The 141,270-nt window shown below is 44.3% G+C and overlaps 7 protein-coding genes, 1 long non-coding RNA gene and 2 pseudogenes across 32 annotated transcripts in view; 4 read left to right on the top strand and 6 right to left on the bottom strand.

Moving 5' to 3' along the window:
- TNS1 (tensin 1) overlaps positions 1-707 on the bottom strand; it is a 330,451-nt gene extending 329,744 nt beyond the window's left edge. For 16 of the 18 annotated variants that reach the window (XM_083727739.1, XM_083727772.1, XM_083727782.1 and 13 more), the window contains exon 1: positions 269-707. In XM_083727739.1, the coding sequence (XP_083583865.1) occupies positions 269-391 (123 nt within the window). In that variant the 5' untranslated portion in view covers positions 392-707. The remainder of the gene's footprint in view (positions 1-268) is intronic. The other 2 variants (XM_083727750.1, XM_083727751.1) reach the window with 1 other exon arrangement.
- A 16,286-nt stretch (positions 708-16,993) lies between these two features.
- RUFY4 (RUN and FYVE domain containing 4) lies at positions 16,994-35,070 on the top strand. Of its 2 annotated transcripts, none has more exons than XM_083735811.1 (12): positions 16,994-17,170; positions 20,837-20,900; positions 21,187-21,293; positions 22,947-23,075; positions 24,207-24,313; positions 25,029-25,172; positions 25,781-25,844; positions 26,461-28,467; positions 29,400-29,506; positions 29,980-30,126; positions 30,619-30,750; positions 34,015-35,070. In XM_083735811.1, exons 2-12 carry the CDS (start codon positions 20,855-20,857, stop codon positions 34,115-34,117), a joined length of 3,093 nt encoding a protein of 1,030 aa, XP_083591937.1. In that variant the 5' UTR covers positions 16,994-17,170; positions 20,837-20,854; the 3' UTR covers positions 34,118-35,070. The 2 variants fall into 2 exon arrangements, with proteins under 2 accessions (XP_083591937.1, XP_083591938.1); XM_083735812.1 differs by lacking the exon at positions 16,994-17,170 and adding an exon at positions 17,217-17,705.
- Positions 35,071-40,175: 5,105 nt separating this feature from the next.
- On the bottom strand, positions 40,176-46,886 carry LOC310849055 (C-X-C chemokine receptor type 1 pseudogene; annotated as a pseudogene). The gene is made up of 2 exons (XR_014568735.1): positions 46,821-46,886; positions 40,176-42,416 (listed from the first exon to the last, which is right to left on the bottom strand). The product of XR_014568735.1 is annotated as a C-X-C chemokine receptor type 1 pseudogene (transcript).
- A 4,710-nt stretch (positions 46,887-51,596) lies between these two features.
- Positions 51,597-74,623, bottom strand: LOC310848071 (C-X-C chemokine receptor type 1-like). 2 transcript variants are annotated; one of them, XM_083746672.1, is made up of 3 exons: positions 72,362-74,623; positions 64,583-64,634; positions 51,597-52,721 (listed from the first exon to the last, which is right to left on the bottom strand). In XM_083746672.1, exons 1-3 carry the CDS (start codon positions 72,478-72,480, stop codon positions 51,609-51,611), a joined length of 1,284 nt encoding a protein of 427 aa, XP_083602798.1. In that variant the 5' UTR covers positions 72,481-74,623; the 3' UTR covers positions 51,597-51,608. The 2 variants fall into 2 exon arrangements, with proteins under 2 accessions (XP_083602798.1, XP_083602797.1); XM_083746671.1 differs by lacking the exon at positions 72,362-74,623 and having other exon boundaries at positions 64,583-64,985.
- Positions 57,551-59,662, bottom strand: LOC310825831. Its single transcript, XR_014555549.1, has 2 exons — positions 58,520-59,662; positions 57,551-58,474 (listed from the first exon to the last, which is right to left on the bottom strand). It is a non-coding gene; the product is annotated as an uncharacterized lncRNA (long non-coding RNA).
- Positions 60,635-62,273, bottom strand: LOC310849091 (C-X-C chemokine receptor type 1 pseudogene; annotated as a pseudogene). Its single transcript has one exon. The product of its transcript is annotated as a C-X-C chemokine receptor type 1 pseudogene (transcript).
- A 944-nt stretch (positions 74,624-75,567) lies between the features above and the next one.
- Positions 75,568-103,769, top strand: ARPC2 (actin related protein 2/3 complex subunit 2). Of its 2 annotated transcripts, XM_083751488.1 has the most exons (11): positions 81,421-85,812; positions 86,232-86,459; positions 86,757-87,112; positions 88,033-88,145; positions 92,403-92,448; positions 93,072-93,258; positions 94,221-94,314; positions 96,732-96,858; positions 98,861-98,961; positions 99,163-99,263; positions 103,315-103,769. In XM_083751488.1, the coding sequence occupies exons 4-11, from the start codon at positions 88,089-88,091 to the stop codon at positions 103,337-103,339; spliced, it is 738 nt and encodes a 245-aa protein (XP_083607614.1). In that variant the 5' UTR covers positions 81,421-85,812; positions 86,232-86,459; positions 86,757-87,112; positions 88,033-88,088; the 3' UTR covers positions 103,340-103,769. The 2 variants fall into 2 exon arrangements, with proteins under 2 accessions (XP_083607613.1, XP_083607614.1); XM_083751487.1 differs by lacking the exons at positions 81,421-85,812; positions 86,232-86,459 and adding an exon at positions 75,568-75,832 and having other exon boundaries at positions 87,078-87,112.
- Positions 103,770-104,569: 800 nt separating this feature from the next.
- On the bottom strand, positions 104,570-114,573 carry LOC310826074 (keratin, type I cytoskeletal 18-A-like). 2 transcript variants are annotated; one of them, XM_083700595.1, is made up of 8 exons: positions 114,024-114,573; positions 111,681-111,763; positions 110,144-110,300; positions 108,906-109,070; positions 108,015-108,140; positions 106,358-106,578; positions 105,282-105,310; positions 104,570-104,744 (listed from the first exon to the last, which is right to left on the bottom strand). In XM_083700595.1, the coding sequence occupies exons 1-8, from the start codon at positions 114,405-114,407 to the stop codon at positions 104,647-104,649; spliced, it is 1,263 nt and encodes a 420-aa protein (XP_083556721.1). In that variant the 5' UTR covers positions 114,408-114,573; the 3' UTR covers positions 104,570-104,646. The 2 variants fall into 2 exon arrangements, with proteins under 2 accessions (XP_083556721.1, XP_083556722.1); XM_083700596.1 differs by lacking the exon at positions 105,282-105,310 and having other exon boundaries at positions 114,024-114,568.
- A 295-nt stretch (positions 114,574-114,868) lies between these two features.
- Positions 114,869-127,089, top strand: LOC310852252 (keratin, type II cytoskeletal 8-like). Its single transcript, XM_083755425.1, has 9 exons — positions 114,869-115,319; positions 119,781-119,989; positions 120,212-120,272; positions 121,809-121,904; positions 122,146-122,310; positions 122,464-122,589; positions 124,031-124,251; positions 124,997-125,046; positions 126,856-127,089. The coding sequence occupies exons 1-9, from the start codon at positions 115,026-115,028 to the stop codon at positions 127,014-127,016; spliced, it is 1,383 nt and encodes a 460-aa protein (XP_083611551.1). The 5' UTR covers positions 114,869-115,025; the 3' UTR covers positions 127,017-127,089.
- A 2,198-nt stretch (positions 127,090-129,287) lies between these two features.
- Positions 129,288-137,250, top strand: GPBAR1 (G protein-coupled bile acid receptor 1). Of its 2 annotated transcripts, none has more exons than XM_083749094.1 (2): positions 129,288-129,493; positions 136,010-137,250. In XM_083749094.1, exon 2 carries the CDS (start codon positions 136,017-136,019, stop codon positions 137,055-137,057), a length of 1,041 nt encoding a protein of 346 aa, XP_083605220.1. In that variant the 5' UTR covers positions 129,288-129,493; positions 136,010-136,016; the 3' UTR covers positions 137,058-137,250. The 2 variants fall into 2 exon arrangements, with proteins under 2 accessions (XP_083605220.1, XP_083605221.1); XM_083749095.1 differs by lacking the exon at positions 129,288-129,493 and adding an exon at positions 133,607-133,612.
- Positions 137,251-141,270: the final 4,020 nt, after the last annotated feature.

Below are 141,270 nucleotides of genomic sequence, written 5' to 3'. Positions count from 1 at the left end.
TCCCTGCTTCCCTTTTATTCCTCCCCTCCCTTAAAAAAAAAAATAATCCTTCCAGTAGCACCTTAAAGACCAACTAAGTCAGTTCTTGGTATGAGCTTTCGTGTGCATGCACACGAAAGCTCATACCAAGAACTGACTTAGTTGGTCTTTAAGGTGCTACTGGAAGGATTATTATTTTTTGTTTTTTTAAAAAAAGTTTCTGACTTTTCTTAGCTGCCTCTCTCCCTTCACACCCCCCTGATTTTCCCCTCAGGGACTTATTACTCACCCTTGGCAGCTGCTTCCTTTTCTGAGGCGCCGCCGCCGCTGTCCCTCGGTGCCTCAGTGGCCCGGGCAGGGGAACGGGCCGAGGGCTCCCCTCACAGCACACCAGGCTCACGGTACATCCCATTCAACCCGGTTCCCGCGCAAAGCCTGCCAGGGGAAGGGGAGGGGACTGAGGCAGCGAAGAAGCCCCTGCACTCCAGGCTTCGAGAGCTCCAGCTGCCCGGAGAAGGGGGCAGCTCAGGGCAACCCAAAGCTGCAGGTGCTTCGAGGGGAGAGTTGCCTGAGTGTGGAAAGGGCTGCCTGGCTCAACCCGCTGGGCTGCTGCTGCTCCTCCTCCCCTTCTCCTCCCTGAGGTTGGGTCAAGGTACCTCCCCCCCCCCCCCACCTCACGCGCGCGCGCTCGAACGAACTTCTCCCCACTTCTGCGCCTCTCTCCAAAAGGGACGCGGGAGGGGAGGATTCAAGGGCGAAGCCTCCCCCCTCCACAAACACGCACCTCGCTTGGGGGGCGGAGGGAGGGAAAGCTCACCCGGCCCGAGGAATTTCTCAGAATCAGGTGGCACCCTGCCTAGAGAGAGGGGAGCGATTGGGGTGTGTGGGTGTCGCCTATGGAGGCAGACGGACCCATTTGCTAGCGCAGGGACGGTGTCCCAGAAAGAGGGGAGAGAGGAAGCTCAGGGAAAGCTGGCACAGGCACGCACACACGATCCTCTCTCCTTAGGAAAGAACAAAGGGGAAACTGTGCAGGGCTGTGAAAGAAAGAGAGCGAGGGAGAGGGAGATGGCACAGTGGGGCAGGGCACCCTGACACTGGAGCGGGCACGCAGGAGAAGGAAGGGCGCAGGGGCAGGGGGAGAAAGAGCAGTAAACTCCCCCAAAGGCGCCCTGGCTGGCTCCCTCACAGCCTGACACAGAGACCCACAGAACTGGCACCTATGTTATGCCTGCCTGCACAAGTTGCTTCCCATGGGATATATGCCCGTGCAGAGTGCCCATAATGTTGACTTCACGACCTTCATAGGAACGGGGATCCCTCTATGTACCGATTAGATTCGTGATGTACTGAGCTGCCGCTTCCTCTGGATGGAAACAGCTGTCCCTTCCTAGACTGAGCACAGGGCAGATGGCATTGTCCACCTCTTTGGAATCAGGAGCTGGGGAGCTTTTTCAGCCCTAGGGGCCACATTCCTCAGGGGCCACACACTGGGGTGTGTGGGGCCAAAGGCAAAAGAGGCAGGGCAATGGGTGCGGCTCTTACTTTTGCACTGTAGGCTAGGCTACATACCAGCAGCACAAAAGCCAGAGGTTTCTAGGCTCAGACTCCCATCTCTCCATCTTCTAGCTAGACAAGCAAGAGGTACTACTTTTGCTCAAGGAAGAACAAATTCCAGCTGGGCAAATGCATTTGAGGATGTGGAGCAGAGCCAGTGCAGGTGTGACCTGGGGAAAGTCCTGAGGGCCAGACAGAGAGGCATTTGGCCCCCAAGCCTTAGGTTCCTTTCCCCTGTTGTAAAGCATAAGCGCTATCATAGATGCAGTGTTGCTATGGTAGCTGATCTAGTCCCTTGGGCTCGGCAGGGACTACAATTTGGGGGCAGGCATGTGGGGATGGATGGACATATCAGACAAAAGTAGTTATATAAGTCCTCACGACACACTTTGGGGAAAATATATCTATAAATGCCAAACATATAGGATCGATTACAATAGAAAACTTAATCATGTTAGCAACAATCTTCTTTAAAACTTGGAGAGAGCTGCTTCACTTCTAAGAAAATGGCATGCAAGTTTTGTTACGTACAGTGAAACTTCATGGAAAACACAACTTAAGCCACCCTGTATGAAATTACTGCAGCACTCTAAACCGTTTGCCCCGTGTGTGCACAGAAAAGAGTAGACTCAGCTGAGAGGCAGCACATGGAGATCTGCACTGACTGCTGCATTGCATTTTAATTATTATTGTTGTATAATTATAAGATTATTGCATAATTCTAGAAGTTTGCGTAATCTTAGAAGGGGCATGGCTGTGAGCAGGCATGGCTGCATCTATCAATTCTGCTTTTCTGAACTAACCACTGCTGCAAAGGATCCCAATAGCTAAAGGCTCTCATTCAAGACACCAAAGAGCTCTCACCAGCCAGTGGACCAACCCAATATAAGGTAGTCTTCCCTCCCTCCCTCCCACCCTCCCTCCTTTCTTCCTTTTACATTTGCAAATAGCCAGGTTTAGGGTTGGGGGTTAGTTTTATTTCTATTACACTGTGTGAAACAGCACTGCTCCTTTAGAGAATTCCCCATAGTCTCCATGGTGAGAAATAACATAGGAAATAAAAAGAGACATGTTTACAAGCAGGCATAATTTCCGCTTGCGTGGGCGTGCAATTTCACAATTCTCACCAGAGATTTTGAAAAGGGATGCCTGTCCAGTTGTTGGTTGTGTCAAGCAAAGGGAAGAGACCTCTGCTTTTCTGAACACTGCCTGCTCCAGCTCTAACCTGTCCCGCCCCCCACTCCCAAATCATAACTGGAAACAGCTGGGGCAGCCTGACCCTTATTTGTCTATGATTATAGTTCTGGTTCTACATTTTGCACTGGGAAAATAGGTGCCTCTTTAAAGAGGTTCTAATTCCCTCCCCATAAAGTCCCTCACTACATCAGAACAGACATCAGGAGGGATACTGACCTGCTTTAAGCTTGCCCTTGAAATTATAGGCAAGTGTCTATATATACTCACTACAAATTCTGTTTGTGATGAGGTAGCTGGGCCCGCAAAAGGCCGGCGTGTTTACCATCAGTAAATGCTCTTGCAATTTGAAACAGCAGCCTTGGGCAGTGACCTAAACATACTTGAACCATACATAGAATCATAGAGTTGGAAGAGACCACAAAGGCCATCGAGTCCAACTCCCTGCCAAGCAGGAAACACCATCAGAGCACTCCTGACATATGGTTGTCAAGCCTCTGCTTAAAGACCTCCAAAGAAGGAGACTCCACCACACTGCTTGGCAGCAAATTCCACTGTCGAACAGCTCTTACTGTCAGGAAGTTCTTCCTAATGTTTAGGTGGAATCTTCTTTCTTGTAGTTTGGAACCATTGCTCCGTGTCCGCTTCTCTGGAACAGCAGAAAACAACCTTTCTCCCTCCTCTATGTGACATCCTTTTACATATTTGAACATGGCTATCATATCACCCCTTTACCTCCTCTTCTCCAAGCTAAACATGCCCAGCTCCCTTAGCCGGGAGCTGGGCTAAGGCCTTTGACCATTTCCAGGCCTTTGACCATTTTGGTTGCCCTCCTCTGGACATGTTCCAGTTTGTCAGTGTCCTTCTTGAACTGTGGTGCCCAGAACTGGACACAGTACTCCAAGTGAGGTCTGACCAGAGCAGAATACAGTGGCACTATTACTTCCCTTGATCTAGATGCTATACTCCTATTGATGCAGCCCAGAATTGCATTGGCTTTTTTAGCTGCCGCATCACACTGTTGGCTCATGTCAAGTTTGTGGTCAACCAAGACTCCTAGATCCTTTTCACATGTACTGCTCTCAAATCAGGATGCCCTTGAGTCCATCATCCAAGTCGTTGATAAAGATGTTGAATAAGACCGGGCCCAAGACAGAACCCTGTGGCACCCCACTAGTCACTCTTCTCCAGGATGAAGAGGAACCATTGATGAGCACCCTTTGGGTTCAGTCAGTCAGCCAGTTACAAATCCACTGAGTGGTAGCATAGCCAAGACTGCATTTTACCAGCTTCTTTACAAGAATATCATGGGGCACCTTGTCAAATGCCTTGCTGAAATCAAGGTAGGCTACATCCACTGTGTTCCCTTCATCTACCAGGCTTGTAATTCTGTCAAAAAACGAGATCAGGTTAGTCTGACATGACTTATTTTTCAGAAATCCATGCTGACTATTGGTGATCACAGCATTCCTTTCTAGGTGCTCACAGACTGTTTGCTTAATGATCTGCTCCAGAATCTTCCCTGGTATTGATGTCAGACTGACTGGGCGGTAATTATTTGGGTCCTCTCTTTTCCCCTTTTTGAAAATAGGGACAACATTTTCAGTTCCATCTCCGTATCTTCACTTATGAAGATAAAAGCCTCTAAAAAAAGTTAGTCTCAATGTGGCATTGAACACATTTCTTTCTCTCTGCGTTATGAAAGGCTAGCATGGCTCTTCCGTTGTTTACACTTGGAAGAGGCCATCCATCCTGTCAGCTCAAGTGGATGCTTCCAGGTGGATTTATTTGGAAGTAAATCCACCTGGCTTAACACGTCACATTTGTCCCTTGTTGCGCCACACCCCTCATTGTTTCTCTTCTCATCTTTACACAGATATATTGAACAAATGCAAAAAGCATTACACAACAGGGGGGTAGGGGTGGAAAGCAGCAAAACAGGCTGGGTGTGGACCTAGCTCCCCATCCCCCACCCCGTGCAGTCTTTCTATTCTGCATTCATGGTGGTATCTGGCTGGGTATACTCGATCCTGCTTGCAAAAGTGTTTTTACCTGCAAAGGTTTTGGGGAGGGCATGCTGCTTTGTTTCCAGTTAGCACATACGCCTTAACTTCCTGCTGAAATCCTCTTTTTATACCACAAATGTTCTGGTATACCTTTTGGTCTACTTCTGTTGCACTATATAGCACAAGTGTGCCTCTAAAGGCAGCAATAATACAATAATATTGGGGAAGCATTGCAGAACAATTCATAAGGCAGAATGAGGTATGAACAGACAGTCCAGTATAAAGGCACTAGTAATACATTTATTACTATTGCATGAAGAACACACCCACAAAAAAACAACAAATGCACACACACACAAAATACAAGCAAAACACCAGTTTGAAGGGGTACCTATTCTTAAATGAGAGAGGCTCGATTTTGGCATCTAATTACACAGGCATATGTCCCAGTGTAGGGCTTCACCAAACTCTTTCTTTCACCACATGGATGTTTATGCCGCTCTTGGATTTCATCTGCCACTGCTTGGATTTCATGTGGGGTATGGCAGAGTGGGGAGGAATCTCCATCCTTAAGATCTAGTCATGGACATATGCCCACACTCTTTTGTCCTGTGCCCAGATCTCACTTGTTGCTAGGCAAATCCCAGGCAAATGTTGATTAGCTTTTAAAAATAAATCTCTGTTTGAAAATTACAACTGGAAGTTCAGGACCTGCAGTTCTTAGGAGTTATTTTTGGTGTAGCTGGAAGAACTGGAACTGAGGCAAGAGGACTGGGTCAGCAACAGCAGCGAAAAACAGATGAAAGTCTGGAAGAGGAACAAGATGGGATTGCAGCTGTGTAAGTCCATGATTGTCTTCTTTTTGGACTGTGTGTGGGGACAGAGTCTGTGACCCTGATCACTGACAAAGCAGAGGGGAAGATGACTGCTGCGTCACTCTCTCATGAGTGGAGAACAACTTGGAACTCAGCCTCTTTCAGGCTTCAGTCCTTCAAGTGCAGCTACTTCAAATATCACAGCATCTGCAACACAGACAGAGGAGTCCCCCACAGCTAGTGATAGCAATGATTAAAGCAGGCACTTCCCAGAGCCAAAGGCTCATAGCAGACCTGCATATCCTATGTAGGTAAATCATAGTGAAAGAAGTAGAACACGCAAAAGCACTCAGGCAAAATCTCACTATTTAGACCAGGGATGGGGAGCCTGCAGCTCTCCTGATATTACTGGGCCACAATTCCCATCATCCCTGGTCATCAGTCATGCTGACAGGGATGGATGAATGTTGGAGTCCAGAAGCACCTGGAGGCTTGCATGTCTCCCCCCCCCCCCCGCTTCAGATAAAGACCTGTCAAATTTTTGATGAGGTTTTGAATGAATAGCAATGCATAAGATGATGTATATGGTCTCCAGCTCTTCCTGCAATAGCTTTGAATGGCAAAGTCTTACACCATCAGGAAGTATGTGTACTTCTTGGCCTTCACCTGGACTCAGCCCGATTACCTGAGCTACAAATACAAGGCTACTTGACGGCAGACTAGACCTGTTTTGTCAGTTTGTGCAGATGGGATGGAGTGCGCAGACAGGAGAGCAGGATACCAGGGGATCAAGGGGCAGGGGAGGGCTCAGAGCCTATGGACACAATCCCAACCTCCACTTCATGTGTATTGTGTAAGGATAGGACCTAAGTTGTTGCTTTGCTGACGTCTCCCCCAAGCTGCCCCAGGTGGAAATGAAAACTGCCAAATAAAACAATAAAGTCCTGATCCGCTGATCCAACCTTAATGGCCTTCAAATGTCAAGAGTCAAGAATGCAGCCAGGGGAGGGAGTTAGTCTAACTCAGACACAGTCTGACCTCGTGCCTTCCCTCCCCAGCAGCGTTCACCATTACACCATCAATTTCCTTCATAGAGTGAAAGCCCAGGTCAGTCCCCTGCTTGGGGGGGGGGGGTACATTCCTGCCATATCTCAACTAATTGAAATCAGGAGTTGACAGTCACCACAGGGCATGGGAATGGAGCTGGGGCGGGTGGGGTTTGCTGGAGAGATCCAACTCTCTGAATTCAAGTTGTGCCTAAGAGTGCGCATCTAGCATAACCGTGTGTGACAAAGGAACTTCACAATTCTCCTGAAGGTCTTGCATGGAACCATCAGGACGTGCTGCAGTTCATGATTTTCTCCTAAATATTCGACACTCCACCACTACTTTTAGCTGGTGTGTGTTTCCCAATCCATGAGACTTGAGCCTGCTTGCCTCTCCCTCCTTGTGTGACTGTGCTGTACCATTCGAACAGAGAAGAAAGGGAGAGGGCAATGGCTGAGCAAAGCAGAGGCATGGTGAATATTACCCGCAAATTATATTAATCAGATGAGACAAGAAGGAGCACAGCTGGGACAATGAATCATAGGCAGCCTACACACCATACATTTAAAGCCGGAGCTGTAGTTTGCCCCTCACAGAACTACGCTTCCCAGAACCTGTAACAAACTACAGTTCCCAAAATTCTTTGGAGGGCAAGTCACATGCTTTAAATGTAGGGGATGTGTATGCAGCCATAGATGGATGGGATGGAATGTCCTGATTGCAGAGGGCATCTGGCCCACTCTCTGCCCTGTGTAAGGAGCATTCAGAACTAAGCAAAGCTCTGGATGTGTACACTGAGCTTGTTTTCTCTATGATCATGCAGATGGCCATGAATGCATGCGTTTTCTATGTCTAGAAAAAAGGCATAATTCTACCTCTGCTTATGTTAACACACCTCTCTGTAAATCTCACCAGTGGGAAGCAATCACTTTGGGAAGAGCTATGCAAATCTCTCTTTTGACCTCCGCACCAGAAACTGTAAGATTTACAGAGGGAGCTCTTAGTCAGCACCCCCTTTACTCATGTATATATTCTGCTACATTGTTTTCTGTTTGTTTGTGTGTGTGTGTACGCACACATGTGAGTACACATTAGCATGAAAGAGAGAGATGATGTCAGAGTTGCCATAGGAAACAAATTGCCTTGAAGAATGGTGAGCTTTCCTGAGATGCTCCCCTCCACACACACACACATTTAAACATTAACAGGGACAGTTAATTAAATGCAATGTTCTCATCTGGAATTTATTACATCTGACTTTTCTCTGCACTAATCCTAACACTGGCAAGCTGTATACGTTTGTGCATTTGAAAGTGCCTGCACACATGTAAATCTGCATGAGCGTAAATCTGGGCATGATGTTTTTATAGATATCATCCATGCATTTCTGATTGGGAGGAGATTGAAGTTGATCAATAAGGGGCAATCCAAGCACTGGTCACTACTCTGGGGAAAATGCAGCTTGAAATCTACAAAACCTAATAATGGACAGATTGTTGCACTCAGACCTATAATCCGGTCCACCATGAAGCTCATTTGCTTGCTTTGGGCAAGTCACCATTTCCCATCCTACCCAATGGGATTGTTGACAAGAGATATGGAATAACCTCGTGGAACTTGGAGGGAGAAGTTTCCTGTTGCAGACTTTGTAAGCAGGAGACTAGAGTATTCCTTAAAGAAACTTTCATTTGATCCGTGCTAACATGTACACTGGGACTGTGTCTTATGTGGTGTTCCCAAGAAATATGTCCCTCCTGTCCAACCACACAGAACAATTTGGTTCCTACTAATGATCCTATGACTGAAGGTGGGTTACATAGTTGAGAAATCATTTATAAGCCAAACTAGATCATTCCCCACTCTGTGCCAAAAAGATATGCAAAACTATTATTTTATTTTTATTTAGTGCCTTTACACCTTTCTTGTATCATGGAATTCAAGATGGCATACATGGGGTTCCCAGGCAATTTTCATTCCAGGCACCGACCAAATCCAGATCTGTTTGGCTTTAGTAAGGTGGCTGCATCAGCTGCACCACCCTCAGAAAACAACAGTCAAAGGTATTGGTGTCCTGTTTACACACCCAGAAATGGTTCAGCTTCATTTTGAAGAATGAATTATTGGCATTAAGATTTTTATTGAAGTTTTTCATGCTACGGTAAGATATAGAAACCTAATGCAATTAAAAAGAAGAAGAAGGACAAACGCAGCCACATTTTCCTTTTCTCCTTTCCTTACTTACTCCCATTTTGCAGAATGAACTATTCATGACTCTTGAAGACGGACAACTTTAGGTAGTATGTTTGGTTGACATTGTTAAAGTACCGTACTCCTAGAGAAGAGGTTGTGATTATATACATATAAGCAGGCAATTAAAAAGAAAGTGGATTTAGTTTCTTACACAAGCCAAGCTCCCTAGAGAACTCACACTAGCTTCAAGTTTCTAAAGGAGTAGATCAGGGGTCAGCAAACTTTTTCAGCTGGGGGCTGGTCCACTGTCCCTTAGACCTTGTGGGGGGCCGGACTATATTTTGAAAAGAAAATGAACAAATTCCTATGCCCCACAAATAACCCAGAGATACATTTTTAAATAAAAGCACACATTCTACTCATGTAAAAACACCAGGCAGGCCCCACAAATAACGCAGAGGTGCATTTTAAATAAAAGGACACATTCTACTCATGTAAAAACACACTGATTCCCAGACCGTCCACGGGCCGGACTTAGAAGGTGATTGGGCCACATCTGGCCCCAGGCCTTAGTTTGCCTACCCATGGAGTAGATTTACCTCTGACTTGTGAGATTGGATCACACGGTTTGAATCTAGAATCTCTCTCTCCCAGCCCTTCAGGCAGTTTGGTTTCAGCAACATTCCATAGCTGGACAGCTCCATATGGAAAAGCAGAACAGGGTATGCTCCATACATTTAAAGCACTCCTCCCACAAGAACCCTGGGAATTGTAGTTTGTTAAGGGTGCCGGGAATTTTAACTCTGTGAGGGGTAGACTACAGTTCCCAGGATTCTTTGTGGGGGGGCTTACTTTAAATATATTGTGTCTGCGCTGCCCAAGTCTCAAACCAGAGTCTGATCCAAGACACACTCACAATATCTCCAATTTGTAGGTAAAATGGGGACAGGAGGAGGAGGAGACACAATTTCCCCAAAGAAAGTAGAAATCCTTGCAAGCTTCCCTTTAGCTGATGACTTCACTCCCCTATATATGGTTGGTGTCTGTCCAATAAGACAGAATTACGTAAGGCAAAGTCCCTTGGTGGATTTTTAATTAAAACGTTGAGCATTAAGGGAAATTGAAAAAGGCATCCTAATTCAGGGCTCTTTGGAGGACGGAAACAAGAAATCTCCCTATCTTAATTGGCAAGGAAGTTGCCCACCTGGCCAAACACAGAAAACGCTCCTTCCCCAAAGAAATAGAGTCATTCACCAGCCCAATATTGTACGCGACTGTCAGCCCCTTATCGGTCCATCATTGCACACATCACAACCTATAATTCACAACACCACCTGGCCAATATAAAAAAGAATTGCAACATTTAGAGGGTCCCTTTATTGCCAAGGAGAATGACCATCTGCTACAGAGGCCTGTGCTAACCATGCAATTAACAGTCCCAGAAATGAGGAGAGGGAACCAATGTGGGCATTTTGTAACAACAACAACAACAGCAACAACAACAACCACACCTTCCCTCCTGTCCTTTAAGCCTATTCTGCCATGTCATGTAGAAGGGCTGCAGCTCAATGATAGAGCAGAAGGGCATTGGTCCAATCCCTGGACTGCCTCCAAGTAAGACTAGGGAAGACCCTTACCTGACATCATGGAATCAGTATAGGCAATACTGAGCTGTATGGACCAATGGCCTGACTCAGTACAGCTTCCTATATGTGTGAGAGGAGAGTCCCATTATTTTCACCTTTTGTTCCGGCACCTCCTTCACTTTTTGTGGGCAGAGCCTGCCAGACCATTAAAAATGGATGGGCAATTGAAAGCCTTGTTTCAAGAGGCAATGTCATCTTTGATTGAGAAAGATACTAATGGCTACCCAGGTATCCTAGCTCAGAGGATCAATGCCTTTTAAGAAGCACTTGTCACTAATTAAATCATTCACAGTGTTTGCGTGAAAGGGAGGCAGGCATGTTATCAGTTGTTTAATTCTGTTACAGCTAACACTTTTTGGCAGTTCTAGGAGTCCTACAGTGCCTGCAGGCTGCATGCAGAGACTTGAAGCACTTGCTTTTGGCCTCCTGATGGCATGTGAGGAACTTGGACACAACCATATTTCCTGCAGTAAATCTTCTCGTTCTCATCATTATGAAAAGTTTGAGTCTGAGATGGAGAAGGATCTTTCCCACCACCTTGCTTGCTGCCTGATACTTTTATCCAGAGACCTTGACACAAGGTCATTGTGGGGGTGCTAGGGACTGGACCTTCTGCAACGAAAGTGTGTTCTCCATCTGCGCAGTGCCTGCCTGGAGAGCAGCCACATTCTTGCTGCAACACACAGAGTGAAGATACGGGGTATTTTAAGTGTTGCTCGTGCCAACCAGCAAACAAACAAACATTCTCTTTGCCCCACAGCCCTGCCACACTGGCAACAGGAAGTCACTCCAGCAATGGGGTCTGCTGAGACTTGGAAATATTTGTCTGAAAGAAGGATTGGCACAAAAGAACCATCTTGGTCTGGTCAATTATTAATAAGCATTCCAAGCTGCAGCCAGACTGGGCCGGAAGCACATTTATCGGGCAACAAACGCAACGTGGGAGAGTGGGGCTGGTAGATTCAGGGTTGCCACCCGCCCCCTTGGTACTGTAAAAGCACTGCTTCCCCCCTAGACAATCGCCTTCAAAGGCTCCCTGGGATGTTCAATAGAGCTCTTGTCTTGGCAAAATACCTCTGGCTTCGCAGCAATCAAGCACTGTCCCGTCTCTGATATGCGCTGGCAGCCTCTGCTGGGTGACACGTTTTCACTTGTCAAGGCACAAAGGGATTGTGCAATGAAGCCAGAGCAGCGGGAGTGTTTTAGGCACTGTCCTGCAAACAACCATTACACAAACACACTGGCCAAGTCATAAAAGGCAACTTGGCTGCAGCAATGATTTGGGAGGCCAGGAGGGGAGCGATCTGTAGGGAGCAACCCAGCTATGTGGCGGGCCAGCCTGAAAGAGGAGTTGCTTGCTAGTTTAGGAAAACAGGGAAGGCAGGCAAGGACCCACAGCCCAGGTGGGGCTTGCTAGCTCGGGGAAAAGGCATGTGATTCCTCAGCTGGAGTAGGTTCAGGACAGGTGAGGGTCACATGCCTCACCAAGCCCAGAAAGTATAAAAGAAAGCCAGCCTACTGGGCAAAGGCTAACATAGGCTGCTTCACCCATCTTTGTCCCTTACCCTGTTCAACAATGGCATCTCTTGGTTCAAAAACAGGTTTTCCAACTGGATCAAGGTACCCAGGGAGTTTCCTGACCAAATGGGATTGTATCCAGATCTCCTTAGTCCTAGTCTGATGCTCTAACCACATGGTCTCCAACACAGCACCCCCAGACACCCCTTGGGTGCCCACAAAAACTAACTACCCTTCTCAAATTTTATTTTTGTTGTATTTGGGGGGTTGTCTGCTTGTTTGGTTTTTGTCTACGCTTTGTTTTGAGAAGTATAGGTGATTTGTCTGCATTTCCATGTGTGTTTCTGAATACCCTCAATTTTAATTTTAATTTTGTATTTTTTGGTGGCCACAACAGTTTCTTAGATTGCCAAATGGGCCCTGGGGCTCACTTGATCTTATTGTACTAAGTGGCATAATCACACTTCACCTCTGTAATATTTAAAATTCGCCTCTATTGAGGCCTGGACTTATATCTTCTTTGTAAGAGGAGTCTAGCCAGAGGGGTTACCTCCCTCTTTTTCATTGGCTCTGAATTAAGCAGATTCCAGGCTTGTCTTTTTGAAAGATAGTCTTCTGTTTTTCCCCTCTATGCCCAGAAGATGGTGCTACCATACCATGCACAAATAACTCACTTTAATGTGCAGTACAAGCAATAAAGAAAGAGCCATCTAGTCCAGCATCCTATTCTCACAGTGTCCAACCCTGCCTACCTGCCAACCACTTTGCCAACCCCCTTCTTTTACACCTGGGCAACCCTTGCAGCTCACACAGACTTCCCTTCTCCTCCTCGCAGCTTGTCCCAAACCACCCCCTTCCCTCACAACCTGCCCCTACCCTAGACTGGCTGCCACTCACATTGTTTGCTTGCTCCTGTGCCTGCTAGTTTCTCGTCACACTGGAGTTGCTGCCACACAAATTGCAGCATGATGACAGCCTTGTAATGTTATAATATAGTCAGATAAGCTTTTTGTGGATGACAGTCCTCTTCATCGGATGTGTGAGCATGCTTGCATAGAGTCCACTTTTATGCTCTGGCATGCTCTTTAAAAGGCAACCTTTAAACAGCAACATTGTTAGGAGTTTAAGGTTTTAGGCCAGTATTAGGAAACCAGCTGCCCTTGAAATATTGTTGGTACTCCAACTCCTACCAACCTGAGCCAGCAAGGACAATAAACAGGGATGATGGGAACTGTAGTTGACTGTGCTTTCCTCCTGGAGGAAACACTGGGGATACAGTGCTATCTTGCAGAGGACACTTTTCTGGATTGAAGAGTGCATGATTTATTGTGCCCCAAAGCATATCTTGGGGTAGGCTTCCCCCAGTCCTCTGGGGTATTTTTGGTAAAATTCTTGGCAAATTTTGGTGTACATAGATGTGCTTGACCATGCCTTGTGCCCATAGGAAGCTCTGGACTTGGCAGAATTGAACACGATTACAAAGAGGAGTCTCTCTAGGATGCAGGTGTGTATGATCTGTAGCAGTCTGAAGTGTATTTGGGGATGGGAATTCCAGTTTTTTACTTTTTTATTACAATGTCGCCACACATTCATGAGTGTTGCAGAAGCAGAATTTGGAATGAAGGGCTTGCTGGGCTTTGCTGGGCTTGAACATGAGCTTTCTAAAGGAAATCAAGTTATTGAGCTTTTCTTGGGAAATCATGAGTGAAAATACCACATAAATAGGACATTGCAAGGGGCAGGCTTCTGCGGGAGAGGTGGGGCGCAGAACCTCAGATATTTGAGTACTTTCAATGCTTTTCAATGATTGGCACAAGGGCACAAATTATCCGGCTTTGAAAGAGAAAGAGAAAGTGTGTGTGTGAACAGAGAGAGAAAGAGAAAGATCAGCAGGGCTTTGCCCTTCTTTCGGTCCTGGCGTCTTGCTCCCTTTCCTCTCTGCAAGGCTGCCCGTCGAGGGCTGCATGCCGTGCTGTGGCATTTGAACCGGGGCTTGCAAGCAGGGCCGGATTTAGGTTTGATGAGGCCCTAAGCTACTGAAGGTAACGGGCCCTTTATATGTCCAGCTGTCCTTTGTCAACAACAAATTGTCGCCTTTTTGTGTTGAATATATGCTATATGGTAATTATGGACCTAAAAGGTATCTAAAGCCATTTACACATAACAAAATATGTATTTTATCAAAGTACTAGATTCAGGTAGGTAGCTGTGTTGGTCTGACGCAGTATATATATATATATATATATGCTTTCGTAGATTTTCACGGGTACAGGAATGCAGGTTTTGGTGTCCTCGGGTGTCTTCCCGTGTAAAAGTTGGGGTGTCTAGGCGACGTTTCGACGAGGTCTCACTCGTCATCTTCAGGCTGGTGCTTTCGGCTTCTTGTTACTGGAACAGAGCGGGATCTCAATGTTTGAGTTCCTATAAATACTGTAGAGGGGGTGTGGTGTCTAGCCTCCAATGTTCTGGGCAGAGCGGAAGTTCCCAGGCTAGTGTGCCTTTTCTTCTTTTGTTCCTTAATTACTTGAGAGATACCTTGAGTGATTTCTTGAGTGATATCCTGAGTACCACTTAGGTGGGTCATTAGGTGTGGATTAGTTGCTAAAGTCTTTGTGTCTTGACCTCTTGAACTTTGTGAAGAGTTTTCCTGAGAAGATGGCTGTATTGCACTTAGTTGTGCTTTGGCTTGGCTTCGTGTATAGGGGCGAGCTGTGGTTTTGTGGCTTGTGTCAGCCAGATCTGTGTAGGGATTGCAGGGGGGTGCAGCATCCGGAGGTGCCACCATGGATTGGCTACTGGATGGTGTCAGTAATTCATCTGTGGAGAGGGTCTGGGTTTGGGTCTGGTGTGGTTGATTGGTGTTGGCGTTCTGTGTGCCTCTGGATCTGGTGTCAGTTTTTGTGGGGAGGGCTAATTTCCAGATGTCTGGCAAGCGGGATGTGTCGTCACGCTTGTTCATGTTGTGAGGGTGTTTCTCTATCTCGATGGCTTCCATGATTATTCTCTTGTGGTGATGTTCCGTGTTAAAGAGCAATTTGGAATCTGCAAAATTAATTTCGTGTCCTGTTTCTTTCTTAAATGTGTTAATTGCCAATGGATACCAGCAAAACAGGATTACGAAGCTAATCCAAAAGGAAACACCCCCCAAAAACCAAGACACAGAAGAAAACAATGGCATGGCCCTCCTTCCTTATATCAAGGGCACTACAGATAAAATTAGCAAAATCCTCCATAAACACAATATCAAAACAGCCTTTTGCACCAACCAAAAAATAGCCAATATCCTCGGAAACCCCAAGGATAAAATCCAGTTGGAAAACCAAGGGATCTATGAAATACCCTGCAAAGTCTGCCCAGCCACGTACATTGGACAAACAAACAGACGAATAAATGCACGTATCGCAGAACACAAGAATGCCGTCAAAAAAGAAGAAAAAACTTCCTCTCTTTTCCAACACATGAAAGAAACAGGACACGAAATTAATTTTGCAGATTCCAAATTGCTCTTTAACACGGAACATCACCACAAGAGAATAATCATGGAAGCCATCGAGATAGAGAAACACCCTCACAACATGAACAAGCGTGACGACACATCCCGCTTGCCAGACATCTGGAAATTAGCCCTCCCCACAAAAACTGACACCAGATCCAGAGGCACACAGAACGCCAACACCAATCAACCACACCAGACCCAAACCCAGACCCTCTCCACAGATGAATTACTGACACCATCCAGTAGCCAATCCATGGTGGCACCTCCGGATGCTGCACCCCCCTGCAATCCCTACACAGATCTGGCTGACACAAGCCACAAAACCACAGCTCGCCCCTATACACGAAGCCAAGCCAAAGCACAACTAAGTGCAATACAGCCATCTTCTCAGGAAAACTCTTCACAAAGTTCAAGAGGTCAAGACACAAAGACTTTAGCAACTAATCCACACCTAATGACCCACCTAAGTGGTACTCAGGATATCACTCAAGAAATCACTCAAGGTATCTCTCAAGTAATTAAGGAACAAAAGAAGAAAAGGCACACTAGCCTGGGAACTTCCTCTCTGCCCAGAACATTGGAGGCTAGACACCACACCCCCTCTACAGTATTTATAGGAACTCAAACATTGAGATCCCGCTCTGTTCCAGTAACAAGAAGCCGAAAGCACCAGCCTGAAGATGACGAGTGAGACCTCGTCGAAACGTCGCCTAGACACCCCAACTTTTATACGGGAAGACACCCGAGGACACCAAAACCTGCATATATATATATATATATATATATATATATATATATATATACAGTGGCGTAGCGTGGGTTGTCAGCACCCGGGGCAAGGCAAGTAATTTGTGCCCCCTAACCCATGGATTTGCGCCCCCAAACCCGTGGATTTGCGCCCCCTAACCCTAACCCCGAGATGTTGCGCCCGGTGCGGCCGGCCCCCCCTGCACCCCCCACGCTACGCCACTGTATATATATATTGTCCAGTAGCACCTTAGAGGCCAACTAAGTTTGTTCTGGGTATAAGCTTTTGTGTGCATGCATGTATCTGAAGAAGTGTGCATGCACACGAAAGGATATACCAAGAACAAACTTAGTTGGTCTCTAAGGTGCTACTGGACAATTTTTTAATTTTTTTAATATATTTTATCAAAGTAGTTGTTGAACTGAAATACAATTAAGAAGAATTATCCAGTTTTTCTTTCCTTTAAATTTGGGGGGGGCAAGAGAGTGGGGCCCTAAGCTATAGCTTGTTAGCTTATATGTAAATCCGGACAGCTCCCACCCCATCACATGGCTACGCCCATGGCCTCGAAGTCGAGAGTTCCCCAGTCCTAGAGATATATGATGTGGGGGAACCCCAAAGCTGATTTTGGAGTTCAGTGTGACGTAATGAACTTTTCCTTCTTCTTTTTTTAGATTTGGAACAAATGAGGAATTGGGAACTAGTAACCAACTTCGGCATCGTCGAGAGCCTCAATTCTGCCAGCTCAGGCGCGCGCGCGCACACACACACGGCTCTTTGACTTGGCCCTTCCTCTTAGGGGAAGCCTTGGTGGCTGCGCGCCCGCAGCGCCAGTTGCGGAAAAGGCGCTGGTTGGAACGCCTTGCGCCAAGGTGGGCGTTGCTTCCTGGTTTCCGTCCTCAGGTACAGGTCGGGAGAGGCGGAGTCTGCTTTTTCCTCTCCTGTGCCAAGGATCGGAGAGCGAAGGCAGGAGGGTGAGTCTCACAGCCAGGCTGTTGTTTGGCTTTGCCCTAGACGAGGGACACTCACACAACGCGCCATTGCAAAGTGCCGGGCCCATATTGTGACCCTAACGCCTGCGCTCGGGAGAGTGTTTACACGGGAGAGTGGAGCCCCCTGTCACTTTCACACAACCCGTTCGCCCCGCAAATAATCTTCCACCGTTGGGACTCCTTCATTGATACTTGCAAGAGGCTTCGCTGAAGTTTCTATCTCCGGTGTAGTCAGTTTCGGTTCCTGTGAAATTTTGAGCACCGGATAAATGCTCCCCCTCTTTGGCACAAGGGCACAAGTCATCCGGCTTTGAGAGAGAAAGAGAAAGCGTGTGTGTGAACAGAGAGAGAAAGAGAAAGATCAGCAGGGCTTTGCCCTTCTTTCGGTCCTGGCGTCTTGCTCCCTTTCCTCTCTACGAGGCTGCCCGTCGAGGGCTGAATGCCGCGCTGTGGCATTTGAATCGGGGCTTGCAAGCAGGTCCGGATTTAGGTTTGATGAGGCCCTAAGCTACTGAAGGTAATGGGGCACTTTATATGTCCAGCTGTCCTTTCTCAACTACAAATTGTCGCTGGTTTTTTTTGTGTTGAATACAGTGGCGTAGCGTGCGTTGTCAGCACCCGGGGCAAGGCAAGTAACCCGTGGATTTGCGCCCCCTAACCCTAACCCCCAGATGGTGCGCCTGGTGCGCCCGGGCTCCCCTGCACCCCCCACGCTACGCCACTGGTTGAATATATGCTATATGGTAATTTATGGACCATTGTTGAACTGAAATACAATTAAGAAGTACAGTCATACCTCATGTTACGTTTGCTTCATGTTACATTTTTTCAGGTTGCATCCCGCGGCGACCCGGAAGTACCAGAAAGGGTTACTTCTGGGTTTCGCCGCTTGCGCATGCACAGACGTTCAAAATGACATCACGCGCATGCGCAGAAGCGGCAAATCACAACCCACGCATGCGCAGACGCGCCGCTGCGGGTTGCATTCTTTTCATGTTGCGAACGGGCCTCCAGAACAGATCCCGTTTGCAACCAGAGGTACCACTGTATATTAATAGTGAAATACAATTAAGAAGAAGTATATTAATAGTGAAATAATTATTAAGCTATTAAGGAGCCTATGTAACACAAAACACTGTTGCTGTATGTAGGTTTTATTTTATTTGTTTTTATCTTATATTTTGGAAATGTACATCCAGGTTTTTCCCCCCTTAATTTTTTTGGGGGGCCCAAGAGAGTGGGGCCCTAAGCTATAGATCAGGCTTCCTCATCCTTGGCCCTTCAGATGTTTTGAGATTACAGTTCCCATCATCCCTGACCACTGGTCCTGCCGAAAACATCTGGAGGGCCAAGGTTGAGGAAGCCTGCTATAGATTGTTTAGCTTATACGTAAATACGGCACTGCTTTTAAGGCTAAACTCCAGAAACAGTAGCTTGTGGGCAGGGCGCTGCTGGATGAGGCCTCCTCCCCTGCTGCCTTGCCTGGAATCCAGGGGGATTTCCTCATATGCTTTGCCTTTGGGAAGCAATGACTTGCAGAGGAAAGAGGAAGCTGCCCACAGATGCCCCTGAGCTCAAACAGATGAGTCCTGAGGCACCAGGACAGAGACCAGCGCTTAATGCAGTGCTCAGCTGAGATCCAGCCTCTCATTCCAGGTATGTGTGGGAGCTCCAGTCCTCTGGCTACACAGAAGGACATAGGTAGCAGTGTTCAGTGGTGGGATTTTGTCCAAGGAGGGCAGAGAAATCAGGGAAAGGGCCAAGGGGTGCCAGGAGGCAGGCTTCATCTGCATAAAACTCTCAAATCTGCCCTGATCTCTCAAGATGAAGATCTCACACAGACACCGTGGCTAGTTCTCAAGTTTCTTGAAGCATTATATTTTCAATTCATTTCAGGAAAAAAAAACAAGTCAAAGAGGGGTCTGTGAGGCAGGGCCCACCACGCCACAGTGTGTTCAGGCTAGACCCACACCCCACGGATTCAGGAAGTAGGGAATATTCAGCTTAGATGTAAGAGAATCTTTAGAGCTGGGACCTATTCAACTTTTGCATGAGAACATACGGAAATTCATGTATCTGCACACAAGACTTGTTTTAGTACCAACTGTTTTGGCAAAGGAGAGAAACAGGTAGCAGTTGCTATTGTGTGGCCAGCATTTCTCAGGCAAAGCTATGAGTAGAAAAGTGTGCTAGATGGCTGGAGAGGAATGGCATGTTTGTTTGGCTTTCTAGAGCAATTTTGGGAGTGGTGTTCTTGTTTTTCTCCTCCCACTCCAGAGTTGGTCCTGAGAATAGATGTGACTCTCTCTGTCTCTCCCTCTCTCCTTCTCTCTCTCTCTCTCTCTCTCTCTCTCTCTCTCTCTCTCACATGCACACACACAAGCACACAAAATTTCTTTCCCCACTCCATTCAATTATTAACATGTGCAAGGGTGAGTGACTGGGTTTCACCAGCAGTCTGCTTTGTCATAGTATTTTTAGCTGTCCTGTAAGCAATGTTAAAAAAATAATAATTTTCAAAAGTGTGGGCAGGAGGCAGCAGGTCTGGGCCCCAGCACAAAAGACCCAAGGCTTAGGTCCCCTAGTCCACCTCTTCACAACAGCCCTGTATGGAAGGAGCCACAGAGATGCCTTAGAAAAGAAAAGTGTATACCTACATGTAAAGCATGTTTAAAGCATTTCTCCCCCCCCCCCACGAATCCTGGGAAATGTAGCTACATGAGTATTAAACTAAAGCTTGCATGATTCTTAGGGGGGTGCTTTAAATGTATGGAGCATACACAGCCTGGGAAATGGGGGCAATGTGTGTAGAAAGAAGCAGAAGCAGTGTTAGCTGTAAGCAAATGGCTGTATTGTGGGCTGGGTAAGGCTACAGAAAATACCACTACAGTTGCAGATGACATCCTTGTGAAAGGCCTAGCCTGGTCAATTCTGGTCACTTGAAACTAGTTGCTTTAGTTCCTTGTGTATTTAGGGAAGGAATGATTGCTCAGTATCTTGGGTCCTTTCTGGATGCAGGGAAAATGCACACCAGGTTTTTCCTTTAGCATTGCAGTAGTGCTAGTCACCATCAAATGTCATCAGCATGATATATTGCCTTCCTGTGAGCATGGTGGAGCATTGCTGCAAGTAATAGCCAACCATGTGCATATTTCCCCCTGTTTGTTTGCTTGTTTGTTTGTTTGTTTGTTTGTTGCCCAGGGTGCTGCTGTGGTCTAAACCACTGAGCCTCTTGGGCTTGCCAGTCGAAAGGCTGGCAGTTCGAATCCCCGCAACAGGGTGAGCTTCCGTTGCTCTGTCCCTGCTCCTGCCAACCTAGCAGTTCGAAAGCACACCAGTGCAAGTAGATAAATAGGTACCGCTGCGGTGGGAAGGTAAACGGCATTTCCGTGCACTCTGGTTTCCATCACGGTGTTCCGTTGCACCAGAAGTGGTTTAGTCATGCTGGCCACAAGACCTGGAAAGCTGTCTGTGGACAAATGCCGGCTCACTCAGCCTAAAAGCAAAATGAGCGCTGCAACCCCATAGTCACCTCTGACTGGACTTAACTGTCCAGGGGTCCTTTAACTTTAACCTTGCTACACTTGGGCTCAAGGGACAAAAAAGGCTCTCCACCCCTCTCCTCATGAATGGTTGTTTGCTTTGTAGGCAAGCTGAGGCAGAGCTATGGCCAGCGACAAAGAGATTCTTCGTGTGGTCAAGGACTTAAAGAGTAAGTGCACATGATTTTCTTATGTGCTTCTTCCCTTTCCTCCATGTGAGCGCATGCATACAAAACATGATTTGGGGGTCTTTCCCCTCTTGTATTAACTATCATGTGAACCTCCAAATCTCTGGGTTCCCCAATGCTTGCAGATATCCCCCTCTTGTTTCCCGGAGATGCTATTTTGGCTATAAACCTATTGTCCTGCCCTGCATTACAGGGCGTAGTAGGGTAGCAGGGCTGGAACATTTAATGCTTTGGAATGTGGTTTAATTGCACCCCTTTCTTTATCTAGATACTGTGACCAAGTTAAACAAAAACTACCAGGAGCAGGGACTACCGGTGACAGACGGGAGTCGGGAGCTACAACAATTCTGTGCCCAGTTGGAGTTCCTGTTGCAGGTAAGGCACCTCTAACAGACTTGGGTTGATGATGTGATAGAAGCAGACATTGTGCAAACTGCAGTTTATGTTGGTGCACCCAGAAAGTCTGCAGCATGTGACTCATGCTGCCCTGCTCTGGTGCTGCTCTTGCCACGAACCTTTTCTGCATTCTGTAGCAAAGTGCGGGTGATCCTCGAGGTTGTGTCATCTTAAGCTGAGTGATAAATATCTGAGAGGGCAGGTTTTTTGTTTGTTTCTATTTTTTGCAACTGCAGCCCATTAATATGAACGCAAAGGGCCCAACTTAGTTAGCTATTATTGTTCTTTCAAAAGCAAATGTATGCCCTGCCCACACAGTGCAGTCACAATGCTCGGAGCAGCTTACAAGAAGGTCAGAGCACAAGGCAAGCCCTGCTGGAGCAGGGCAAAGGTCCATCCAGTCCAGCAACTTCTTCTGACCATAGGCAACCTGATGCCCATGGAAAACCTGCAGGCGGGACCGGTACGCAGCAGCAGTCACCCTGCTTGCAATTCCCAGCAACTGGTATCCAGAGGCAAGTCAACAATTTAAAGCAGTAAAACATCCACATGAACAAACCTGGACCCTAAGATCTTGGGAGGCTTGAAAGTGTGATGGGCGGCTACTGTGAAAAGCGCCTTTTTGGTGGATGCCCCTCCCTAGAGAGACTGGTCTTGAGCCTATCTTAGCCTCTTTCCAGTGGCAGGTGAAGACTTCTTCATTTTCTCAGGCTTCTTGGAACCATATATTTTTATCCATGGAACCTTGCAGTGGTGTTGCTGTGTATCCTCGTCTGTTGTTTTACTGGTGGCAACTGAAACATCTGTGTAACTTCTTGTTGCTTTATTGATTGGTGTTGCATTTTAATTGGGGGGTTTTAAGATATACAGTGGTATCTTGGTTCTCAAACTTAATCCGGTCCAGCAGTCTGTTCGAAAACCAATGTGTTCCAAAACCAAGGTGTGCTTTCCCATAGAAAGTAATGCAAAATTAATTAATCTGTTCCAGATTTTTAAAAACAACCCCTAAAACAGCAATTTAACATGAATTTTGCTATCTAACGAAACCATTGATCCATAAAATGAAAGCAATAAACAATGGACTGCAATCAAACAATCAATCAGTAGCTGAACTGGGTTCCACACAGTCACAAAAACATAAAAGAGAGCTGCAAAAACACAAAAACAGACAGACATGCTTAACACTCAAAACGGAAGTGTGGCACTCAAAATGGAAGCATAACACTCAAAACTGAGCATGTTCAGCTTCCGATAAAAGTTTGTAACCTGGAACACTTCCGGGTTTGCAGTGTTTGGGTTCCAGGTTGTTTGAGTATCAAGGCGTTTGAGAACCAAGGTACCTCTGTATAAATACTCGTTTTACATTCTTAAGATATCAGTGACTTCCCTTCTTTTCTTTCCTTGGTTCATTTTACATATCATAAATCCCTGCATATTTTACAAAAAATATATACCATTCAGTATTCCATTATTGCATCCATCAAAACTTGTTTACACTGTTGAATTTATCTTAATGCTGCCAGCGTTTTCAGCATGTTGCTTTTTAATTGTTGGGTGTGGGATACAAATACTCTGCAAATGAGTAAATAAAAATTATCTTTGCTTTCCCCCCACTCCGCTTGGTCATTATAGTATGATCTGAAAGAAAAGAGAAACCTCTTTGGGCAAAGGAAAGATTACTGGGACTTCCTGAGCCGAATCCTGACCAGGCTGCACAGTGGTGTGCATGCAGGGGTGCAACATGTCACCTCCCTCGACAAAGTAAGATTGACTGATGCTATTAATAGTATCGCCACTATTATTTATTCAATTTCTTCACTATATGGTCCCAGGGCATGTTACAACCATTTTAAAATACAATGCGAAAAACAGTTAAAACAGTCAAGAGAATAGGGTGGATCCTCAAATTTGCATCTTGTGTTGTCAGAGGCCAGAGCTGCACCTTCAGTGTATGACAAAAACTACACAATAAATGTTCCAGATGCATCTTTGTGGGGATAAATTTCCACAACTTGTGAGCATTGGGGGCAGGAATGGGTACATGTGAAGAATTGGGGGACGAGAAAGGGGGACATGGGCATAGCCAGGGGGGCAACTGCCCCCCCAATCAAGTAAATAAAGAAAAATACTTAATAAACCAACCAATTGCATCACAGGTAACTTGGTTCTGTCCCCCTAAAATAAAGTCTGCCCTCCCAGCTACGCCCATGTCTCCCTTTGTCCTTCCCCAGTCCCCCATGTACCCATTCCTGCCCTAAAATAAATGCTGGCTATGCTCCCCACCCAGAAGTACAATGTGATGGCACTGTCTCTTGTCAACAGGGTCTGCCTGAGGCAGTGCTTCTCATTCAAAGGAGATCCTGCAGAGCAGGGACCAGGAATCAGGGAGATGCTGCACATAATTTGTTCTAGTAATCAAAAGGATGCTCATATTAACAAGGGCAAACAGCCCTTAGGGGTTATTTGATAAGGAAGCCTCCCCTAAATCTGGTGCCTTGGGCTGGGTGTGGCTGATGGGAGTTGTAGTGCAAAACATTTGGAGGGCACCAGGTTGGGGAAAGCTCAGGTGTGCCCTTTTAATGAACCACTACGGATTGCATTGGAGCATAGATATTAGTATAAACAGTATATAAAAGAACTGCTGAATAATCACAGGGAAATCATGCCATATTTTCAGGGCGGGCCCTAGCATTGGGCAGTGTATGGTGACCGCCTCAGGGAGCAAATGCAGAGGAGCAGTGGGCATAGCCCTTTGATCGTTCCTCTTGAACACCAAATCCAGAATTTATGCCAGGCCAGATGGGGTAGAGATGGTGTCAATAAAGAATCACCTAATAGGGCAACTCTTGGAGGCTTTCCCACCTTTGAATGTGAATCTGTTTCCCTTGGTAGCTGAAAACAGCCGTGGGAAAGGGCCGTGCTTTCATTCGTTATTGCCTGGTCCATCGGCAGCTGGCGGAGACCTTGCAGCTTTGTTTCATGGAGCCAGAAGTCATCAGGTAAGAGCTTGAGTGAAAGTGGCATGGCAATGGGAGAGGAAGCTTGTGATGCAGGAAAACAAGGTTGCACACTATCCTCATAGTGCAAAGGAAAAGGGCAAAACGATGGGGAAGTTGGGATAGCACAGGGATCTCCAAGGTGACACTTGTGGGCACCACAGTGCCCTGAGATGCACACACGCACTCCTGGTAGCTGCCAAGGCTCTCTGTCCCTCCCAGTTTTTTATTCTTCAAAATAGTAAGACTTCTATGGCTTAGAGAAAGTTGGCAGGTGGTTGTTGTTATTATTTTCCATTCATTCATTCATTCATTTAAGGATTGATAAACCACCTCCCAATAAATGTTTCTGAAACAGCATGCAACTTATCTTAGTAAAAGTGGAATATATAAAACTTTTTTTAAAAAAACTTTAAGATAACTGCATTACAAAATTATGTATGCATTTATATGGGCCAGCTGCTTTTATGCATCTGCGTTATTTGTTTTGAATTTCATGTAGCTAGTTTTTCCATTGTTGCTGTCGTTGTTTGGTTTGGGGAAGGGGGAGGTTTGAGCATCGCCAGTTTTGCTCTGTGAGATGAGCATTTTGTGGCACCCAGGACATTTTCTTAGATTTCCAAATGTGCACCTGGGCCCCAAAAGGTTAGAGTCCCCCAGCACAATGAGTTTGTTTAAAGTCTCTGCTATGTATGTATTTATGGTTTGCTCTTTGCAGTGAGTGGTACTACGCACGCAGCCCTTTCTTGGATCGAAAGCTGTGGACGGACATCTTGGGCTTCCTCTATGAGCTGGATGGCATGGCCTTTCATCTGGCCCTGCGCAGAGGAGACCTGGATGCTGCATGGCCCGTTGTCTCTGAGTGAGTAGCAGGCGCTGCTTATTTTCCATGGATGTAGATACAGCCTCCCCACTCTGAGCTTTCTGAGTAAGGCAGTTGAAGGAAGTGGGCGAGGGGAGGGGCTTTGTTGCATGTTGTCACCAGCAGAAGGTGCTGTTTCCTCCTCAAAGGTTTTCACACCAGAGCATTTGGTTCAGGTCTTGTTCTGCTACTGCTAAGCTTCTGTTATTTTGCAGGCGGCTTCACAGCATGAAGCCACGGAAGTGGTAAACCTCGTAGAAACAGAAAAAAGTACTGAGATGCAAGCTCTGCACTAATAGAATCAGTTCAGCAAACTAAAACAGTGAAAACAGCCATACAAATGCTAAAAATAACAAAACAATTTCATAAAATTGGCCTTCCATAAACGACTGGGCTACACCTCCGGGAAAGCCTTCCTAAACAAAAATGTCTTCATTTAGGCACCTAAATATCACCATGGGAGACACCTGTCTGATTTCAGCTAGTAATTGATCCCAGAGAGCTGAACCTGCCAAAAGCCCACTTTCTAGTACAGGGTAAGGCATCTCTGGATGCTAATACTGATATCATCAGCATCCTTGCAAATCTGCTGCTCTGATCTCTTCCAGGGTTTTGCCGCGATGTTCCAACCCAGCTTCTATGCACTCCAAGCAGAAGGAAGCACCCTCTGAGGTACATATTCCCCACTTCCTTGCTTATCCCATTGCAAAATACTTCCTGCCCTAAGACCCCAGCAATGATTTTGGCTCACAGGTGTACCTTGAGAGCTTTTCATTTCCCTGTCATGAAAATGGATCTAGAACCTGCAACCCCTTCCCAGCCCAAACACAGGAGAGCTGTGGTGGTCACTCGTTCCCCATTCCTGGTTTAGGAAAACGTGTCTTGGTGGTGGCATGGGCTGTAGCCAATCAACACTCTCCACAGCTGGCTTTTCCTCACCTCAGATGTGCAGAGCCAGTTTTGTGGAGCTCACACTAAGAGAGGAAAGGGTACATTTGTATTAAACACTCTGGGGGCACTTCAAAACCTGTCCTCATTACTTTACAAATGTTGTGTCTGTCTTTATCTTACCTCGCATTAAAAAGGGAGGGGGCTCCTAACTTGGCAAACCTTAGATTGTTGTTCAGCCTCTTGTTCACTTTTTTCATTCACAGTAGTTTAGAGGCCTTTATTCCTGGCTGTGAACCAACTTTTGAATCTAGCACCCATTGATAATACTCTAATTTCTTAGTATCCAGCCTTATCCCATCACTCTGTACCAAACAATTTATGTGTTTGTTGACCATAGGTTGGGAACTCAAACAGAGACTGCGGGAACCACCAAGGGGCCACCAAAGTTCATGAGAGCTCGCCAAGAACCACTAGTGACCAACATGCTGTTGAGCCAACTGCTGATGATCGACTCAGTACTGGGCTGGAAAACTCCATGGAGAAATGGGTTGGGATCTGGAGAAGCAGGAAGAACAGTCTGCTGCAGATGGGTGCTCTCTTGAAGCTGAGTCATTTTATGGAAGCAGATCCAGCTGCTGGCAAGGAGGTGCAGAAGGGAAATGGTGAGCTGCAGACTCAAGTGGAGAAGCTGAGCAAGGAGCAGCCAGGAAGCATCTCTTCCATCGAGGAACAATGTTCCCTGCTTCATCTCTCAGATCACTGCCTGTGTGGAAAGATGGAGAGGCCACCTACTGAAGGTGACACCAGGTGGAAGCAGGACTTCAAAACACTGATGTGGGAGCTTGCTGCTTTGCGGCAAAAGTTGGCCCAGCAGCAAGAGGAGAATGCATCTCTGAGACTAGCCCTTTTGGAGGAAAACCAGCTTCTGAAAGAGGAGCGGGCAAAACATGAGCAGCAATACAAGGAGAAGATGGATGAGCAGGAAAAACAGCAGCAGGAGTTGGCCAAAACCATCAAGGCCCTCAGGGAGGCAGAGGACAAGGTTGCCAACCTGACTGGCGAATGCCAGGAAGCCTGGTCCAAGAGAGATGCCGCTGAGAGGTCTCTAGAGGAGGCAGAGCAAAGGCTGATTTCTCTGGAGGCAGAGAGAAGGAAGCACTTGGCAGACATTGAGGCCCAAGAGTTGAGGCGCCAGCAGCTGGTCTCTCGGTGTCAGGTCCTGCAGGAGAAGCTGAAGGCGTGCGAAGAGAGCTTGGAGAAGTGGGAAGCCCAAGCGGTAGCTCTGAAAAGCCAAGGTGGCCAGCTGGGAATGAATGAGGAGCAGCCAGAAGGCATGAGCTGCAGGCCAGCAGAAAGGGAAGAACATCCAGCCATGTTGGAATGGGGTCCTCTAAGGGGGAAATTGGAGAGGAGCCTTGCTGAGATACAGGTACTAGAGAGGGAGAAGGAGACTCTTATGGAAACTCTGGTGTCCCAGGAGAAAAGTCTGGTGTTTTCAAAACTAGAGGTTCAGGACCTTCAGAAGGAGCTGTCGGCATGTCAGGAGCATGTTGCCACTCTCCGGACATCTCTGGAGGAGCAGGTGAAGGTCCTAAGGGTCAAGGAAGAAGCAGCTCAGGGTTTGCAAAGAGAGTTGAATAGCCAGTTGGCCCAGCTACAGGACGCCCTAGAGAAAAACACTACGCTGGAGGCTCATTTAGAGGAAGCGGCCAGCAAGAAGTCTCAGCTGGAAGCTCAAGCTGTTGAGGAGCAGGCCAGGCATGAAAGGACTTTGCAGGAACTAGGGAACCAGCTGGGAACTTTTGAAAAGGAGGTGGCCACACTGCAAGAGGAGAGGCAGCAGCTGCGGGCCACCTTGCAGCAAGCCCTCAAAGAAAGAGAGGCCTTGGCAATGCAAGCTGAGAGCATGGCTTCTGCTCTAGACGGACGGACACAGGAGGCTACACAGCTTTGGAAAGAGCTGGAGGAGCTCAAGGCCACCAGCAAAGCACAACAGACATCTTTGCAGGAGACAAATGAAGTAGTGGCCTCAGCCCTCAGGGAAGAGTGCCTGCAGCTGAGAAATCAACTGGAACAACTGGAACAGGAGAAGATGTGGGCCACAAACATGGCGGAGCAGCTGAGCGAAGGCTTGGAGCAGGGCTGGGAATGGCCCAGGGAGGAAGGCGCTCTAGAGAGGACATGGCCTCCTCCTGTCACTGTGCTGGACTCGGCCTGTGGGGCCAGAGATGAAAAAGGCAGGGACCTGGTCAGGAAGAGGGGCATCGCTGAGGAAAACAGCCATGGAGGAGCAGGGTCACGGCCAATGAACACAGAGTTTCTTCAGGTTGATGGGCTGCAAGATGCGGCAAGTCCTGTCAAGAAAGGGGCTGGTGCTAAGCCTAGTGCAGAAGCCCATGGGAAGGTAAGGGACTCATGTTCCATGTACAATGTGAAGATACATGATAGTTGAGAAACGGTGTGCTACTGATCCTGACCATATGGAGGCACTGCCTGCAACTGGCATCCTTCTTCTCGAGTGAGAGAAAGTCTGCGGAAGGGGTAGCCAATGTGGTGGCCTCCAGAAGTTGTTGGACTCCAACTCCCATCAGCCCTAGCCAGTGTAGCCAGTGGCCAGGGATGCTGGAAGTTGGAGTCCAACCACATATGGTGGGCACCATGTTGACTAGCTCACATGTATGGCAAGTCAAAATAACTATGAAGTTGGAGTTTTATATGTCAGGTGCTGAACTCTTAAATTTGGGGTGAATCTAGAGTTTCATCCCAGATTTTAGGCAATCCTCAAATTTATGTGACAAAACCTGAATTTCAATACTCAAATCTGGAAATTGAAACTAAACATTTGGTCTCTAAAAACCAATCCCCTAATTCTGATTTATTTTTTCAAAAATAAAATCAAACCGTTAACTTAAAAGCTACGTTTTTCTGTAGCATTATTTCAAGGGGGGGGGGGACATTGGATACAGGAACAAACAGTGTGTGTATCAGAAAAAAGTAAAACCATTTTTTCTATGCAAAGTCCTGGTGTGCTGGTGAAGCTCAAGGCCAGAAAGTATTGTGAGCAAAAATATAGGCTCATTTAGAGTGCTGGGCAAAAAAAGCAGCTAAGCAAGTTCTGGAGTTTAGCAGTCCATTACCAATGGCATTTTCTGAAGGAGTGCTGCCCCAGCAACTGCATTTTGCAGATGCTGCTACAGCCTTGAAAACACAGCAGTCGAATTTGAAGCCTTGGCAATACCCCCACAGTTGCTTGCTCCTGGGTCTGTGTGATCTCTCTAACTGGGACCCACTGATTTTCTATTGTGCTCCCCCCCCCCCTTACCTGATTCCCCTCAGTGTCTAACTCACCATCTGAAGAAAATGACGGCTGATGTGCAGCAAGCAAAGCAAATGTTTGCTGCCAAGGAACAAACGATGATGCAGCTGATGGAGCAGCTGAGCCGGTGAGAGCATGAGCCTATTTCATTGGATGGTAGGTTTAAGGGATGGGCTGTAGCTCAGGGAGAGAGCAGGTGCTTTGCACGGAGAAAAGTTCATCTCCCATCTCCGGTAGGACTAGGAAGACCCCTGCCTCAAACCCTGCAGAACTGCTACCGGTCACTGTACTGAGATAGATGGACCACTGGTTTGACTTGGTGTAAGTCAGTTTCCTGTGCTCCTATAAAGCAGAGATAGGGAACTAGATGTGGCCAATCACCTGTCAATCACCTGATGTCATAAAATGTCAGGTGATTCAGCTGCAAAGAAAGAATTGTGAGTGCCCTTCAGGTGCTCCAGGTCCTGTGTTAAGGAAATGCTGAAGAAATCATATATTACTCCAGGATTCTTTGAAACAGGCCATTGCAATTAAAGTGGTTCGAAACAACAGATGTTCACAGTGTGTATGTATTCAGTAGTTTCCTTTCCTCCTGCTTAGGTCTCAGCAGGAAAAAGAACAGTTGCTGCTTTTGCTGGAGAAAAGCCGACAGGAATCGGAGGAGAAGGAGAAGAGGTACAAAGGGGAGCTGTCAGAACAGGGGGAGACCATTTGCAACATGAAAGGAAAACTGCTGGAGTTACTACGGTGAGTAAACTGAGTCCATGAGGAGCAGAGGAGAAGGGAGCCACACTCCCTTCATGCTGCTGTCTTTGGAAATGCAGACTAGGGGACTGGGGTGGGGGGACGCCACAAAGATCAAAACACACTAGATATGCTAGAGACCAGCCAGAGTCTCATCTTCCCAGCTGGAATCCTCAGCTGCATAGCAGTGATAAAGAGCAACACACATATAAGCACCACAGAATAGCAATACAAAGCATAGTATTCAGTTCATTAAGATCAATACAACTGCAATCTTATGTATAGGTTCCTGGGAGTGAGCTGCATTGTTACTTCAAACTGCATAGGGTCAGCTTGTAAAACACATTGAGTGCATTTCTTGAATTGACAACGGGCTACAAGAGATGATCTATAATTCTTTAAAGGCTCCATCTTTTGTCATGGGCTGGTGGCAGTCATTAGCTGCCTATAGAGCTAGAAAAAGTAAATTTCTCTGTCCTCCGTTTTCTTCTTCAGGGAAAAAGATGTCCTGTGGCAAAAGACCGAAGGCATTGCCTCCACAACAGTATCTCCAGCTCCTCAGAACCCAGGGGTGTGTGTTCAGTGCAAAAAGGATTTCAGGCTCATGTCGCGCCGATACCAGTGCAGGTAACGTCTGTCCTATTATTGTTGTTGTTATTATTAATTAAATTTATATTCTGCCCATCATCCGAAGATCACAGGGCAGTTCATAACATAAAAATACAAAATGAGAACACAAAATACATGATAAGAACAAGAACAAACCAATAGCCCCTCTCCCACAAACAGATTTAAATTGACATAGGCTGTTTAATTAGCCAAAGGCCGGGGAGAAGAGGTGTATTTTTGCCTGGTTCAATGTAATGAAGGCTCCAGGCGAGCCTTCCCAGGGAGAACATTCTACAAATGGGGAGCCACTCCATAAAAGAAATAACTTGTGTTCAGTGAAGAGGACCAAGTATGCAGGGCCGGATTTAGGTTTGATGAGGCCCTAAGATACTGAAGGTAATGGGGCCCTTTATATGTCCAGCTGTACTTTGTCAACAACAAATTGTCACTGTTTTTTGTGTTGAATATATGCTACATGGTAATTTATGGACCTAATAGGTATCTAAAGCCATTTGCCACTGTTGCTGTATGTAGGTTTTATTTGTTTTTTTATCTTATATTCTGGAAATGTACATCAAGTTGTTTTTTCCTTAAAAAATTTTAGGAGCCCCAAGAGAGTGGGGCCTTAAGCTATAACTTGTTTAGCTTATACATAAATCCAGCACTGCAAGTGTGTCAAGAGTAAACAGAACTTTAGCCAAGAATTATGCTTTTTACTCCCCCTGTTCTGTTTTTCTGCCCTACTGGATCCCACAGCATGTGGGAAAAGGGGGCTGAACCAGAGAATGGCCCTCCCCAGTGAAGAATACCCCTGCAGATGGGTACAGATGGGCCTCTTTGGTCTAGGTGAGAATGTGACACCATCAAGTGACAGAACATCCCAGTGTGTCCTTTTGCATGCGGGGACCTCTGGAGAGAGCTTACGTATATCTCCGTTGGTAATATTAGATAAGTTATGCATATCATTGAAGGGCACTCAGATGCAAAAAGGGCTGATCATTTTTTGAGATTTAGGCACCATTCTTCTGTTACTACAGCCTCAATTTGCATTAGCTTTTTAGTCAGCTGCACCACAGCTCATATTCAGTTTCTGATCAACTTGGACTTTTCACCTGAAAGAAGTGAACAAGCACATCATAAATTAAGTGGCAATACCCTAAAACCACACTCTCATATCCTCTCCATCTCAAAAGCCTCTTTTTGTATCTTTTTCCTTGTACCATCATCCCACAGTGTGAGAAAGCTAGCTGTCAACAATTTCAGGTGCCCAGGCTGTGTCTCACATGATGTTTCCCATTTCTCGTCAGTTCTTCCCATGCTCACTTGTTTGTAAAAACCACAATGTCTTGTTTTGGATCACGACTTCTCCTTTCTACAGCTGCTGTTTACTAATGAAGGGTCTCCAGCTCCCTAGCAGTCCTAACTTGATGGGACACACATCCCCGATCAGATCTATCATCTCTCTACTTTTTAAATCTCCTGCCCTTGCCTTTAAAAACTTGTATAAACTCTTTGTTTACAGGGCAGCTAGATGCTCTGAAAGTTCAGTGCTGGTGACATGCCAGCCACCTGCCATCTTATTGTGTCTAGAGGCATCTATAGACAGGCCCTGTCAATGATCCAAGAGGACCAGGCCACTTCCAGCTTTTGAGACCCCTAGTCATAATGTGTGTAGTGCATTATCATGACTATTCAGAGCAGGTCTGGATTTTTAGCCCTGCCCTTTATGTCAGGTTGTTGCAGTTTGGCGATGGAACTGGATAGTGAACTTTAAATAACAGCTTTGGTCTGCTTGCCAAAATTGATCAGGCCTGAAATGCTTTCTTCGGAACAAGGAATGCACGGATATAAAAATAAACAACCGGACCAAAACCTGAGGTCTTCCTTTGCAAGGGAATATATGGACAAAGAACCAGACCAAAAATGAAAGTCCAAAACTTTGTTGCCTAACAAAATGTTACACAGCTTTGGATGTTCTCACCCTTGTGAAGAAAAACACTGAAAAGGAGAAATAGAGATTAAAGTGAAGGAATTACTCAACCTAGCACACTAACCCTAATACACACGCAAACACAAACACACACACACACACCAAGGAGTGAGGAAGTACATACAGAAAAGAGTGTCCTGGCAAAGGAGCCTGATAAAATTAGGAAAAATAAGGAAGGCAGGAGAAAGAAGTGCCATGGTCACATCTTGCCAGAGGCGGAGCAAGGTGTGTACGGTGGGTACAGCGTGCTCCAAGTGCCATCTTGACGGGGGTGACATTCAGGCCCTGCCCCCCATGACTCCCAAGCCTACAGCAAGCCAGGGAAACGGGGGAGCTGCAAAGCGGCAGGCAAGGCAAGCCTACCTGCTAGCCATCGGCTGCGCGCGGCTTTGCAGCTCCAGCTCTCTCAGAGCTACAACCACAAGCAGAGGACCCCACTGCCGTCCATACAGCACTCAAGCACCGCTGTCAGCAAACCGCCTGTTGGTGCATGTGCAGCACGTAGTGGTGCCGTGCATGCACCGTACATATGACGCATGCGCATGTGCTGTACATACGGTGCATGCACCACCAGGTGGTTTGCCGCCACCACCACCCCTGCACCGGGTGCCAGTTAGCCTTCCTTTGCCCCTACATCTTGCCTTTTGAAATCTCTGTTGTGCAATTATTTTCCAAATTTGCAATCCTCTTTGTGAATTGGTGTCTTCTCCAAATTGGCATTAAGAGGGATCTGTTTTTATAGTCACATAGCCTGACAAACAAAAGTTCTTTCCCATAGAATCCATAAAGCCAACTGACTTGTGAAAACAGCATTCTTCTCTGTCAAGATCCAGATTTAACTGTCTTGAAATTGTTCTCTCCACATGCATGGGAATGTCCTCCATTTGCATAGGCCCACAGCTTCTGCATTTTAAAAGTAGCAGAATGCAGATTGCTTGCATCACAGTTCACACGCACAGCAAATCTTGTTTGCTTCTTAGCCCTCTGTAAGGGAAATCTCTCTCATGCAGACACACACAGAAAGGTAACTGTTCCATTCTGGTTGCCCTGTTGTCACTAGGGCTAGAACTATTTCTTATCAAATGTTGCTCTTTAAAGCTCCCGACTTAAATTTTCAGTCCAACTGGGTTAAAAACACTGCTTACTTAATTTCAAAAATAAAAGGACAGAACAGAATTTGAGAGATATGATACATATTTTTAAGAAGCATTATATAAAGCATAAGCATACATGTCGTTAATAAACATTAACAAAGTGGTTTCCTGTGCGCACTCTCTCATTCGCTTTCTCAGGCTGTGTCGGAGCATGGTGTGTCATGCCTGCTCGGTGAGCAGCGGGCACAAGGAGCGCTGCTGCCTTCCCTGCTACCAGAAGAGAAATGGCCAGGGCACCTGACCAGACTCAGAGAGCTCAGCAAGGCAGCCCATTCCACCCAGTGGTACAGACACTGCAAGTCCAGAAAATGGCTCCCTCCCTGAGCGTCATGTGGGAATGGATGTGACTTCTGTTTGGGAATGGATGTGACTTCTGTTTGGGCCTTGGTTGCAGGCTCCTCCAAATGAAGAGGAGCATATGGTGGCAGTCAGGGACATCGTAATGATAAACGGCTTAGAAATTAAATTTGTATCAGGGATGACTCTAAATATTCAGCGGGTTCCAGTGGTGTGGGAGCATCTCTCATTCTTTCCAGATCCAACACTATTAGTTAGAAGTCTGTTTTAACTGGCGTTTCTGTGAGGCATGCAGCCAGGCACTCAGTTCAGCCATTTGCCTTCAGCCCCTGCAGCTGAATATTTCCTAAACTTCTCCTTTGCGGGATACCATGTGTTGACCCAACAAACAGTTGCTGTGGTTGGTTGGAGGTGCTGGGGACAGCAAGCACATGAAGCATGGATAAGGGCATTGTCCCAATGAACTGAGTCCATCGTTAAAGTTGAGCATATGGAAGCTGGCAAACATGGGATCTGAAAGTGAGCGATTTCATGAGCAGTTGCCCTCTTCTCTCTCAGCAGCATCACAGAAGGAGAAATTTTGTGGGATAATGCTGCGGCTACGCCAAATTCCCAAGCTAGTCCAGGGAAGCATTTTGCTTCCTACTGTACTGTTTCCTACTGCAGGTGGTGGGAACTCCTGAGGAGGCTGGGAAGATCAGGAAGAATTATGGGAGGGGAGGAGTCCCCATCGCCACCATGGATGGCAGGTGTCATGTTCCCAGTTCACTGTACTTTATTTTTACTCTCAAGATCACTATTGGAAACTGGAATCCATAATTGAATCATGTAATTGCTGTGGAAGAAATGATTATTTATGGGGTGGAGCATTCAGAAATTAAATTTTAAAGAAAATCATCTGGGTGGTTTTTGTTTTAGTTCTTTTCCTTCCTTTTTTGTGCAATAAAACATATTTTGTAGTGTTATGTTTCTCTATAATAGCAAAGGAATCCATAACAACAACAAAAATGTCAATATGTGTCAGCTGCTGCAGAAACGGTGACATTAAAATGTAGTCTTTCTCTCTCCCCATGCCTTACTTTAGCAAACAAGGTGGCTGGGGGAAGAAGCTGGTGGATCAAGCTACTTGTGGCATTTGAAATGCACTATTATATTCTCTATGTGAATGTCAGGAGGGACGTGGGTGGCGCTGTGGTTTAAACCACTGTGCCGCTTGGGCTTGCCGATCGGAAGGTCAGCGGTTCGAATTCCCACGATGGGGTGAGCTCCTGTTGTTCGATCCCAGCTCCTGCCAACCTAGCAGTTTGAAAGCACGCAGTGCAAGTAGATAAACAGGTACCACTCCAGCGGGAAGCTAAATGGCGTTTCTGTGTGCTGCTCTGGTTTTGCCAGAAGCGGCCTCTGTCATGCTGGCCACAAGACCCAGAAAAACTGTCTGTGGACAAACGTTGGCTCCCTCAGCCTGTAAAGTGAAATGAGTGCCGCAACCCCAGAGTCGTTCGCAACTGGACTTAACTGTCAGGGGTCCTTTACCTTTACCTATGTGAATGTCAATTTTTATTGCTCACTCTTAATGTTCATATAAAGAAGCTGCAAGAGTCAAACACATGCCTAAACAGGGCTTCAATTTGATCAACCCAATAAACTAGAGTGGAGGCACACAAATCTTTTTCCTGGTGACCACTTGAAATGGGCCGTTTACATGACTTAGTTACCATCCCATTTTGCCCAAAAGATCCTTCCCTAGAGTTGTCAAGTCAGCAGCATCCAAACTCTAAAACTCACAGGGCAAGGTCTAGTGACATCACAAGTTCCCAAGATTCTTTGGGGGAAGCAGTGGCTGATTCTGCTTTAAATGCATTGTGCAGGAGGAGCCTGATTAGCCTTGCCTTATGAGAAATAAGAACTATGTCCATGACACTTTCTCAGATTTCAAAATGGACCCATTGTCCTGAAAAGGTTGGCAACCCCTGTAAGCTTTTCCCTGCCCTATTTTTTAAAATAGTGCCAGTCTAAGGTTGTATTCTTCCCATAAAATGGAGTGGCTACTCCAGTTTATTTATATTTTGCAATATTTCTATACTGCCTTTCACATAGTTCAAACCAGGATGGAGAACCACCTTTCTTCCTCTGTGCTTTTAACAGCAGCTGCATCTGCAAAGATTTCCATGGCATAAAGACTAGCACGATCAAAAAGCATGGGAGGAGCTGGTAAAAAAAAGATATGGCAATCTTAGCTGAAACAGATTGCCTAAAAGCACTTGGCCCTAGAGAGTTGAAGAATAAGAAAATGTGCATTCAGCACATCCTCCGTCCTGCTCTTTCTCTTTTGTCGGCAACTGTGAGGCAACTGGGTGCAACGGTGGGCAAGGGAGATGCCTCTTAGCCAACCATTTGTTCCCCTCTGCAGGCTTCCTGCTGTTCTTGCAAAAGGCTGCTTCAATGAAATCTCTTAAGCAAGAGGTTTCCCAGTGGCAACTGCAGAGGAAATGCAGAGCCTGTGAAGGAAGCATAGTCTGTACCTGTAAACATATTAGGCCTGTCAGGTGATTAAATAAATATAAAGGCAGGGACCATGTCTACACAGAAGGAAGCCCCACTGACTTAGAATGTGTGGATAGGGTTGCAGCCTTGTTTGCTTAACTGCAGAAGTGATGAAAACTACAGGCATTTGCAAATGATTAAAATGATAGCTCTGAAGAATGAGACAAAGCATGATTTATTTGCAGAAACGATGCACAGACAGCAGGCACCATCTCAGAATAGGTGTCCTGTCCTGGGTGAGAAAAAAGCAGGATGCCTCTACAAGGGTGATCAGATGCAGTGTTAGAAACTGAGATACGAAAGCTAGGAGCTAAATGGCACCTTAAACCTAGGTTATGGGCGCAACAGCAGAATGTCCAGGCACCCTTTTTATAACAAGAATACAAAGCTGGAAATGAATGAACTGCAGCTGAAAACTTGTGTTCATTTTTTGAGGCCACCAAGCGTGAAACGCTGCCTTCGTGTAAGGCCAGCTGAGAGGCGGAACCTATCAGCTTGCCTGACGCTGCAGTGATCTCTTGGAAATTGAGCAGGGAGGAATTTCTCCTCCCACACCCTCAGGGCCAGAAGCGGCAGTTTTAATCTGAAATCTTAGACGCAGTACTGTGGTCTGGAGCTGAGAAACTGCTCGTGTTTATGAAATTCCCTGTCACAAAACGCGCCTGGAACAATGGGAATTTCGAATACTGGTTGGATGCAACTGAGGTTGGAACCCCTGCACTTTTAATAGCTGTGTAGAAGAAAGATTTTCAGCAGCCAACTCTCTTCATGAAAGCAACATCTGCTAAAATTCCCTCTTTTATATAGCTATGAAAAGTATAGGAGCCCTGTCCTTTCTTTTGCCTGGGTGCACACCATGGCTCCTTGGCCATGAAAAGTGTCTCCACTAGCAGAGTTGAATGGTGAAGCTCAGAAACCCTCCCAAATGTGCCTATTGAGGAGATCTGTAATGTAGCATCACCCTCCCAGGATGCATCTCTCAGCTGTGATGGGTGAGGATGATGTCAGCTGTTTACAGTAGGTGAGGAGGATGTGGGGGCTTTTCTCAAAAACCAGTTGGGTAACAGCTGCTCTGGCATCCTGGAAATGACATCTGCCAGCAATCTCATAAGCACCAGTCTTGAGTACAAAGGTGGGAAATCCCTTTACAACCTTGGATTGCAACTGTCTCTGGGGCAGAGGACAGCCACTACTAGCTAGAATACCATAATCACAAAAAGCTCATAAATTGGTCAGGAAAACGTCTAGTTTTGTTCAAAGTAGCTAGGGAACACAATTCTCTAAACCCAATGGACTCTATAATGTGTAAGATAGTATCATCTGGAATTTGAGGACCAGCAAAGAACTACAGTGGTACCTCGGGTTAAGTACTTAATTCGTTCCGGAGGTCCATTCTTAACCTGAAACTGTTCTTAACCTGAAGCACCACTTTAGCTAATGGGGCCTCCTGCTGCTGCTGCCGCGCCGCCGGAGCACGATTTCTGTTCTCATCCTGAAGCAAAGTTCTTAACCTGAAGCACTATTTCTGGGTTAGCGGAGTCTGTAACCTGAAGCGTATGCAACCCGACGTACCACTGTACTAAAAAAATCATCACAAACAAGCTGTAAATGGGTCAGAAAAATATTGTGTTTTGTCCAAAGCCTCTAATTTGTCCCTAATTTTAGAGACTGAGCAGCTCCTGCTTTGCTTATAGGTCCAGTATTGAAAATGCAGACATGATCCTACCAAATATACACATTGATTACATTGAATATGCACTAGTTCATTATTTTATTGGATTCTAGAATAGCTGTACACTTGTGCATGAAAGGAAATTTGTGGTCTCTGTTGCATCAAAAGATTCCAGTCAATATAGCAACATGATTTGTTGCAAAATACAGTCATTGGACATCATGTCCATCTGAACATTGACTAAACAAAAAAGATATATCTGTTTCTGGAGAGGTCTGTAGACACATTGCCCACATCTAAAATATCTCCATCAAAAGACTGACTGACATCTAATCTGCTCATCACGCCTTCTTCTTTCTAATGCAGTACGGAGAAATATGTTAACATTTAACCTCAGTGTGCACAGCTCGTGAAGACTCCATAGCAAGCACTTTCCTATAGAAGCACATGAGGTTTCCTAAACACTCCTTCTACACTGTTCCATCATGGTGATGTCCCACTAAGTTCAATGGGGCTTTCTTCTGAGAGGAATGTATTGGGTTGTGCTATAAATGATTCAGGACTTCTTCCCATATTATGTGTTACTTGTATGAAAAGCAATTCCATGGACAAAATAGTGGGAAACCCATACACAGATTTTCATATGTTACATGCACAAATGCATATTATCCATTGGATGTTCATGTGCCTGGAAGCTTCAGTTGATGTGTTTTTGTGTATACACACAAACACATATACATGCACAGATGTACACACATAAACACACACAAAAGAACACACACACACCTATTGGGAAGTGCCTGATGCTACTTGGAAATTTTTAGAAACAAAAAATATTGCGATTTTTAAATGGATAGTGTAATCTGCGAGTTTGGAACCATCACATCAAAAAATAGGTGAAGTCACCTCAGTATTCAAATGGTGATGAAGTCTGCTGCCCCTGCCTCAGGAACCCTTGTACTCAATTTAGTGATGAAATCTTGAGAGACAACCAAACCTATGCCAAAAAATGGGCATAGGTATCAAGCATTCTTCTACAGCAGGCACTTCTAAATGAGTGACCAATTATAAGACATGCAACTTAAGGTATCAGTGTAGAAGTCTTTTGTTGTTAGTGTTTTAATAACAACTTCATCAGGTGCTGTACATGTAGAAAATATAAGAGAGATTGAATAGTTAAACCAGGATTCTTTATTGGGCCAACATCTTATATAATAAGGGAAGGTAACATGTCACCTGTTTAGAATTTGTAGGAATACATATCTACATAACATCAGCCAGACCTTCTTATTTCATACAGCTAGCTACAACACTGGCAGTATAGGCAGAGGCAGAGGGCCGATACTTTATCCCTGAGATATCATGCATCAACAGCCATGTAGACAGTTTGAAGCTCACACTAGGTCATCAGTTCTCTATTTCTGGCTGTCAGCAACTCTCGGCTGGTTGCCCAAGAAACTATAAAGACAAGGAAAGGTTTCTTACAGTACTTTTTTATTTCAAACTTTACAGAGAGAGGCTACAGAATCCAGCCTCTTGGATAATGGCATTGTCCCGAGTGAATCTTCATTCATCATCATCATCATCATCATCTCCTCTACGGGTGCCACTAAGTGCCCTCTGTCTTTGAGCTCTTTGCTCGCCTACTTTTAAGGCTCGCCAGGTTCTGGGAGATGGTGGGTCTGGAATGCTTTCTAGTGACAATGTGTCAGCCAGCTGCTGCTCCAGCTCTGCCTGCTCCTCCTCTCCCATTATTTCTCAACTTTTCCTCCTCATCTGCCTCTGACCTCCCACAAACCACTGTTGTGAATCTATACAGTCTTCCTCCTCCCTGGAAGGGACAAGATGGGGAGGGAGTCTCCACCACTCCTCCTCCTCTGCCCAGCCCCAGACACTGGCTCTAGATGTGCACAATGAACCTACCTAGCTTGACACAAGTGAATTATGGCAATCAGATCAATGCATCCTGTTCCTTAATTCATGGTATGTTCGCATTAGCAGCTTAAAACACAGCAAATGTTTTGAGAGGACTGCAGCAAACAGCAGTATGTCAAGGAACTACAGGATTAATATTAATTGTAAATAATGTGTGAATGCAGCTTCAAAAACTAGCAGTAGAAACACTGGATTTGGATTAAGCAGTAATGGGAAAATACCCTAACTATTAGGGAAATATGAGACCTCAGGTAAAAGGTATGGAGACGGGCCTCTTCCTTAAAGGCCATTGTGTGCATTATTCCTTATTACCACCCTCTCTCCATTGCATTGACCTAATCATAGCTCTGCAGGCGAATTTACAGCAAAATCATATTTCTATCAAGATGTATTAACAAATTCATTTTAAAGTAAACAAAAGAAAGATCCATAAAAGAATAATTAAAAATGCATTTGAGATAGTTAGAATTAAGTTTGTTTTCTCTCCATATATCTTATTTTTTGTTAAGCATATAAATCCACCCATAATTTTGTCACAGGATTCTACTTTAGACAGATTGGCTATGGAAATACAGGATATTGTTTGGCTATCATTTATCAAAGAACTGTATATTATCTGCACTGGACATAACCTGGTAGCCATCTTGGTTTTAATGCACAGAATTCCATTTGAGAACATTATACATGTTTCTGGGTGTACAATATCTGATGTGCAAATATTCAGATTATTTGAATCACAAAAACTTTCTGGAAGGAAAATAGACATATTTGCTTTTCTGACAAGCATGTGGGGATGTTTTGTGTCATCAATAATCATTGCTGAATCTAAGCTAATACTGGCAGATTATTTTTATTTTATTTATTTTATTATTTCTACACTGCCCTATACCCAAAGGTATACAGGTGTTTTTTTAAGCATCTCAATGGTATCACTTTAGTGAGTCTGACTCTTGAAGCCTCCTTATAAGCATGGCTATTACAGAGTTGTAGATGTGATGCCAGAGGTCGATGAGAAGGAGGAACCCCTTCTAAACCGAGTCAAGGCGTCTTTGCTGATGATGCCTCTTGTGACCAGGATCTTGAGGAAGTTGTTCCGGAACTTCTGCCCTATGAAGGCATATATGATGGGGTTTATGCAGCTGTGAGCAAATCCCAGGATTTCAGTACCCGAAAGGGCTGCATCAATGCTGTTGCGAAGGTCACAGGTTTCACCAATAGCTCCAGACCTCATTAACGTATCAAGAAGCAGAGAGATATTGTAGGGCAGCCAACAGACCAGGAAGACCAGCACCACAGCCAAGATGACCTTCATGGCCTTCTTTCTTTGACTGTTATTAGTCTGGTAGAGTCTGTGTACCGTCACACCATAGCAGAAGAGCATGATGATCAAGGGAAGAAAGAAGCCAAACGTTTGTGGCAGGATTCTCAGTTTCACCCTAATCTCAGATGTCTGATTCCCTTCAATATTTTCATAGCAAACACACTTGTAGAAATCAGGTGGTAGGTAAGCCACACGGAAGATAATCCCAGGAAGGGAGAAGAGGAAGGAGAACAGCCAGATGCCAACGCAGACAAATTTGACCCAGCTCCTCTTCTGAGTGACTGCCCGGGTAGCATAAACGATTGCCAGGTAGCGATCCATGCTGATACAGGCCAGCAGGAGGATGCCGCTGTAGAAGTTGACTTCCTTCAGGAGTGACAGGATTTTGCACATGGGAGTGCCAAAGATCCATTCATGCGCTCTTTCTACAGCCCAGAATGGCAAACTAAGTGCAAAGAGGAGATCAGCAATGGCGAGGTTCAGAAGATACACATCTGTGGCAGAACGGTTTCCTTTGTTGTAGGCAATCACCAGAACCACCAAGGAGTTTCCCACCAGGCTCAGAAGGCATGTGAGACCGTAGATGAATGCCACTAGGTACTTGAAAACATCTGGTGTAACATTAATTCTGCAAGGTGAGGCTGCTGCTGCTATACTGTTAGGGTCAAAGGTGCCGTAGACGTCACTGTAATTGCCATCTAGATAATAGTCCAGAAAATCCAGATCAGAAAGCACAACTGAATTTGACATTATTGAGGTCTTGTTCTGGGCCTGTGTAGAGTATGAAACCAAAACAGACATATGAACGAGTTCATTAAGATCAGTGGGATACATATTTGTTATATATGGGCCCAACCTAAGTTGAACCATTCTCAAAATGCTTGAACATTTTAACAAAGTTAAAACTGCTGCATCTTAAATCCTGCATATCAGTCAATGTTACACAAGAACCAAACAATAGAGCTAAAAGGAACCCGGCACTCATCTAACAATTCCATTTCCTGCTACCATTCAAAACCTGTTGCTAAACGGAGTAGCCTTTGAAATCCAGATTATACTGCGTGCAGAAACTCTGCCACAAGTGACAAGAGTTTGCTTTGGGACAGGAGTGGAATTGTCTTCAGGCTGATTCAGGGAGAGATAACTGAGGAAAAAGATCTACTTTTTTCTATCCATACCCTCCAATATCTCACTATTCAAAATCAGGATGCTCCATTTTTGGTCCTGAGCTCTTGGGGGAACCAGCTGACTCTTGCAGGAGGAGGTTCCCCATCACTGGTGTGTGAAAACATATACAGTGGTGCCTTGCAAGACGAAAATAATCCGTTCCGCAAGTCTCTTCGTCTTGCGGTTTTTTCGTCTTGCGAAGCATCCCTATTAGCGGCTTAGCGGATTAGCACTATTAGCGGCTTAGCGGCTATTAGCGGCTTAGCGGCTAAACGGCTTAGCGACTTAGAAAAGGGGGGGAGCGAAAAAAGGCGCAAGGCTCGCAAGACGTTTTCGTCTTGCGAAGCAAGCCCATAGGGAAATTCGTCTTGCGAAGCGCCTCGAAAAACGGAAAACCCTTTCGTCTAGCGGGTTTTTCGTTTTGCGAGGCATTCGTCTTGCGGGGCACCACTGTAAGTGGCTGGCTTTTCCACACACACACACAAAATTGCATTGATTTGATAAAACCAACCAGGCTTCTTTCCACACAAGAGCTTTCTGACAACATAGATATGATAGGTCAATTCCAGACAGATTCCAACTATGCAGGTTGAATGTGTGGCCATTTCTCCTACTTTTCCTAATGAAAACAAAGACTGGGTTTTCTATCATTCCACAGACGCCATAGATTGCAGCAACAGGGACATAATTTAATTATTAAAAGCATATTTTGTTCCCAAGAAGGGACCCAGGTGGCGCTGTGGGTTAAACCACAGAGCCTAGGACTTGCCGATCAGAAGGTCGGCAGTTCGAATCCCCGTGATGGGATGAGCTCCCTGCTCCTGCCAACCTAGCAGTTCAAAAGCACATCAAAGTGCAAGTAGATAAATAGGTACCACTCTGGCGGGAAGGTAAATGGCGTTTCTGTGCACTGCTCTGGCCACATGACCCGGAAGCTGTACGCCGGCTCCCTCTGCCAATAAAGGGAAATGAGCGCCACAACCCCAGAGTCGGCCATGGCTGGACCTAATGGTCAGGGGTCCCTTTACCTTTACCTTGTTCCCAAGAGGGTTGTGCCTCCTTTTCAAAACTCTTTTAAGTTTTCTCTAGTTTTATTTATACCCCTTCCTTTCATTTCTGTTAGTGTTTATTGTGCTTATTTTTTAAAATGTGTAATCGATCATGGATATCTGTGATTCCTGCACACAACAAGGGCTCACACAGGTACTAAAGCAGCCAAAAAATAAAATAACATATGGGAATTTCTGCAATAAGGGGATTATTCGGAAAATATTGGGTGCTTCCAGATGACCTGTTTACTGAGCACGCAAAGCTTCATTGCTCCAAAGCTTTATGGTGCTTTCCCCTGTCATTTTCCTTATACTGTAACAAAAAGTCAAAAATTGTGCAACATGAATTTGCCAGTACAGTGGAACCTCGGGTTAAGAACTTAATTCGTTCTGGAGGTCCATTCTTAACCTGAAACTGTTCTTAATCTGAGGTACCACTTTAGCTAATGGAGACTCCCGCTGCCGCCACATGATTTCTGTTCTCATCCTGAAGCAAAGTTCTTAACCCGAGCTACTATTTCTGGGTTAGCGGAGTCTGTAACCTGAAGCATTTGTAACCTGAAGCATCTGTAACCCGAGGTACCACTGTACGTGATTGAGTCTCTCCCTAAAATAGCAACTGTCTGGAGGGGTTTATTGTCTATTCTGAGGACCAACCAGGGCTTTTTTCAGCTAGAACTCACCGGAGCTCAGTTCCAGCACCTTTAAGGTGGGCACCATTATAAGAGAAGAAGGGAGGCACTCATGGTGAGTTCCAGAACATTTTTTTCTAGAAAAATAGCACTGGAGCAACTAATGCACAATGTTTTCCTTTTATGAGGCTAAAGTACATGTGGTGAAGAATTTGATATCTGTGTACACCAGAGGTAGGCAGCATGGTGCTCTCCTTTTATCTTGGATTTCATCTCCCATTTGCTCCATTCCTCATTTCCCAATGGTCAGGGATGATAGGCGTTGTAGTTCAGCATTATCTGGAGAGCACCACATTGCCTACATCTGGCATATTACTACACACCATCATATGTGAAAATGGATCAAGTGTTTATTTTTATGTGATAACTTCGAAACATCTGTCATAACCACTGCTGAACATACACACGTGCTATTTTGCTCTCTTCCTGTGGAGAGGATATGTCTGTGTAGCAAAACTACATGTGTGAAGTTTCACCTTTGCGGCAATGTGGGGAAATCTGTGCCAATAACTTGGTTGCTTTTGCTGTTCTTGCAATAGGAAATGTGAGCACACCTCTTTCTCAAGATGCACAGCATGTTTGCTTTAGCAGGTCTGCCATGCAAGTCTCATTCCTGAGGTCTGCGTTAATACCCAATGCATAAAGTTTTTCCTACATGGACCTTTGTTCCCTGCTTTAAGGCTAGGAAACAACCAACACTGGAGAGATTACTCCTTTCAGTATATATTCAAAATCCAGATTGACTCATTTATGTGCAAAAAAAAAAAATCAACCTATAGTGACATTTCCTGATATTCCTATCTTTCATATGATTTGTAAAATTAGCCTGGTGACGAGTTCAATGTAGATTTGGACATTCTGTTTCTAAAATGCTGCTGTAACATGGGAGTGAACAGAAATGATTTGGCTCAGAAGCTGCCACTGAGATAGTCTCCTGTTGCAATTAAATGCTTCTCTGGGCTGACACTGTAAACTCCCTTTTGCTCACTGGTCCAATAGAATACCCCATAATTGCTACATAGCCAGGCAGTACATGGCAGTTTGGTTTGTATCCCTGATGCATGCTGCAAAGAGTCAGGGGGAAATGTGTGGTACATTGCAATGCCAGTCTGTGTAATCACGAAGTCCTAGAAAATGCATGAGGAGACTCATGCACAGGTGCAGCTGCTATTGAATACATGACAACGATTTCCTGTATAAACAGGTCTCTCCTGTGGAGGCAGCTTTACTTTCGGGGTGTGTGAGTGTGAGTGTGATGAGTGTACTATTAGCTGCTTCCTTTAAGAATATAAGAGCAGCATCTTTTCCCCTTCACCTTTCTCTGTTTTTCCCAGTCAAAATTTATGCTGTAAGCTCTCTGAGGCCAGGAACCTGTCTTTTTGGCTTATGAGGGGTAGCAGCAACAGCTGTAGTAAATAGTTGTTGCAATTGTTGGTAATGATGATGCTGTCTATAGCTCATCATCACTTGCAGAATCCTTCTCTAGATAGCTGTTGCACCTCAGAAATCATTCTGTATTAGTTCCAAATATGTGATCTGCTTATAACCATCTACCCCACATCAGAAACAACTGCAATTCAGTATCAGATGCATCACTTTGTATTCAAAATTATCTATTATTATTATTATTATTATTATTATTATTATTATTATTATTATTTCCCCTGCCTTTCATCCCGAAGTCCCAGGATGGGCTACAACAATTATAACACAACATTAATATTTAAACACACAGTAGCACACAGTATTAGACATCTCTGTGTATTTTGTTTCCGATTATTCTTTAAAATTGGAAATACTGTATGCTCAATTGCAAGAAAAATATGATCAGTGCTAAACAAAAAAATTCCTTCCAGTAGCACCTTAAAGACCAACTAAGTCAGTTCTTGGTATGAGCTTTCGTGTGCATGCACACTTCTTCAGATATATGATCAGTGCTGTAATATCACATGAAAAATGGGTTTTAGACTGGTATAATTTAATATGCTGTTCCAAATAATATTTAGTAAGATTTGAGTCTGCCGACTGACATCGCAATACAAGACAGATACAATCATCATGATGAACAGTGAGGATCTCACCGTCAAAATGCTACAGCAACTTAACTTTTATCATCTAGCTTGTTAGACATTTATGTAGAACTTTAGCACCCTGGAATACCAAGTTTTGCCTATCAATGCATTGTTCCCAATATATTAATGTATTGTCCTTATCATCATTCTCATATCCTCAGTCCTATGCAAAGTTAGACAGAGTCATCCACTTACCTGCCTGCTTTAGGGAATCGTCTTGAGGACACCAGCATGTGGTGCTGAAAGTTCGGGTTTTCTAGGAGGAACTGGCCTTTGCAAAACTTCCCTCCACAGAGCACATCAAACCCTTTGTTACATTACCTAAGAGGCGGGGTGAGGAATGGCCTGTGGATGACTATAACAGGAAACAGCTCCAACTGTGAGAAGTATACTAGTAGGTGGCTCGCTCAGTTCCTTCACTTTGATTACCCCAACAAGATACTAGTTCGCAGAGCATTACCTGCAAACTTCACCTGTATGCGAAGACAGGCTCTGGTGGATTGAGCGAATGAGACCAATAGTGCGTCCATTGGTCAAGAAGGCAGTTTCTGCACATGCTGTAGAGGGAAGTGAGAGGCAGATAGGGCTTGTCAACCTGGGTAGGTAGTTCATCTAGGAAAAGGAAAACACTGTTCCTAAACCTCCACTGCCTTGTGGAAAATTTTTGGGAGAAGAAAAGGATAAGGCGTAAACCCTACATAAATGATGTATACCAACCTCCCATCAGATTATGGCTAAGTGCCTATCCACAAAATCCTACTGCAACCACGTAGTGCAAATTCTTGGTGTTACACAACAGGATTTGTGAGGTCCACATCTGAGAACCAGGGCTGTGCAGGAGAAACGCAGATTGATGTAAAGCTTGGAGACTTGCGTTCCACCACTGCCTTTATTTATCAACCTCACTCTCTAAATGTAAAAACAAATTAGGGCTCATGCCAATGAGCTATTCATTTATTCAGACTTGCTTGCACAAAGCTTACACAGAGGTTAGATTATCGGCATGCGCACGCACGCACCCACCCACACCCTAGCTGGTATTTTCTCATAGGCATGTTCTTCAGCCTGTCAGTGACACAATAACAGTGCAATAGTAGTGGTTTTATACCAGACTGTCCACGCATCATTCCACTTTATTTGTTGTTCTGTGACACTTCCCCAGAGTTACTGCATTATTGCCATCTGGAGGGGCACTCTTATGCTATAGTGAAGGGGTGGTCAACTTCCAAGACACTGCAATTTACTCACAGAGTTAAAAACTGCCAGTGATCTACCCCCTTTTTGGGGGTTCAGGTCAAAAATCTTGAGGGGTTTTTTAGGGAAGCCAAAGTTGTTGAGCTTCTTTTGGGGGGAGCCAGTGATCTACCAGTGATCTACCACAGACGTCCAGTGATCTACCGGTAGATCATGATCTACCTGTTGGACGTGCCTGCATAGTGCAACAAAAGTGAAACAAAAGAACTGCAGAATTCTGCTACAAAAAGTTACAGGCAGAAAGCTATGGAACCTGCATCCGTTGGAAATAAAGCTGTATATAACCATGGAGTACTACTCTGTATTAATTATGGATTATTATTCTAATAATGGATGTTGGAATTTCTTGGAGATAAAGTCATTATACTGGACTGGAGGAAGACTATTCTTGACTTTTAGCAATAATAACAATTGAGGAGCCCCTTTTGGACATTTTGTGTGGAAAGGGAAATGAATGAGATACCTGGGGTTGAATACTGGAAAAATACTGCCTAGCAGATTGATGAGCAGAGTGGTATTACCTTGGAATACAGCTGGATACTATTCTGAATGCTGAATATTTTGAATAATGTTTATATACCTAATTGACAGACGAAGAATCAGAAGTCCAATTTATTTCCTTCTTGTTGCTCTTTCCTTTTATTTTTCATGAGCTTTACTTCTTGTGTTTTCTATTTCTCTTTCTTCTTTTATCAACTTTACTTTTGCTTTTGTTTTATTTTTTGAGGTCCTCTACTATGGGTTAATGAGGGCACACACAAGCAGGTGATGGATGGAAGGTGAAAAACCCTGCGTGAGAGACAGGGAAGGGTCTCCCAGGGTGGGAGGTTGGGAAAAGGGAAGCTCCCAGACACCGGCAGAGGAAGAGGAGTGCGGGGGGGGAGTGCACCGCCCCCGGCAGCTCCATCCCGGTGGGGTTCCATCGCAGCTGCTCCCCCGCCCACGCTGGGTGCCATGCCTCTGCAGGCGGCATGCCATGCCCCCAGGATACACGCCACGCCCCTGGAACGTGCGCCAGCCCCACCCCTACCTGCTCTCTGCCCCCCCCCCCGCCCCCCGGTGCCGGAGCATGAAGCTCCGCCACTGCTCCCAGGTGAGAGCTGGGAGGGTCCACCCTTTTATGTGAGACAAGATATACAGTGGTACCTTGGGTTACAGATGCTTCAAGTTACAGATGCTTCAGGTTACAGACTCTGCTAACCCAGAAATAGTACCTCGGGTTAAGAACTTTGCTTCAGGAGGAGAACAGAAATCGCACGATGGCGGCTCAGTGGCAGCGGGAGTCTCCATTAGCTAAAGTGGTGCCTCAGATTAAGAACAGTTTCAGGTTAAGAACGGACCTCCAGAACGAATTAAGTTCTTAACCTGAGGTACCACTGTACTTCTGATAGAGGGCTTTGTATTTTCTTCTTCTTTCTCTTTTCTTTTCTTTTTTGTGGATTTCTTTTTTTACATTTTTATTTAGCTTAATCTGTTTTTTATTGTGTTCCATGCTGAAAAGTTTCAATAAAAATAAATTTAAAGGAAACAAAGCTATATACCTGCCCGAAAACGTTTGCCAATGTGAATGGTGCTGAAAGCGAGCTTGCATATAACCATCTCGATACCATCAAATCATCATGAATGCACAATAAAAAGGGATGTCTGAGAGGGGTCTTTGTTGAGCATTCATTCTGACTTGCTTGTTGGGTGATTATGCAGCAACGAGCATTCATCTTGCATTCATCCTCATTTCCTTGTAAGGTATTTACATGTGGATTTGCCAGGTCAGGAGCATCCCAAACCCTGGGGTTTCAGGGCCCAGATCTGAGACCTAAGGGCCCCGGTGATGCCACAGTGTCAGGCTTTAGAGAATCCGATCCTTCCCACAGTGGCAGCCAAGAAGCAGATAAATAAGAGGAGTCCTTACCAAGTACTTTATTCCATAATTCACAGAGAGACACAAAATAATGCAGTCTCCCTAAGATAATGGCGTTGCTCCGAGTAAAGTCCAACCCCTCCATCTCTCCTATTCTATGTCACCCTTGCGTCGGCTAATCTGAGCTTTCTGCCTCTGAGTTTTCTGTTCCACTATCCTCAATGCTTGCCTGGTCCTAGGTTAGGGAGAGGTCAGGAATGCTCTCCAAAGACACTGAGTCTGTCAGCTGTCTCTCCCTTGGTGTTTCTTCTTCCTGCTGTTCCTCTCCCAATATTTCCCAGCTTCTCCCCTCTGCAGCCTCTGAACTATGACCTTCTGCAAACCACTGTTCTAAATCTATACTGTCCTCCAGTTCCTGGGAAGGTTCAGAAGAAGGGGGGCAGCCCCCACCATTCCTCCTCAGTCCAACTGCTGACACACAGAGGCAGGTCATAGTGATGTCATTAAGCATGACACATTAAGCATCAACTACAGGCACCGAGAGCAAGTCATTCAAATAGAACACATGAAGTCTAACAAATGTGCAAATACGTCACTAGTTGGAAATTAAAATAGAAACTTTAGTGTTCCTACGTCCAGCTGAAATGAGGGGGTCTTTTTTTTTCTCACCTCCTAATACAGCCTATGCTTTTTGGGGACTGCCCTTGTGAAAAATCATTGCCAATGATGCAATTGCTGTTCCGTACTGTATGCATTTAATTTCCTTCTGACCTCCCTGAATCTACACACACACCCCTACGCTTATGCCATTATGCAATTTTTTATTCTTTCGGATGCCACAAGATATTATTGCTTGTTCAGAAAACAACAACAAAGAAAAGACATTTAAGAGTTCATAAGAAAACTTAACAACAACATACAATATTGCTTGCAGTGCAGGGCTACCTTTCTGACATATACAATATATTTTTTATTTTTATTTTATTTATTTATTTACATATAAAAATATGTATGTATAAACCTCTGTTCAGAAAAAGGGCAGTTTACAACAATCATACACAAAACCACGTGATAACAACCATATGAAAAAATAAAATCAGAGGTCAACTAAGAATTACGGAAGGATATTTTCTATATTGTCAGCAAAAGCTTAGCAGCATACAAATGTTTTCATAGGTGTTTAAAAATTAGAACAGAAATCAATATTTAATATTATCATAGTATGAAGAACAGTTGCAGAGAAAAAAAACACCACAGAATTCAAATTATTTTTTGTTACAAGATTAAGGGTTACCATAAAGTGTTAAAAAACATAAACATCTGTTTTCTAATTAATGTGAGTGTAGAAACAGGACTGTTTGTGCCAAAGGATGTGTTTAAAGCATTTGCTAGAGGGTTCGTGACTGACTTTAAGCATAGCACTGCAGTTTACAGCAGAAACATATTTCTATCAAGATGTATAAATATATTTGATTTAAAGTATACTAAAGACAGATCTATAAAATAATGAATTAAAAGTAGAAAGGGAATTTAGTTTGCCTACTCTCTATATATCGCATTTTTACTTAACCACATATAAAAATGATGGCTACATCCACTCAAAGTTTTGTCACAGCATTCTACTTTAGACAGAATGGTGGTAAGAGAACAGGAGATTGTTTGGACATTGTTTATAAGGAACTCTGTATTAGCACTGCTGAATCTCCACTAATATTGGCAAAATAGTGGTTGGTTTTTTTAGCATTTCAGTGGTATCATCTTATTGGACCTGATTTTTGAAGTCTACAAAGACCTTCATTGTAACAGTGGCTGGACATACTCTGTCTTGAGTGGTCCGTTTCTCCCTTTTTTTCTCCCCCCCCCCCAGCCTATTACAGAGTTGTAGAGGTGATGCCAGAGGTGGATGAGAAGGAGGAACCCTTTCTAAATCGAGTCAAGGCTTCTTTGCTGATGATGCCTCTTGTGACCAGGATCTTGAGGAAGTTGTTCCGGAACTTCTGCCCTATGAAGGCATATATGATGGGGTTTATGCAGCTGTGAGCAAATCCCAGGATTTCAGTACCCGAAAGGGCTGCATTGATGCTGCGGTGGCGGCTGCAGCTTTCAGCAATAGCTGCCATCCTCATCAAGGTATCAGCAAGCAGAGAAATATTGTAGGGCAGCCAACAGACCAGAAAGACCAGCACCACAGCCAAGATGACTTTCATGGCCTTCTTTTTTTGACTGTTCTTGGTCTGGTAGAGTCTGTGTACCGTCACACCATAGCAGAAGAGCATGATGATCAAGGGAAGAATGAAGCCAAACGTTTGAGGCAGGATTCTCAGTTTCACCCGAATGTCAGATGTTTGATTCCATCCAATATTTTCATAACAAACCCATTTCATCTTCTCAGTTGGCAAGAATGCCTCATGGAAGATAATTACAGGAAGGGAGAGGATGAGGGAGAGCAGCCAGATGCCAACGCAGACAAATCTGACCCAGCTCCTCTTCTGAGTGACTGCCCGAGTAGCGTGAACTATTGCCAGGTAGCGATCCATGCTGATACTGGCCAGCAGGAGGATGCCACTGTAGAAGTTGACTTCCTTCAGGAGTGACAGGATTTTGCACACGGGAGTGCCAAAGATCCATTCATGCGCTCTATCTACAGCCCAGAAAGGCAAGGTGAGTGCAAAGAGGAGATCGGCAATGGCAAGGTTCAGAAGATAAACATCTGTGGCAGAACGGTTTCCTTTGCTGTAGGCAATCACCAGAACCACCAGGGAGTTCCCCACCAGGCTCAGAAGGCATGTCAGGCCATAGATGAATGCCACTAGGTATTTGAACACAGGTGGCATAACATCTATTCCGCAGGGTGCTTTTGCTGCTACGCTGTTAGGGTTGAAAGTGCCGTAGTAGTCACTGTAATTAGCATCTAGATCTAGGTCCGAAAGATCCAAATCAGAAAGCACAAATGTATTTGCCATCCTTGAGGTCTTGCTGTGGACCTGCATAGAGTTTGAAGCCAAAACAGACACATGAACAAGTTCATTAAGATCAAGAGATTATGTATCTGTTATACATGGATCAGATTTACCATTGTCATTTTCAAAATGCTTCAAAAAGTTACAGCTCACCAGAAGTAAAACACACACGGCTCCATATTGGTATCTTAAGCCCCACAATCACCTTGGAGTGGCCTAAATGTGCCCTGGCCATTGGTCTAAAATGTCGCATTTCTTTCACTGTTTGCCTGCGAGGTAGTCCATTGTTAATACTGAATTCCCACAGTTCTCATGTTAAGGAGAACATAGGATAACCAGCCTCATATACCCCAAATACTTAAGTCTGATTAATTCATGAAGGGGTTAATTGTCCAGTCAGACTTAGCTATGCTACTTCCCCTTACCTTGGAAGGAAATGGGCAATCAAGTCTTTGTTAGCCTTACTCTACCTGTGAACTAAGCATGTAAGGAGGTTTGCAGCTCAGCCTCATGGCTTTTACCAACCTCTTGGTAAGGATTTAGAAAGTTTTATCACTTTGTAACTAAGCTACGTTTTACTGCCTGTGCAACTTTTCTGTTTGGTGTATGAAAAAGCACATGAATCTGATCTTTGGAGAGTTTGTTAGTAAATCATTTTTTAACCTACCAAATGTTTGGTCTTTTCCTATGCTGGGGAAAGAGGGAGAATTTGGAAATATTTTTTTAAGAGGACATGTTGGAACTCACTCGGAAGAGCATACTTTAAAGGTCCAGCAGCCTATATATATCCACCCTTCACTTTGTAGCATATTTTGTGACTTTAAATCTCTGCTGCGGACTATTTTGTGGGGTGGGGTGGAAAATGGGGTGAAGAGGAAATGGCACAGAGTTTTCTGGGAAAGGCATTTAAGGAAAGGCACAAAGGAAAACTGCTGAGGGTGCAGCTTGGGGATAAGTAGTGTGGACTGGGAAAGGGTGTGGCCTGGGGAAAGTGTCAATGTCCAGAGAGACATTTGGCCCCAGTCTGAGGTGTCGCCTCACTTAGGTATGAGAATATATACTTGACTGCCTTTTCCAAAAAAACGCATTGATTTGATGCAACTAACCAGGCTTCCTTCCATACAAAAGCAGAACTTTAAGGCAACATAGATATGGTAGCTAGAGTCTAGAGAGATCCCAGCTATGCAGTTTGAATGCCGGACCATTCATAAGTGAGATGACATTGCTTCAACCCTTTCTAGGATTTTTTCTCGTCACGTTCCTTATCACAGAAATCAGATCTTTTTGAGAAGTTGGTTTATTGTGCAAGACCTCCCGATGAATCATAATGTGTAACTTGAATTTGGGAGTATGTAATTGAATCCTACCCCAAAATAACAACCATCTTTCTACTGTGAGGACCACCTCACTTACCACACATTCCCTTTGCAATATGAACCTACCCATGGTAGGGAAATTGATATCTGTGTACACCAGGGCTCTTCTTTGGCCTTTGACTCCATTTCCCATCAGCCCCAGCCAGCATGGCCAATGGTCAGAGATGATGGGTGCTGTAATCCAGCATTATCTGCAGAGCACCACATTGGCTATATCTCGTATATACTGCACACCATCATATGTGAAAACAGATCAAGTGTTTATTTTTATGTGATAACTTCGAAACACCTGTCATAACCACTGCCAAACATACACACGTGCTATTTTGCTCTCTTCCTGTGGAGAGGATATGTCTGTGTAGCAAAACTACATGTGTGAAGTTTCACCTTTACGGCAATGTGGGGAAATCTGTGCCAATAACTTGGTTGCTTTTGCTGTTCTTGCAATAGGAAGTGTGAGCACACCTCTTTCCCAAGATGCACAGCATGTTTGCTTTAGCAGGTCTGCCATGCAAGTCTCATTTCTGAGGTCTGCATTAATACCCAGTGTACCTGAAAACTATGGGCTGCTTCATGTCCGGCACTGACCTCTGTTCTCTGATTTAATGCTGGGAAACAGCCAATACTGGAGAGATTACTCCTTTCAATGGATAATCAAAATCCAGGCTGACTCATTTATGTGCGAAGAAAAGTCAACCTATAGTGACATTCCCCAATACAGAGGCGTAGCAAGGTAAGGTGGTACCCAGTGCGGGAAAAAATTGTCACCTCCCCCCCATCAATGACTCAGGGTAGGCTTGGGAGTTGCAGGCAGGCGGTGTGCCGAATGTCACCCTGAGCGCGCCTCCCGCCCGCAACTCCCAAGCTTCCCCCTCAGCGATGACACCCAGGGCAGTTCACCCCCCACCCCCCTTCCTACGCCTCTGCCCCAATATTCTTATTTTTTGTATGATTTATAAATTAATTTGTGGTTTTGAGTTCAATATAAATTTGGACATCTTGGTAGGAAACAGAAATTGTTTGGCTCGGGAGCTTCCATTGAAATAGCTTCCTGTTGTGATTAGATGCTTCTTTGGACTGATAGTATAAACTCTCTTTTGCTCTGCTAGCTAGTCCAGTGGAATCCAGCACAATTGCTACATAGCCAGGCCCCACATGAGAGTTCAGTGTGCATCACTGAGTTCGAATGTTGCAAAGAGTTAATTGTGTGGAACGTTGCAATGCCTATCTCTGTAATGTAAATCACTAGAAAATTCAAAGGTGCAGCTGCTGTCTTTCTGACTTACGAAAAGCAAGGTATTGAGAGTGCTGTATGAGCAACAGCTGTAGTAAATAATTGTTGCAATTGCTGCTGATAATTCTATCTCTATATCATCACCAGTTGCAGGATCCTTCTCTAAGCAACCTTCCCCTCTCAGAAGTCATTCTGTATCAAATCTGTGATCTCAGTCTACCCCACATGAGAGACGCCTGGTGTTCAGTATCAAGTGCATCACTTTGTATTCAAAATTATCCATTAGTATATTATTATTATTATTATTATTATTATTATTATTATTATTATTGCCTTCCCTTCACCATAAAGTCCCAGGATGGGCTACAACAATTACAACACAACATTAAAATCCAGTATCACATAGTATTAGACATCTCTGTGTATATTTTGTTTCTGATTATTATTTAAAATTGGAAATATTGTATGCTCAGTTGCAAGATAAACTATGATCAGTGCTGTGATATCACATGTAAAATGGGTTTTAGACTGCTATAATTTAATATGCTGTTCAAAATAATATTTAGTAAGATTTGAGTCTGCCGACTGGCATTGCAATACAAGTCAGATACAATCATTATGATCAACAGTGAGGATCACACCATCAAAATTCTACAGCTGCTTAACTTTTATTTTCTAGCCTGTTACACATTTATGTAGAACTTTAGCACGCTGGAATACCAAGTCTTGCCTATCAATGCATTGTTCCCAATATATTAATATATTGTCCTTATCATCATTCTTATCCTCAACCTCAATCCCATGCAGAGTTAGGCAGAGTCATCCACTTACCCGCCTGCTTTAGAGAATTGTCTTGAGAGCACAAAAAATGTGATGCTGAAAGTTCGTGTTTTCTAGGAGGAACTGGCCTTTGCAAAACTTCCCTCCAGAAAGCACACCAAGTCCTCCTTTCTATTACTTAAGAAGCTGGGTGAGGAATAGGCTGTGGAGGACTATAACAGGAAACAGCTCCAGCTGTGAGAAGTATACTAGTAGGTGGCTCGTTCAGTTCCTTCACTTTGATTACCCCAACATGATGCTGAACATGGTTACTAGTTCACAGCTCGTTCCTTGCAGATGTAAGATCAAGCTGTTCAGTCTGATATAGTGCAGAAACTCATCTACTGCTGTAGACAGTGTTTAGAAAATCTGTCTGCATACACTGAAAAATTCTAATGCAATCCTTGAAAATACTGTGATGGACTTCCATAACCATAAAAAGCATGTCCTGTTTCAGATCTGCCAGAGAGGGAAAAGCGTATTTTTAAGGACATTGTTGTTTATGATAGAGTTCAGGGGCTGCAACTGGAGGACATGATAACTGAAGGGTGTAGGGCAAATTGAAGCTCCCTCTCTTTGAAAATGATGACGTATGATTCAAATGACCCCCCCCCCCTATTTTTATCACTGAATGCATATACAGTAGAAGGAGATTCAATTATTTACCAATTTTGAACTGGAGTTGTTCTAAGTATATAGTTATTTCTGTATTCTGGGCCAGAAGACAAGAGTAATTATTTCTGTGAGATGACATGTGAGTGACAAGCCTGAGTGAAGGCACTCACAGATTACCTGTTTGTTGCTTTCTTTTCTTCTTGATTTGTTTCTTGATTTGTTTGTGGGGAATTTAGATGATGTGTTTGCAGGGAAGTTAGATGACATGTCAACGCAAGTGGTTTCCCACATGTTCCAGGGCATCTCCCCATGACTTTCCTTAATTGCAAAAATTTGATATTTGGGGCTCAAGACCTCCCAATCAAGTATACTATTCCATCCTAAATTTTCAATTATGTGACTGAATCTCATCTCCAAATAGTGACAGTCTGAAAGTTCTTTTAGTTTCCTTTGCTGGACCAACACAGCATCCATCAGTACACACAATTTCTGCCCACAAATCGTTCTCTGCTTAAAGGGCTATGAAACCACATCAGAACTGCAATCACTGACAGGAAGATGGAAAGCAATTTAAAGATTTCACCAAATAATATTTTGCCATCCTAGCTGCCGGACTGGCATGCAGGAAATAATATGTGTCCCTTGATGCTCTCCTTACAACTCCCCAGCAGAGGGAACTATTGCTTGAATATCAAGCAGAAAGTTTGGATGTTTTAGGGAAGCTACTTCAAATGTGAATGATTTCTGGCAATTTTTTGCTGGTGCAGGGATGATGGGATGCTCATCAAAAAAAAACACAACAATGGGACTTTTGTTTTTTTATAATTGTTATTAAATTTTCAGTTTTGCAATTTCAAATAAACATTTTACAAACTTTAAAATATCCAATGACTTCCCGCCTTCTCTTTCCATGGTTCATTTTGCATATCTTACACCCCTGCATATTTTATAATAACCATTCCAATCGGTTTTCCACTATTACATCCATCAATAATTATTTACTCTGTTGAATTATCTTAATGCTGCCAGTGTTTTCAGCTGTACACAGTTATTTTCCATATACTCAATATATTCCATATTTTCCATATACTCAATATATTCCATATTTTCCATATACTCAAACAACATTTCCAATCTTCTTTAAACGTATATTCTTCTTGGTCTCTTATTCTATATGTTAAATCTGCAAGTTGTGCATATTCTGTCAACTTAAGTTGCCAATCCTGTTTAGTTGGGACCTCACTCACTTTCCATTTTTGGGCTAACGAAACATGGGCCACAGTTGTTGTGTACATAAATAACCTCCTCTGACACCTGGGTAGTTCAGTCTCTATATATTTTAGAATATATATATTCTATATATATTTTAAGTTTTACATAAATAGAAAGGTCATGGATTGAGCTTTGGGGGGCGCATTTGATAACCATTTGGCCACATTGTTTACCATTTTTTAAATTAAAAAAAACTAATACTCTGTGTGTGCATATATTTGTGGGTATGACCACTGGTAAACAAAAGCTGATGCCATAATAAATATGTTAGCCTATGGTGCCACAAGACTCTTGTGTTGTTTTTGCTACAAAGATTATACTTGATCTTTTCACACCTCACTGTCAGGCTGGCTAGCCAGTTTATGTGATTTCTGTTGCAATTGTGGCTCCTGGCCAAAAATGCACATATCCTCTGCAAATTCTGTTTCACAGTCACGCCCTTTACAGCAGCCTTACCCAACCTAGTGCCCTCCAGATGTTTTGGACTACAACTCCCATCAGCCAACTGGCAGGGACTGATGGGAGCTGTAGTCAAAAACATCTGGAAAGCACCTGCTTGGGAAAGACTGCTTCAGAAACATGGCTTCTGGCTGATCATGACTTCTGCTCCAGCTCCAGCTCTGCACTGTGTCCTATGAGTGGTGTTGCCCTAAATGCTAAGACGTCTGGTGTAGAGCCTAGCTTCTCCATCGCCTTTCTGCCTGGTGACCCTTGAAGACTGTACTGCCATCATGCCCCGAGTTGAATTCCCAGCTAGGAAAGGCCCTGCTCCTTCATTTGGGGCTGCCCACCTTGGCCATGCTTGACTTGCAAATAATGTTCTCAGGAGTTGTTCCCAAAAGCCTATTTCTGCTTTCATAAAGCTTGATTTGTTTTTCTGTGAATGTTTTCACACAGAGAGAGCAAATATTGTCCTTCTGGCCCCTCCTGTTAGCTTTGGGGGTGTCTCTCGCCTTTTAGATACATTGGTAACTGAAGTCTTGCTGACAGGTAGAACCACATAATTGTTTTAATAGGGATCATAAAGACTCTCGGCTCATATAACAATGTCTCATAAAATGCAAATCACTGAGATGGGAAAGGCTGATCTTATCCACCACTAAATAGCACACTACCCTTACCCCCTGGGCAAGGGAAAATATGCAGATGGAGTTCAGCAGGCCAAAAAGGAAGCTTCCTACATACTACGGATGCTGTATTTCCTGACCTATAACAGAAGCTTCTCCCCATAAAAAGTTGGGTGACTTGAAATGTAGTTGGCTTCAAATGTTTCAAGTTAGGTCATTCATGAACCACATTTTCAGTAATGAACAATCCTTATGAAGGAACAGGTTTGTTTATGCAATGGGATGCATTTAAAGCAGTTGCTAAGGGGTCAGTTACTGACTTGAACATAGCTCTGCAGTCAAGATTACAGTAAAATCAAATTTCTATGATGACCACATTCAATTTAAAATATACAAAAGGCAGTTCTACAAAATAAGGAATTAAAGGTAGAGAGGGGATTAAGTTTCCTTGCTCTGTGTATTTTATTTTTAGTTAAGCTCATATAGAAATGATAGCTACATCCAGTCAAAATTTTATCACAGGATTCTATTTTGGACAGAATGGCTTTAGCAGAACAAGAGATGGTTTGGATTGTTTATAAGAAACTACAGTGGTGCCCCACAAGACGAACGCCTCGCAAGACGGAAAACCCGCTAGACGAAAGGGTTTTCCGGGGTGTGTATATATATATATATATATGCAGGTTTTGGTGTCCTCGGGTGTCTTCCCGTGTAAAAGTTGGGGTGTCTAGGCGACGTTTCGACGAGGTCTCACTTGTCATCTTCAGGCTGGTGCTTTCGGCTTCTTGTTACTGGAACAGAGCGGGATCTCAATGTTTGAGTTCCTATAAATACTGTAGAGGGGGTGTGGTGTCTAGCCTCCAATGTTCTGGGCAGAGAGGAAGTTCCCAGGCTAGTGTGCCTTTTCTTCTTTTGTTCCTTAATTACTTGAGAGATACCTTGAGTGATTTCTTGAGTGATATCCTGAGATTTCTTGAGTGATATCCTGAGTATATATATTGAAGGGTTTTTTTTGTAAATTACAATACAAATAAAGAAACAAGATAACACATATCATGACATATTTTCTTAACTTCTTTGGACTGCCTCGCATCTCCCGCTCCTGCGTTCCTAATTTATAAATATCTAACCAGCAATTTATCACCTTATTTCCATTCTTATTATCTAATTTTCCAATATTGTGTCTCAAATTTTCGATATCATTTATTCAAACCTTAAAAGTTTAAATTTAACCTAATAATTATCCAAAATTTGGGTTTTCCGTTTTGGAGGCGCTTCGCAAAACGAATTTCCCTATGGGCTTGCTTCGCAAGACGAAAATGTCTTGCAAGTTCCTGCGGGGTTTTTCTCCTCCCCCCCCCTTTTTCTAAGACGCTAAGCTGCTTATCAGCTGATCCGATAAGCCGCTAAGCTGCTAAAAGCCGCTAAAAGCTGCTAAAAGCCGCTAAGCCGCTAATAGCGCTAAGCCGCTAAGCCGTCAATGGGCGAAAAAACCGCTAGACGAAGAAGACGCGGAACGGATTCTTTTCGTCTTGCGAGGCACCACTGTATATATAATATGCATGGCACAGAAGAGCATGATGATCAAAGGAAGAATGAAGCCAAACATTTGTGGCAGGGTTCTGTTTCACCCTCATTTCAGCTGTTTGATTCCATCCTATTTTTTCTTCCCCCCAGGCTATTACAGAGAGGTAGATGAGAAGGAGGAACCCTTTCTAAATCGAGTCAAGGCTTCTTTGCTGATGATGCCTCTTGTGACCAGGAAGTTGATCCAGAACTTCTGCCCTATGAAGGCATATATGATGGGGTTTATGCAGCTGTGAGCAAATCCCAGGATTTCAGTACCCGAAAGGGCTGCATCAATGCTGTTGCGAAGGTCACAGCTTTCACCAATAGCTCCAGACCTCATTAATGTATCAAGAAGCAGAGAGATATTGTAGGGCAGCCAAGAGACCAGGAAGACCAGCACCACAGCCAAGATGACTTTCATGGCCTTCTTTTTTTGACTGTTCTTGGTCTGGTAGAGTCTGTGTACCGTCACACCATAGCAGAAGAGCATGATGATCAAGGGAAGAAAGAAGCCAAACGTTTGTGGCAGGATTCTCAGTTTCACCCTAATGCCAGATATTTGATTTCAGCCAATATTTTCGTGACAAACCCATTTCATCTCCTCGGTTGGCAAGAAAGCCTCATGGAAGATAATTACATGAAGGGAGAGGATGAGGGAGAGCAGCCAGATGGCAACGCAGACAAATCTGACCCAGCTCCTCTTCTGAGTGACTGCCCGAGTAGCGTGAACTATTGCCAGGTAGCGATCCATGCTGATACTGGCCAGCAGGAGGATGCCGCTGTAGAAGTTGACTTCCTTCAGGAGTGACAGGATTTTGCACACGGGAGTGCCAAAGATCCATTCATGCGCTCTATCTACAGCCCAGAAAGGCAAGGTGAGTGCAAAGAGGAGATCAGCAATGGCGAGGTTCAGAAGATACACATCCGTGACAGAACGGTTTCCTTTGCTGTAGGCAATCACCAGAACCACCAAGGAGTTCCCCACCAGGCTCAGAAGGCATGTCAGGCCATAGATGAATGCCACTAGGTATTTGAACACAGGTGGCATAACATCGATTCCACAGGGTGCTTTTGCTGCTACGCTGTTAGGGTTGAAAGTGCCATAGTAGTCATAGTCACTGTAATTAGCATCTGGATATAGGTCTGAAAGATCCAGATCAGAAAACAGAACTGTCTTTGCCATCCTTGAGGTCTTTGTCTGGGTCTGTGTAGAGACACAAGAACAAGTTCATTAAGATCAAGGGGTTCTATATCTGTTATACATGGACCCAATCTAAGTTTAACCATTCTCAAAATGCTTGAGCATTTTAACAAAGAATTTAAAACTGCTGCAACTTAAATCCTGCATATCAGTCAATGTTACACAAGAACCAAACAGCAGAGCTTAAAGGAACCTGGCACTCATCTAACAATTCCATTTCCTGCTACCACTCAAAACCTTTTGCTAAACGAAGTAGCTTTTGGAATCCATATACAGTGGTACCTCGGGTTAAGTACTTAATTCGTTCTGGAGGTCCGTTCTTAACCTGAAACTGTTCTTAACCTGAAGCACCACTTTAGGTAATGGAGCCTCCTGCTGCTGCCGCGTCGCCAGAGCCCGATTTCTGTTCTCATACTGAAGCAAAGTTCTTAACCTGAAGCACTATTTCTGGGTTAGCGGAGTATGGAATCCTGAAGCATATGTAACCTGAGGTACCACTGTAATACTGTGCTGCATGCAGAAAACTCTGCTACAAGTGGCAAGAGTTTGCTTTGGGGCAGAAGTGGAATTGTCTTCAGAATGATTCAAGGAGAGCCAAAACAGACACATGAACAAGGCTACGTATCTGTAATATATGGATAGAATCTAAGTTTAACAATTCTCAAAATGCTCAAGCATTTTTTAAAAGTTGAAACTTCAGCATCTTAAATTCTGATGTTGGGAGCATAACAAGTAATGTTATGCAATAACCAAACAATGGATCTGAAAAGAACCTGACACTCATATAACAATTCCATTCCCTGCTACAATGCAAAACCTGTTGCTAAACAAAGTAGCCCTTTGAATCCATATTATACTGTGCAATGTGCAGGGAATCCTGCCGGAGGTAACCAAAAGAATTATCAATTTGGGGGGCAACGTGGTGGTGGAATAGTTTCTAGACTGATTCAGTGAGAGGTTACTGAATAAAAACATCTACTTAGGAATCTGGTGCCATTGGCTCAGCAGGCACATTTATTCAGAATACCACAGAGAAAAGAAGATGGATATAGCTCGGAAGAAAGCAATAAATAAAATATAGTTGATGACATTGGAGAGGATTCCACCCCCACCCCCCACCCCGAACTGGGAGGATAGTGGCACACAATTTGGATAATTTCTACCGGCTTTGAAAGTATTTGAACAAGCATGTCAGAAACAATTTGGCTATTGATGGCAATCCCATGTGCACTTTCCTGGGAGTAAGACCCATGTAACAAAGTGGGTGTTATTTCCAAGTAAATATGTATTGTATTGCAGTGTGGACTTATCCCATGAAAAAACACCCTGAAAATCTAAAGGAGATTCATTGATTACTTCCTTCTACTGCTCTTATGCTGTTGACCTCATGGTATGAGGAAAAGCAACCCATCAAGATCATGTATTCATTAACTCAGACCAGAGTCCTATGTCAATGTTGAACGAAAATTAAACAGTCTCTGTTGTGATGTTTTGAAACTTTAGATTAAATTAAATTTATTTCTTTTTTTATTTGCACTGCTCTAACACTGTATAATCTTAATTGGTTTGCCAAGCCTATCATCATTATCTTAACAAACTTTCAAGGAACTCTGGTTTGTTCTAGTTCCGTTCCTTCCGGGTTTATACTGAATTTAATTTCCAGATCAAAAGCATACCAGTAACACTGTTTGGGGAACCTGCAATTTATAAACAAGTGTTGCATTTGAAGAGAATTTAGTAAGAAGAAAAATAAACTGCCACATTGGCAGTAAGGTTATGAATGGCTATGGAACTGTTTGCACACCAAACATTTTAAGCACACACCCCACCTGAAAGGCTGGATTGACCACTTCAGCAGACAGTCTCCAATCTTACAAATTTAAAACCATGGGCACCTGACTCCCAATCCTATAACATCACCCTCTTCATAGGCATATTTATCAGCGATTACCGCCATCATTATTAACACATTCTAGGATAAGTGTCTACAGAAGAGCAGCCACTATCCCTCCATTTCAACAAACTTTAAGAACTGCTCTTCCCACCACAATAATATTTTTTTAGCTCTTCTCTGTCGAGGCACCTGCCATTCAAGTTTCAGCCAAACCCACCAGTCCCACAAGCAATTGTTTTTTTTTAAATTAAAATAAAAGCCTTTCCCTCTCTCCAAGTATTCACCCTCACATTTCAACAGAACCCCCACAAAATTATCCCCCCCCCATTATCATTATTAACACACATGTATTCTGGCATAAGCAGGTGGTACTCAGTGTTAGTCCCATTCACATGATTAACTTAGGTTCATTAAGTTCAATGGTTTACTCTGAGTAGGACGTAGCTGAATTCAATGCAGCATGCATAGCAGAGGTGGGGAAATCTCCTTTAGTCCAAGAGCCATCATCCATTCTGGACAAGTTTCCGAGGTTCAAGTGGGCATGAATTTTAGTTTCAATACAACGTTTTAAAATATACAGCTTGAAACTAAAATGCAACCCCCCCAAAAAACAACAACTGTGAGAGGGCATTTTCTATCTGCAGCTTCATATTTAAATCAAAGAACAAGCACACAGAGAGCATTTTTAAATTTACACCCCCAAAATAAAATCAAAGGAGAACTATATAGGTTGCAATTTCAGCACATGACTCCAGAATTGGGAAAAGTATTATTTTCTACTTCCTGCACCCTAGTTTTGCAACAAAAGCAAGCAAGAAAAGGGGTTTTGCCTTCTTACCTCGGTCACGGAAACTTGTGTGAAGAGCTCTTCCCCAGTCCTCTGCCCTGCACTCAAGAAACAAAAGTAAAACAGATCCTCTTTCACCCTCACACAGAAGGCAGGCGAAACAGAGAAAATGGACAGAAGGTTCTCACTCATCAGGTATTGTGGGTGACAGGAGGGGGGGGAATAGACCATGGCTTTGGCCCCAGGTATTATGGCTATTAATTAGGGATGATGGGAGATGTAGTATACAACATCTGAAGGGCATCATGTTGGCTACACTTGTGCTAGGGACAAAGACTGTGGATGCTGGGAAGTGGTCCACCAAATGTCTCTGAATAGACCACAATCAAGCAGGGATGAAGGCAACAATACATCTCGCATGTTGCCTCCATGTGTCCTTTGCAGGAGCATCTTGCTGACTATTGTTGGGTGAATTTTTGGTCCGATACAGCAGGGCTCTTCTTAAGACTTGATTTAAATAAGACTTATTCCCAAGGAAATAAGTATGTGTGCATATAACTGCAGCATCAGCTCTGCCGTAGTCTGAATATTTTCAAACTTGTTCTAGTGTACAATAAAAATGTAAAATGCATCCAGAATATTGGAAAAAACATTCCAATGGATGTTTAGGGAAAGCTTTGGTCAACTGCACATAAGATTTCCCCCTTCATGGATCACTGCCTTGCCGTGGCGAAGGGGCTTGAAGAACTCAGAGAAGCTATGAACTATGCCGAGCAGGGCACCCAAGATGAACAGGTCATAGTGGAGAGTTTTGACCAAACGTGATCCACCTGGAGGAGGAACCGGCAAGCCACTCCAGTATCCCTGCCAAGAAAACTCCATGGACAAAGACAACAGGCATATAAAAGATATGACGCTGGAAGATGAGCCCCTCAGGTCGGAAGGCGTCCAACATGCTACTGGGGAAGAGCGGAGGGCAAGTACAAGTAGATCCAGAGCTGATGAAGCGGCTGGGCCAAAGCCGAAAGGACGCTCAGTTGCGGATATGCCTGGAAGCGAAAGGAAAGTCCAATGCTGTAAAGAAAAATATTGCATAGGAACCTGGAATGTAAGAACCATGAACCTGGGTAAGTTGGAGGTGGTCAAAAATGAGATGGCAAGAATAAATATTGACATCCTGGGCATCAGTGAACTAAAATGGACGGGAATGGGTGAATTCAGTTCGGATGACCATCATATCTACTACTGTGGGCAAGAAACCCATAAAAGAAATGGAGTGGCCCTCATAGTCAACAAAAGAGTGGCGAAAGCTGTACTGGGATGCAATCTCAAAAATGATAGAATGATCTCGATACGAATCCAAGGCAGACCTTTTAACATCACAGTAATCCAAGTTTATGCACCAACTACTTGTGCTGAAGAAACTGAAATTGACCAATTCTATGAAGACTTACAAGACCTTATAGAAGTGACACCAAAGAAGGATGTTCTTCTCATTATAGGGGATTGGAATGCTAAAGTAGGGAGTCAAGAGATAAAAGGAACAACTGGCAAGTTTGGCCTTGGAGATCAAAACGAAGCAGGGCAAAGGCTAATAGAGTTCTGTCAAGAGAACAAGCTGGTCATCACAAACACGCTTTTCCAACAACACAAGAGACGACTCTACACATGGACATCACCAGATGGGCAGCATCGAAATCAGATTGATTATATTCTCTGCAGCCAAAGATGGAGAAGCTCTATACAGTCAGCAAAAACAAGACCTGGAGCTGACTGTGGCTCAGATCATCAGCTTCTTATAGCAAAATTCAAGCTTAAACTGAAGAAAGTAGGAAAAACCACTGGGCCGGTAAGATACAATCTAACTCAAATCCCTTATGAATACACAGTGGAAGTGAGGAACAGGTTTAAGGATTTAGATTTGGTGGACAGAATGCCTGAAGAACTATGGATGGAGGCTCGTAACATTATACAGGAGGCAGCAACGAAAACCATCCCAATGAAAAGGAAATGCAAGAAAGCAAAGTGACTGTCCAATGAGGCCTTACAAATAGCAGGGGAGAGAAGGCAAGCAAAATGCGAGGGAGATGGTGAAAGATACAGGAAATTGAATGCAGATTTCCAAAGAATAGCAAGGAGAGACAAGAAGACCTTCTTAAACGAGCAATGCAAAGAAATAGAGGAAATCAATAGAGTGGGAAGAACCAGAGATCTGTTCAAGAAAATTGGAGATATGAAAGGAACATTTCGTACAAAGATTTCCATAATAAAGGACAAAAGTGGAAAGGACCTAACAGAAGCAAAAGACATCAAGAAGAGGTGGCAAGAATACACAGAGGAATTATACCAGAAAGAAATGGATGTCCCGTATACCCCAGGTAGTGTGGTTGCTGACCTTGAGCCAGACATCCTGGAAAGTGAAGTCAAATGGGCCTTAGAAAGCACTGCAAATAACAAGGCCAGTGGAAGTGATGGTATTCCAGCTGAACTATTTAAAATTTTAAAAGATGATGCTGTTAAGGTGCTACACTCAATATGCCAGCAAGTTTGGAAAACTCAGCAGTGGCCAGAAGATTGGAGAAGATCAGTCTACATCCCAATCCCAAAGAAGGGCAGTGCCAAAGAATGCTCCAACTACCGCACAATTGCACTCATTTCACACGCTAGCAAGGTTATGCTTAAAATTCTACAAGGAAGGCTCAAGCAGTATGTGGACCGAGAACTCCCAGAAGTGCAAGCTGGATTTCGAAGAGGCAGAGGAACCAGAGACCAAATTGCAAACATGCGCTGGATTATGGAGAAAGCTAGAGAGTTCCAGAAAGACATCTACTTCTGCTTCATTGACTATGCAAAAGCCTTTGACTGTGTCGACCACGGCAAACTATGGCAAGTTCTTAAGGAAATGGGAGTGCCAGATCACCTCATCTGTCTCCTGAGAAATCTCTATGTGGGACAAGAAGCTACAGTTAGAACTGGATATGGAACAACTGATTGGTTCAAAATTGGGAAAGGAGTACGACAAGGCTGTATTTTGTCTCCCTGCTTATTTAACTTATATGCAGAATTCATCATGCGAAAGGCTGGGCTGGATGAATCCCTAGCCGGAATTAAGATTGCCGGAAGAAATATCAACAACCTCAGATATGCAGATGACACAACCTTGATGGCAGAAAGTGAGGAGGAATTAAAGAACCTTTTAATGAGGGTGAAAGAGGAGAGTGCAAAATATGGTCTGAAGCTCAACATCAAAAAAACGAAGATCACCTCCTGGCAAATAGAAGGGGAAGAAATGGAGGTAGTGAGAGATTTTACTTTCTTGGGCTCAATGATCACTGCAGATGGTGACAGCAGCCACGAAATTAAAAGACGCCTGCTTCTTGGGAGAAGGGCAATGACAGGCCTAGACAGCATCTTGAGAAGTAGAGACATCACCTTGCCAACAAAGGTTCGTATAGTTAAAGCTATGGTTTTCCCAGTAGTGATGTATGGAAGTGAGAGCTGGACCATAAAGAAGGCTGATCGCCGAAGAATTGATGCTTTTGAATTATGGTGCTGGAGGAGACTCTTGAGAGTCCCATGGACTGCAAGAAGATCAAACCTCTCCATACTGAAGGAAATCAACCCTGAGTGCTCACTGGAAGGACAGATTGTGAAACTGAGGCTCCAGCACTTTGGCCACCTCATGAGAAGAGAAGACTCCCTGGAGAAGACCCTGGAGAAGACCCTGACAAGGAGAAGGGGACGGCAGAGGACGAGATGGTTGGATAGTGTTTTCGAGGTTACCAGCATGAGTTTGACCAAACTGCGGGAGGCAGTGGAGGACAGAGGTGCCTGGCGTTCTCTGGTCCATGGGGTCACGAAGAGTCGGACACGACTAAACGACTAAACAACAACAACAACATAAGATTTCTCTAAATATGGGTATAAGAGAGGATTGTTACCAAGTCATACCTAGATGGTATATTAGGTAAAGGTAAAGGGACCCCTGACCATTAGGTCCAGTCACAGACGACTCTGGGGTTGTGGCGCTCATCTCGCTTTATTGGCCGAGAGAGCCGGCGTACAGCTTCCGGGTCATGTGGCCAGCATGACTAAGCCACTTCTGGCAAACCAGAGCAGCGCACGGAAATGCTGTTTACCTTCCTGCTGGAGCGGTACTTGCACTTTGACATGCTTTCAAACTGCTAGGTTGGCAGGAGCAGGGACCGAGCAACGGGAGCTCACCCCATCTTGGGGATTCGAACCACTGACCTGATCGGCAAGCCCTAGGCTCTGTGGTTTAACTCACAGCGCCACCCATGTCCCTGGCTTAGATGGTATATTACCCCTGCAAAAATACATGAAATAAACAGAATCTACCAAGCCACATGCCAGAAATGAGGGTCAGTGTGGTGTAATGGTTAGAATGGTATGACGCGGACCTCAGAGAGCAAGGTTCAAATCCCTACTCAGCTATAAAGCTTGCTTATTTGGAAGGTTCTGTGAAGAAAGATCATGTGGAATTGGCTTCCTACTCATTGGCAGCAACAATAATGTTATATGTTCTTATATGCACAGAGTGGTATGATAGAATTTGGGGTTATGTTTTGATGCCAAAGTTAGCATCCTTTGTTAGATCTAGAGAACAAAATCAAAGACAGAATTATTTTTTGTCAATGTGGAATACCTTTATTCAACATTGTAGGAGATATGGATTACAAGTAACTTTTTGAGAAAACCCTTGAGAAGTGCTATGAAATGGGTTTTCGGCCAAGCCTTGCACTAAAGTGGAAAGATCACAGCATGTTTTTTTTTTTTCACTATAAGCAGGGTGGAGCCATTTCTTTGTTTAAGGATTACACCAGTTAAAAGAACCACAAAGGCGGAAGCTGCTACTGGGAAAGATGTTTTTTTTTTGCCCTCATATGTTCTGCAAATTTTCCGGCTAGGAGTCTTTCATGGTGACTACCCATCTATCTGAATTTTCCCATGGAGACCAATCCCACACACTCCCAGATTACCAAATCAATCAGCAAATTGCTAAAACTATAGTTTAAAAAACTACATGCCTTGGAAGCCGAATGTTTACATGATAGAGGAGGAAACTCTTAACCACAAGGGTTTGATACAATGAAGCTGTTGATGGCTTTTGGCTCCAGCTTCTGTGGAATGTGTTCCAATATAATAATGACCAGGAAGCAAAGATCCGGTAACATATGCTAAATTCATTAAGGCTTTTGAATCTGAAAGGTTCATTTTAAAGAATACTTCCACACCCATTCTCATCACACATTTGGCCAAAGAGGTGGGCTGATCTAGATGGTTTTAAAAGTTAATGGCACAATTCTATGCATATTGACTGAGAAGTAAGCCCTAGTGTATTCAATGGGGCATACTCCCTGGTGTGTTTAGGAACATAGCCTACCATCAAAATTGAGTGCTTGTTGAACTGTCAGATGAAATGGGCAAGAAACAGCAAGAAACCACTGCTTTCCCACTATTTGTTAAGGAAGCAAAGCTGACAAACAATTTTGCTTTAGAAGGGAAGACTTGCAGGTGGGGGTAGAGATTTGTGAACCTCTCAGTTTCAGTTTCTTTCCATTTCCTCATTTTTCCAATCTTCAGTTTGCCAGATTTCCACATCAGTTTGTAATGTTTTTGTTTTTTTAAAAGACCTCATGAAAATTCATCAACACCTTAGTGTGCATCTTGATTAATTGGTGTGACCATAGAATAGCACACAGTAGAGAGACAAGGACAACCACAAGTCCTTGCAAGATTACACACAGTCCTTGCGTTAGACATCTTAAAGAAAACGTTCTTTTTAAAACATGGTTGGCAAACTTTTTCTGGCCCATTGATTATCAGCCGCTGGAAGCCTGGGATTGGAATGAATGTAACTTTACACATAGGTGTGTGTGCGCGCGTGCTTGCACACACATAAAAAAGGTAAAGGTAAAGGTACCCCTGCCCGTACGGGCCAGTCTTGACAGACTCTGGGGTTGTGCGCCCATCTCACTCAAGAGGCCAGGGGCCAGCGCTGTCCGGAGACACTTCCGGGTCACGTGGCCAGCGTGACAAAGCTGCATCTGGCGAGCCAGAGCCGCACACGGAAACGCCGTTTACCTTCCCGCTGGTAAGCGGTCCCTATTTATCTACTTGCACCCGGAGGTGCTTTCGAACTGCTAGGTTGGCAGGCGCTGGGACCGAGCAGCGGGAGCGCACCCCGCCGCAGGGATTCGAACCGCCGACCTTTCGATCGGCAAGTCCTAGGCGCTGAGGCTTTAACCCACAGCGCCACCTGCGTCCCTTTTGTATGCACACACATACAACACACAAATACCACACATAACATGCACAAATCCTGCATATATAGCACACAAATCACATGTGCAGCCACACATCTAAGTGCACATGCCGGTGCACCTCTCTATCTCACATACACTCTGGAGGAAAGTTAGTTCTCTCAAATGGTTTTTTATTATTATTCACAGAAGTATCTGGACAGAGGATATGGTAACATTTCCACCCCTCCCCATTCCAGTAGCTGTGCTGGTGGTTGAAACCCCACCTTTTATTCTTCACAAGCAGAGAGGTTTTGTCTCCCCATCTCAGTGCCGAGCATCCAAGCAGTGCTTGGTTGATAAAGCACACTCTGCCCACTGTTTAGAGAACACTCTCAAAAAAGCAAATAGAGCACCTTACCTCCCCATCTCAGCCCTGAATACCACAGCACTGAGATCAGGCAACAACACCTAGGAGGTGACAGGCTACTTCCTGTAGCTTTACAGGCCGGATGCAACCTGAAACTTAGCCACCCTTGCCTTTCAACGTCATCACTCAGTGTGGCTCTATTAGGGTTGTAGTCCTATACATAGATGAAAAAAGCTCCATGAAGCAGGCCTCTGGGCAGAGGTTATTTAGAAACAGCTCTGGATGTGGAGGGGATGTTTGGCTTTGCCAGGAATTGTTGACACAACGAGTAAAATTTAAAATCCAACCTACTCCACCCCACCCAATCCTCATTGTAAATAACTGTGGGTTTTCACTGTCAATTGCCAAGAAGAGTTATTTATTGCAAGCCATGTAATAAAAACAAAAGGTAGAACAGTGTTCTTATTGTGGACAGCCATTACTACGTGAGGGAAAAGGGGCTCCACCTGTTTGCTTACTAGGGAGTGTGTGTTTGCTGGAGGGACGGGGGCCAGATTTACTCTTCCTTGTGAACTCTGATTTCTGAAGGGTGGAGAAATACACCTTTGACATATTCCCCCAAAATGCATAGTAAAACAAGTCAGTACTGTATTATTATTTTCATTTTTTAAATTATTTTAATTTTACTGCAAATTCATGAGGAATAGGGAGAAGGGGGGGGAGGGAACTAGCTAAAAAAACAAGGGGGGAAAACACCTGTCAGCTCACATTAACAATACAATAACCATCACTACATCCATTTTAATTTACAGATTTAAAAGACGATTAGACAAATTCGCAGAGGATAAAGCTACCAGTGGCTACCAGCCATGATGGCTATGCTCTGCCTCCACATAGTTGGAGGAAGTAATGCTTCTGAATGGGAACTGCAGGAGTGGAGAGAGCTCGTGCAGCAACAGACTCTTCTTATGTTCTTACACGTAAAGCTCCGTAAATGCCATCCAAATGTTCAATGGTATCCAAGTATGGTTAGCATTTATTAAAAGTGTGCTTAAACGCAGCTAGGAGGTTAAAGACTTCAGCCCCTTGTATAACAGATGAGTTTGGAGTGCAATAGTTTTACTTCAACAACCCTCCCAACATCCTGCACAAGAGCTGTATTACATTTTAAAGTTGGTAGTGAGTAGCAAGACTCACATGCAGGTCTGGAAATTCCCAACCCAGCACTCATTGGCACTATAATGCCCACCAATATCTTCCTGGATGATTCCTGAGGTCATCTCGGTGCCCACAAACACAAGGTTGGTGACCCTCATGCACAGGATTCTTTTCTTTTCTTTTTAGATCATTTCTGTAAAATTTAACTTTACCCCAAAACCTATTAAAGCATTTTCAGTCTATCTTAAAACATAAAGTAAAATGCTACAATGTATTCTGAATTAAAATGTATAAGGAGAATCAAATCCCAAACACAACAAAGATCTGCATTTAAGGCAGTTAACAGAAAAACTAAATATTCCTACACTCAAAATTTGCAAATAAAAATCAAATACAAAAAGACAGTAAACCTTTTTAAAATCAGGGTTCAATTCCCCCCCCCTCTAGCAATGCTCCTGTGTCTTCAAGAACTACATGATAGGCAGAGATTCAGTATGGAAAACGCTCTGAATTTCTGTCTGCTAGGCAGCTGTCAAAGGTGCAGGACTGGGAAAATCAGGTGGCAATGTAATTCTGTTTGGCACCACTGCTTTCCAGCAATGCCTCCCCCTCTGTGGAAATAGCAGAGCTGAGCAGTACAGTTGTTGGCAGCACACAAGAGCAAATGTTACTGGGCTTATCTACACAGTTATCATGTTGCACAATGAGGAAAATGGAAGTATATGGGGAGCAGTGCCGGATTTATGTATAGGCTAAGTAGGCTGAAGCCTAGGGCCTCTAAATCTAGGGGGCCTCGCCAGCCCTCCCACTCCTCAGCCGGCACTCTCCCCTCTCTCAAAATTGCAAACCCAAGACTTCATGCAAGGGCAGGGCAACTCAGGCCCAGCAACTATTAGACTCAGGGCTAGCCAGTGGGGTCCAATTTGAAGCGGTGGGATGCAACTTGATTTATTTTATTTTATTTTTTTGGTAGGGCCCCAGTTCACAGCCAAACTCTGCTATATCTTATAGATATAAATAAAATCCATCTAGATTGCCCTGGTGCAGGGGCCCCCTTAAGAGCAGCCCGTGGGGCCCAATTTGGCCCAATTGCCTTAAGGTCAGCCCTGTTGAGACTGTGCAGGGGTTGGACTGACAAGCCCTGCACCTTCTAGGTCCCTGGTGTCACCATTCAGAGTACAGACTCAAGGACTTGTTATGGAAATAAGGGGGGCACTTATTGGAAATCAGTTTTGTCACCTCTTCCTGCCCCCAAACCCTGAGATATCGAGCCCAGCCACCTTTTATTCACAGTCACATAAGCACTACACTACAGAATGGCCATAAACTTGTACGTTCAACCGCTGAAATATATACCCAATATGTAGCAATGGAGATTTATGTTACTACTTTATGAATGAACTTTGTGTTTTATGAATGGACTCTGTATTTTTTGAATTACCTAAGAACCACCAATAAGGAGCTCTAGAATCTGACAGCTAACCAATTGGGTACTACCAAACAGCGACCCCTATTGCTGAAAGCAGGTAACCATCTGGGAATGCTTCAGCTCAGCCTTTGCACTGTGGACTGAACACCCTCTGCTGTGCAGATAATGGAGAAAGCTCATAAACTGTATCCCTTCTGGCATCCTGGCCAACTCAATTACACTGGTGTAAACACTGGTGCACCAGAAGCACAGAATAGCAGCAAATAAAATCCGCTCATACGTCAGCAACTAATAAGACTTGTCAACCAGTTCTTCCAAATCTTCCTAATTTATAAAGCTCCAAAATACAGGCCAAAAGAGACCAGGTCTGGGAAGAGTGAGGCATACAATGGGCACCACCAGTGAAAAGGCCCTGCTCCATGTAACTCCTGCCCTGTCGTTTGATAGACTGCCCACTTGCTCTCCATCTTGACATGGAATGCTCTCTATTGGAGTCTCCAGGTCCAGTACAAAGACCATAAGAAGGGAGAGCAGGGACCTTGAAGGTCCCAACAGCTGTTAAGCAAGCAAGCAAGCACAGAGGTCACCTTCATCACAGCCAGGACGCCTATGTCCTGGCCTGCACCCAATCTTGTTTTTGTACAATCTTGTTTGTCCTCAGTAACCAAAATTATATTATCAAGATATACAAGCAGAAAAGTTGTTTTCCTTCATTTGCAAGGAATCGTACAAAATGACGTGGCACCAATAAAGAAAAGTTCCAGGGTGGCAACAGAAAGCAAACTAAAAACGCTTTTGCAGTTCATCAAAACTATCCAGCAACATCAAGTTATAGGAAAACTGGTGCTAGTAACAGTAATCCTTCTGGTTGGTTAATTGGTTTGGCAACTTCCATGCACATGACGTGTGATGGTAATTATTTCTCCCAAGTGTTAAATAACTGATGAGAGGCAGCTGCAGGAGAGCTATGAGATTCAGGTGAGAGTCAGGTGCCTTGTCAATCCCAGCAGGTATATAAGAGGACGACCAGCCTGCCCAGGCCTGGGGGGGGGGGGGGGAAGAGGAGGAGGAGGGAGAGACGGACGGACGGATGGACTTTTTTGCATCTGGATTTTTAACTTTTGCAATAAACCTCATTGCAATTTGGATCCTTTAAAAATATTTTCAATATATGTTTATCTTGTCTTAATTGCTGTTTTATCACGGATGCATCTGTAGCACTGGGATCTTTTGGGAGGCAGAACGCGATATAAATTTAACAAATAAAAAAAATCACATAGCTATCTCAAGAAGAACCCCGTGAGGCAGGTTAGGCAATGCCTGGCCTAAGCTCATCCAGGGCGCTCCAGGGCGGAATGGGGATTTGCATGGGGTCTGCCAAGAGTATTGACACTTCAACCAAGACACCCCTCTGGATGCCTGAGCTACCCAGCAGGCGCGTGGCTGGACGCAGCAGAACTGTCAGCAGGAGGCGGCGGCACACGCTTCCCGAGGTCACGCACGCGGCCGGCAAGAAAGGACCATCTGGCGGCACGCGCGAAGCTACAGCGGGGCGAGGGGGGCCTCCGGGACGGCAGCCGTCAATCATCATCAGCAGGCCCGACACCAAGCAGCACGCGCGCGCAGCCCACCGGAGACGTGAATAGCGCGAAGGGGAGGACCATACTAAGCAGCCACTACGTAGCTTCCAGAGCAAGGCTCCGGCGGTGGTAGCTTGAAAGGGCGCATGCGCACTTTCCTTCCTCCTGTTCGTCTTCCTCGCTCCCCCCCCCCCACCCGTTCACAGCCCGGCCCTTCCCACGCCCGGAAGTGACGCACGGTGCCGGCTCGGCGAAGGTGGGTGGGGCCCCTGTGGCGGAAGCGGCTGGAGTCGGGCGGGTCCCCGGTGCGGCGCGCTTCTCAGCTAGGTGGTTTTTTTTCTTTCCCTTCCCCTCTCCCCCCCCGCCTCCTCCTTCCCCGCCCGGCTTCCGTACCCCTCCTCACCTCGTCCCGCCCGCAGCCGTCGCCATGATCCTGCTGGAGGTCAACAACCGCATCATTGAGGAGACGCTCGCGCTCAAGTTCGAGGGCGCGGCCGCCGGGTGAGAGAGAGAAGGGAGAGGGGAGAGGGAGTGGCAGGCGAGGCGGCGGCGGAGGAGGAGGGGATGGGGGGGGCAAAACGGGGCTCCCCGACAACCGCCCCCCACCACACGGGCTGCCGGAGCAGGAGGGAGGCGGCAAGGCTCCTAAAGGCAGGGCGGGGATTCGGGGCCTACTTCCTCACGCACCCAGCCCTTTACACACACTCGCCCCCCACTTCATTTGACTGTCCGCCGGGGTGGAGTTGTGCTTCCCCACCCTGCGTGACTAGGTGCGGGAGAAGGACTTCCTCGCTGAGCTCCCTTCTTTCCACCCAGAAATAAAACTGACTCATGAAACTGAACCGTTTCGTATCGATTTTCCCTCTCCTCCCGCTCCTCCCAGTCTGTCAAAATGCCTTGTAGCTCTCCGTCGCTGTATCGGCATCGCATAACGTTAGGCAGCGGAAAGGAGGCTTGTTCCTAAAGGGGGGGACTCCAAAGGGTTGGGTGGCTGGGTGGGTTCAGTCAGTGGTGGCCTTTGAATGCAGGTTTGCTGCAGAGCAGGCGGTATAGGCTGAACACACCACACGCTGCTGCTTCCCCATTCTCACCAGGAAGTGCCTTTTTCTCTGGGATCTCACTTGCTCAGCCTTGTTTTAACTTAGGGTGTGTCTCTGGGTTTGCACATACAGTGTACGTTTCAGGTATGTGCGAAACGGTTGTAAAGCGACCAGGAAGCCAGGTGTTCCGTAATGGTTTAAGCAAAGCTAAAAGGATATTGTGAAATCCAATTTTGAGAGTTTTTCAAACTAGGAGCATGCAGAATTGTTTGAAAATAGTTTTCTGCTGTGTATGTGCCATGGGCACAGTGTTGGCGAACGTATCCCTGTTGTTGGAGGGTGTGGGTGCATTCAGCTTTTGCCTGTCCCTCAGGTGGATTGTTTCATAGAGCCATTGCTCAGTGGTAGAGCATCTGTTGTTTTTTTTTTCATCCAGAAGGCCCCTAGTTCAGTCCCCAGTACGTATCTACAGGAAGGGCTAGCAAAGACTCCTGCCTGAAATCCTGAACAGTTGCTGCCAGTCAGTGCAAACAGTACAGTGGTACCTTGGGTTACATACGCTTCAGGTTACAGACTCCACTAACCCAGAAATAGTGCTTCAGGTTAAGAACTTTGCTTCAGCATGAGAACAGAAATCGTGCTCCGGCAGCGCAGCAGCAGCAGGAGGCCCCATTAGCTAAAGTGGTGCTTCAGGTTAAGAACAGTTTCAGGTTAAGAACGGACCTCCAGAACGAATTAAGTACTTAACCTGAGGTACCATTGTTCTGAGCTACATGATCCAACAGTCTTACTTGGTATAAGGCAGCTTTCTGCATTCTTATATTGCTACAAGACTTCATTTAAGGTACTTAATACTGGAAACAAATGTTTCATGCTTATAATTTAGTTCCAAGATAACTGTCAGGTTATAAGTAATTTGTGTTACGTGATCCTTAATAACAAAACTGCCTCTCACGCCCACCTACTTTAGCATTCTTTGTAAGGATCCCAGAAAATTGGAGAAATCAGGTACATTGCATGTCAGTGTCCAGCAGACCATCTTCTGCTCATGCTTTGTATAAGAAATCTAAATGCAGTGTAGCTTTATACAATTTGTAGTGCTTGTTTTGTTCAAAAAGTAGTACTTTGGGTTCATGGGATGCTGGCTTCTGGTAGTAGCAGTGCCTTACAGTAGCATCACACACTCTTTGAGGAAAACCTTGGGAGGGCTATTCCTGGGGGGGGGGGGGAGATAAAAATTTAATCACACAATATGTTGTACAGATCTGCCTGCTTACTCAAGGCTATAACAGTATATTGAGGAGCATTTCCTGTCAGAGGTTTTAAGAGTGTTTATGTCATTTCACTAATGTAATACATGTAGTTGAATGTGTAGTATTTGGCCAGGTTCAACCTCTTAATTTCAGCAGTCGTTTGCACACTACAATGTGAGGACTGTGTGAAGACTCCTGGGAAGCAATAGACATCACTAACCAGTTTTATGCTTGCACACAATAACACTAGCTATACTTGCTGATTCTGGATGTTCGTAAATTCATCACCCTCACATAATACAACGTCCTGTGCACAGAGTATCTTATTGTGGAATGCTTCCCATTTCTAAATATGTAGAATCTTAGCATTGATGCTGCATTCATGCACATGTACGAATTAACATGCAGATAGCCCAGGTGGTAGAGAATGAGACTCTTAAATCCATGGTTGTGGGTTTGAGCCCTGCGTTGAGCAAAAGAGACCTGCATTTTAGGGGGTTGGACTGAATCTCATGGTCTCTTCCAACTCTACGATTCTATGATTGCAGCACTTGTGTCCCAACTCTTTGGGCAGGATGTGCTATCTTAGGCCCTCTTCATGCATGAATTATGCAGAAGCAAGCCTTGGTTTGGCACAAGGTTGCTGCAGCTTCCTGTTTAGTGTACAGTTACAATTATTTGGTAAGTGCACTTAAGTATCTTTTTATCCTGTCCCAACTCCCAAGTAGCTCAGGGTAGCTCCTCTTTCTTATTAACTATGTGAGGTAGGTTAGGCCAACTGGCCTGGAGTACCCAGTGAGCTTCATGGCTGAGTAGCGATTTTATTTCAGGTATCTCCAGACCTTTGCATAAATTTATTCACTGCACCATACCTAGTAGCATGCACATTTGCAAACTTGTGCTGTATTTTTCACACACACATGACCACAAACATGAGAGAAAGAAATCCAGTCCCTCAATCTGCTCTTCTGGAGGGAGTTTGGATGGAGCAGAGATGCCCCTTCACCCAGCTTTTCAGGCAGGATGACAGGCAGCAGGTATTGCTAGTGGCATCCCCGAGGCTGAGGTTAGGGGTAGACTGGCACAGGATCTGTTGGATCCTGTGTGGATCTTGCTGCTACGATGCAACAGGCATGATCTGGGCCTTTACACTGCAGCAGCCTAGGATATTTTGTCCTACGGACCTAACCCCCCCCCCCCCAAAAAAAAACCCTACTTGTGTGGACATTGGAGCTATGGATGCAGCACTGACTGGAACATTCCTTCAAACTCCACTGCTGCAGCATTATGTTAGGATTGCAGCCTATGTAGCCCTTGCACTAATCTCCTGTTGAATTCTTTTATGTGTCAGGAAATATAACAAAATGGCTTCTCTAGAACGGCAGTATGATTAGTATTTTAGGTATATTAGCTGAGAGGAAGTTGTGGGTTCTGCATTTTTTAAGCTGAAGGCTTCCATGTCCCGACAAGCTCAAAACCAAGACAGAGATCTGAAATGAGTACTAAATTGTTTGTTTCAAGCTGAGTCATTCTTCATTTACGGAATGGGTGTATAGAGAACTTTTTCTTTCTGCATTTATACATCTGAGAGACAGTCCTAAGCCCCACAGTTTAGAGCACTACTTTGAAAACAGGCCCTTAATTAATGTGTGTTTAGTCTGAATTCAGTATATGGTACTGGTTTCTATCTCCTTGAATGTTTCAGACACATCCCTCAGTTGCAGAATGATAAATGTAAATAGAGAAGTAATGGGTGCTTAAATGCCTTGGAAGTGGTGCTAACTAATGGATGTGCTACCATGCTTGCATTGGGGTGCACTGTTCTTGTCTCACAGTTCTATCATTTGTGTTTTAGTTTGAATATTTGTGTTTTAGTTTGAACTGGTCCTATTGCTACTTCACTTTATTTGATGGAACAGAAAATGCTGTTTGGGATAATTTTGGATAAATTAAGGTAGTGCAGTCAGATCAGTAAAATGAGAGCAGGGATACATCAGTGTATGTAGTATTCTGTGGAATAAAGCAGAATATATTTCTAGGAAGGGCCTGGCTTTGGCACCAGCTTTTCCTTCATTGTCTACATATTTGTGAAAACGCTTGCTCGGCTTTGCCCACGGGTGTTCTGGAACGTCAAGTTATCTGTGTTTTTTTTTTTTAAAAAAAAAGGCATGCATATTTCTTGGCAACAGCCCAGAATACTATGCATTCCCAGCTATCACTGTTGATCTGTGAACATTATGCCCACACAGCTTATGCTGTGCTAAGTCACACTTAGTAGCCTGTTTTAACTGCTCTGGCTCCAGCTTTGGTTTTTAGTGTTTCTATATATGACATTTGTCATGCATTCCCAGATTATGTTGGACACAAAGTTACACATGGAATTAAATAACATTAATTTTACAGTTTTAGCTATTGATGTTTCCTGTCAATCTGGAAACTGTTTCAACATACTTTTTCAAATGTTCTGTTTTAGATGGTTTGGTAAGCCATGCAGAATGATTCTTTATTTGGGTCTAGGTTTTCAGTGCCTGTAGCCAACTTGGAACAAAATTTTGCATCAAGAAGTAGTGAGTTCTTTAACTCCACCTGGCAGCAGCTGATCAGAGGTTACTACATATTGGCAGTAGACAGAATTGATTAATCTGCAAGACTGTCATAGAAAATCTTTCTAATATATCTTTATGTAGATTTTTCAAGCTTTAGTTTCTTAATACTATCTAGCGGCTCCCTCTCTTTGGCTGTAATGGAGTCTCTTAACACAGCAGAAAGCCAGAAATAGGAGTGCTACTACAGTAGGGTTGCACATTACTTCCTTCTCATTCATTTTATGTGCGTTGGATAATTCAGTATTTTCAGCAGCCCTTGGTATCTTCTTCAAGTCAGGTGATGCTGAAGTTACATGTACTGTTTAATTTTATCCTGCTTCTCTTATGTCTCTTATGTGAAATACTGATATTACTCCATAAAGAATAAACAGACACAGGGTAGAACCATTGTACAGAGACAGACTATCTGAAAAAGGAAGGTAAAGTGATGGAAGGGCTGGACTTCAAAAAAACTAAAGTCATATTGCAACTTGTGTGAGTGGCTGGAGGATGGATGGTGGGTAACAGATTGAGGTTGAATTCTGACAATTCAAAGTGTTGGTGCTGACCTTTAAAGCCCTAAATCGCCTCTGTCTAGTATACCTGAAGGAGCATCTCCAGCCCAGACGCTAAGGTCCATCTCTGAAAGACTTCTGCTGGTTCCCTCACTGAGAGAAGTGAAGTTACAGGGAATCAGAGGGCATTCTTGGGAGTGGTGCCCTCCCTGTGGAATGCCCTCCTTTCAGATGTCAAGCAGATAAAGAACTACACAACTTTTAGAAGACATCTGAAGGCAGCCCTATATCGGGAAGTTTTTAATGCTTGATGTTTTATTATGTTTATATATGTGCTGTAAGCTGCCCAGAGTGGTTGGGGAATGATGGTGAGGGTTACATTCTGGGTATTGCATGTAAAGTCTAAATCTATACAGTCAAAGCAACCCCAAAACTGGCCCCACACAAGCATCCCCACCTTTAAACTTTCCACCTTGCTTGCCAGGCTGGCGGGGAGGGGCTCTTGCACAGGTTCTCAAAACTTTCACAAGAAGTCACAGGGCTGTGTGAGATCTCTCAAGAGCAGGCTTCCTCAACTTTGGCCCTCCAGATGGTTTGAGACTACAATTCCCATCATCCCTGACCACTGGTCCTGCTAGCTAGGGACCATGGGAGTTGTAGGCCAAAAACATCTGGAGGGCCGAGGTTGAAGAAGCCTGCTCAAGAGCTTCCCAGAGCCCAATAAGCAAGTCAAAGATGCGTTGAGTTGCATGTGCCTTGCATGCATTTTAATTTGTGTGATATCAGTTTGCCAGCACCAAGTATGTAAAACTGGGATCACACAAGTTAAATGCATGTAAGTTGTGAGTTGACTGTATCTGTTTAAGAGAATTTGTCTTCTGTCCTTCCACTGTAAAACAGTGTTTTGGGCAGCTGGCCTAGCACCATGCCAGGCTGGCATACCATTTGGTGCTTTCCTTGTATCTGATGAGACAGATCTGCATAAGCTTTAACTCATTCTGAATGCAAAGATTTGTACTTGAAAGGAAATTCCACTGCTTTCATTGGGACTTCCAAGTAATCGTGCAGCATATGAGCCTGACAGCTCCACATACCCTCATATCCCTTAAGCATATGAGGGATTTAAAGTTTGTGCCTGTGAATGCTTGAACATGGGACTGGGACACTTTAACTAGTTATCTTAAATGTTGCAATTTCCTGTTCTAATGTTTATTTTTGGCACAGTGCTCTTACCAGATTCTACCATAATCTATATTTATTAGTACATCCTGTCCTGCACTTCCCCAAATCTGTATAGACTTGGTGGAATATGAACTGATCCCCTGTGCAGGGTGTAAGCTTTTAATTGGCTTTTTGTTTGTCCTACAGAAATGGGAGATTAAATTGGCCTGGAATCCTCAATTTCCTTTATTACTCAGACCAGACATTAATTGTGAACCGAATGAGCTCCTAATTAGGCTGCCTTTCCCCTGTATGCCTTCCTGTGTGCCTTGGCCCCCACTTCTGTCTAATGTAGCAGATGAGAAGCAAGTTCTGCACAAGATACTGTACATAATTATCTCTTTTCTCATTTCATTAATTTACTGTTAGTCTGAGGCATTTGGCTTGTGTCCGAGTGAAAATAGGGGAAATGCTGTCAGATGGGGATTTGACGTTGGTTTTAAGCATGTGTTGGCTTAGATCCATTCTAGCTGCCATTCTCTCTTACCAGTAGCTTTGGGGACAAAAGTCTGATCAGGAGTTCGAAAGTACAGCAACTTAATTTAAGGATGGCAAACAGCTATCATTAGGTGGAGGGAGACAGAGGAGTGCAGGAAGAAATTAGGCCAGCCAAAAGCATTTCTCATCATCTTTTGCATTAGGGTAGATGTCCTTGGAATCAGATTCAGAGAGGATTTGAATGGCCTGAACTCAGTGCCCATTAATGTTAATGGGGAAAACAGACAGATGCCTCTGGCTGAAACCACTACTGTTTTTTTTAGCCTCCCAAGTTCAGATGAGTCTGTCAAAAACAGGCCTGTCTTGCATTTAGAGTCTGTTACAGGAAGGGAACTGACTGCTGGGTGGTATTTTTGGTTTGTGAGCCTTTTTTGTTTGCTCTTTAGGGCAGATGCAGCTAAAAGAAAAGCTCCCTGTGTCCTCATGTTTCAGGTGGCTTGCACTGTAGGAAGCTCACAAAGAAAAAGAGAGAGAGACTCACTTTAATCAGAATAGCAGAAAGCAGTGCTTTGTTGGAAAGTTTGGAGATAAGTCTGACTACTAATAAGTCATTTTGATTGGGAAGGGAGCCATCAGGAGGAGCAAATGGATTCATACATTCACCAGTGAAGTAAAGCTACATGTAGAAAGCACGTCAGAGTACAAGTAGATAAATAGGTACCGCTCTGGCGGGAAGGTAAACAGTGTTTCTGTGCACTGCTCTGGTTCGCCAGAAGCTTAGTCATGAGCGCTGCAACCCCAGAGTCGTTCGTGACTGGACCTAACGGTCAGGGGTCCCTTTACTTTTACTTTATGCCCAATTGAACAATGTGGATCTTGTATTTGTGGTGCTGGTAGAACATGCTGAAGGATGGCTCCATATGATGGGTTAATGTTATCAGTCCCTTGCCTTGAAGCTTTAAACTTTTGTTCACACACACTAGCATCACTCTGCAATTGGAGGCTGGCAGAGCTTATTTATGTGTTATGCTTATATCCCACCCCAAAGCAAGATCTTGGCCCACCCCCCCCCCCAATGTGATGGATTGGTAGTTTGGATTGCAGTCTTACTGACTATGCAACATATAAACAGGAACAAAATATTCACTGCACGCAGTGGTGAGAAATAAATGACATCACTGATTTTTGAAGGTTTCATCTGAACAATAGTTCATTAAAGATAAAATCAGTTATTCAGAATGTTATTTTACATAAAAAGTTTATTGGTCTTCTATAACTGTTTCTGCTTTGCAGTTGCACCACACAAGTATTTAATTGTATTTCGGGTGCAGAGAACAGTACTCTGGATTTAAGCATTCTGACTACAAAGATGAATTTGAATATGTGGGCAATGGCTGATGAAATCTCAGATGCCACAGGAACAACTTTTTGGTAGCAAGAAAGTACTTTATAGCTCCAGCTGCTCCTAGCCAAAGTGTATTCTTTGGTGAGAAAGAAGCCATTATATGCAGCTGTGTTTAAGTTGCCAACATCTTTCAGGGTACCAACATCACCTTCTCTTGGTAGACGGTGTGTGTGCATGCACATGAGTGGGTGTATATTGCTAGCAGGATAACATAGAATCCCTTTGTATGTTGTCTGCTTCAAGAATGACATATATTTTCATAGGCTAGCAAAAAGCCCTACAAAGGAAATGCCAAAATGGCTTTGACTGGAATTTTAAACATCTAGCAAAATAAGTGGAAAATATCTTAAATATCCACACTGAAATTGAAGCATGTTGTGGCTGAGTGAAGAATGTTTAAGAAGCACCGACATATTAGTTAGTTTGGAAGTTCAAAGTAGCCAGTTTGGGCTGGACACAAGTATTTGGACTTAGCAATCAACTGCCAGTTAGCAAGTTGGTAACTGATGGCCATCAGGCTGAATTTGTTCCCTCCTTGCTCTCCTTGAGTGTCTTTCTCCTTTATTATTGAGAAGCTGCAAAGGAAGAGATGTAGTCAGAGGTGAATGTAAGAGTCAAGAGGATAAGCTCCATTTTCATTCATTCTCACTAAGGAAGTACTTGAAATGAAAGCCAAAGAATGATATGAGTGGCAAATCTCATTTTTGAGCCACCCTTCTGTTATATAGTATACAGCAATCATATACTATAGAGTGAAAACTGAGCTAGTGGATTGAGAATGGTGGTTGGATTCTCACAGTTTGCCAGCCGAGAGGTTTAAAATTGTGTGGGCACTATGTATCTTTGGGTAAACTAATTTGCCTTCATGTTTGTGCTCACAAAATGTGACTTACCTTAACTATATTCAGGAAAGGTTCTGGAATGCTTGGAGGTGACCAGTTTTGCTGTTTTAACCATCTGCATGGGTGCATTTTATGTTCACATAAGCTCTGCAGTGGAAATGAATTTGGTGAATGCATAAGAAACGATGGCTGCTTTTTATTCCTGCTTGAGAACTAGCAAGTGTGTGGGAGGGGAGCCTGCCTCTTTTGCTGCCTTCTGCTTCTAGCTAATAAAATGCTCTTGCTACCTCAATCCCAGACTGCCAGTCACACTTAGCTGCGTGGTAATGACTAGTGCTTGAAAATGGAATTTATCTTCTGGTCTGTGTTGATAACCAATGAACATAGATTAATTTGAGAGCATGTGGAAATGGCTCCCCACTCAAGATTGAAGGCTAAAATGGGGATCTAATTCCTGGTGTAGTAGACCTATAGTCTTAAACTCCAGTTGGTAAGCAAAATTTAAGAGTAGTCTGTAGGTAACTGGAAATAATTTCATATATAGGAAGCCATACTTCCATTTATTCCTCTTAGTTTGTGCACCGTATTTCCACTGTGATAACTGTCTAGAGCAATCTTCCCAACCTGGTGCCCTCCAGATGTTTTAGACTACAACTGGCCAATGGTCAGGGATGATGGAAGATATATTCTACAACATCTGGTGGGCAAAGGCTGGTCTTGAGCTTTCTAAAGTCTCATCATAGAATTCTAAGAACTGTCTTGAGCTTCTTAAATGCATTGAAACCGTACATGATTCTATTGGCATGGATGAAGAGGAGGTTGTCAAAACAGAAAGGGTTTGGTATTGATAATTTATAATGTAGTGCCATATATAGACATAGCTTAAGAAATTTCACGGCTATTTTTGACTTAAGCTAGTGAGAAGGAAGATGCTTGAAGTTAAAATTCTGGGTACCATTTTCACTCAAACATATACCACTCATACATACCACAATACCAAAATAAAATATGTAGTTCAGAAACCATGTTTGTCTTTTGCTACAGCAATTTCCTGCTGGTTGTCTATGGTTCTAAATGAGCACTAGACAGAACTTAACACAATATGGACAAAACCTAGTTTCAATAGTCCCTCCACTGGTGAGAAAAGTCAGCATGGAAGAGGCTTCCTTGACCACAAGCTTGGTCATGTTGTTTAGTCGTTTAGTGTCCGACTCTTTGTGACCCCAGGCACTCTTGTCTTCCACTGCCTCCCACAGTTGGGTCAGACTCATGTTTGTAGCTTCGAGAACACTGTCCAACCATCTCGTCCTCTGTCGTCCCCTTCTCCTTGTGCCCTCCATCTTTCCTTGTGTCGTCCCCTTCTCTTTGTGCCCTCCATCTTTCCCAGCATCAGGGTCTTTTCCAGGGAGTCTTCTCTTCTCATGAGGTGGCCAAAGTACTGGAGCCTCAGCTTCACAATCTGTCCTTCCAGTGAGCACTCAGGGCTGATTTCCTTAAGAATGGATACGTTTGATCTTCTTGCAGTCCATGGGACTCTCAAGAGTCTCCTCCAGCACCATAATTCAAAAGCATCAATTCTTCGGCGATTCTTTATGGTCCAGCTTGGTCATACTTTTGCATAAAAACTAAAATCCAGCTAGTTTGCTTGGAACTTGTTAAAGCTCAGGCCCAACAACAGATGTGGTGAACAGATTCATTGCATCCTGAAGTCAAGGTCAGTCACTCAGAAATGAGTTGCAATAATGAGAGGAATTCTTAGTTTCATCAGTGATACCACTGGATCAGCCAGTGCTCTTATGAAGGAGCTTGTTCTGTCATTGCAAGCAGAAGTGCTGATGCAAAGGTTTCTCCTTCTCCCACATTGTTCTGGGGGCTCTCCTGATCCTCCAGAGCGGATATCGGGGTGGGGGGCTAAGCTCCATTGTGCTAACAGGCGTCTTTGCATGAGTGGCTGAGGAAACCCAGCCAGATGGGCGGGGTATAAATAATAAAATTGTTGTTATTACTTCTGCTAATGGAGCCAGGTAGTTTAATCCAGTATGGAATATGGTACAAATCAAGTTCACTTTCCATTAGGACCCTTTTACAGTTGCTTGTGCCTGTTCTGTAGCCTCACAAAGTAACAGAAATATATCTATTGTTAAGCTATAGCACGCAAAGGGTAGAGCGAGGTTTGTAGGGCTGTTTAATTTAAGAATGTATGGGTCACGGTTATATTTCTAATTCTGGTCACTTGGGTATCAGAGGCTATTGGGAATCTCTGTATGCCAATGGCACGGCTAATGTGCTGCAAATATAGATAATGGCTGCAGATATCCTAGAAAGTATATGGATCAAAAGCTGGCATTCAGCCCTTTGTGATTAAGTGTACCCCAGATCCTGTGAACTTTTGCAAGGGCTTCTGCTTATTTTGATTGCTTTTTCTCTGTGTGTGGTTTTTTTTGCAGAAACAAGCCTGAGGCTGTAGAAGTAACATTTGCAGGTAAGTGCCAATGTATTAAACTTCTTGGGATAAAGAATTGGGAGTAAAAACACAAATCCCCACATTGTGTTGCAGAGTTTGTCCTCATCAGTGAGCCCTGTGTCCCTTCTGCTGATGGGACTGTGTGTGCATAAATAAATCTCTTTTCTTGGTATATTAATGCAATCTAATGAGGAACTGTTCTGTGTTCATCCTGTTGGAGTTGGTATGTTATCTAGTGAACTACCCTAAGACCTTTTGATGAAGGGTGGTATATATATCTAATAACTAATGAGGATTATGATGGTGATAGATCCATCAGGTGGCTTTCATAGCCTTCTCAGTCTAGACTGAGTGTGCTTTTAAGGGTGAGATTTGTAAGCTAAGAATATCATTCCATTAATATTTCACAACATCTGGTACTCCAGTGAAAAGAGTTTATCTCAAGTTTGCAAGCCCTGGGTTCTTAATCTTTTTCATTCTTCATAAAATGGCCATCATCACTCAACTCAGATAGTGATATGGCCTGGGCACCTATTGGCCCAGAACCACTGATAACTGTTGCTTTACCAGTGGGGAAGAATGTGGATACAGGTTTGCACTGAATATTAAGAGTTTCTGCCTAAGGGTAGTGACTCACAGGAGCAAGCAGTTATAAACGTCCACTGTTAACTTGGCTGGGCACCTGAGTGTGGTTTTGAAAATGCAGCTTGATTCTAATAGGCCCAGGTGTCATCTGAGAGAATCTAATCACAATACAGTCATAACGTGATGGATTCTGCTTTGTCAGGCTGCTTTTCCTGTTCATGTAAAAGTCTTTTTTACTAGTAATTCAAAACCTTTATGCTGTGGTGTACATTATTTTAGAAAACATCCTTCCTTGCTGGGCATCTAGGTTCCAAAATACACAAGCACTCATCTCTCAAACGCTTCCTTCCTAGACTTCGATGGAGTTCTTTACCATATTTCCAACCCCAATGGTGATAAAACAAAGGTTATGGTCAGTATTTCTCTAAAGTTCTACAAGGAGCTCCAGGAACATGGTGCTGATGAGGTGAGAATGTAGTCTTTATCCTTACATTCTATTGACGGCCTCTATACCTGCCTTAATTAGCTCTTTAGAAGCATTTGATTTTCTTTAATTGAATTACTATAAATAGGCATTGCCAATTCACTGTTCATGGTGGAACTACTGAACACTATTGTTATGGGCACAATTCAAAATGCTGACTTGCATAGCCCAAAATTGTTGGAGTTTGGTGTGTCTCAGAACACTTCCTGGTCCTACATTTTCTCTTCCTGACCTGCTAAGATTTTCAAAACTCTCACCCCACTTATAGTGATAAAAATTCCTACTTGAGGCAGCACATTCTCAGTGATCACAAGTGGCTGAGGAACTCTCTTCCAAGGGAGGAGTACTTGGACTCAGCCCCACATCATTAATTAAAATGTTCCCTTTCTGTCAAACTTTGGGAGATTGACTAGTAGGCTGACTTCACTGTGTTATACTAATGGTGTTTTTGTGGATTCATTATAAACTACTGTCCATATGAAAGGACGTCCATGTAGTTTAAAATTTGGCATTTTGCTCATTATAAATCTCATTTAATGATTGGCATCCAGGTATTTCATCCTTTGTTGGTGAACGTCTCCTTGGCTTAGCTGTGTCTGACTTAAATCCATTTTAAACTTAAACTGATATCTGTGGAATGGAGAAACACATGATGCCAATACTTGTAGAGATAGTAGAGCTAACTCCAGTCTCCCTACTGCTGACTAGGGCAGTGTCATTAAAAGGTTTGCACTGTACCATTAATACCTGGAGAGTTTGTAAGGGAGAATCACTGTGGAAGCTGCAAGTGCTGGTTCTACTGTAGCAACGCTTTCAAAGCAGGATCTTTCTAGATCTGCTTGAATTTTTTTAAACCCACTTTGAGGGTTCTTAAAATCAAGTGGTATATATATTTTGTGAATAAAAAGAAATAATTGAATCTATCTGCAAGCTGCAAGGGCTCTCTCTACTTAAGTCCCTTATGTGTGAAGTGGCAAATTTGGTTCATGTTGAGCAGCAGGTCTCTTGCTGCCATTTATGGTAGAAATAACAGTCCTCTCTGTGCCTTGTGGTTGCATCTCTCAGCAGAAAGTGTGACTCAGTTCCTGAAATGGTTTTCAGATGTTGCATAACTGAACGGGGGTTCATTCTGCATTAGCAAGAGCAGATGCTACAATTGGTACAGGGCATATGTAGAAAACTAAGGAAATAGTTCATAAAATTGCTTGAATCATGTACATTGGCATCTGAGAAGAGCCATGGGCTAAAAAAAATTAAAAATGAAAGCCTGGAAACAGCATGTTTTTAAAGCCCTGATGGCTTCTTTGTTCATGGAAAAGCAGTTTTGGGAGGATTTGTTTCTGAGCAGAAAAGTGTGTGAGTCAAGGGTGGTGATTTAACTCTTTCCCTGCCTGTTTGTTCTTCCAAATCTCTTCTCCTATTCATGTATATTTGTGTACATATACATGCTTAGCCTTGCAAGTTTGTCTGGAACCATTCAGGATGCCTAAGGTGTTTATTAAAGAGGGCTTGATTTGGAGCAGAAAATAAAAAGGAAGTGGTCTGTGTCCATTCAGTGGCTGTTCAATGCTGTTTTTGCAGAAACAAAGTGGCCATCAGTTGTTGTTTTTTAAATACACACTTGCATGTCATGTCTTGTTCAGTCTCTGATTTTCTAAGTGTGAAAAATAAAAGGTAGAGAGAAACCCCAGCTGTAGAGAGAAAAGGTAGAGAGGTAGAGAGAAACCCCAACTCAAATGAATAGGAGTATGGAGCAGCTTTGGCCTGAAGAACTCCAATGCCGCTGCTGATATCCCGGGGCACTAGGATATTGCTTCTTCACTGCCTCCAGAGCAACTTTGCATCTTTCTTTTGTCTCCCTCCTGCTGCTGCCACTTAACAGTTGTCAAGAGACAAGGAAGTTGCCCCAGTCTGGTTTTATTGAAAGCATTTGGTTGAATTGACCTGGAAAAATGTACTGTGTCTTTATTGCAGCTGCGATGCTTGACCCGTCCATTTCTCTGGCCCAGCTGAATTACTTTCTAAGGCAGGTTACAGATAGGTAGCCGTGTTGGTCTGCCATAGGTGCTACTGGAAGGATTTTTTTTTGTTTTTTCTAAGGCAGGATGCAACTAGGAGCAGAGGAATGGAGGAAAGGGAAATTCTGCTGTGGGGTGAAAGGAAGTGAAGGTCTGCCCAGAACACATGATGTATAAGGCTAGCCTTACACAGGAGGAAAACAGTCTTGGCAATGAACAGTTTACTAAAAGATTGCCATAGGTTTTTAACAATGGACTGTGTAAATCTTTGATGGAGCATGTTGGCATAGTACCTCTAAAGGGGCAGAGGAGGCAGGCAAATTATTTAAAAAGAGTTCAAGTTCAGTTTTGTAGCACCTGTTGTCTTGCTACTTTCCATGGAAAACTCTCAACCCAGTAAGAGTCTTAGGTTTTACCATATTTGTTTGAATGTGTTCTATCTAGTTCAGTCTTTCTGAGGACAGATGGCATGAGTTAAGGAACTGATTCAAATAAACAGTGTGCTGCCCAGTTCACTCCAAGCCCAGTTCACTTTCTCCCTCTAGAGATACCTATTGCTTTTTTTCAAACTACTCACCCTTGTTTCAGGGGGAAAAATGTAAGTTTTGTAGCTGAGTCAACCAGGACCACCAGGTATTGGGGAAATGCATGAGCTCTAAAGGTAGCTGGTATGACACACTTTGTATGTCAAGAGCTTGCGCATTTCTTTGGTAAGCAGCTAATAACAGAATTAGTTTTATGGCTTTCAAAAAAACCTGCCTGTGAAACCTCATTTCACACTGCTAGTAGAGTGGGAAATATTTCCTCATGAGGTCATATGTATGTGTGAATGGGGGGTCCAATTTGTGCTACAGATTTGAATTTTCTGTGAGTATCACTGTGAATGAAGCATTCCGCTAAAGCTCTTGCGCTAAGCCCCACCTTCGCAAGCTGTGCTGGGGGGTCCTTGTGCAATTCTGTTCCCAACCCTGTTAGTTTATAAGCTATCTGGATCTTCTCAGTGCAGTTTCAAGTGTGTCTTTTTGCCTGGTCTGCATGGACACAGCTGCTGTCACACTTTAAATAACTGGGTTGTAAAGCTGCTCCTCAAAGGCAAGAGGTGTGTGTTTTGAAAATATAGAAATTCCATTCAGTGTGAAATACATGCATATAGGTACTACTTGTGTGTGTGAGATGGCATGTGGTTGGAAAAAAATGCTCTTTTCTACACTTGGCTGGCAGCAAATCACTTTCAATAATTGGATTTGGGATAAGACAAGATGTCAAAGCTCCTCTGCATATAGTATATGTTCTACCAAAATCTGGCCTGTAATCAAAGTGCTACCTTATTTTATGACTTTCTGGAAGCTTGTATATGTGATTCAGTTGTTTGAGTACTCCAGCCTCTCTTTTACTATATGAATCCAGACATGGATTGAATCCATAAACTCTGGCAAGATCTCTTGTGGCTTTACTCTTTCTTCCCAAATTAAAGCATCATGTCACCAGCAGCAAGCTTATTATATGTATGAAATTTATAGCTCAACAGGAAAAACATAATTGGCCTCTGAATATGTGGCTGGAACACCATAGAATTCTTTGGGATTAACATAGAATAACATTAAATCTAGAATCTGTCAACCAGGAAAAAAGAATTTACTTTAATGTTCCCAGAACTCAGAAGGTGAGAAATACTAAATAGTGAATAGTTTTAAGAGGCCATTTTACATTAATCTGCTCCTTGGAGTTTGTTGTCGGAACAGCGCAGTTATTGTTGCAGAAACCATGCAGGTTGTATTGCAATAATTCATTGCAGATCCACTTGTATTAAGTGCTCAATAACCTACTTCCCCCTATGCCTTTCTGCATTAGTCAGCTACTTTTAAAGAAATATTTCTAAAAATCAAGTTACTATTTCAAGCACACTGGGTTCATCTGTTCTACCCTGAACTGAGTAGTGCCAAAATAAGTATCCCAGCTGAGAAGGCTTGATGCTGTTGAGCTATGCTGTTGGACGTCAGTATATTTTCCTTTGTTGTATAAGACTTTTAACTGTTAGAGCGTGAAGTGGTTGAAAAGAACTTTTAGGGCTTCTGGATAACTGCTTGGAACATCAAGAGTGACTGGAACAAGGGTTAGGGCTTTAAAAAGCACAGGGTGAGTGAAAGACGGGAAGGTGCTGAAGAGAGCACATAGGAAGACACGTCAAAGCTCACAACACTTTTCTCTGTCTATTTCCTAGTTGTTGAAGAGAGTGTATGGAAACTACTTGGTAACTCCAGAGTCTGGTAAGCCTCTGCATAATATGTGCCCTGATAACTTGTTCAGTTTGCTGCTCCAGTATAATTACTCCCTGCTTTTCAGAAAAGGAATTGCTTTCCACCTTTTCAAGCCAGCTCTCAGTTGCGATCTCCTTGTCACTGTGCTATTTTTAAAAAGCACCGCCTTCTCCCTTCAGTGTTCCACATGGAAGGCTGAGAACATCAGAGCTTTATTTCTTAGCAGAGCAAGCTATGATTCTGGATCCACCCCCAAGCAAGCCCCCGCTCCTCTAGTTAGGGATTCTTTGTTCTGTGTAAAAAGACTGACAGGCATTCAGAAGCAGTGGAAAACCATGGTTACCTGTGACAGTACTGCTTCCCACTCATTTGTTACAAAACACAGGGGTTGGATCTACTTTCCCAACTCTGAAAGAAGGCAGAGAAATGTTTTCCTTTGGTGGGAGTGGGGTGGGGACACATTAAATGAAATGTATCAAACACTTATTTTGAATGTCCTTCCCTTGGCATGTTGGGTTGAAATAAATATTGAATGTATGATTCAGCAGTGCATTGCTTTCTCCAGAAAGTGATCCATTCAAGACTGACCAGGAGGGGAAAGTTGTGATCACAATGTCATTTGCCTGTTCTAGGTTACAATGTCTCTTTGCTGTATGACTTGGAGAACCTTCCTGCTGCCAAAGACTCCATTGTGCACCAAGCGGGCATGCTGAAGCGCAACTGCTTTGCCTCAGTCTTTGAGAAATATTTCAAGTTCCAGGAGGAAGGAAAGGATGGAGAGAGGAGAGCAGTCATCCATTACCGAGATGATGAAACTATGTAAGAAATAACTGGCCTTCCGTCTCCCGCATTTTGAAATTGGTTTCCAAACTGTGAGGTTTAGAGATGTTCAAAGGATTCTGTATTCAGTTGCGCAGTGATCTTTGTCAACCAAAAGCTCCTTTAGGGTGGTCAGTAGCAAAACATGACTGCATGTTCTGAGGTGTAGCTGCTGACCCTCAGTTGGGCTGAAGCTCTTAATTTGCAGATTCACAGCTCAAGTAAATATATACAAGTACCCCATATAAGTTGGAGGGGTCAGACGAAAGGATGTGCCATAATCCTCAGAGATAAAAGACATTGCTGAATTGAGCGCTTGCCTACTTGGTTCTGTTCAAGTTCTATGCAGTTCTCTGTGCTGTTAAGACTGAGCTGGTAATGCAAAAGGATAAAGGGACCTTCAGCCATTACCATAAAGGGGAGCAGAGCGTTGAGGGGATAGATTGCAGTGATAATTGCTTTCTGAATGGTACAGCAAGAAAGTAGTGGCCTGTGAGGAGGGGCATCATTTTGGCTGCATTTAAGGCAGCAAAATGTTCTGGGCCAGCATTCTATGCTGGCATGTGGGACAGGGGCAGTCACTATTGGCAACCTGGCCAGTGACTTACCGTGCGGAGATCTCTGCTGTGGGAGGCAACTTAAAACGCCCTCCACCTTGTGATTATCTCACATGCACAGTCCCTTTGGTACAGGGAAAGATGTTGCGCATTTCATGCCTTAAAGGTCTTCTTTGTTCCCTGCATTTGGATAGGTGGCAGGAGAGAGCAGGGAGAAGGCGGCACTGTACTTTGGTCACTGTTTTTTAAATAAACTCCACAAGGAGCTCCTGATAGCTGAATAATATGAACTGAATAGTGACAGTGGTTCACACTTGTAGGGTTGTTTTTTTTAATCCCTGTGGGTTTTTCACATTGAAGATCTGGAACGCCTAAGAAGTCTCCTTCTTTTCACCTCCTTCCTAGGTATGTTGAATCTAAGAAGGACCGTGTCACAGTGGTTTTCAGCACGGTATTTAAAGATGATGATGACGTAGTGATTGGAAAGGTGTTTATGCAGGTATGCCAGTTCAAGGTCTGTCAGATTCTAGTGGTGTATGACTTGCACATTTATGCCAGGAGTGCCATTGTGCTGCTAACTTTGAAGTGAGTTCCTTACCCTGATAAGATCACCAAAATGCTCTAGGCCAGGCATAGGCAAACTCAGCCCTCCAGATGTTTTGAGGCTACACTTCCCATCATCCCTGACCACTGGTCCTGTTAGCTAGGGATGATGGGAGTTGTAGTCCCAAAACATCTGGAGGGCCGAGTTTACCTATGCCTGCCCTAGGCATTCTGTGATGATTAAAAGGTAAAATGGTCCTACTGCACAAGCTTACAGTATACTAAAGTCTAGATGCAAAAAGGGGGATATAGGAAGGACACAAGGAAAGCCAAAGAAGCGAGTCCTGAGGTGCCACTGGGTAATAGAAGAAGGAAGTGAGTGTGTTCAGTGTAAAAGGGGGCCCTAGCAGGGCTTAGAGGAACATTAGACATACCGTATTTTTCGTCCTATAGGACGCACCGTCCCATAAGGCGCACCTAGTTTTTTGGGGGGAAATAAAGGGAAAAAATTATTTCCCCCCCCCCAGGCACGGGGCTGGGGCGGGGGAGGCCCGAGCTTCCCCCGACCCCAGCCCCCAAACAGGCAGCTCTCTGCAAGCCGTCGGAGCCCAGCGCTGGCTCCCGCTGCTTGCGGAGAGGTCCGTGAAGCCTGGACGCACTTATCTCAGCGAGCGCAGGCTTCTGCATGCAGGCAACTCCGCAAGCAGCGGGAGCGCTCCCGCTGCTTGCGGAGAGGTCCGCGAAACCTGGAGAGCGAGAGGGGTTGGTGCGCACCGACCCCCCTCTCTCTCCAGGCTTCAGCGAAAGCCTGCAGTCGCCCCATAGGACGCACACACATTTCCCCTTCATTTTTGGAGGGGAAAAAGTGCGTCCTATAGGGCGAAAAATACGGTAACTGACAAAATAAAAAAGCCTTCCATTTTGTAAGAGTTTGTGGCCCAGGCCCTGCATTTGTTTCCTCAGTATCGTTGGTTTCTATTTTAGAATATAGGAAGGAAAAATTGATGAAATTGCTCCTCCACAGGTGCAGTGTCCTTCTTTACCAGGTTCCCTACACACTACTGAATAGGAGGAAGGGATTCCAGATGAAGGAGTGGTTCTAAAAGACCTGAACCTCAGTATTGCTCTTCTAGAAATTAAGCACTGACATAAGATATTGGTGTCAGTAGCTCAAAGAGGATACAGTAGAATAGAGCATGGTGAAAGCAGAGGAGAAAAGTCCATATATAGGAGCAAGAGCATGGAGCTGTTTACTTAGTGTGAGAATTTTGAAGTAGAAGAGGAAATCAGCAGAGAAAAAGAGGAACAACATCCAAATTATGTCAAGAAAATGTAGACTACAAATTGCATTTAAAACTAAGTATAGTGGCTTAAAAATGAAAGTAAAGAATCAAACAAAAGTAATCATAGTTAATGCAAGAAATGCCAAGAAAATGAGCTTTAAAATTAGAAATATTAATTCTACATATACTATGCTCTCTGAAGCATATGTTAAAAGGCCTATTCCTCAAAGTAATGGGAGTTTTCATTGAAACAATTTGTAGGTCACACTGTCATCATTTGATTTAAAACATGGCTTAATTGTGGATACATTCAGCACTGTGCCTCTTTTGACTACATAGTATCAAAGTATCAGTAGCTTATCTTGAAACTCAATGGACCCAGATTCAGGTGCAACAAGATGTTTTTCAAGCATTTGAAGCAGTGCAAATGTGTGTGCTTCACCTCCTAGTTGATACCCAGTTTATTCATCCCAGATAAGGTAGTGTGTACTGTTAATATTTCATTTATGTTAGCTATGACGAGTCAGATTCAGCTGCTCCAAATACCCTGTCTTTAGTCAAGCATTTCTTGAAGCAATTATGTGTGCTGATAAAATGACTGGATCTTGGCAGTGAATAATACAGTTGTAAAGCACCTTGGTCAAGAGAAGGAGTAACCCTTTGTGGTGATAGCTCTCAGCTACTCTCTCGTGACCTAGTCTTAGATCATGCTTCAAGTGCACTGCCATTCTCCTGTGTCTTTGTATTCTTGATGAAGCTGCTAGTAAAGGATGTTAATGCTTCTAGCCTGAAGTGACTCGGGGTTCTGACACTAAAATTAATCTTAATACCAGTGTGATGAAAACACACATATACTATTTTGAAGGATAGTTGTTGAAGTGACCTTACCAAGCAGTTTTGATTCTAGGCTGAGATATGATAGAAGCTCAGAAGTTATACCAGTTGGGGAGAGGGACTTAATAAATATTTGGTTCTGGGCATCTGCATTCCCCAGAATAGAGAACAATTAACCCTGGCTCAGAAAGGGGATGCCTGCTGTTTTTAGTATCTGATTCATATTAACATTCTCTCTCATCCTGTCTTGTCCTAGGAGTTTAAGGAGGGTCGTCGTGCCAGCCACACAGCCCCCCAAGTGCTCTTCAGCCACAGGGAGCCCCCTTTGGAGCTAAAAGATACAGATGCAGCTGTAGGAGATAATATTGGATACATTACCTTCGGTAAGTGGGTGCTGCTCTCATCTAGGTGACCAGCCAAGTTGAAAGCTATTTTCCCATTGCAATCCTGCTTAGTTTGCTAAATGCTTAGTATCTCTTTTAAGAGTTATTTCACTTATGCATAGCTTCCTATGATGCACCTCAAAGCAATTTCACAATATAGGCATCCATAAAACAATTTCATATATAAAAATAATTCCAAATCTAGTACAGATAACCAGCTGGCATAAAAATCTCTACTTTGGCTCATTGAAAGAGAAAGGTCTTCAGTAGGTGCTGCAAGTACAATAGAGATAGTGCCTGCCTGAAGTGCAACGGGAGGGAGTTATAAAGGGCTGACACCATCACTCTATAGGCCAGTCACATGGAATGGATCTACTGATAAGTTGATATCTGCCAGACACCCTCTCATGCATGGTGCAGTGCTCTGTAGGGTATATGAATGGTGAGACAATCTTATAGGTATCCTGGTCCCAAATTGTATAGGGCCTTATACACCAGTACTAGCACCTTGAACTTAGCCAGTGGCTGATTAACAACCAGTTCAGCTTGTACAGTGTAAAAGCCTTGCTTGCATATCTCAGAAGCCAGTGGAGCATTGGAAATGGCTTTTCATTTAAAGCTGTGGTGGTGACATGCAGTCTCTTAGCATGCTTGATTTGGGGAGTGCCAAAGAAATAGCTTGCGTATCCCTAATTCTGTAGTGCAGTTGACAAATCCAGAGCTCCGTCTAGTCCTGTTTTACTGGGTGAGGAATAGTTCGTTTCCTAGTACCAAGTTTTATAAACAGAATCACTGGAAAGTAGCACGCGCGCCCCCAGTCTCCATGGTTGTATTTCAGTTAGACGAGGTCTGCCCACTTGACTGCTCCTTGTCACTTTTGGCTTATAACATCTGTCGCACCATGGTTGGAGGCAGCAATGCTTCTGAATACCAGTTGTTGGGAATTGCAGGTGGGTGGAGTGCTGCTGTGCTCTTGTCCTGCTTGCAGGCTTCCCACAGGCGTCTGTTTCGCCACTGTGAGAACAGGATGTTGGACCAGATGGCCATTGGCCTGATCCATCAGACTCTTCTCATATTCTGCACTACTGTCAACAGTGGTCTTCATCCTTGGAACAGTTAACGAAAACTTTTCCCACAGAAGCCTCTGGATGTCTAAGAAACTTGTCACTGGCAGGACTTTGCTTTGGAATATTAATGTATCTTGTCATCTCCTGAACATTTATTCTCTATGACAAAGGGGATAAGAAACTCAGTCTTGGCAGTTGCCTTCTCCCAGGTGCTCTCTTACTTTAGCAAATTGTGTTAAGGAGGAGAAACTGCCAATAATTGTTTGTGATGAATCTTAGAAATAGAGAAGGCAACTGTAGAGTCTGTTAAATGAGAGGCATTTCAACACATTTGGATACAGATAAAATAAGTACTAAATATTATATCTGCAAATAGTTCCTTGTGAATAATATTTTCTGGCTCTGGATCAGTGAGAACTATATTTTGTCCCTAAATAGTGAAAGGCTGCATAATGCCTCTTCTTTATTCACACACTAAAGAGCCTGTGAGGGTGCAAAGCTCATTGTTTGGTTTATCTAGCTGCCTAGCAGGAATAAAGTGGTGATCACTGAAAGCTGTACAAGAAGCGCTCAGGGAAGGACCATTAGGAAAGATTCAGATGAGCAAGTTTGTCAGTGATGCCAGCATTTTGTGGGACTGAGTGGCATAGCTAAGCCTGATCAAATACTAGGTTGAGTTCCTGAGTTGGAGTTGTGGAGAGATGTTGATTCCAAAGACGATGCCCTAAAGGCATCCCATTAAGACAAGCTTAATCCTGGTGTGCAGCATGGATAAGGACTTCATTATAGCCCATCTGTGCAAATGCTGCACATTCATAACTGTACATGCTGTTGGCCTTTTGAATGTATCTCTGGCCCGGGACTAGTGAGTTCCCTCATAGCTTTGTTAGTGCTTGGTAGAGAGTAACTATTTTCTGTTGCCTTCTCCTTTGCAGTGCTGTTCCCCCGCCACACCAGTGCTGCTGCCAGGGACAACACCATCAATTTGATTCACACATTCCGGGACTACCTGCACTATCACATCAAATGCTCCAAGGTACAGGAAGAGTGTTATTATAGAATCTTTTTTTCTGAAGAAGCTATGCAAAACTTCTCTTTCATATGCCTAAAATGATTCCTGACTTTCATCTTCTCCATTCTGGCATGTAGATCCTTTAGAGTCCTTAGATGAAATTTGAAATTCAAAGTACTAAGATAGATCTGCTTAGCTGCCTTTTGTATTTTGACCTATGTGCAGGCTTACATTCATACGCGCATGAGAGCAAAAACATCAGATTTCCTCAAAGTGCTGAATCGTGCCCGGCCAGATGCAGAAAAGAAGGAAATGAAAACAATCACGTGAGTATCAGAGGAACAGTTTCTTCCTTCTACTTGTGTCTTTCTTGTTTTCTTGTTGCTATAGCTCACACCTGAGGAGGAACAAAAGACTACCTTGTATTGCTGTTTAAATAATGGCAATACACAGATTGATTTGATAGTACTTTGTGTAATATCCTGGCTTGTTGAGAAGTCCCTATAGTTTCCTGCTTTGAGTAATAGCAAGTCTTTAACTGCAGCTTCTTGAACTTTTTTTCACCCATAATGCAAAGGGGCTGTGTGGAAGTGCAGGAAGCTCATCATATTTTGGCTATTAAGCAGAGATGTGATCAGATATAATCAATGTCTCAAAAGTTGAGGCCTGACAATAAAGATTAATTAATCCAGCCATATTATCTGATAAAGTTTTCTGCAAATCCTTGTGAGCAGTTCCATGCGAAAGGCAAGGCATTGCCCTAATTCACACCATGCAGCAGACAGGAATGGGATGGAGGCAAACTAAAAAAAATAGTTTCAAAACTCAGGTCTATATAGTGGAGAAAAAAGTGGCCATGATGCTAAGGGGAATCAGTGGCTAATGTTGAATGAGAAGGATGAGGAATGTTAGAAGCAAACTCATTATCATCACTTGCTTGGAATGCAACCACTTTGGCAAGTACATTAGCAAGGGATAGATCCCAGCTGCCACTGATTGGTTCTGTCGGAAGGTTAGCTACTGCATCCTTGGACTCAAAAATAGAAGTGTAGGTTAGAAGCTGCATCTGTAATTTGTTTTTGTTCTTAATATTCTCTCTCCTTGGTTTGCTGTAACCAGGCATGAAGAACTGTGTGGTTAACATGAGGAACTGAAATCAGCAATTCAGCTTTGCAGTGCTGATTCTATGGAGGCAGTGATTTTTATTTTTTTAACTTTCAACACTTTGAAGGGCTTTCAGTTCAGGGTAGTTAGTACTTCTCTAGTATAAACCTGAGATGAGTTTTGTACTCTACAGGACTAAAGAGCTGCGTAGGGCAAGTCAGAATATCACTGGTATTTAATGAGTGGGGTGCTTTCTTTTCCCTGGACAAGAGAATGGAAACTAATCCACTGTATAAAGGCAAAGGTACCCCTGCCCGTACGGGCCAGTCTTGCCAGACTCTGGGGTTGTGCGCCCATCTCACTCAAGAGGCCAGGGGCCAGCGCTGTCCGGAGACACTTCCGGGTCACGTGGCCAGCGTGACATCGCTGCTCTGGCGAGCCAGAGCCGCACACGGAAACGCCGTTTACCTTCCCGCTAGTAAGCGGTCCCTATTTATCTACTTGCACCCGAGGGTGCTTTCGAACTGCTAGGTTGGCAGGCGCTGGGACTGAGCAACGGGAGCGCACCCTGCCGCGGGGATTCGAACCGCCGACCTTTCGATCGGCAAGCCCTAGGCGCTGAGGCATTTACCCACAGCGCCACCCGCGTCCCGAATCCACTGTATACTGCTATTTTATTGACAGGGTGGGGTGAGATAAGCAAGCAAGATAAGATGGGAATAAACTTGCTGGTCACACTGGTTGTGGAGGGTATATATATTGCTCTTAAGAGCCCTTCTAGCATAGCATACCTGATCTATTTGGAGGGGGAAACGTATGAATTGATGTCGATGCCCCTGGCACTTCAGGGATCAGATTACAAATTCATTCCTTGTTGGTGCTTATATTCTACTTTTCTAAGACCCTCTTTGCCAAGTCTTTTATTGGTGATTCCTTTTACCAAGCAATGACATCCAGGGGGGCCAGCGGTGTAGTTGTGGATGAAATGGGAGATTATAGATAGGACTAGTGAAGAAGCTGACAGGTTAGCTCAGCACTTTTTTCAGCTTGTGAGACAAGGGAGACAAGCAAGTTTGTGAGAAGATTGAATGACTGTGATGGGCCATATAGCAGGACACTGCTAACCGTGCAGCATGTTTCTTCTCTGACCTGGGGCAAATTGCTAATCTTAAAGGCAGTTTTCAGTCTGATTTACTTACTGTGCTGAGGCACCATAGTGTGGGGGTTGGGCAGAGCTGGTAAAATTAAGATAATAAGCTTGAACTTAGGCCTCCTGGGGGGGGGGGGGTTGGATTAAACCAAACAGGCTCCTGTGGTCAACCCCAAAGGCTAGAACAATGCACAGCTTTGATTAAGAATGTTAAAGAATGACTCATGCCATACCCGGAATCAGAGCACATAACATCTCTTTAAAGAGGTATCTGATTTCCTTCTTAGTAGCTCCAGTTTTGTGTTGCACAGCCTTTGGATTTTGTATGAATTTTTTTTATCTTTAAAGGAGCAGGGATAGCTGCTTTCTGTGCTGATGGGAGGTTGTGACCCCTTAGGAACAAACTGGTGCTTGCAGCTGTTCAACATCTCCTTTCTTTACTTTCTGTGCTTCATCTATCTTACTGCATGATATAGCACCTGACTATTTCATTTAAATATATATATATTTCTCACTTTATAAATATTAAGGTAAAGGTAAAGGGACCCCTGACCATTAGGTCCAGTCGTGACCGACGGGGGTTGCGGCGCTCATCTCGCTTTATTGGCTGAGGGAGCCGGCGTACAGTTTCTGGGTCATGTGGCCAGCATGACTAAGCTGCTTCTGGTGAACCAGAGCAGCGCACGGAAACGCCGTTTACCTTCCCGCCGGAGCGGTACCTGTTTATCTACTTGCACTTTGATGTGCTTTTGAGCTGCTAGGTTGGCAGGAGCAGGGACCGAGCAATGGGAGCTCACCCTGTGGCAGGGATTCGAACCGCCGACCTTCTGATCGGCAAGTCCTAGGCTCTGTGGTTTAACCCACAGCGCCACTTGCGTCCTTTATAAATTTTATGACAGCAATAAATTTACACAACCAATTTAAAGCACTGAATATTAATATCACACCCCCCCCTTCGCGGTTACATATTTTATATCTATTGCCACTGCATTTCCAGTTCAGATCTATTTTACTCTTCATCCGTTATATTCTATTTAGTTTATTTTCACTGCACGTTGTTGTGTCAGTCCTGCTAATGATTTAAGCTGTTTACAATAATTTTTCAAATAGTCTTTATTAAATTGTCTCTCTTCTTGATTTCTTAATCTTCTGGTAAGTTTCACCATTTCTTCATACTCCAGCAATTTTTGTTGTCAATCTTCTTTCTTTGGGACTGTTTCTTCTTTCCACTCACCTGGCTATTTCACTTCCGTAGCCCTGTTAGCATCTGACAAAAGTCCTGAGAGGCTTTCTTCACAAATCAACAAATTTTAATATTCAACTTAAACAGCTGCGGGTAGGGCATGGAGTGTAATCCTGATTTCCAGGACTGCCCTTTGACTTTTTCTGAGTTCACTCCATACTCTGCAGCAGGGATAGGGATCCTCTGGGCCTTGACCCAATCCAGATCTCCAGGTTTCCCAATCTAGCTCCCCACCCCTGCAGCTCTGTTGCTCTGCATAGTCAGCTGAGGAGTGAAAAGGCCCCAATGTTCATCCCTAATGCGGCCCACTGAGTGAGGTGCTTGAAAGGAGAGAGAAGACAGTCTTTGTGTGTGTTTGGAGGTATAGTTGGTTGTGTGCTAAGGGTGTATGATTATTGTGTGTCTGCGCAGAAGCAAGAACCTGATAGTTTCCCAGTTGCTGCTGTGGTGGATGTTAAACAGACAAACAATGAAACAGCATGTGTGGTAGCAGCTTCTGAATCCAAGACCAATTCTGTGTAGTAGGAGGAGATCCTTTCAGTGCATTCTTTGTAGCCCCCTTTCCCTTGATCTGTGAGTTTATAGAGTTTAGCAAGCGCTGGATTTTTTTCTGGATAATGTGGTATACCCAGGAATCTGCAAGCAGGAAAAACTCAGTTGTGGTGAATTCATCCACAAAATCAGTCTTGCATTCTTCATTCTGAAGCTTGGCATTAGAATTGTTGTCATTAGTGGTGCAGGACAATGAGCAATGAGACACCTGGGTCACTTGTATGGGAAAAGTAGTAGTTATCTATGCTATGAAGTCAGGAAGGAGTGTAATGATGTAGTGACAATGTACTGGAGTCAACCTGATCTTTGCCCTCTGATTTTCTGCCAGGGGGAAGACCTTTTCATCCCGTTAACGCCTGAGGCGAGGTGAAGTCAGACAACTGTGGCAGAAGGCTGGAGCACTTGCTACCTGATAATCGTAGCTTTTTAACATTGCACCTCTCTGGGCTCTTAAGGAAATAAATCCAATCGGGTTATGTTTTCTACACAAGTTTGGGAATTGATCTGCGGAATCGAGCTGTGCTTGCAAGGACTTAATAGTTCAAACAGAAAAACAAACCTTAATTCCATTTTGATCAACGTTTCTTTCTTTCTTTCTTTTCCCCCCTCCCCTTTTTCAAGCTGTTTTGCTTTGCAATATGTTTACCGGTAATGAGTTGCAGTATTTCTTATGAGAATAATGCAATATTAACTTGTTTTTCTTCTGAGTATTTTGAGTTCACAACTCCTGTATCTGAAGAAATATTGTTGGGGTTCATTAATAAAGGAGATCTTTCTATCTTACCAATCATGGTTTGTGAGTATTCATTTTTAGATGTGCATTATTAATTTATTCTTGTACAAATTCGGGAAAGGCTATAAATAAGATGCCCAGACTTTTCAGCAGCTTCTGGCTAATGTGTGACAGACACACTTGAAAAGAAAAATTTATAGTTTGAAAGGAAGGGGGAAATGACCCTGGCAGATTAAGAGTAGCAGTGTTTTCTTTTGAATTTTAATTTCTCCTCTTCCTAGGATCAGGATAATTTCTGGGCATGGGAAGGTTCAAGTCTGCTGATTTCACTCCCCATTCTTTTAGCAAATACAGGTCTGTCAATACTCCTAATGGAGAACTCTGCTGATACACCACTAGGGCTGTATTCTCATGAGAGGTGATGTGTGTGAAATGTGATTTAAGGACTCTAGTAGGTCATGTAGCAAGCCTGTGTTGCCAAGGTTTAAGTAGTTAAAATCAGCAATGAATAATATGAGAAAGTCTACCATAGTGTTTGACAGTTCTGATGGCATAGACCCTCACTGCTGGTACTTCTGATGTGGTGGGGAAGCAACAGTCCTCTGAAAAGAAGTATAAAATACCTTCTGCTTTCAGCTTTTCAGGAATTAGTAAATGTGCACTTGCCTGTTCTCCATTGCTGCCATATGGGGCTCTAGCCTAGTAGATGAGGGACAGCAGCACTTGTTCACTCGAATGCTAATGTGGTTTATGCAGGGTCCAACCTCTGTATTCCAGGTTGTCTTTTAATATAGATTTTGACTAATCACAGTAAGCTGTGCAAGCAAATGTCATGACAGGATGTCCAGAGTTGCTAAACATTGTTTCTTTTATTCAGCAGTAAAAGGAACTTGATACAGGGATTAGCAAACATCACACTGGACAAGCCTACTGAATCACTTCCTCCGATCTCTGAGTCACCACTCGCCCATCCACAATTTCTTGTGTGGTGACCACCACCTTCTTAATGGTCTGTCTCCTGGTGTCTGCAAAAGAGGAATAAAAAGTAACTGGTTAGAGTGTGAAGCCTAGGATGGACTCGGGAGACTAGATCAGAGATCAAAAACTTGCTTTTTTAAAAAAGGAAAAAGCCTGAAGACTGCCTTTTGACGCTGCTAAATGCAACCTCCACCTTGAGGACACCTGTGCAGCTTTCAATTGAGACTGCAACTGCTGCTTGTCAATGAGAAACAGGGCTGGTTCCTAGGGTACACACTGGTAAATATGAGTTCAAGCTTTGTATGTGTGCATTACATCCTCCGATGCATAAAACTGACTTCCTGAAGATACTTGGGTACAGCCAACTGGCTTGATACAGCACTGTGCTTGGAGCCCCTGTGCATGTTGAAGAATTTACTCAGTTTAGAGTTTTTCACACCAAGCCACAGCCAAAAGAGTCCTGTTGGTAGAAAAGCAAACAACAAAGCCTGGGAGAACAACAAGCAGGTTTCAGGCAGACACACATGCAGAAGCAGGCAGCACTGTTCTAAGTAATGTCTACTGCTACAGCATAGAGAACTTACCTGCTTTGCCTGAGCTCTGCAACTCCCCTCTGAAAATACAAAATATGGCAGCTGTTTGTTTGCTTCATCCTAGGACAATTTGCTTACCGTGAGGGCTTCCTGCTACAGATTTGCTTACACACCTGTGCCACTGAAATCATTGCATTAGCTTCTACAGTCACATTTCCCATCTGCTGCCTTGTTTCCTCCAAAGTCAGTGCGGTTACTCGAGGGACTGAAATGATTGTTAGCAACCTTTCTATCACTCGTAGCTTGACAAAAATGAGGCTGCCAGCATCAGATGCCATGAGGGCTTCTGCAGCTTTAGTAATGGTTTTAGAGACAAAATTTCACTAGTAGACACCTTGTCACATCACACGGCTACAATGATAAGAGAAACAGCACCAGTGGGTTTTCCCCTTTATGCTGTTCTGAAAGATGCAAGTGCCTTCCCATTCTGTACCTTAAAACCACCTGTCTTAGCTAATGGTCTTCCTCATTCATGAAAAAGCAGAAACTGAGTTGGTTCCTCTGTCTCACAAGGCAGCTCAGAGACAGCTAAGTCATGTACTGGTTGCAGCTCTAGCTATAGAACTGAAGGTTGCGAGGGTTCAGACTTAATTAGGATGTAGATTTACTTAATCTTTTACTACCCTGATCTAGGGAAGAACAGCAAAGCACAAATGATTAATAATCTTATCCTCCTTTTATAATCTTGTAACTTGATGCTATGCCCAATATGAAGGTAGCTCCTGGTATATTTTTATTAGGAAGCAAGTATTTTCAGATGCATGCAGTGCTAGAAAAATTATGTCCTATGGATAGATACATCACACAGAATTTTGACTGGATGGAGTGGCTGGAAAACTAGCAGAAGTAGATTTCTGAAAACATGCCCCCCTACCAATGTCATATTGTGAATCAAACTTGGTAGCATGGATCATACAGGAAAAACCAACCAGGGAGCCAGGAATGGCTGCAGCTTCCTGTCAAATGTAGGTTGGGGAAGGGAAAGCGAGCCTGGTGGAAGAACTCCAGGGACATTCAACAGGCATATGACGACAAGGAAGGAAGTCAGGGGCATAACCCTTCGTTACCTGTCTGTTGCCCCCTCGATCAAGCTACGGTAGTGTTCAATCTCATTCTCTAGCTTGGTCTTGAGGTCTAGCAGGGCCTCATAGTCTCGGGCCTGCCTCTCCAAGTCAGCGCGGCAGGCTGCCAGCTCATCTTGCAGCTTGGCAATGATATGGTTGAGATTGGTCATTTCATTTTGATAGTGCTCTCCTGTGTTCTTCAAGGTATTCTCCAGCGTGTCTATCTGCATCACAAAATGGTTTGGGCTTAGGCAGTGAACAAAATTTGATACCCTAACTTTTATACAGAATTAGGCATATAGCAACAACAAAAATGAGTGAATATTGGCCAGGACTCCACAAATTCTGTAAGAGCAGCTCTCTTACTTTAATGAGTTTTAGATTTGTTCTTTCAACAGTAGTACCCTCATGTGTGTTGACTCACAAAAAACAGCTTCTGAAGCTGAGCAGAGCTTTAAGCATAGGTTGCTTTATTCATAGAGGAAGAAATCAACTTATTCAGGTAGGGGAGTCGATATGTTCCATGGGGCGAACAAAAATCTCTGGGGTGAATTTAAGTCTCTCTTGGGATTCCACCCAGTGCTTGTGCAGCTTTCAGCCATTGCCACACCTTTAAAGTTTAAATCATATTAAAATAGACATCCGTGCCAAAACAAATGACGTTTAATAGGCCCAGTCTGTAATATTTATGCAGCTTGGGGAGGTAGAACTGGTGCTTCTTGTGAAGCGGATGTAAGAAAAGCTGCATCCTTCATTCACCCACAGCTGGAGCAAGGAGCAAAAGTGTGTGTCCTTTCTTACAGTAGCATCTGTCACGCCGGAAGCCCAGCAACCACAGGTGTGAGAAGCCTGGGCTGACTCAACTTGCATAGGGTGCAGTGGCTCTCCTAGAAAATGGAAATGGAGGACAGAACTGTGTGCAGTGCATCACTGGTCCAGCACCCCTTAGCTAGCCAGCTGCCCTCTGATGTGAAGGACCATGAGCCATTGCTAGTGTTGAAGTCAGGTCAGCTTCTATACATAGAATGGGGGTGAGCGGGGTCATCACAACCTCTCTCTTTAGCAGCAATAGATCTCAAGCCAGCTCTAGGTGCTTGATAAGGCATTGGTCAAAGCAATCTTTCTCACTTCACTCTTCACTCCAAGTTGATTGGTCATAATAAAGGTATTTTGCTTTGGGGGTCAGTTCCTTTGATTCTAAGTTCAACCCTTAGCTGTGCATTCTGATGTAACAGACCTCTTATTTGATGGATTTCATCTCTGAGGAAAAACTATCTAGAGTCACTGGGGGTGTATTGGTTACAAGTGCTGAATTAAGACCCTGGGTGGCCTTGGGCCAGTTCCCAACTCTCAACCTAACCTACCCCACAGGGTTGTTGTGAGAATAAAATGGGGGGGGGGGAGAGCCATGGATGCCAGCTTGAGCTCTTTGCAAGGAAGTTGGGATAGAACTGTAATAATAACTAAATAATTTTGATACACAGATGATTGACAAAGAGCACGACAGGAGACGACACTCCTGCTATAAAACAAGTAGTGGTACTTCTTCACTGCCTGTTGCATGCTTATAATTTGCAGGAAAAAGTTATTCACTGCTCAGGAGAGCCTCTTATGACCTATACTGGGAATTGGGAAGGAAAGAGGGCACCCCTCTTCTTACCGTTTTCTGCAGAGTCTGGCGTTCAATCTCTATTCCCTGGAGCTGCCGACGAAGCTCTGTCAACTCGCTTTTGGCTTCTTCCAGCGCCTGGGCATGCACATCTGCTTCTTGAGACATGGAGTCAAACTGCAAGGGTGAACAGTAATGGCAAAGGGAAGTTACTGTGGGGGAGAGAACAATGCTCCCTCCTAGGGATGAAGCAATCTTGTTGGTTTCCCACAGTTTTTCAATTTTCCAATCATCAGTTCTCCACATTTCCATGTCATTCTGTGATTATTGTTTTTTAAAGGTCCCCGCGAAAAAATGCATCAGCATTTTAGTGAGTTACTCCTAATACACACGTTTGTAGGCAAGTTCACCTAATATACTCATTTTTGCAAAGCAGCCTCCCCAAATACAATGATTTTCGGTACGTTCTTTCCACTGCTACCTGCCATTGAATGCATACTTTACCTTAGTACAGTGGAACCTTGGTTGTCAAACATAATCCATTCCAGAAGACCGTTCAACTTCTGAAACGTTTGACAACCGAGGTTCAATGGGCGATCCGCAAATTCCATTGGGAAAATGTAGAAATGCGTCTCGGAAGCCATTCAACTTCCGAGGCACGTTCGAAAACAAGCATTCGCTTCCAGGTTTTCGGCGTTCGGGTTCCGAATTGTTCGGCTTCCTAGTCGCTCGAAAACCGAGGTTCCACTGTATATGCATTCCTGCTTGGCTGGAGAATGGCACTGCAAAATTCAGAGAAGTGTGAATTCTGAACAGTGGCTGGGTTTCAAGTTTGCGTATTGTTTTGGGGGGAAGTGAATTAGGTAGATTTGCCTTTAAAGGTGAACTCAACCCATTTTCTGTCCCGTCCCTGCTCTTCCCCTTCCCTAGCGCCCTCCTCACCTTGGTTTTGTACAAGTCCTCAGCCTCGGAACGGCTCTGCTCAGCCATTTTCTCATACTGGTTGCGGATCTCAGCGATGGTCTCACTCAGGTCATGTTTCTGTGGATTATCCACCTGCACCGTTATGTCAGATTTGGCGATCAGAGCATTGAGAGCCTCTACTTCCTGCAGACCATGCAGAAAGGGAGAAAGCCTGTTAGGGGGCAGAGGTCAATATGGCCTTTGGGGGGGAAGCATTTGTCTCCACAGAGAAGCCTGAAGTATATGTACACTTTCCTATTGTTTACTACTGTCTCATCTCCCTTCTATTTTAAGAGTCTAAATCATAAGTACTTCACTGCCAGATGTCCCCACACATTTTTCTCAGAACATGATTCCATGGGATCTAGAGATCTTACTTATTATTCTTATTTTTATTTTGTATTACATGCTTTTTATATTGGAATTTTAAATTGTGAAAAGCCCTGAGATTGATGCATAAAGGGTGGTCTACTACTACTACTACTACCAATACTACTACCAATACTAATACTAATAATAATAATAATAATAATAATAATAATACTTTTAATAATAATAACTGTCTGCAGCATGAGATATTTCTTAGCTGTATCTGTTGTAACAATGGATGCTAGTCTGGACTTTTTACATGGTTTATTACTGCAGATCATGGCACATCAGTGCAGCTGTCATAGCTTTAATATAAAATATACCCCTCAACAAACTATGCACAACTCTGGTACCAGCTCCTACCTTAGACATGACCTAATAGGGGTAGCAGACAGTTTTACTGTAAAGATCAGCATACTGATCTCTAGTTTCCAGAAAAGTTTAATCATCACTCTCCCATAAGAAGGAACTGGATTTCACATGGGCAACAAAATCTTCTTATGACCAGATCAGGTGTACTCACTCTCCATGTTTAGGTAGGGCCTTTATTTTACCCTCATAATTAAGGTGTGTATGAACCGTAGGGCTTGTTGCCTGCATAGTTGTAGCCTGAAGCAGCATCTTTCATTCCGTGTAAGCTTTATTTATTCCTCTGGTGGGTGGGTGAATGTCATTATTGGCTATAAATTATTATTATTATTATTATTAGAATAAGGGCAAGCATGTATTTACTATGGACACACATACTGACTACATGGGAAATATTCCAATCCTTTCAGAGCTGTGTGTTGAATACCTGGGGATGGACACACAGGTGGGTTCAGACGCAGCCCTCGCCAAACTGTTACCTCATGGTGGCTTTTGCGCAAGTGAGCCAGCTCCTCTCTGAGGGACTCTAGTTCCCCTTCCAACTTCAAGCGGGAATAGTTGGTGTCATCAATCATTTTGCGCAACCCATGTGTGTCCTTTTGCACACTGTCACACATAGCCTGCTCTGCATCCAGTCTGGAAGAAGGGAAGGAGGAAACAAGAAACAAATGAACAAACAAGTTGCAAGGCTGAAACCAAGTGCAAGTAATGGAACAAACTTTCACTTAACCTTTTAGACCCGGGTGTAAATCATGCTCAGGTATTTTCCCAGACCACCTCCACATTTGGGGGTGAGGGTTAACTTTATTTAAATATTGATATTAGTATTTAAATATTTTAATCTATTTTCATGGCCATTGGGATATAGCTGGTACTCTGTTGTCTCCCTGGTACTCTATTGTCTCTTCTGGCTCTGGTTGTCTCAAAAATTTAGCAGCTTTTCAAACCTTTCCTGACTGCCACTTTCCTAGATGATAGATGATGATGATGATGATGATAGATAGATAGATAGATAGATAGATGATAGATAGATAGATAGATAGATAGATGATAGATAGATAGATAGATAGATAGATAGATAGATAGATAGATAGATGATAGATAGATAAAGAAGGCTCATAAGTTCACATAGTCATATGGCTTATATGTGTATGTTTTAAAGCAAATGTTAAATTTCTATCCCATCATTCAGCTATGAAATCTAAAAGCAGTTCATGTGATAAAAGCAAACTACAAAGAATAAAAACACCAATCAATCAATATAAAACTGACAAGGAACAAGAATCCAACAAAGACCACTCCCCTCCTATTGAGTCAGACCACTGGTCCTTTTAGCGACACTGGCTGTCAGCAACTTCCTGCTGTTTTAAGCAGGAGACATTCTTAGCCCCTCCCTGGAGATGCCAGGGAGTGAACCTGGGACATGGTGGCTCAAAGCCACATATAATCGAATTTACAGAATTTATCGTGAGGTGCAGCATAGCTGAAGAAAGAGATGAGTAAATATGGTGCAGGAAGGATGTCAGGGTTGGAGGTCATGAATAGAGGTCCCAAGGAATAGACAATTAGCCACGTATACAACAGAGATTCTATCCTCATGACCCAGGTATCTCTTACAGGCAATGCAATCATAAGGACAAGAAACATTAACAATTTGTTGTGTGTCAAATACTAATTTCAGTGTAGAACCTCAAGAACTGCACTAGCAAAATTACTCCACAAAAAGTAACATACGCTAAAAGTGTGATAGCCAGTTAACACTGAAGAGTGTTAAATTAATTGATTAGAAAGTGAGAATGTTGCACTTTGAACCTGTGAGAAAGCAACATTTTCAAGGGATCCCAGTTTTTATTTTTGAATCTTCTTTGGCATATGGAATTCAACACGCAAACACCGCAAGAGACTTCATTGTGATTTCTCCTCACATTTAGGTGTCTGGAATAGAATTATACACTCCTTCCCCATGCCTGCTTTTATGGTACAGTTTTTGTAAAGGTTTGTAAACAAACAACTTACTTATGCTTGAAGTCATCAGCTGCCAACCTGGCATTATCGATTTGCAGAAGCAGCTTAACATTGTCCAAATTGAGGTCTTCCACCTGACATGGGAAGGAGCAGTTGTATATCAGTAATGCATGTACAACACAATCCTATGCAAAAATCCCACCATGTTCAAATAGGTTTGCATCAATCCCATATTCTCGGCTCCTGTTGAAAATCAGCTGCACCTAGAGGGTTGCAGTCTGGATAATCAAATGTATTTGCAAAGCAAATGAACATATTTGTTTTCATGTGCATGGCAGACATGTTCTTTGAACCATTGCATTTGGTTATACAAAATAAAATCTAGGAACCGATGGCTGCAATGTTTGCTCTGTGCTATCCAGAGTAGGCCATTTATGAGACTCCATTGTGTTGATGTGTAACTTGTTGGTAATGAAAATCTGAATGACTGAATCTTCAATTCAGCGTTCCTGTTCTGTCATAAACCACTACATCAATAAGATGTGTTGTTTTTTCTCTACAGGCTGGGTGTATCCTAGCTGGATCATGTTCCCTGTCAAACATTGTGTTCCAGGAGAGCCCTTCCTCCTTTCTCTTTTAAACTGATGTGAACCACTTTGGGAATCAATGTCTGAACAGTGGGATAAGAACATAATAACTCAACACACAAACTACCCCTCCTTTTGAGCCACTCTAGTGCATTATGGATGGACTAGCTCTTGCAAACCACCTATAAAAAGCTGATGAGCTGCTAGCCAATGCTCAGCTCTGGGAAATTTCCTATGAATGAATCTACCTGGTTAGACGCTGCACATCTCAGCACCTTTCAACCCTGGTGTTACAAGAACATGCTGAAAACCAGTTGGGCAGAAATGTAGATTCCACTAGGTGGTCAAACAGGTAATCCAAGGATATTAGCCTGAAAAGAAAGCTACACCTACCAAACCAAGGGCTTGGATTTCCAGCTTTTTAAATATGAGCTTACAACAGGGAAACAATTGGAGTTGTATGCCTCACTATGAAACCAGTACATTACAGCTGTGCTTTCTTTTTGGGGGGTGGGGGGAGGCAGGTGTTAGAAAGGGGAGGACTAGGTGATTTTTTTCCAAGGAGGTTATTACATCCCCACATTTTGGGAGTGTCTGGATCCTCCTTTGTTTGGACATGCAAGCATCCCATACAAGGAAAAAAAAGAAAGTCTATCAAGAAGGGGTTTTATTTCCATACAACTCTTATAGAAAGGGAGTGGAGGAATAAGCTTGTATTTTTAACCAGACTGTTACCAAATTGCCAAAAGAAAACAGGATCAAAAAGTTATATGGGTGTGGAGAGGGTGCTTGGTTGTTTTCTGGAAAAGCTGGGAAAACATTTAGACTGCACATGCGCATACACAACACTTTATTCTAGAATCCAAAGTGCATCTCCTCCAATTTAAAAGGTAAAGGGACCCCTGACCATTAGGTCCAGTCATGACAGACTCTGGGGTTGCAGCGCTCATCTCACTTTATTGACTGAGGGAGCCATTGCGCAGCTTCTGGGTCATGTGGCCAGCATGACTAAGCCGCTTCTGGCGAACCAGAGCAGCACATGGAAACGCCGTTTACCTTCCCGCCAGAGTGGTACCTATTTATCTACTTGCACTTTGACGTGCTTTCAAACTGCTAGGTTGGCAGGAGCAGGGACCCCATCACGAGGATTTGAACTGCCGACCTTCTGATCGGCAAGTCTTAGGCTCTGTGGTTTAACCCACAGCACCACCCATGTCATATGCTTTTCATTGGTGTTTATATGGATTGTGGTAATACCATGTACATGAAGTGCTCTGTGGCACTTTTAAAACACTGGATATCCATATCACAAATGGGTTTAGGGCTGAGTCTGGCTCCTTTGCACCAGTTCTCCTCCAGCTCTGCTTTCCACCATTCTCTCTTGCCTTCAACCTGTATCAGGTCAATGTGTCCCCTTGCCCACTGACTCTACTTGCCCAGTTTCTGACCTTTCCACCCGTGCCTTTATCTTTTGCACTTGCCAGAATCGCCTGGATTTACCTGCAGTACAAACACTGGGCAGCAAAGCGCTAGCAATCACGCTTTCCAGCGAGTTCCATTGAACATAGTGGGGAAGAAAACATGCGTGAAAGGAACCGTGGCCTTGGTGTGTGTAGCTGTGTTGGGGTCCTATGAAGTGCTGGAATGATCTGCAGATGACCATCCGTACCTGGAGATGGAGAATCACCTGAAAGGCGCTCTACTATCCTCTCTAGCCAAGCCCACCAGCGTTTTGCGTCCCCTCCGCTCGCATCCCTTTCCCACCTGCCAGGTGTTTCACCCCGTCCCTTTCAGCCGCGCCCCTCACCTGCTTGCGCAGCTCGGCCAGGGGCCTTTCGCAGGCTTCCCAGTCTTTCTGGCCGATGGCGCCGGCCTTGCGCGCTCGGATGGCGGCGATCTCCTCCTCCAGAGCTCGGTTAGCCACCTCCAGCCCGCGCACCCGCTGCAGGTAGCCGGCCAGGCGCTCGTTCAAGCCCTGCAGCGCCTCCTGCTGCCGGCCTGGGCCCAGCCAGGCGGGAGCCACATCCGCGCTGGCCCGCGCCGCCGGGAGCGCCGCGTGCAGCCGGGACAACGAGAACCAGGAGTCGGAACCGCTGGAGCTGCCGCGCACGGAGCCCGCGGAAGAAGCCGGATAGAAGCGCCCCGAGGCCGCGGACAGGGAGCCGCTGCGCGGACGAGAATAGAACGACATCGCGCCACTTGGCGCGCTGGGCGCCCGCACCGGCCCGTTATATCCTCCAGGATGCTCATTTGCATGCCCAGGTAGCGGCCAGCCAATGGGAGAGAGCCTAGCTGCCACATTGGAAGAAGAGAATCCGTTTGCCTAAGCCTCCTTTGTTTGCACGAGGGATTTTTTTTTTTTTGGAGGGAGGGTCTTTCGCACAAACTTTGGGCAGCCTTTCAGGCGCTCGTCTTGGACCGCCGTAATAATCTCAAATAAGAAGGACCAAAGGGGCGGAGCTATGCAAACAAGTGGAACGCACTCGTAGGTGGTCTACAGAACACTGAGCTGGCTTTAGCGGTGTCGTGCGATTGGCCGGGCGAGGCGATAGGGGCGAGGCTATGTTAATCAGGGTGCAACTCGATAGCGCGGATGCCTGAAGCGCAAATTGATGTGCAAATATGCCATCACGCTCCACGTTACGTGAAGCCCTGAGAAGGGGGGGCGCTGATATGCCAATAAAGTGCCCAGGTGTGCAAGGGGCGGGGCCTTCTGCATCTCTCCTGCTATTAAGCTCGGCCCAGGTACTGAACACCTGTATTCCTCTTACCCTTGTCCTTGGAGAGCCAGCGCTGCAGCCCGCCCATCATGAGCACCAGTTACCCTCGCCCGGGGAGCCTGAGCTTTAGCAGCCGCTCCCACGGCTCCCTCTCCAACCGAGGCTCTTTGTACCGGGCCAGCCCGGGGAGCTTCCAGCCGGGGCTCTTCCGACTAGGATCCACCTCCAGCGCCTTCCCCGGCTCTCCCCTGTCCGCCTCGCCCGCTTTTCTTCTCTCCTCGCTGCCCACTTTGGAGATCGACCCTAAACTGCACCAGATCCGGACGGAGGAGAAGGAGCAGATCAAAGGGCTCAACAATCAGTTCGCCTCCTTCATCGACAAGGTGCAACCAGGATGCGCGCGTGGGGCGGGACGTTGCTCTGGAGTGGGGGGTGCGAGAGAGGGGGGGAAGGGGTGTTGGTGGTGCCTATTGAAATGAACATGCCCAAGCTAGTGTAAACCCATTGAAATGGATGGGCCGAGTCAAACTTAATTTACTACCGCTCAGAGAGATTGCCCCTTTGCGCAGGCAATGCTGCTCCAATCAGAGTGGAGAATACGGAGACGGAAGCATTTATGGAAGTTCCAAGTTCGTGTCAACTTGTATTCAGGTGTCTGAAGTTATGGGACCCTGTTGTTAACATCTATCCTTGTTGTTATCACTACGCAGAGCCCAAACCTCTGCCAGGCACAGTTTCAATAGATGTTAACCTAACGCTGGCAATTACTTGCAATTACTTTCACTAGGTAAAGTTTGGAACACACAAAAAAAGGTATTTCACGCTCATCCCCAGTGCATTTATTTATTCAAAGCGCAACAAAAAGCACAGCTCCAAAGAGCAGAAAAACCATTAAAAACCAACAACACAAAACTTCATAAATTGATTTCCATAGGTGCTTCCTTCTAGAAACCACTAGAGATGGTCAAGTCAGAGGATGCAAAGGAGATGCTTGATAGGAGTACCTGTTTTCCCTAATGGGGCAAGTAATAGCTTTGGAGAGATAAGGCTTTATATTGGCTGAGGCTGCAGTCTTGTACCTGAAAATAAGCTCCATTGTGAACAGTGTTATTTCTGAGTAGATGTGTATAAGATTGCACTGCTGATGTTTCAGGGAAAGCTGTTAAAACTCAGGCCTCCCTGAACTGTGATCCCAGTGTGACGTGGGTTCTCCACACAGCTAGCTTTTAAAATCTTTAAGGAGATGGGAGATATGATCACAGATCTCCAGAGTATGATCTACTTTGGCTGAGAGTCAAATACTGCATTATTTGACTACCAGACTTTTCAAGGCCTCTTTCCAAGATTATAAATTGGCGATTCCAGGAATTGGACTTTCATGGAAAGTATTACTCTGTTTATATATAGGGAATGGAGTTAGATGTATACCCAAGTCTAGAACATTGAACAAACACATGTTCACATGACTGTCACAATAAAGATGGACAAAGACTGGTAAGGGGGTGGAGGAAGAATTTTTCATCCTTCAATAAATATGTACTGAAAGAGTGTTTGGGAAAACTGTGCCAAATATCACACCACCAGACAAATATGATGCTCATATCACTAACAAAGGGTTTTCCAACATCCCAATTTCCCCAAACTAAGGTGGAGTATGTGTGTGTTCATCTTAATCATTCATGTTGTTCAATCTTCATGTAAACCGAGGAGTAGTTGAAACTTAAGTTGTTTGCTTAAAATAAAAGATCAAGCTCTTTATTCTGGGACCAGGAAGTAAAACAAGATCGGATGTAATTGTGAATTGTAGAATGTGGATGTGCAGGTTCTAAAAGGAATATGGATCTCAAAACTGACAGTCAATTTACTAAAGTTTCCCAAGGTGTGAGCTACAGGAAATTGTGCAAAAGTATTTCTTTCATATACACACTCACTATAAATTGATTATTTTAATCTAATATGGATTCCCCCCCTCCACAAAAATGTTCTGTACTTTAGTGCAATTCAATAAGTGTCTACACAGAAGTCGCAATTAATTCAATGGGGCTCATTTTCAGATACAGAATTTCAGCCTCAGTTGTATGTTAGTCTGTGTGTGCATGTGTGTGTGCTGGGGGAGGGGTTTATTTTTGATCTAATAAAATACTGTCTTTAAAAACTATTGATTTTGAAACTATAAACCAGCTCTAGGACACACTGCTTAAATAACGTTAATGAATTTTGCAGTCCAGAAACTTCTAGTTTCTAACAGGCACACCGTCCACAGAAACATTTAACAATTTTGTTTTAGGTAGCTGCATAGACACCATACATTGAAAGCACACAGCTTCCTCCCAATACTACTGGGAACTGTAGTTTTCCCAAGGGTAATTGTAGCTCTGTGAGAAGCAAACTACAGTTCATTGTTTGGGGGACGTCATGTGCAGTGTGTACACAGCTGTTATCAGGAGGATCGCCACACCTGTGAGGGATGCTGTATATGTATCAAAATTCCTACAGAGCAGCCAAAGATGCAAATGCTGCATTGTGTAGGAGACAAAATTTATCCCTCCTACATAGCAAGCTATTCTTGCCAACCTTCCCAGCTATTAAAGATGTAGGATGCCTGTCTGTACTCTCCATAGCCAGTGAACATCCTACATGTTTGCTTGTGCTGAGAGACAGTAGCCATTTGTTGCATTCAGCAGTCCAAAATATCCGAGGGATCATTGCATGACATGGATTCACACAAAACCCACCGTGCAAATCAATGCAGACATTTTGAAGGCACAAAGCAGCCTCCAAAAGCTGCTTCTGAAATATCCCTAAGCATGGTACCTGAAAAAGTGAGCTCTTTGGATAGGTGTTTGGAGTCCTCAGCTATGGCTCAATGGATTGCTTATTTTACTAAAACTGTGTGTTGCAAGACATTTAAATGAAGGCTCTAATCCTACTTCTATTGTAATGTGTCATAACAATGAAACGAAGAGGATTTGCGCCCCCTGGTGGGCAGATGTATCAAATGCTAGTTCTTGGTTTTCCTGGAATGTTTCACTAAATGTTTCATCACTGCTTCAATTCGCAGAGCTAGCTTACTTCACACTCCTCCTTCTGATACAGAATCCTCATTTCAAGGAGTGGGTGCACAGTGATTTTGCCCCAACTCCATGTCTCTAAATCTTTCCCCAAAAAGGGGAGTCGACAAAGGGGAGGGCACATTTCCCAGCAATCCCAAATCTGAGGAGTTGGGGGGCGAAACTAGAAATCTCTTCTCAACTGTTTATGCCAGGGGTTGTCAACCTTGTCTCTACCGCCCACTAGTGGGCATTTCAGGATTCTAGGGGGCGGTAGGAGGTCTATGGCACAAGCTGAATCCTCCTTCCATTGAGCACTGGTGGGAGGTAAGGAAATTTTACCATCAAGAAAGATGCAATAGTGGGCGGTAGGTATAAAAAGGTTGACTACCCCTGGTTTATGCAGTATCACATAGTACTGAAACATTTTGAATTGGAAGACTGAAGGCATTGGTCCTTCTCTATTTCCTATGTTCAGGCATGAGTGCTGTTGCTTATGTCACCAAAAGAGAGAAGTAGAGAAGTAACAGCAAGCCTAAGTATGGCTGCCTAAGCCACTCCTGTTTAGTCTCCATTTGGGGTGCTCTCACCACTGTTTTGGGAAGAGGTATACACACAACATGAGCCACAATCCATATCTATCCTGTTAAAGGTAAAGGGACCCCTGACCATTAGGTCCAGTCATGGCCGACTCTGGGGTTGCGGCGCTCATCTCGCTTTATTGGCTGAGGGAGCCAGCGTACAGCTTCCGGGTCATGTGGCCAGCATGACTAAGCCGCTTCTGGCAAACCAAAGCAGCGCATGGAAACTCCGTTTACCTTCCCGCCAGAGCAGTACCTATTTATCTACTTGCACTTTGACGTGCTTTCCATCTGCTAGGTGGGCAGAAGCAGAGACCGAGCAACAGGAGCTCACCCCGTTGCGGGGATTCGAACCTCTGACCTTCTGATCAGCAAGCCCTAGGCTCTGTGGTTTAACCCACAGCGCCACCCATGTCCATCTATCCTGTTGTTCCTTAGTAAATACTGTGTTTTTATGCCTCCCCTGCCCCAAACTAGCTTTGATCCAAATGGAGGAAAAGTAATGATGTGGCCATGTACACAGCCCAACACTAAAATGAGACTGACTAGTGTGGCAACACATCCTTTCTGTCCTGTTTTGCTCTAAAGGAATTGTAGAAATGAAGGCAATGGAGGGTTGGGGCATCACACAGAAAATCTAGCATTTCTCAGTCCTGTAAACGATTTGCATGTGAGTTAGTTTGTTTCAGTGGATTAAAAAGAAAAAGCAAGGATTTCAGGCAGGATGTGATGCAATGAATGAAAGTAAATAGTCATTAGATTTCCTTTTGAATTGCCCGCCCTGTGGAATGCCCTCCCATCAGATGTCAAGGAAATAAACAACTATCTGGCTTTTAGAAGACATCTGAAAGCAGTCCTGTTTAGGGAAGTTTTTAATGTCTGATGTTTTATTGTATTTTTAATATTTTGTTGGAAGCCGCCCAGAGTGCCTGAGGAACAATGGCCAGATGGGTGGGGTATAAATAATAAATTTTATTAATTATTATTATTATTGAAATGCACTGTATTTCTGAATGGTCATCTCATCAGAATGAATCAAACACAGAGCACATACTGGGGTTTTTTAGAAACCAGTCACAAATGGGCAGACAGAAGCATTGCCTGAGTAACCACTGAAAGGTGTGGTGGGATTCTGGACCCTGAACAAGGCTGCTCAGGGCTCCCTGCCCCAGTGCCCATTTCATTTCATTTATTTATTTATCCATCCCCCCAGGTGCGAAAGTTAGAGCAACAGAACAAAGTGCTGGAGACACAGCTGAGGCTCCTGAAGGGCAAAGACCAGTACAAATCCAATGTGGGGCGCATCATGACAGCCCACAGCCAGCCCCTCAAGCAGCAAATTGATGCACTGAAACAGGACAAGGTGAAGCTGCAGAATGAGCTGGACCACATGCAGGCCTACCTGGATGAACTGAAAAGCAGGTGGGTTTGCGAGGTGCAAATGAGATGCATCTCAAATTGAGATCTTACATGCCTAGCAAGGCAGGAAGTGGCTAGCAGATACTTGGAAGAGGAGCTACAAGTGCTGTGGAGAAAAGAAAGAAAGCCTGGAGGGCAAGGGGGTTGGAAACCAGGGAATAGATGTTCAGCCTAAATACCCTGTTTGCCAAGATCAAACAGCGTCTCCTCTCCCTCTCTTTGTAGGTATGAAGATGAAATCAACCGGCGTAACCAACTTGAAAATGAATTTGTGCTTACCAAGAAGGTGGGTCTTGGAGGTGGAAAAAAAAATCTACACATAGAACTTGCAGGGCATAGGGATCCAAGGCAGTTCTCCCTATTCCCCACACCCAGGATAGCCAATGGGTGTCCTCAAGGGGTCCAAATCCCAAGATATATAAGCCTCTTAGCAAAACACTCACCAGCCAAAGGCAGTCCAAACAAACCAAGGCGAAGAACAGGAATCAGTCTAGGTTCAAACCATGATCCAGAGGCCAGGTCCAAGGTCACTGTTTAGCTAAGATATAACATAGCAAGGCAGGGGAACTGGAACCAGGAGCCAGAGACTTGTGCTGTTTCCAATTACCAAAAGGCTCAAGAGGGAGAATTTATATATTCTGGCCTCCTGGAGCACACCCTAATCACAGCTGCTGGTGGTGAAGGGCTGTCAGGGATTTGTTACTCATGAGGAGATACCTTACTCACAAGCAATGGTACCGGCTCAGCAGCAGACACAGGGCTCAGGAGCCATGATTCAGGAAGTCAAGAGCAGAACAAGAAGTTCAAAAGTGGATGGATGCAATTAGGATGTTTTCCTGCCCCTCCCGCCAAGCTTTTAAAGATGAGGCATGCTGCACTTTCTTGCCTTGTGGGAACACTGAGATTGCAAGCATGCACTCCGTCGGGGTAGGTAAGGCTGCTCCCATTTGTGGAGGCAGTTCCCAAGCGATAAGACAGCATGGCTTAATTATTAGAGTGTTGGATCTGGGTTCAAATCAGCACTTGGTCATGATGCTCACTGGGTGGCCTTGGGCCAGTCACCATCTCTTAGCCAAACCTACCTCAAAGGGTTGTTGTGAGGATGAAATGGGGAGGAGGAGAGCCATGTAAACCACATTGGAAGATAAAGGTGGTTTATAAAATGCAATAAATATAATAAATAAATAAAAGACTGCTGTTCAATCACTGTCATCTCCTGGTCCACCTTCCCCTGCATCTTGGCAGATCAAAGGCCTCTCCAGATTCTACTAAGGGGCTCTGCTTTGAAGGAATGTCAGAGGGGAGATCCGGCATCCCTGCTCCCCCTTCCAAAGTGATTGAAGTTGTTATGTACTGAGTTGAATAGGATCCATAAAGCAACAGTCTGATTGGTCCTAGAACAATAGGACCTAGAATTCAGCAGTCTGATTGGTCCACAGGAGCCACCCAATCCAGCTCAAGGTGGAAGTGAATCCACAACCTGATTGACCTACAGGAGAATCCCAGAATTAGCCAATTACGTGGGGCCCATTGTGTAAATAATGTATATAAAGCAGACATTCTGGGGGAACTTCCATTCCTCACTACTATGAGCTGAATACAGAGCATGAAATCCACACTTGACTCTGAGTATATTTCAGAAGACATGGTGGAAAGGGGAGACCCCCTCTCCTCCAAGCCAGCTTCCCACAATTCACCCCTCTGCTCTGTTTCTTCTTCCTCTGTCAGAGCTGCCAACCCAATCCCACTGCAGGGCTCATGACAGGTGAATCCTGTTCTGACCCAGGCATGGGATCTGCTGATTACTTCTCTCCCGTGACAGGACCTAGATGACATCTATGTGCAGAAAGTGGTTGTTGAGTCGAAGCTAGAGAGCACCTCCAATGAAATGAAATACCTCAACCAGCTCTTTGAAGAGGTGGGTGACAAATGGGAGAAGAGTGGTGGGTGTGTTCGGTAGGGGTGAGTGGGAAGAGGGTGGGATTATTATTCCATATTCTGGATTGATGGTTCACAAGGAGTACTCAGAGGAGATGAGAAGGGCTTGGGCTTTGCTCCATGATTATGTTCTCCATCTGAGATGACCTGTCATCCCAACCTCATCAACAATGTCATTATTTCTCTCTCTCTCTCTCTGTCTGTCTGCTCATCACACCCAGGAGACCCGGGAGTTGCAACCTCAGATCCAAAATGCAATGGTCACTGTGGAGATGGACAATAACCGGGAGTTGGAGATGAAGCATATAATTGATGAGGTGAAGGAGCAGTACCAGGCCATGGCTGCCAAAAGCCGTGATGAGACAGAACAGTGGTACAAGAACAAGGCGAGTAGCACATTTCCATCATGTGGAAGTGTGTGCATGCAGGCATGCATAACATATATGTATACTGTTGAACATAACATTTTAAAGAGAACTGGCTGGTACCTGGATGAGGCTGTTGACTAAAACCTCCTGGTTCTTCTCTTTACCTTCCAGTGTGATGAGATAGCAAGACAGACCCAGAAGAACCTTGAGGATCTAAAGAGAGCCAGAGGGCAGATTGCTGAGCTGACACGCTATGCCCAGCGTCTTAATGGGGAAATTGAGGCCCTGAAGAACCAGGTGAGCTGTCTCTGGGCAGAAAACGAGTCTTATTATTATTGGTGAAAGTTGAGAGTTTACACTAACAGGGGAAATCAGACTGCACTCACATCCCCTTACACACTCTACCTCTCATTCCTGAGCCATCCAACCATTATATGATTGCATTTCACAGATAGGTTATACCTTAGGTCTGCAGGTAGCCCCAATCTTCATAAAGAAGTGGAAAGCTGGAGGGGGATGAGAAAGGGGTAATTTGGTCTTGAGGGGGGCATGCTTCATGGATCCACTTCATGTCCCCATTCCACAAACACTGCTAAATGAAATGTGTGGCCCAGAATGCCTTCAGCTGCTTCCAAAGGTCTACAGCCCAAACACTGATTCTTTTTGATGGGTAACTTAGGCCACTTCCAGATGACCTGCTAATTGAGCATTCATCCTCATTGGTTCGCATAAAGTTTGTGGGGAGGTTAGGTGACTTGGGCTGTTCATTGAGTACAGTGGTATCTCTGGTTGTGAACTTAATTTGTTCCGGAGGTCCGTTCTTAACCTGAAACTGTTCTTAACCTGGGGTACCACTTTAGTAAAGGGGCATCCTGCTGCCACGGCGCTGCCAGCGCGCAATTTCTGTTCTCATCCTGAGGTAAAGTTCTTAACCTGAGGTACTACTTCCGGGTTAGCGGAGCCTGTAACCCGAAGTGTTTGTAACCTGAGGTACCACTGTATTTATTATGATTTGTTTGCAGGGCACCACATCAAGCAATCCCCCCCACACACACACTTCTCAGTGCAAAAAGTCCCATTTTAATGGGTTTCCTGCACAAGGTACCAAATCCATTTAATTGCACAACCTGAATTTTCCATCATGGGATAGACTCCCACCCACAAAATAGCAACTTTCTGGGTGTGACTTTAGCAATTTGTTATATTGAAAGAGCTGAAGGAACTGTGGACACTTCGACTGTCTCTCTATCAGGTGAGATTCATTCACTTGCTGGTCACTTCATGTTGTGCAGTTTTAAACAGATTAGGAGGTCTTGTGCAACAAACCTGCTTCTCCAAAAGATCAGAGTTTCTGCAATAAATAAAAGTGATGGGGAAATGCACTGGAAAGCATAGGGTAACACCTGCTTTGGCAACATCATCTAACCTCCCTGCAAACAAAACAGAATGGACGCTCGGTAAACAGGTCATCTGGAAATGCCCTGTATCCCCAAACTGAGGAACAGGGGAAGGGCTCGTTTTTGCCAAAGCTTTCTCAGCTCTTCCTTTGCTATTCAAATTGGCAGCTGGGGAAAATAGGACAAGCAGCCGCAGCCAAATTGGAGCAACCATGCAGCCCCAAAACAGGATCTTCCCCATCACGCTACAATAAGAGACAGGCCTTGCCTCCAGTTTCCTACTGTGGGCTTCCCACCACGGTGTTGGCGCCGTCTCACAGCTCCTCTCTCCTCCTGCCCAGCGAGCCAACCTGGAAAGTGCCGTGGCGCAGGCTGAAGAGCAAGGGGAGCAGGCTGTGCAGAGTGCCAAGGGTGCCATCCAAGACCTGGAGGAGGCTCTGAGGCGGGCCAAGCGCGACATGGCTGGCAAGGTGCGAGAATACCAAGAGCTGATGAATGTCAAGCTGGCCCTTGACATAGAAATTGCCACCTATCAGAAACTGCTGGAAGGAGAAGAGAACCGGTAAGCAAGGTCCTGTGGGCGGTAAGCAGTGTTAGTCCTGTTGAGAGAAGACTCATTGAAGCTGATAGACATGAGTCCCTTGGATCCATTCATTTCTCTGGGTCTGCTCCAAGTAGGATTTAGTTGGATGCAACCCTAACTTTAGAGGAATTCGCCATGCATGGATGGGGTGGGTGGGAGGCTGGTGAATCAGTCGCTCTGCACCTGGACATCTAGGATTGGCTGTCCTGCGTGACATCACTATGGTGTCACATGGGAAGCTGCCTTCTACAGAGTCAGACTGACAGTCTATCTAACTCAGTATTGCCTACATGCCATGGGCCACAATCATGGTTTTGCAGGTTGTTTATACTAATGGGTGTGTGGCCACCCCACTCTGTTGTTTGGTCTGTGTCTATCATGCACATGCACACACACACACAGAGAGAGAGAGAGAGAGAGAGAGAGAGAGAGAGAGAGAAATGTTCCTCAGATGATCTGTGCAGATCAGTTGAGGGGGGTGTTAGCATCAGCCCCCCTCCTTTCATCAGATGCACAAACTGATTACCAGGGAGGGTGCTATATTTAACCCTATCAGGTGCTTTGCTCCACTCATCCCAGCTTTCTCTCTCTGCATATGTGTGTGTGTATTTGCCATTGCCAAAATCAGCAGGGGGTTGGGAGGTAAAAAAATAAGTGTGGGGTGGGGGCACTTGAAACACTGAAACACCCTTGTTCCATCACATGTTTCCCCCCCTTCTCTCAGGATGGGTGGCCAGGCTCCAAGTCAGCAGTTCAGTGCTATAGACAAACTAGGTAAGTATATTTCCTACTCTGATTGAAGCTGTGCATGAAGTTCCCTAGAATAGTCCCAAGCCTGTGGTAAAAATGGGTGCTCATAAAATAGAGGCAGCTGGTAACTCCACCAATCTCTCCTGCCATCCTCTGGATTCTTCTGTTAACGCGGCAGCCTCATCCTTGACAAATGGGTTCCCTTTGAGCTTTTCTAGGTTTCCTAAACGACTAAACAACAACAACAAAAAATTTGCTATTGTCATCACTCATCACTGCATTTTTCAAATATTTGTTGAATATTTGATATCTCCGTTGGATACTGGAAGACATTCAAATTTAGCATTTGGTATCTGGCAGTCTGGCGCAGGTGGCGCTGTGGGTAAAACCTCAGCGCCTAGGGCTTGCCGATCGAAAGGTCGGCGGTTCGAATCCCTGCGGCGGGGTGCGCTCCCGTCGTTCGGTCCCAGCGCCTGCCAACCTAGCAGTTCGAAAGCACCCCTGGGTGCAAGTAGATAAATAGGGACCGCTTACTAGCGGGAAGGTAAACAGCGTTTCCGTGTGCGGCTCTGGCTCTGGCTCTGGCTCTGGCCAGAGCAGCGATGTCACGCTGGCCACGTGACCCGGAAGTGTCTCTGGACAGCGCTGGCCCCCGGCCTCTTGAGTGAGATGGGCGCACCAACCCCCGAGTCTGGCAAGACTGGCCCGTACGGGCAGGGGTACCTTTATCTGGCAGTCTAGGGACGTGGGTGGTGCTGTGGGTAAAACCTCAGTGCCTAGGACTTGCCGATCACATGGTCGGCGGTTCGAATCCCCGCGGCGGGGTGCGCTCCCGTCGTTCGGTCCCAGCGCCTGCCAACCTAGCAGTTCGAAAGCACCCCCGGGTGCAAGTAGATAAATAGGTACCGCTTTATAGCGGGAAGATAAACGGCGTTCCGTGTGCTGCGCTGGCTCGCTAGGTGCAGCTTGTCACGCTGGCCACGTGACAGCGCTGGCTCCCGGCCTCTAGAGTGAGATGAGCGCACAACCCTAGAGTCTGGCAAGACTGGCCCGTACAGGCAGGGGTACCTTTACCTTTACCTATCTGGCAGTCTGATACTGATTACAGTTCTTGATAGTTGATTATGTGTCATGGTATTTGACATTTGACAGGGAAGACTTTCCACCAAGTGTGTCTGCCATGATGCGGACCCAACTTAGTTAGCTGCTATCTTGAGGTCTCAGTATTAAAACTTTTACATGTGTTAGGTGAACAGAAAACAGTAGAAATATATTTTAAATGTAATCAAGAGATTTTGTCCATGCACACACTTCAGAAGGCTCCAGAACACCTCAGTTTTTCTTATGCTTGTTTGGCCTGCCTCTTGACCTTAATACTGAATGATGCCCCACAAGAAGCCAGAATTTCATGTAATATATTGGGTGCCTCCTATCATCTGTAGGGTTCTGCATCCTCCTCATAATTCCACCTCTGCTCAAGTCCATTGGGTTCCTCAGAATGGTATCCTTGCTCAGTCTCCATTAGTGCAAAATATATTGGTCCCATTTCTAGTTCTATATCTGGGTCTGGGTCTCTCTCTCTCTCTCTCTCTCTCTCTCTCTCTCTCTCTGTGTGTGTGTGTGTGTGTGAATTCATGTCGATCACTCGCTTAGTGCAAATGGCCAATTGGCCTTCTGACTCCTGGACCTGCTGCTAACTTGCTTGAATGGCATTTCTAGCTGCCTCTTCTTTCTCAAATCACTTTGGGGAGTCAAATCAGGAGTCTCTTGCTTAAAGCCATCCCTCTTTGATCTCTTGACCCAGATTTCTAAATCCATCCATTGCTTATGCAGCTGGGCTCCTGACACAGGGGATGGCGCTGCCTGCCCACAACATGGCACCTGGGGGGACTTCCTTGACCAACAACTCACTGAAGAGGCCCTTGCTCATCAAAACCATCGAGACCAAGGATGGGAAGATCCTCTCTGAGGCCAGTCACTTCTCAGAAAAGTAGCCGAAGCAGAACAAGCCAAAGGGGCAATCAGGCCCCAGTGCTTAAAAATAAATGAGTGTTTTAAAGCCTTCTACAGATCCTTGTTTTCTTTACTTGTCCACACAGTGGGTCTATCTCCTCTCTAAGCCATCATAGGCAGGCCAGAACCCACTGCTGGTAGGCTGGTGTGGGTGATGCATCTCTTTAACACAGGGATGGGGGACCTGCAGCCCTCCAGAGCAGGCTTCCTCAACCTCGGCCCTCCAGATTTTTTTTTGGCCTACAACTCCCATAGCAGGACCAGTGGTCAGGGATGATGGGAATTGTAGTCTCAAAACATCTGGAGGGCCAAGGTTGAGGAAGCCTGCTCTAGAGGTTGACGAACAACTCTCATCAGCCCAGCCAGCATGACCATTGTTCAAGGATGCTGGGAGTTGTAGTGCAGCAAACATCTGGAGAACCAAAGTTTCCTCAGCTGCACCAAGTTTCTTGCATGAGTCCTGACAGCAACTCCCTAATCTTCCATTTTTGGTCCCTAATCTTCCATTTTTGCCCATGCGTCATATAGGTTTATTTTTTGCTTGCGGTGAAGCGGGAGGTTCTGATCTCCCTAGATAAAGTGTACAACAGTGGATACTGGACATTTTGCAGCCAGGATGATGGCTCTTTCTTGGATGCTGAACAAGGCTGAATTCCTGTCTTATCCAGGCCAATCCTGAGCATCTGGCTTTGCTAGTCATTCCTTCACTCCCTTGTTATGCTAGAGAGGACTGGCCCAACCCTTGGGGTTTTGTTGAAGAAACAACTGTCATTGTTTGCCCTTAAAAGGCAAGCTGGTACTTTTGGAGACAAGAGTGGGGACTTATGTCTTTTAGAGAAGAGGGATGATGTTCTTAGGGGAGAAACATCATGGTAGCCTACAGTTTGAAAGTTCAGATGCATTTGGGGTGGGGGTAGGTAGCCGGATATGCAATGGATAAAATGCTTGGAATGGCCTTCTCTTCTTTTCTGAGCAGAGGCTTTGCCACTTTCGTGTTCTGAAGAGAATCCAGCACAACACTGAAGCTATAGAAAGAAAAGCAGGGGTACAGTTCAGAGCTCTTTGTACCGAAACTTGTGCAACCATCCATTTGGGGGGGGGGGGTTAATGGGGATGGGATGGAGCATGACCCTTAAGGGATCCTACCGAGAAGGGTTTGAATCTTGTAATTCCTGCTCCAAGAGGGATAGGAACAAAAACAGCTGCCATATACAAAGTCAGACCACTGGTTCATCCAGCTCAATATTGTCTACACTGCCTGGCAGCAGCTTCAGGATTTCAGACAGGGTACATTCCCAGCACTATCTGGAGATGCTGGGGATTGTACCTGTGACCTTCTGCATGCTAAACAGATGTTCCACCACTGAGCTACAGTGCAGGAGAACCTAGGAACACTCAGGTCCTGCTTGTGGGCTTCCTGTAGGCATTTGGTTGGCCTCTGTGAGAGCAGGATGCTGGACCAGGTGGGACTTTAGCAACATCCAATGAAGCTCTTCTTCTAAAGCCTGTCTCTGAGCTTCAGTTCAGGAAGGTTTCCTGCTACAGCAAGAATGGGGATGCTGCAGGACTCTAGCCCATGAAAGCGTGTGCCGTAATACAATCTGTTTGTCAGGAATCTGTAGCAATAAAATAATCTGCATCCCCTTAAGAGTGGATTGTGAGCAGGAGCAAATGTGTGATACGAAAGAACTGGGTTCTGGGGTTTGACACTAGCAAGAAGCCAGCTCCCCTGCCTGCCAGCTGGAGAGACCTAATTCCATTCTATGTATTCTGTATAGTTCCATATCTTTCAGCAGCATGCATTGCCGGGAGTTGTACTAGATGACCCTCGCAGTCCCTTCCAACTCTACGATTCCATGTGAGCATAACCATTGCAAGGCTGTCCTGCAAGCCCAATCCACGTGCTCCGGAGCTGAGTTTTTGCATTAAGAAAAATAGGACGCTTCTGGGCTGAGCCCCTGGCTTAGATAAGTCCTGTTTGGTTGCCCTCCTGTGTGAAAGCCAAAGCACTTTAGGAGAATCTGCAGGACCTCAGCTTTTTGCTGTGTCCCTAATTTACCGCAAGCCTCCAGAGCTATCTTTGCACCATAGGCTAGCTCAGAACCACTAGGAGGCAGATGAGCCTCTAAGCAATCAGACCCTCCACAGGCCTGCAATTTGCTAGCAGCTAACAAGGGGTGTGACTATACAATCTGGAGGAGGGAAACAGCCTTTCACTGTGGTTTCCAGCTCCTCTTCTCCCCCACCCCACGCCTGCTTTCTCAGTTCCCTTTTCGGTCAAAGATGGTCCAAGATACGCTACTATCTGATAGCAGCTGAAGATGGGCCAGCCCTCGAGCAGAGCGAGGCATCCAAGAAGCACCTGACAAGTCCTCGCTCTCATCACCACATGGTTGGGTGTGCATTGGGAACTGGTGTCAACAGGAGCTCTGCCCAGGGAAGGCTGATAAACCTCCAGGTTAGTTTGTGCCTGTCTGGCCCTGATATTTCGCCTTGATTAGGAGGGTGGGAAGGAGGGAAGGAAGGAAGAACCCAGGCCAGTTGCCAGTCACTGGGCTGCATTACTCAGCTGAATCCATTCGCACAAGGTCACAAGTTCATGGAGAGGAACTCACAGTAAACCTACCCAGGGGAAAGGATGGCTATGTCTATTTTGGTTTCTCATTTTTCCAATCTTAAATTCAGTTTTCCACATGACCCCATCAGTTGGCAAGTTGTCTGTCTGTTAGTTTTTAAAAGTCTTTGTGAAAATTCATCAGGATTTTAGTGCAACTTTTTCCTAATATGCAGTTTTGTATACTATACATGCTTTGCAAAGAAATTTTGCCTAATATAATGCATTTTAAAATGCTATTTTCACTGATAGATGCATTTATATGTATTTACAGTACAGTAAATGCATTGTTATATATAAAGTGGCTGGAAAGCGGCGCTACGAATTTCAGACAGGTGTGAATTTTGAAGAGTGTCTGTGTTCATGCACTTTATTTTTTAAAAAAACTTGAATTAGGCAGCTTCAGTGCCAGATTACCAGACAGGAAGAGTAGGCACCCGCCTATGGGCCCCATGCCTTTTAGGGGTCCTGCGACAACAGATCAAAATAATATTGTTTTGTTCTTGAAAGAAAATTACAATCATGCTTTCTTGGTTCAATGTTATCCCACTAGAGTGGGGACCCGCAAGATTTCAACTGCCTAGGGGCCACAGGGTTTAATCCAGCACTGGGCAGGTTCGCTTTTAAATGCTAATGAATGAAATTTATCCTCCTTACCCAGGAGCGACTCATTCATGCTGAAGCACAGACCACATTGTTTCCCCATTAGCAATAAAAGATTCTAAGGGTTACCAAAGTTCTCGATTTTGGGAGTAGCGCTCATATTCCACAGAGGCTCACTATGCAGTCACACTATGACTCCATGGCTATAGAGCACTGACAGAAGCCGAGAACTGGGAGTGAGCAGAGCAGTGTCAGGGACAGTTGGCTGAGGGTAAGTCCCACTGAAACTGAAAGCAAAAAAAATTCCAGAGTTCCTTAAAATATTTCACAAGCAAAATTTGCTTGGTGGGTTGTTGTTTTTTTAAAAATGGATCATTATTACATGAAAAATGCTGCCCTTAAATGATACTGGAGAATCAGGATGTTCCCGTAAGATCCACATATTGCTCACTGTTTGCTGTCTCCCGCTCTCTCCTACAACTCCCTTCATTCCTGACCCTTGGATGTGTTCAGCGTCTGGAAGGCAACAAGCTCCCCATCTCTGTGCTACAGTTCATTTTTGGTTTTCCTCTAGCGTCATCCCTGTTAATGATTTTTGGAGGTTAATCGGTACTGCTTCTGGGGCCAGCCCTTGCAATCATATCTGTATAAAAATTAAAATGTTGCCTGCCTTCTCTCTCAAGCTCAGCATGCATCCCATCATTAATCTGCATCATTTCCATTTTTAATAAGTTAATATCGAACTTATTTCTAAATCCTTTCCTCTCATCCTTCTTTCTCTCATGCCTCTTCCCCTGACTGCTTTAGAATACCCTTGTCCACTGCATGCAGCTGCTGACTGACATATGAATAAGGCTTGGGCACTGTACTAATTATTATTAAAACTTATTGTAAGTGAGCACATCTACTGGCAGATTAGCATGTTGATCCCATTCACAAAATGATTTCTGCTGAATCATGCCCAGCAAAATACCAGGCAGGAAATCTTTCACATGGTAATTCCCAGACCATGTGTGAAGCTCAACAACAGACACAAATTACTGTTGATATATTGCAGGAAATGAAATGCCCCTATGAGCTCCAGAATGCCCACCAACAGAAGAGGCTGCTTATTGCTTCTCTAGATGATTCACTGCTCTGAATCTTGCCTCTATTCAAGCAGAACAACGGCCTAAGGCTTAATAATTGTTCTTATCATTTAAATAGACAGTGCAATCAGGATGCCCCCATTTCCAGGCAAGTACCTCGCCTTTCCCATTTCCATTGCTAAAGCCCTGTCATTATTTGAAGAAAAGACACTTTGTATATGTTCTCAGTAATATATATTCTCAGTTATAGCTATTCAGTATCAGAAGCACGGGGGGGGGGGTGGACGGACTCCCTGCCTATTGATATTAGGCAGATGCCTTTGCTGTACAGTGGTACCTCTGGTTATGAACTTAATTTGTTCTGGAGGTCCGTTCTTAACCTGAAACCATTCTTAACCTGGGGTACCACTTTAGCTAATGGGGCCTCCTGCTGCCGCCGCACCACCAGCATGCAATTTCTGTTCTCATCCTGAGGTAAAGTTCTTAACCGGAGGTACTACTTCCAGGTTAGTGGAGTCTGTAACCCGAAGTGTTTGTAACCTGAGGTACCAGTGTACTGTTTTCGGCACCAGCTAAGTGTTTTTGTTTAAGCAAACCTACCTAGACATGTAAATCTGACCTGTATTTTAATGCAGTATGTAATTTTATTTTAAAGTGCAAATATTTTAAAAATACTAGTATTGTGTTGAATTTTTTTTAGCATCTTATTTTATTGGCAATTTTAACATATATCTTATATTTTCTAGAAACCATTTAGATGCTTTGAGGATTAAGCTGTATGGAAATTCTCTTCATAAAATCTAACCGATGAGGCAAAACTCAACCCACGAACATGCAAGAAAAGCATGTGTGTGGGTTGAATTTTCCCCACAGCACCTCTGGTTCACTCTCACACACAGTCCTCATCTGGACATAACTCTATGCCAAATAATGGTTTAGTGTGAATGAGCAGTAAGAATGTTTTGCTCCTCCCCTGATGTTTTGCTCCTGCACTGTGCTGAGCTGTGAGGAAACCATGAGCCAGGGCTTGGATGACACACTAAGCCAAACCATGGCTCAGTAGCAAAACAACTGGGAAGGGACAAAACACCTCCATGACCACTAAACCGTGGTTTGGCTTAGTGTTGCGTGTGAACCAGGCCACAGTGGAAGTAAATCTTTTGGGGTGCAAAAATGAATCTAATTTCAATTGGGAGGAAGGGAAGTGTTATTGAGCTGATAGTCATTTGGCAAATGCAACTTTAACAGCATAACAGATTAACCCTTTGTGCAGGCTATCATTGCATGGGTAGGCTTTTCTTTGCTTCTTAAGCTGGTCGCTCTTAAAGCCCCTTAAAACCACCCTGTCAAATGATTCTTTCCTCATTTTGTTCCACTTTGTTTTCAGCCTTTCGAGAAAGACGGCAAGGCCTCAGCAGGGATGATTTCCGCTGGCAATTATGTCACTCGAATAGCTTAATTGTCTCTCTTAAACGCAGCCAGATGGTAGGAGTCTCCCTCTAAAAAGCCTGTTGCCTCTTCTTTATGAGTGTCTTAAAATAACACCACTGGTTCTTTTAGTGGCTCTTGACTGCAGAGTAGCTGCAACATGAGGTAATGCCACACACATTTATCCCGGCCCTCAAAAGCTTTGCCAAACAACTTCATGATAGTCTTCCTCCTCAACTGTTTTTCATGGCTATATCCACACCATACATTAAAAACCCTATATTATTATTATTATTATTATTATTATTATTATTATTATTATGGTACCTTGGGTTACAGACGCTTTGGGTTATGCGTTTTCAGGTTACGGACTGCGGGAAACCCGGAAGTACCGGAAAGGGTTACTTCCAGGTTTTGCCAATCGCGCTTTGCGCGTGCGCAGACGCAACACTGCAGGTTATGAACGCTGCGGGTTGCGGACGGTGCCTCTGTCATGAACTACGTCCGCAACCCGAGCTTCTACTGTATTCAGCTTACAACAAAAATCTAAATTCTCCGTCAGGCAATAGCACACAACAAATGCCAAGGTAAGTATTGTTCATCCTGAAAGCTAAGCAATATAAGCACCAAGACATTACCAAATTAAAAAATTGTACAAGCCAGATATTCCAGAATACTGATGGCACAGGCCAGCCGGTCTCTTCCTTATTTGCAAAGGTCATTAAACTCTGCCACTCTGTTGCAAAACAGTCCTTTTTCCTTCCTGTCTCTAGCTGTTCATAAACAATGAGTCAATTTCTCAACCAAAACTCTAGTCTATGCTTTCGTATAACACTGTTTCACGGTAAGCCATTTCAGGTCCTTCCAATATCCAGCTATCGGTCTTCACTGCTACCAAGAGGTAGCCAATCAATACATTAGAAAGTCCCAAAATCGTTGAACTTTTTTTACAGCTCCACCACATGTGAGTAAAATAACCCACCTCCCCACAAATCCCTGGAAAGAGGGATTTATTGAAAAACCTCTCTGCAAATTGTAGCTCTATGAGTCAAATAGAGGGTTTCATAACAACTCTCAGTATCCTTTGCAAACTATTATTCCCATGATTCTTTGGAGGAAGCCATGACTCTTAAAGTGGTATAGTGCTTTAAATGTATGATGCAGATGTGTGACCCCAGTTGCTCCTTAGCACCTAATCTGTGGCTTCCAGGGCCCTACCATTAGGCAGAATACGAATGCTTCAGGTAGAAGATTTCGGGTGTCGTGAAAGGGTATCAAGTTGTTAATTATTGAATTTATGATTGTTGCATTTTTCCTGTCAAGGAGGAGTGTTTGTGGGATTTATCTGCCTCAGGTGTCAAAATAACTTGACCAGCCATGGGTACTATGCCCCATGATCTGAGGTGGAAGGTTACTGCACTGCCATAGGCAACGAACTGTCTTGAGCCATCCCTGCCTCCTGCACTGCTCAGAGTTGAGAAATGATTTCATCTCCTAAGACAACAGCTTAACTTTTAAGATTCCATGATCTTATGGCTGGACAGTCTCAGAGCATTTCCCAAAAGGATATGTCATGAGCCAAATAAAAATGTCTCTGGGCATTTAGGTTTCAAAGGTGGTCAAAAGGACCATGGAGTTCACAAGAGATTTCAGGGCTGTGGGTCTCAGTGAATGAAGTCTCTCTCTTACTCATTTTCTAATTGAAGCCTAACTGCAAAACACTTTGGGGCTCTTTGTAAAGACTGCTAACATTTGACATGCATTCTGAGAATGGGAATTTTGGACAAGCTTACCCTTCCTTGATTGCCTGGTCCAACTGGTTTAAAATATTTCTTCACTTTTTTTTCTTAAAAAATGAAGCCTCCGGTTTTAATTCTGTTACCAAATCTGCTTATGTGTCTATACATCTGCACCCTTGACAGAAATATCACTTTTAGGGATCTTTACTGGAAATTATCAGACAAGACAAATGCTATTGCAACAGACATGATTACGTACTTTAAAAAAAAAAAGACCAGTCTTGTCTTGCTTATTTGGGGGAATGAGCAAGAACTATCAAATGCCAGTCTAAATTAATATCACTGTTTATTACTTATTTATATCTAGGGGTAACTAATCCCATTTCAGAGGTAGAGAGTCTAGGGAACTATAAGGAAGGTAGGATAGGAAGGGGGTGGGATGTCCTGAGGAAGGGAGAATTAAGAGCACTGGCTTTTTGAGTTTCACCATGACCTGCAGGGGCACAATCATGGCCAAGTTCAGGGTTTCTGCCCAAAGCTAAATGTTAAATATTTAGTGGCCAGCCCAGCTAGCTATTCCGCACCCTTGCCATAAACTTTTTTTGATGAATTCAATGTATGGGATGTTTGAGTCCTGTCTTTTAAAAATATGAATGTGCTTTTAGTTTTCACTGTGTTTTAGTTCTATGTTGGCTTTAATGTATGTGTTATTTTTTCTAGTAAGTTGCTCTGAGTTACATTTGGGGGGGGGGAGTGGCAAATAAAGCCAATAAATAATACAACAATAATATCAGAATTTTTGCCATATTGACAACTATGTTGTTTTTTTAATAGATTTAGTATAATTGTGCTGTATAAGACACACTTAAACAAGATGTGGTGTTGCTAATTTTTATGCTGAATTATTGCATTGTTTTATTTATTTAGAAGAACTCCTCAATGTGGGATTGATTTTTTAATAACTAAATATAATCATGTCAGTGAAATATTTCTTCTTCGGCGATCACTTGTAGCCAAGTAAGTTTGTCTTTCATATACACGGTTTTAAAAGTAAGTCCGTAAGTGACTGTGGAGGCCAATTCTGGATCCACATGTCCTTCCACAGCGGGGACATAGGTTTTCGGGCAGGAGTTGATCACAGTGAGGGTTTGCCAAGCGTGCTTTCCTCTTAGCACATTTCTCACTTTCATCTTGAGTTCGTGCTTCTTCAAAGTCCATGACACCTTTGGTAAAGGCTGTTATTCAACTGGAATGCTTGCAAGCCAGTGTTTCCCAGTTTTCACTGTTCATACTACATTTTTAAAGATTTGCCTTGAGAGAGTCTTTGAACGTCTTTTGTTGACCCACCAGTATTACGCTTACCATTTTTAAGTTCAGAATAGAGTAGTTGCTTTGGAAGACGATCATCAGGCCACAGTGGTTTGGAAGTGAAATGTAGTTTGCCAAGCTAACCTTCTGGCTTTGCTGAATAATAACATGGGGTGCTTTCTCATTTCCATTAGGAAGTCAATGTCGGAAGGTGCAGAGGATAGGGGAGTCCTCACTAGAGACACAGAAACTATGACACAAAATATCATCATCTGGCTCTCAAGGCCCCTGTCAGCCTTCATTGTTTTGGCCAACATCTTCCTCATCCTTGGGATCCTCTTCAACCGTAGACTCCGCAACACCAGCAACTGGTTCTTCCTGAGCCTACTCTTTGCTGATCTTCTGGCCGGCTTATTCCTTCCCAATATTCCTGAGCTGTCCTCGACGAAGGATTTAAACTACCACCTCTGCTTCTTCAACTATGTGGCACCTAACTTCATCTTCCTTGCTTTCTTAGCCAACCTGCTGGTGGTGCACTATGTTAAGTATGTGTTCATCATCCACTCACTGCATTACCACCGGTCCTGGGTGTATCGCTGGCCTGGTTTTTACATATTCATAGCCTGGACAGCTCCTTTGATCTTTGCATGCCTCCCACTGGCTTGGAACCAGTGGCGGCCCCATGCCAACTGTTCCTTTGGTCTGGTCTTCCCTATTCCTTACCTCTATCTAGAGACCTATGGCCTCCTCATTCCATCCATCCTTGCCATGGGCTTCATGTGCATCCAGGTGCTGTGCACATCCCGAAGGCAGCTTAAGGACATCACAAGACTCCTTCATTCAGTCAACCAAGGCCAGCCCCCTTCAGAGCTGGAGCAGCAACTGGAACTGAGGAATGCTAAGAAGATTGCTAGTGTCTCCTTCATCTTCGTGGCCTGCTGGGTGCCCTATATTGTTTGCCTGAATATCTCACTGCTGTCTATAGATCATAATCATAACATCCACCCTCTCATTATTCCTATCGTCACCTGCATAGGCACCAGCAGCGCAGCTGCACTGCCTGTCATCCTGAGCCTTGGCAACAGACAGTACACACAATTTTGGACAGACATGGCCACCAAATGCTGTGGGGGCTGTTGTCAAAGACAGGGGCGCAAGGAAAGGAAAGCCAAAGCAAAGTCCCACTTGCCACATGGTCATCATTGCCCTGCAGAGGCAGACCTCAATGGGGCACCAGGCTGATACCTTCGGAGGTAGCAAATTGTCACTAGAAGCAAGCAAAACCACACTCTGAGTAAGATTGTATATGTAGACAGATCTTGGAAATGGGCCCTGGTCATAATCAGTAAGTCACCCTGTGCTCCTGTTGCCTAAAGGAAAGAAAGTTACTTTTTTTCTTCTTCTTTATTAAATATTTTCTTGATTTACAAAAGTGTGTGCAATGTCTCTCTCTCGTATTTTTTTTCCATGTAACATTTTTACAAATCAATTTCATTTGTTGAGACATTAGGAAGAAAAGGGGGAAAGAGGTGGAGGGGGGAGATGGGTGGGGGTGAGATGGGGTAGCGATGTTTCTATTTTACTTACCATATGTAGGGTTTGGCATCAGCGTCGCTTGTGCAGGTTCTTTGCTGTTCACTTGTGTTCCTTTGGTGGTGAGAGAGGTTGGGGTTGGCCTAGGGTGTGGTTATTCATTTTTGGTTGGCTGTGGTGGTCTTTGTTTTCATGTGTGAGTGGGATGGGTGGGACAACCATACGAGAAATAAGTAAAATAACCAAGCAAGTATTAGAAACCACCCCAGAATTGGCCTTACTAAACACCTTCCAAGACAATAATGCCCACTTACACCACAAAGAACTCATAACCCACTTACTTTCAGCAGCCAGAAGCATCATAGCCAGACACTGGAGAGACCTGTCAGGAGTAAGTATGGACCAATGGTACCAAATAGTATGAGAAAGTTATTTTTCTATCCCTGTTTGGATTCTCTGACTGGACTGGGAATTTCCCATGAATAATAATCGTTTTTGTGTTGGTTGGTCATTCATCAAATCTGCCACCCTAATATCAGATAGATTGGCTTGTTCCCTCAAGAGTGTTTGTAGTTTCCTTACAGTATCTGTATTTGGTCTGTACCCCTTGTGAGATAGCTGCTCTCCACCCCATCCTGCCCATTGGCAGAGGAGAAAGAGGTGGGTCTGTTGTACCACTTGGAGAATAATGCAGCAAATATTTCTGTCTCACAGGTAGCCACATTTATGAAGATAGTATAAGCACTAGCTTTCAAACTGCACCACACCTGGAGAACTATATTCAGTTCTTCATTAGGATGCTTTAATAATGATGATGATGACAGTTGCAATTAATGAAAATTAAGGTTTTTTAACACTTCATTGCAAAGCCTTACTGAGTTCAAAATAGTTTTTTGTTATTGTGTTTTCTCAATTAACACAGCCTAAAAATACAGCAATTAGCACGTGGGGGGTATTTTTTGAGGTTAAATGGGGGTCCTCATAGTCATAAAGGCTGGGAACCACTGGGTTATACCTTTGGGATTTTTCTACTGACTTGCCATAATTTACTTTATATGTTTTTGAATATGGGTTACCACATTAAAGATGGCTGATTAAACTGCATTTATGCTATTTTAAAATATTTTTATAATGCACTTCATTTAAAACAAAATTCCAAGGCAGTGTACAGTATTAATATAAAACCTTTTGATAAAATTACATCAAAGTAAGATGCAGTATACAAATACAGTAGGAAGAAATAGCTGGTTGCCTGGTTGAATAGATGTGTTTTTAACAGATGGCAAAATGACATTACTGTAGGTGCTTGCCATATTTCAGAGAGGAGGCTTTTCCACAAAGCAGGCACCACCACAGCCAAGGCACTATGCTGGGTTATCACAAGGTGGATTAATGCACTTAATGGCCCAGCCAGAAAGTCCTCCTTTGAAGATTCAATTGAATGGGCAGGTTTATTTAAAAGAAGCATTTTTCCCCAAGTTACCAGCTCCCAAGTTGGTTGTAGCTTTATATGTCAACAGAGGAAAATTGACTTGGGACCAGATTGGCAGCAAGTGTGGTTACTTCAAGAGGGGTGTTACATGCATGCAGCAAGAAGCTTCAGTCAGTAACCTAACCACGGTATTCTCATATCCTCCCACATCTATCCAATGAAAATAGGGATGTCCTAAGGAAATGTGGGAAATTCCAGGATCAAATCAGAAACCAGGATGACTTCTGTAAATCCAGGACTGTCCTTGGAAAATAGGGATGATGATGATGATAATTTATTATTCATACCCCATCCATCCGGCTGGGTTTCCTTAGCTACTCTGAGTGGCTCCCAACAGATTAAAAACAGAATAAAACTTCAAACATTAAAAACTTCCCTAAACAAGGCTGCCTTCAGATGTCTTCTAAAAGTCAGACAGTTGTTTATTTCCTTGACATCTGATGGGAGGATGTTCCACAGGGCAGGCGCCACCACCGAGAAGGTTCCCTGTAACCTCACATCTCTCTGTGAGGAAACCAGCAGAAGGCCCTTGGAGCTGGACCTCAGTGTCTGGGCTGAACGATGGGGGTGGAGACGCTCCTTCAGGTATACTGGGCCGGGGCACTTCAGGGGCCGCTTTCTGCACCAGTTGCAGCTTCCAAACCAGGTCTAGGAGCTGCCCCAAATAGAGTACATTACCGTAATCCATTCTTGAGGCTGTCAGTGCACAGGTCACCATGGCCAACCTATCCCTATCCAGGAACGGTTGCAGTTGGCATACCAGTGAAACCTGGTAAATCTGTATATATAATTAGATCACCCACCATGATACTATCCTACTTGGGCACCAACCTGGGTGTTTCGCCCACGCTGACAGAACAAATAGAGTCCGGTGGTGCCTCTTCTCTCACCACATCCCAGGGAGTTCCCCCTACCAATGTTTGCTGACCGCCAAGTGGGCTGTATCGATAGCAGCATCTGCCACTGTGTTTGCTCGAAAGAGGATTAGCTAGCCATTCCACCCTCACAGATGGGGTTTGATGGCTCATGATCATCCCCTGCTCTCCGCAAGGTGATGGATGAGAGCTCGTAAATATTCCATTAGGAAGCACACTGCCCCCAGGAAAGGGGCAGCAGTCACACCCTGTGATGCAAAATGTTCAAGTTAATCTCTCACAGCTTCCTGAAACGCTCCAAGGACACGCTTGTGCCACTGAAACACAGCAGCTCATCCATCAGCCTGGGATTTCAATCAGAAGGGACTGGAGGCTGCAACACGAAAAGGGCAGCCGGTCAAGCAGATGTAATGCAAGCTACAGCAACTGCAGATATGTGTAAATTGAAGTTGCAACAGCTTTGCCTGATCACGCTGTGATAAACTGCGGCTCCCTGCAGCATGCCAGGAGCAACTGTCATCTGTATTAAATGAGAAAAGACAGTACGGGCAGAAGGCTTGCAAGCGCTGCCTTCTCTGCAGTTTGACACAGCAGCCCGGGCGCTTCCAGGAACTCTTGCTGTTTTCTCATAGGATAAATGGCAGCACGAGGAATTCATCCCTGCTCTACCCAGCCCAGGTCAGAGCTCTGCTTTTCGTTGACTTAATACCAAATAAGTTCTGCTAAGTTTCAAGTGCGAGCAGTCAGAAGAGCTGGTCTGCTGGATGCTTCTCTTCCCTGATGACTCTGTGATCTGAGGATGTAGAGAGGGCTGGAATGCTTGAAAAAGAACAGCCCCTACCCTGTGTTTATTATAATATCTGATGCTGTGCTAGCAGCAGCAGCAGCAGCAGCTCTTCCTGGAAGAGATCAGAGAAAGGGCAGCACAGCAGAGGCCTGCCACTCATCTCTGCTGCCGCCCCCACAGTCCTCACTCTATAATACTCTGATCTCTCATTTGCAACAGGAGAAAAGTCTCTTACCTCCCCTGTATTTTAAATTAAGGATGGGGAGCCAGCAGCCTCCTCCAGATGTTGCTAGACTCCAGCTCCTTTTGTCCCTGGCCATCAGCCATGATGGCTGTGGCTGATGGGAGTTTTGAGTCTAACAACATATGAACGGTCACAGGTTTCTCAGCCCCACTTTAAACTGCAGCGCTACCCCCAAGATTCAGGAAGCTTGGAAAGGGAGGCAAAACTGAGCTTTATCAGTATTAATTGCCACCATTCAGAGATCCTGCCTATGTGTCCCTTATGGTACTTCCCATTTCCTTAATATTAAACTGGATAGGAATCTTGGAACAACTTAATGATGAAAAGGTGGGTAAATTGTCAGAACACTTCCACAGAGGCCATAGCATATTATACCATGCACAAGCTAAGCAAGCCAAGCTTCAAAATACAACCGTTTAAGCAGAGAGCATCCAAAGCAGGTCAAAGCAAAAAGCTACATTTTCCCATGCCTAGGAAAGAGGAGGGGAGAGGCCACTGCTCAGTGGTACAGCACATGCTTCATA

The sequence above is a fragment of the Podarcis gaigeae genome, assembly GCF_964106915.1.
Source record: "Podarcis gaigeae genome assembly, chromosome: 1".
Taxonomy (NCBI): Eukaryota; Metazoa; Chordata; class Lepidosauria; order Squamata; family Lacertidae; genus Podarcis; species Podarcis gaigeae.
Note: the sequence above shows the minus strand (reverse complement) of the source record. Positions and strands in the feature narration are given on the sequence as shown.

Bases quoted from the DNA above. Each gene is read 5' to 3' on its own strand.
- RUFY4 (XM_083735811.1), top strand. From the start codon at position 20,855: ATGGCCAGCGACAAAGAGATTCTTCGTGTGGTCAAGGACTTAAAGA. The intron at 29,507-29,979 runs GTGAGAGCATGA...CCTCCTGCTTAG, and splicing joins CTGATGGAGCAGCTGAGCCG to GTCTCAGCAGGAAAAAGAAC. The intron at 30,751-34,014 runs GTAACGTCTGTC...TCGCTTTCTCAG, and splicing joins TCGCGCCGATACCAGTGCAG to GCTGTGTCGGAGCATGGTGT.
- LOC310848071 (XM_083746671.1), bottom strand. From the start codon at position 64,762: ATGGTCTATTCCCCCCCCTCCTGTCACCCACAATACCTGATGAGTGAG. The intron at 52,722-64,582 runs GTAAGAAGGCAA...AACTCTATGCAG, and splicing joins CACAAGTTTCCGTGACCGAG to GTCCACAGCAAGACCTCAAG.
- ARPC2 (XM_083751487.1), top strand. From the start codon at position 75,759: ATGATCCTGCTGGAGGTCAACAACCGCATCATTGAGGAGACGCTCGCG. The intron at 96,859-98,860 runs GTAAGTGGGTGC...TCTCCTTTGCAG, and splicing joins TATTGGATACATTACCTTCG to TGCTGTTCCCCCGCCACACC. The intron at 98,962-99,162 runs GTACAGGAAGAG...ACCTATGTGCAG, and splicing joins ATCACATCAAATGCTCCAAG to GCTTACATTCATACGCGCAT.
- LOC310826074 (XM_083700595.1), bottom strand. From the start codon at position 114,407: ATGTCGTTCTATTCTCGTCCGCGCAGCGGCTCCCTGTCCGCGGCCTCG. The intron at 111,764-114,023 runs GTGAGGGGCGCG...TTCCCATGTCAG, and splicing joins TGGCCGAGCTGCGCAAGCAG to GTGGAAGACCTCAATTTGGA. The intron at 105,311-106,357 runs GTAACGAAGGGT...TTGTATTTTCAG, and splicing joins ATCGAGGGGGCAACAGACAG to AGGGGAGTTGCAGAGCTCAG.
- LOC310852252 (XM_083755425.1), top strand. From the start codon at position 115,026: ATGAGCACCAGTTACCCTCGCCCGGGGAGCCTGAGCTTTAGCAGCCGC. The intron at 120,273-121,808 runs GTGGGTCTTGGA...CTCCCGTGACAG, and splicing joins AATTTGTGCTTACCAAGAAG to GACCTAGATGACATCTATGT. The intron at 124,252-124,996 runs GTAAGCAAGGTC...CCCTTCTCTCAG, and splicing joins CTGGAAGGAGAAGAGAACCG to GATGGGTGGCCAGGCTCCAA.
- GPBAR1 (XM_083749094.1), top strand. From the start codon at position 136,017: ATGTCGGAAGGTGCAGAGGATAGGGGAGTCCTCACTAGAGACACAGAA.